The following is a 121,833-nucleotide window of genomic DNA, read 5'->3' as shown; positions in this document are numbered from 1 at the left end:
CGGGGTTAGTGAAGAAGGCCCAAAGAGCAAAGTGGTAGAAGAGGAAAGTGCAGTGTTACAAGCAGGGCTGGTCACGCCTTCTTGAGAAAGCTGTCTTTAAGCTGATCGAAGGCTAATTGCAGGGAGAAAGGGGAAACAAAAAACCCACCTGAGGTCCTGCGGGACATAATACAGTACGTATTGAGGAGCGGTGAGTGTGGCTGGAGTACACTGGGAATGCGAGAGGGTTAGCATATGCAGTTGGAGATAGGTGGGTACTGATTTGCAGGGCCTTATAGGGAATGTGAGGATTTTAAATGTCATGGCATTGGTAAGTCACTGAAAGGTTTTAAAGCAGAGTAGTTCCATGATCAAAATGTTCATTTTAAAAAGATACATGGCTGCTGTATGGAGACTATTAGGTGAGTTAGATTAGTTGTGGGTGTACCAGGTATTAGGTAATTCAGTGATAAGAGTAGTTAACTTGTAGTTGTGGGTGTACCAGGTATTAGGTAATTCAATGATAAGAGTAGTTAACTTGGGCAGTGGTAAGATAGATTTTAGCATCTTACATTTAGGGCAGGAGGAAACAGGACTTGGAAAATAGATGAGGGAAAATACTCAATTACTCCGTCTAGAAAAGCTACTACGAATCATGTAACGGGAACAATCAGTTGAACCTATTAAGGGGAATGCTGCCATGTGTAGGCCTTTTATATGTGAAATGATCTTGGATGGTTTTCTGTAGTCTTTTTGCTTAAAGATAACCAGAATACAGATGCTCCTTTACTTATAATGGGGTTATGTCCCAATAAACCCATTGTAAATAGAAAATATGGCTGAGTCGAAATGCATTTAATACACTTAAATCTACTGAATGTCATAGTTTAGCCCCGCCTACCTTATATGTGGCTCAGAACACTTATATTAGCCTGCAGCTTGGCAATTATCTTGAGTTTCATCTCACCAGAAAGACACACATGAGGGGATGCAAATACGTAAAACAATATCCAAAACACAATGGCAACACAGTACTCTTTAGAGTGTTGCTTGTCTACCCTTGTGATCGTGTGGCTGACTGGGGGTGGCGCCTTCCGACCAGCATCAGGACAGAGTATCATATGGCGTTATCACTGGCCCGGAAATGATAGAAAATCTAAAGTAAGGTTTGTACCAAATGCATCTTGTTTTGTACCATTGTACAGTCAAAAAAATCACAAGTTGAACCATCATGTCAGGGACTGTGTAGAAAAGACCTTTTATCAGGAACTTCCTGTGTTGTGTCAACCCCCCAAACACCCCCTACTTTTTTAGTTATGGTCCACTCCTGAGGTTTAACTTATAATTCCATTTCATTTCTTTAAATCTATAGTTGTAAACCTTTAAAAAGGAATTCCAAAATTAGTTTAGCTCCTTCAACCTGCAGAGAAAAACCAGTATTAATTTACATTTGTTACATTTTTATCACTTAGTGGACAAAGAGGAAAAAACTAGTGATTAAAACACAGAAATCTGTTTCATGTAACTTTTTATTAAAAATAGTTTTTATATTGGATACATGTTTACAGATATACTTTTAAGAGAACCTCAGGCATACAATGTGGGCTCTGGCTTGCTTCACTGAGTGAAGATAAAGATATAAAAACCTGATCTGCCTGAGGGCAGCCAACATGTGGAATCTTAACAGTTATTCTTTAAGGGATATTTTAAGTCCTGTTCTCATATCATTGTGAATGAGCATATGTACCAAGGAAAGTGTTATCCTATAATTCAACAAAACGTTCACATTTTTCCTATAAGAAAAGCATCCTGATGATGATGATTTAAATGTTTAAGACTCATGGCAATTCTTCAGAAAGGAAAATTAAAAGAAATTCTTCGTAAGATATAAAGGTAATACTTCCTACAGGAACTTAAAATTACTTAATTAGGAAGAGTCAGGAGTAAATAGTGAAACGCTTTAGGCCTGGGCTTCTTAGATTACAAGAGCTGAGAGTGAAGGGGCTTGATAAAACTTGCTTGAAAGAAAATGCATGCTATGGAAATGTTACTGATCTTGGTTTAAATTATCTTGAGTCACTTGCCTTTTGAGGTGGAAGGTCTTTTTTCATTACCTGTACCTGTAATCAAAGAGGTGGTAATAGCCCCAGGTTGTGATGCTTTGGTGCTGGGACTTTATTTGCCCAAGGCACACCTTCTATAAGGAGTCAGTGATATTTAAAGTGCAGTTGACCCTCATTTGTTTAGAATTCTTTTGTTCAAATTGGTGTATGACCTAGTGGTTTATAATAAATATGGATAATTTATTGGCTTTTAAAAGATAATTGTAAAATGGACATATCTCAAAATGGAGTTAACTTATATTTACAACAAACCAAACAAAAGCAACAATTATAGAATTACAGGGTCACATTTTAATTCCTGAATTTTACAGTTCAGCATTAATATCACCACATGTATACAAATGGTGTAAAACAAGTACAGTGGTATTTTTAATACAAAATAAACATCTGTTTTATGGAAAAACTATACTTCATATCTACACAGACAGCCCATCTTTTCCAAACCATAGCCAAAATTAAAATTAACTATAAAATCTCCAAAACAGGGAAAACTGCTTCAGTTTAATCTATTCCAAGAAAAATGGACCCATAACACATTACAAGGGTGATCTGAAGACTGTAGCTGGAATTACTATTTTTTTTCCCAATGCACTGAATTGTAATCTGGGGGACATTTTTCTCAGCATGACCTCAGATCATAGATGAGCAAACTAACATTAAAATATTTACAGTTAACTTGCTTGTTCTAAAAATAAAACCTCTTAACTGTTTGCCTCAACTTATTTTAAATTCATTTACGTATATGGAATGTGCTTTTACTCTTAAAAAAAAAAAGCAGCTTTCATATTACACCCTTGTTTGTTTACCACAAAGCTTCCTGTGCTGCATACTGACTTTGACACTGAAATAACTTCTTGGATCAAAATGGCCTCTACTCAAACGCAGCACTATTCTGTGTATGTTAGTCTTTACAAATTAACACTTTAAAACTTGCCTGCAGCTCTGGAGAGAGACAATTTACTAACAAAGCAGAAAGTTAACTTCAAAGTATCTTCCACAAAAGATTGTACTGGTAGGCAGTTGAAAACATTCTGTTCAATCTACTCCCGGTTCTAGAGAAAATCATTTTGGAATATTACTGTACTGATTCCTGGCATCTGTTATCTCTAAAAGTGCTGATTTTAAAGTTACGTTAACAAAACTTGTCATTTTTAATCCATTTGTTTGTTTTCATCGAAATACATACTGAAAACTGGTGTAGAAAACTCAACATGTGCTGTAATATTGGGTGTACTTCCCTCCAAATATAAGGCTGAATTTCTGTTACATCTTCAAAGAAATGGTCCCAACAGCTTAAATTCATTTTTTTATGATAGTTGAATTTGTTTTCCATAAAATTTTTTTAAAAAGAGGCAACTGATTTAAAAGAACAACATGGCCAGCACCATTATACAAGTAATGTTATTAGGTTTTCAACTGAAGTTTTATATTTGTTTCTAGATTGATAACCCCCTGGAGCAACCCTGCATTAATGTTACTTTATCAACTTTGTCCCTCCCATAAAACCGTCCTAAAACCTGAGAGTTTCCTTGTTTAGAAGCTATCGCCCCAGGTTCTTGCTAGTAACCTTTTTTGACAGCCTGAAAGGCAAACCCCTTAATTAAGAGCAAGTGATCAAGTTCCCCCGGAAGCCTGGTTTTGTACAGAGCTAAACTCTCCTAGCTGATACATTGAGTGTCTTTTGCTACTCTTTATACATTTATAAATTCAAGTGAGAAAGCTTTCTGATTCAGATTTTCAGCTCATTGAACAGTTGCAGCATTTTAGTAAGACCACATGTTGAGGGTTCCCAGTAAATATTTTATGAGCCAAGACGAGGTCTTTTCCTGGGAGACGTTTCTTCTTCTTCATCTTCCTCTTCGTCGTCTGGATAATCCACTAAACCAACCAAACTTCCCTATTGAAGAGTAAAAAAAAATTTTTTGAACATGTAACTTAGATAGATCGCAATCTGATAAATGAACTGCCTAAAATTATGAACACTTGGTGAGTACAATTGACAGCACTCTTAGTTACTCTCAGCTTTTCTCTCTCTCTTGGATTTTTAATGATACCTCACAATTCAATTCAATTCAATTCAATTCAATTCAGCAAAATTTCACTGTGGAAAAAATGTATTTCCAAACAGTAGGACTGACAAAGAATCATAACATTTGGAGCTAGAAGGACTTTGGAGGTGAACTAGTTCATGTCTCTAATTTTAAACTAGAGAGAATAGTCAGTCACAAAAAGTCTCTTTTTAGTCACTGTTCCTAATGTATATACACATCGCTAGGTACACATCATTTTCATTCTGCTTCTGAAGAACAGTTAAAAATGACTGACAATAACACACACATTGAAATAGCCCCTAAAAACTAATGACTAAAAATTTTAGGGATTCCTGTCTCTCTAACCAACTGGAAAAGTAAAGATGAGGTAATTCAAGTGTTTGGTCTTTTATGAGTAATGGACCCCTTTGAAAATTTTATTAACGCTCTGGACACTACCCAGAAAATTATGTCCTCGGGTTTGCATTCATTTTGAACTACCCCATGGAATTTATATACATGTTCTACAGTTTAAGGGGGCTCCTGTAAACACTATTTAGTTTAAACCCATCAGGCCTATAGGGGATAAGCTCGTTTCCTACCTCAAGAATCCAGGTACCTGGCATCAACACTTTATCAGAATATAACTGAAACACTGCAGTTATTAATCAACACAGGCCTTGGGGCAGCTAGAAAGTTATCCAAAAGTCTGTGAACTGTATAAAACTCACGTACTTATGTGAGAATCCTTCTGCTTCTTTCTCAGCTTAATAATACACAAAGCTTAAGTTTGATAAGCAAGAGGCCGAATGGTTAAACTAGTAAGACTACACTGATTGTAGTCTGACTGCCTGACTGTGTGATCTTGGGCAAGTGATTTAATCTTTCTATGTCTAGGTTTCCTTATCTGTTAAATTAGTATAATAGTAGTCCTTAGACATCACTGAACTATTTTGAAAAAATATATTGAAAACAAAACATGTAAAGCACTTGGCACAGTGCTTGGTATATAGTTAGTATTCAATAATTGCTATTTAAGATGCTATTACTAATATTATTTGGTTTCTAAGTAAGTCAAACAAGTTGGATGAAGGAGACAGAAAACAATTACAGTATAAAGGCAGCAGTGTGATATTTACAAAAATGACAGTATGTTATTAAGGAAAGTTTTAATTATGCTTAGGATTATATGTCATAATCCAAATCGTTCCAAATCATTAACATTTAAAATGATTTTTTACTTAAGATTAATAAATATTCTATTGAAACACTCAACTACACAATTTAATTTTCAATTGTATCAGTAGTATCTATATATATATATATGTATACACATCATAAACTCAAATACATTAAAAAATAACATTTACTGTAAAACAATAAAAATCCAAATGTGAAATATTGGAAGTAAAAAGGCCTATAGTCCAGAGATGCATCCTGTAAAGAATCTGATCGATTCCAAATTTTTAATAAGCAACTGACTATAAATGTATTGTTTTAAAACAAATATCAGACTGCAATTATGCCTGTCCTCGTACAATTGTGTTCACCTAAAATTACATTATAGAAAGCTTTTTGATGTTAGTAGACAAAGTTCTATTTCATTCTTTTAAACTTCAGTACTCCATAGTATGAATATGCTATCATATAGTTAAATTCTCTGTTGGACATTCAGATTGCTTTTCCAGGGTATTATATTCTCTATTAATAGAATTGATTGAGAACCATCTTTGTACATATGGAATATCATATGGATATGTTAAATTGTTAAGGATTTTTGCATCTGTATTCATAAGTTACATCTACAGTGCTTTTCTTTCTTAGTGCTAGTTTTTAAAAGGTATTAATTTGTATAATTAGAGGAGAGATTAAACTGACTAAGCTGCTGGAAGACTGATAAATGCATTTATTTCTATTGTCTCCTGAAACCTCATTAAAATCAAAGTAAAGAAATTAAAAATAGTATATTCCAACAAAGACGAAAAAGGAAAGGAGAACACAGCAGATGAAAGCTATCAAGGCATTTCTGGAAAAGAGAAATCAGAGGCAAAGTAACAGAGAAAGTCAAGAATGATTTGCAGGGGATATACAAATGAGAAACTGATTTGTCTTAACCCCAGAAAGGACTAGGAAGTAAAGGCACCAAAATACTAGGGAAAACAGTCGTTAACTCATGTCAGTAAAACGGACAACTGGGTCCTCGATTCCCACAATCCATTCTTCCGTCCCACCCCTAACCCCACCCCCACCCCCACCCCGGGCAGGAGATTCCAGCTGTTCGACCATCAACAACTGTAAAGAAAATGAACCAGAAAGGCTCTGCACATCGGGACTTCAAGCACAGTAAAGGGCTTGGGTAAGATGCCAGGTTGAAAATGGAAGAATCAATTCTGCATACTGAGTAGAAAGACCCCACCCCCACTCTAAGCTCTCTTTCCTATCTAGGCTCTCAGAACAACAACAAGTAAGTATACTTGCCACATGCAGTAGGCTAGGCAAACCTGTAAAAGCAAGGTGGCTCCACAGGAAAACAACAAACCAAAACTACAGATCACACTCCCTGAAAAAAAGCAGGGCACTTGCTCTAATTGTTCATATGAAGCCTCCATCAATAGGCCCTGCTCATTGTTTTGTAAATTGCCTCATTTAAAAAATTGAGACATAATTCACGTAGCGTAAAATTCACCCTGGTAAAGTATACAACTCAGTGGTTTTAGTATATTCACAAAGTTGTGCAATCATTGCCACTTATTCCAGAACATTTTTATCAACATCCTTATCCCCACCAAAAAACCCAGATTAACAGTACCACTCCCGATTCCTCCTTCCTCCCAGCTCCTGGCAGCCACTAATCTGTTTCTATGGATTTGCTTCTCCTGGACAGTTTGTATAAATGGAATCATACAATATGTGGCGTTTTGTTTGGCTTATTTCACTTAACATAAAAGTTTTCAGGTTCATCTATATATTGTAGCATGTATCAGTACTTCATTCCTTTTTATGGCCAAATACATTGTTATGGATATATTACATTTTGTTTACTCACTTCTCAGTTGATGGACATTTGGGTTGTTCCTACTTTTTGGCTATGATGAATAATGCTATTAATAATATTCATGTACGGGTTTTTGTGTGGACATATGTTTTTGATTCTCTTGGGTATATACCTGAGTGGAATTTAACTTTGTGGGGAACTGCCAGGATGTATTCCAAAGCTGCTGCATCATTTTACACCTTCAACAAAGTATGAAGGTTGCAATTTCTCTACATCCTCACCAACACTTGTTTTTGTTCATCTTTTTTATTATAGCCATCCTAGTGGGTATAAAATAGAATCTCACTGTGATTTTGATTTCCATTTTCCTAATGACTAATGATACTGATCATAGATTTATGAGCTTATATGGTCCATTTGTACATCTTTGGATATTCAAATACCCATTTTAAAAGCTGGGCTGTCGCGTTGAGGTTTCAGGAGTTCTTTATAGTATATTTTGGATAACAGTACCTTATTAGATATATGATCTGCAACCCATCTGTGAGTTGTCTTTTCACTTTATGATACTGTGTTTTGAAGCATAAAAGTTTTTAATTTTGATGAAGTCTAATTTATTTTTTTCTTTTGTAACACTTGTGCTTTGGGTGTTACATCTCAGAAATCACTGTGTAATTCAAGGGCACGGATATTTATGCCTATATTTTTTTCTTAGAGTTTTAGTTTTAAGTCTTTTATCCACTTTGAGTTAAGTTCTGTAACATGGTATGAGGCAGGGTCCAATTTCATTCTTTTGCATGTGGATATCCAGTTGTTGTTCTAACACCATTTGTTGAAAAGACTATTCTTTCCTTTCCTAAATTGACTTGGCACTCTTGTCAAAAGTCTGCCTTACTTTTTAATGAAAGAAAATCTAAGCACCACTAGACACTTGAGGAAAGTTTACAGTACGAAAGAAAGAATCAAAACAAATGATAACAGCAACAAAGACCTATGATTAACAATGACTTTTTTCTGAACCAACAAACCAATAAGGTAACAAATCATAAGTTAGGGAACTATTAGTATAATTCACCATAGTAACAAATCTAAGGAGACAGAATTCAAATATTCTCTACTCAATGAAATAAAGTATATCTTCTTTAAAAATGATTTAAAAATTCCTTTAATCAACAAAATCGATACTTTTTATATCTTCTATTTGTTACAGCTTTAATTTCTTTCTCTCACCAAACTGCATTGACCAATACCCCTGAACAATGGCTAAAAAAACAGTAGTAACAGTGGCATCCTGTCTTGTTCCCAACTTTGGTGGGAAAGCTTCAAATATTTCTTCCTTAAGTATAAAGCTAGCTTTTGGTATCAGCCATATACACCATGTTACATTATCCATTTATTCCTATTTTACTGATTATTTATATTTGGTAACAATTACCAAAATTGCAAATGCACATTCTACACGGATATACACTTGTTTGTAGAAGGTCACACACATGGATTTTAACCGTAAAAAACTGTAAATAACTTTATAATCCATCAACAGGGATTAGTTATAAATGAAGGTTTAGCCATACTTTGGAATTCTATGAAGGAAGTTCTTTTCTGTCCTTTGGAAAGCTCTCCCGGGTAAGTTTATGTGAAAAAGCACGATGCAGAGTTCTCTTTTGTGACTGTGGTAAAAGAAGTGTTTGTTTTAGTATCCACTAATGGCTTCTCATTTTGTAAGTATTTTTCCTTAAGGAAAATGTGCATGTTTTATAGCCCTACAACCGAAGCAGTATTCTGTGTCTCTATAGCACACATATTAAAAATATATGTTCTTTCATTAGTAGTTAATGTCTCACCAGCCTTGAAAACTATAACATTTTCAAAGAATGTGATTTTTATATTAGAACTTTAGGAAGCCTTGCCAAGGAAAATAGACAAGTTCACACCTGATCTATTTAATTTTAAGAACTAATCAATTTGATTGCAGCAATCAACACTGACGGTAAAAATGGCTAAAGGGCTACTGGTGATAAAGAGCTTTCCATCACTTAGAAATGTAGCCAGTTTGTTGAAGAAGGTTGAGTAGTGCTTTACTTCTGTGAACTCCTATCTTGCTTAGTTTAATTTTTCTGATAGTCTAGAGTGAATGAACAATTAGTTTTCCAAGAACAATCACTGTCTTTCTTCCTGTCCCACAAAAAGATATGGAACAAATATACTGGGGTTGCCAAAAAATGTATACAAGTGGACACTTTGGTCAACAATGCTCAAGTAGCAGTTCGCCATAATCAGAAGTGTCTGGATGCTGATGGTAACCACTTTGAGCACCTCTTGTAATTGCGGAAGTCAAACATGACTTGTATTCATCTTTTGTCATCAGTATATATTGAATACTACAATTTTAATACAGTGTTTTCCTTTCTTAAAATGTGTATACATTTTTTTGGCACCCTCTGTATTGCTGTTATTGTCAAAAAAGGGTAAAAATGTATTTGTGCTTGTACTTGATCTTTTTCATTCATAAGTAATAAATTATCTGGAAGGATAATAAATTTTAAAAAGTCGAGGAAATAACCCAGAAAAATAGAATAAGAAGATTAAAAAATGAGTAATAGGAGAGAAAAATTATGAAAATTGTAAGATCAATCTGTAGAATGGCAACACCCAAACAATAAGTTACAGTGAAAGAGCATAAAGTGTCCCAAAACCGAAGGACAGGATGTTCACCTGAGAATGCCCAAAGTGTATCATGATAGAATTTCAGAATATAGGGATAAAACCCCAAATGCTTCCAAGAAGGAGAAAACAAAATCTCACACAAAGAATCAGAAATAAGAATATCTTTGGATTTCTTGGTAGCAATCTAACTTCAAATTTTTGAAAAAAAATTATTTCCAATTTGGTTCTACATTCAGTTAAATTGTCAATCAAGGATGACAATAGAATAAAGACATCTTCATACATGCAAAGCCTCAAATTTTACCTCTTGTGGGAGTCTTTATTCAGGCAACTATTAGAACATACGCTCCACCAAAATGAGGGAAATTCAAGAAAGAGAACAGAGAAATGAGATCCAGAGACAACCAATACAAGAAAAGAGAAAAAAGGAAGTATTAGGATGATGGCAGAGGCGGCCATAAGACAACAGCTGTGCAGCAAGTCTAGAGAGCAACCACTCTAGGTTAGAACAGTATGGGAGACTTTAAGAGAGAGATCTCCAAGGGAGAGACTACGTGGAAACAGACCTGAGAGGGTCTGAAAAAATTAGTGCGATGCACACAACTACTGCAACAAATGAAAAAAACAATGGCAATTATGTACTGTAGAAAAAAGTTATAAAGAAAAACAGTACAGAAAAAAATTCATGAAAAAATATTTATATTGTTATCATAGCTATAAAATTATAAAATGTTTTAACCAAAATCTGTGACAGAGGGGATGAGGAAGTGGTAAGGAGTGTTCATGTGTGTTAAATTCTCATCGACCGTAACAGGAATTTAATAAATTATGTCTAACCTTGGTAAAACAATGTGGCCATATTAACATCTAAAAATAAAAGGTACAGCTAGAAGAACTCAGTTATCTTTGTGGAGACAAAAAGAGGACTGATTTTTTTTCATTACTTTCAATAGTTTTTGCCTTTTGAAAGTAAGTACTTACATTACTTTGATTTAAAAAAAAGGAAAAGCTAGTATACATTGAGAAGGTGCCAAATAGTGTTCTAAGCTCTTTACGTTTATTAAATAAGTTGATCTTCACAACAAGCCTATAAAGTAGGTGCTATCTTACCTCTGTTTAAAATGAGAAAACCAAGGCCCAGAGAGAGTAAATAACTTAAGGTCAAACAGCTAAGAAAAGGCAGAGCCATGTATCTGAACCCAAACAATGTAACTCCAAAGCAAATATTCCTAATATAAGTGTCACAATATTACACTAAATTGTCCTATCAGAAAATGAAAATTAATTTAAAAATTTCTAGTTGAAAAACAAAACGCATTTCAAAAACAGTAGATTCCCATTGAAAATGCTCCTTCTATGAATTTTAGTCAAGAGCACACCTCAATATAATACTGAATAAGGATTCTACATTTTTGTAAAACAATAAATTCAGAGTTGTATTTTGTGTTCAAAACAAGAAGCATCACTTCAGTTAAGTTTTGTAATATTATGACATTTCCCACCTCTTGACCTGTTTATGCCTTTTTATTTTTAAACTACTCTACTTTGGAGAAAAGGATGGTTACATATAAGAAAAATGTAAACGAAAGAAAGAAGTTTCATGTAAAATTTAAACTTGTTTATAAAAAAAAAATGTAACCAAGGGGAAATACATTATTTGCTATGCTAATGACAAAAGGCTAATATCCTTAACTAAAGATTCATTCATATTAAGAAAACATAAGCCAATTTTTAAAAGGCAAGGCTATGAACAGATAACTTACAGAAGAGCAAATTCAAAAGGCTAATATCCAACCTGACTACTAAATGAAGGACACAATTGGGAATGAGATACATACTGTCTCCTCTATCTGTCTGGCAAAGGTTAAAAATAACAACACAGGCAAAGCAGCAGTGAGCCAAGCACACTCATACAACGCTTATGGTAACATAAACATAGGCTTTTTAAAGAGGAATTTGAAAGTAAGTGTGAAAACATTCTACTCATCTATCCAAGAACATAATTTAAAATGCAACAACGTTGGTAGTCATATCAATGAAATATATAGTATCAACTTATGTATGTGCTCCAAAATATTACTGGGGGGAGGGGACACTTACAAATATTATGATACAGCTAAATAAAATGAAATTCTACAGTCATCAACAGTGTTTTAATAACATAGAAAAATTCTTATAATAACTAAAAGCAGGATACAAAATTATTTATAGAAAGATCTCAGTTATGTGTCAGATAAACAAACCCACATACCTAAAGAAAAATCAAATGTTAGCAGTCATGTTCTCTGATGACATGTGCAACTTTTTTCTTCTTTGAAATTATTTTTATTATCCAAATTTTCTTCAGGGAACATAAAATGACTTTACAGATGGAAAAAGCCAAGTTTGTTTATGTGTAGAGCAGTTTCACATACCTTGGTGGCTGTTACTGACGTAGCCAAGTTTGTAGTTTTGGAAGAGGACCCATTAGAACTTGCTGGTGGTGTCTGAGCCACTACAGATTTACTGTTTGTACTGTTTGCTCCATTAGCAGCACTAGCAGAGTGGGAGAAAGTAAATTTGAAGCCACCAGAAGATGTCCTTTTGGGAAGGTTTTCCTTGTCTTCACTTTCTTTTGCTAAAACAAAGGTAAAATTTTGAACCTATATCAGTAAATATTGCTAAGTCAAAGCATCTGAAAAGAACAATAATTTAAAAACTTATAAAACATTGTCTTTGCTTTTCAAGAGTTAAAAGAGTAGAGCATGATGTGTACAGTGGTCTTTACTTATCAGCTGGAATCTCAGAAATCTCAGGATTAGAAAGGACCTTAAGAATCATATAATAAACCAGCCACCCTATACTACAATTCTACACTGCTCTATCTGGGACACTTCCAAGGACGCATTATTCATTGTCTGACTCTTCCTTTTTCTTCCTGCAGCTTCCACTCACTGACTCTGTACTTCTTTGCTCCTTGTAAAAGCCTAATAATCTCTCCCACAAGTCAGTATTTCAAATGCTTAAAGACAATGATACAATCATGTCTATCAGTCTTTTATTTCTTGAGTATTTCACATTCCTGTATCTGTTTCTTTTATGAGATAGGTGTCTACTATCCTTTAACATCTGGTTGCCACTATTTTTGTATATGATTCTTAAATGGATCCAGTGCTTCAAATTTGTCCTCATTTGACAGCATTTTAATAGGCTATTTGCTCCCATAGGCTAAAATAAGGCTGGGAACAACACAACAGTTTTAGGGAAAATGCAGTAAGAAATGCCTTCAGAAAATCTCACATTCAAAATCACAAACTTTGTAAGTCCAGAAAATGCCTTTTCTTTTCAAGATAGAAATTTGTATTAAACATTTAGATGATGTATGCAGGACAGTACTACAATAATGGTAATTTCTCAGGCCATAGAAGTAAAGTAATTCGTTCTTTTGAAAGATGGGAAATTTTACTTTTCTTCTCTTGATATTGTATCTTTATGAAACTTATAATGATTTAAAATGTCAAAGAGCAAAGTTACTCCTTTGAGCTCAGTTTCCTCAGCAGTAAAAGGCAGAGTGCTCTGGAAAGTTTCTATGGATCTATATGGTGTCTATTATTGGAGAGTTCAAAATAGAAAAAAAGCCAAGACTGTTCACAGAAGGCAAAGTATAAGCAGACAATGCAATTTCTAAATAGCAACTAAAGATCATCGTAAAAGGGCAAGTTTCAAGAAAAACATTTTAAACATGAAAAGAAATCCCATATTTAGAAATTATGATTCAGAACAAAATTCATGCTTTATAAACCATGACCAAACTTTTACAAGCAAGTGAGTAATTTCTGCATTGTAAGAAGATGCACTATTTAAAAATTCAAAAATTTAATACCTTTCTTAGTCTCCATAAATTTTTCATAACTATCTGGAAAATCATCTTCTGGCTTAGATTTCTCCACTGGTGCCACAACTGCTTTTCCTTCCTCCTCTTCATCTTCATTAAACCACATTTCTTCATCCTCTTCCAAGGCTTTTGCATCTCGGCGAAATCTGTTACTACGCAATATAGATGGTACACTGTAAGAAACATACCGCAAATATTGAGTAAAGATTTAAAGTTCCTGATCAGATTAAATTTGAGAATAAGTATGTATAACCAAGAGGAGCTGAAGTAATTTTAACTGAGTAAAATTTATATCATAATTATCTCAATTCTGACATAAGAGTTAACCAGAGGATACTAAAATATATAAGGATGTTATATCCTAAAAATTTATCTTGAGTTACAATATGAAGCAGTCATTTTTCATATAAAAGATGCCAGTTGGGAGGATATCTCACCCTCCTACATATAACCCTGTACTATTTAATGATGGAAAGAAAATTCCTGGGTAAATTTCATATGTAAGATCCAACTATAAACGATTTCGAACATAAATTTATAGGTTATAAACGCAATACAGTGAAACAGTACCTGTTCAGTTTCTGATTTTGTCTGTCTTTTTCTTGCTCATATTTAGTCTTCAATCCTTTGAATGTCTGAACATATTCAATCGATTCAAGTGCTTTATAAAAGTTTTCAACTATATGTGCCGTAAGAGATTTGATATCTTCCTGTATAAGCATAAAATTTAGACTTCAAATATAATATAATGCTCGTTAGGAGAAAAACTTAAAAAAAACTTTTTTATAGTTCCAAAATTGATCAAAATAGTTTCTCAAAATCACCTTCCAAAAATAAATGTCACAGTTTCTTTATACATGAGCCAGGACTCTACAGAACACTTGGAAAAAAGGAAAAGCAACTCACTGGAGCTCTTTTGGGGTATTATAAAGAACATTTCAAAAGTAAATGGATTTAGTTTATGTCTTCGTTTTTTTTGCGCTTATGTAGCACTTTACAATTTAAAAAGCACTTACAAATGTACAGATCAGATAAACTATTAACTTGAAAACTATTAACTTGTTTTCCAGTGGTATAATCTTTGTGAAATAAACTGACAGTAATAACTTCTAAATTCTAAATGAACCATTCTAAATGATCATTGCAAATGCATGGGTACAAAGCAGGCTCATTATTACAAATAATTAAAGTTGTGATTCAGGATGTTAATACTAGTAAGTAATACAGAGGTTACTTCTTTACAAGAGCCACCATAATCTGGTTGCATTATCTTTAAATGAGTTGTCCTGGACATCTCACTGAAAAAACATGCAAAGGAAAATCAGAAACCTAGGCAAAATAGTTCTGTGCTGTATAACTCAATAAAAAGATGAGTTAAGTTTTGGGATTCAATGTACATTTATTAAACCATTCAAAATTATTTTCAGAAAAACAAATTCTATCACAGGAATAAGGATGGGTTTGTGAACCCTACAATTTATCAGTATCTCATCAAAAGTTTTAAAGGAAAAAATATAAAAGTTAATCTCTGATTCATTAGAACAGTGCACTGTGAATCTGGGTTCAGATACTTCGTGAGCTTGAGCTAGTTAACTGTGTTTCCTCTTTTCTAAGGCTAAAGACAGTACTGCTATCCTCTTTATCCTTTTGAAAATCATACCCTTGGCAAATGACCATTATTATAAAAACAATCCAGTCATTCAAATAATCTTCATGTGAGACTAGCACGTCATCAGTAGAAATCTGATTTATAAGAAACAGAACCAGAGAATGAATTTCTAGCTTTGACTTTGTTCTTTCAAGTCCTTTCTAAGCATGTGGCTATTTTCCCTGGTAGAATAATTTTAGTGTGTAGGAGAGGGCAAATTTTTGTGCCAGTTCTACAGTTATTTGTCTTATCCCTGCCACTCATATAGAGCTCTCTCCAGATCTTTGCATGACAAATAATTTGTTGCCTGAAACTGAGCTGTAACATATTAGGTTGGTGCAAAAGTAATTGCAGTTTTTGCAATTATTTTTAACATTTTAAACCACATTTACTTTTGCACCAAGCTAATATCTTCAAACCCTGACTGTGCTCCTAACCAAAAGGATGCTCTTCAGCAGGTCACTTACGTTGGGCATCTCAAGTCCCTCTTCTGTAAAATAAGGCAGCTGGAGGAGTCCATCTAACTCCCTCCTTTCTTCAGCTTATAATTCCTTGATAACATCCTATTTTTATGCATCTCCTATCAATATCTACCAAAGGAATTATTTTTCAACCTTTCTATTCATTTTTATCACAACCCCTACAATCGATCAAAGAGATTACATGAATGGCACGCTGGACTGAAATGTCCACATATGCCAAACGTGATCCTGAAACATTTGGCCAATAAAAAAGGAACTGAGAAGAATATAGAGTAAATATGGGTTAAAAGACTATACTAAATTTCACAATTTAAAATATTAACATTACTAAACACATAATTATTTTACTTTATGAAGAATCCTTTAATATAAACTTACCACTCTTATAAATTCAAATAACTCAATAACAGCTGAATTCAACAGATTGTACCGAGTTCCATTATCCAGAAGAGCATTTATAACTGGCTCAAAAAGATTTCCCTTGGTGATGTAACGATTATAAAATTCATCTTTAAGGCCAATTATCCGCCTCATAAAACGAAGAGCACCTAATTAAAAATAACACAAGGAATGCGTCAATGAGCTTACTAATATTCATTATTATACAGGTATTTTTACATAAAACAATATATATGTCCTTCTAGAATAAAAAGCAAAACTTTTCAGGCTTTAAGAAAAATAGGGAGACCACTTAAAACCTATACAACTTTTGTAGCCAGAGCTGAAAAAAATAAAAAATAAAAAAGTCCAGTAATTGGTAACTGGGAGATAAACTACCTAGGCAGGTAGGTCTACGGCAGAGATTAAAAAATACACAAAAACCACAGAATGCAAATATCAGCAGTACTCAGAGCAATGCTGGTGGATATGGAGATAACGCAGTGAAGGCAGCTCAGATCAGCAAGGGGCTGTCATTAAGGTGGCACAGGAGTGGTGCAACGTGCCAAGCGTCTAGACTGCCTTACCTCTCTGGGGAGGGAGTTTAGGAGGTAGCTGCTGCTTTTAAAAACTCTGAAAACAGCCAACGGGGCTCCTGCTGCCAGTTTAACAGGAAAGCTAAAGGTTTTTCACTTTTTTGATGAAGGCTATAGTTCCACTCCCACTATTTTAGCTCCATTTGTCTTGGAAAAATCATTTGTGAACCAATACTACCTCCACATTATAATAACATTCTCTTGTTTACCAACTGTTTATGAACTATTTTGCCTTAGGTAAACATGTACTGTGGCAGATCAGACTGTATATGTAGAAGAGCAATAGAGTAACAAATAAACAGTTACTCTATAATTTGGTTTCATATTTTAGAATACTGGAAGTTTCCTTTTAACTAGTCTTTTCTCTGGCTAAAAAAGCTCAACAAATTTAGCAATGTTACTACTAAAATTTTTATGGAACACCAAAGACTAATTTTAATTCCTATTTTTATGTTTATTGATCCTTTAACTTGTAACTTTGCCACAATTTAATTTATTCTATCACTACCACTAGCCAAATCTCAAAATACAAGGTTTCTGACTTTATAAGTTGTCTCTCATTTAAACCCTCTGTTTTTGAATGGAAGTCATTAAAATAAGATGTTGTGCCTATTGAAAGAGGTTCTAAATATTATCTGAGAATAAAACAGAAACAGGGCACATAAGGTAAAAATGTACAATAACTATAACACTAAACGTGTGGAGAGAAGTGATAGACCTGTAATTGTAACATCACCTCTATTTGTGGTGGGATAACAAATAATTTACTTAAGATTAAAAAAAACTGAAGTATTGGCAAAGATGTGAGCAAATGGGCACTCTCACACACTGTTGCTGAATGAACTGACATACACACAAAGTTAGAGTTAAAACAGCATTACTTATAATAATGGAAATCTTGAAGCAATATAAATATTTAAATACTAGAGATTCGTTCAATTATGGTATGTTCATACATATAAATGGAACTACTCTGTAGTTATCAAAAAGGCCTATTTATAGGAAGCCAGATAGAAAAATCTGTCGTGAGAACATCAACCCTTCCAAAATTAATACAAAAATTCAATGTAAATCCAATCAGAATGAACTGGATAAAATAATTTTTTAAGTTATTGTATAAGAAGCAATGTCCAAGAACCAAGAATATTATGAAAAGGTGACGGGGGGAAATTGGCATATATTAAACTTTACAGCAGAGATACTATAATGGCATAAGAATAAACATTCCCATTTATTTCATCTAGAGAAATAAAAGAACAGAGTGCAGAAGACACAAGTATACATGGTAACTTACTATATAACAAAAGTGGTATTTTAATTCAGTAAAGAAAATATAGTTTATTTAATAAAGGTGTTGGCACAATTGGCTATCTATCTAGAAGAGAAAAAGCTACACTCTCACTTCAATCATATGCAAAAAAATTTTGAATGTGTTACATATATAAATGTATTACGTACATTGGGTTGGTGCTAAAGTAATTGTGGTTTTTGCAATTTTTTAACCTTTTAAGCTGCAATTACTTTTGCACCAACCTAATATAAATTTTAAAAATGACATAAAAATATTATCAGAAAATTGAGAATACTTGTATAATCTTAGGACACAGGAGACTTTCCTAAGCAAAACAAAAAACCCAGAAGCCATAAAAAGAAAAGAGACATAAGAATTTTAAAATAGTCATATGGGAAACAATACCATAAATGAAGGTAAAGAGAAAAGACAAATGAAACTAAGACATTTGTATCCCCAAACGTGATAAACAGTTATTATCTCTAATATAAAAAGAGCTCTAAGAAAAAAATAGGCAATTCGCAATAGGTAAAATGCAAAAGCACTAAAATATAAAAAATGTTGTCAAGGAAAATGTAAATTAAAACATAAATGGAATATATTTTGCATCATCAGCTTGACAATATTTACAAAGGCCAATTAACACTGAGTGGTAGAAGAGTATCAAGTGCTTCAATCTTTTGCGAAAGTAATCTGGAGGCTCTATGTTAAATTAAAATTTAAAAGGATATATTAATAATAAACATTTTGTCCATTATTGGGGATCTATCCTATGGAAATAAATAACCCAGTACTTAAAATATTTACGTACGTACTAGGCTATTTCCTACAGTGTTGTTTGGCGTGGCAAAATACCAGAACAATCTTATAATCCATGTATTAGAGAACGGTGAAATAAATTGTGGAAGAGCCACTCTAGGAAACGTAACTCAACTATGTTTAAGAAAAAAACAAACTGGTTCACACCACATCCAATAGAGGAATATTAAGAAACTGAGAAGTATGCTAGTATAATCCTGTTTTTGTAAAAATAAAACAAAAAAAACTGTGTTGTGTGTGAATATGTTCATGTAAATTTGTACAAGTATGGAAAAGGAATGGAAAAGAAATAGTGCGGGCAGTTAACAATGGCTACTTTAAGAGCTTAAAAATAAAGGAAGTAGTAGGGAGAATAACCTTTTCTCTATTTAACACATCAAGTGAAATGCTTAAATTTTAACTATAATTTTTATGCTCAGAAAAAACCCCACAGAGCTCTTTTTATTTGGAAGGAAAAGGAGGCTTGTCTTTATTTTCAGGTGAAATTATGAAGAGGAAAGAAAAGTTTATAGTTTGTCAAAAATCAACATTAGAACAAATATTCCACAAGTTCAATAAATAACCTGTGTTACACAAAAACATATCAGGGCCCAAATCTCAAAAATATAGTCACTACTAAATGACAGTTTGAGGAAGCAGATGTAAAAGAAAGCAGGACTGGTTCTCTTAGTGAAATGCTGTCAACGTACATGGTATCATTTCAATTAAGCTAACTGAATCTAAATGTGAGCAAATGAGGCTGAGTAAGCACTATGACCTATTATCCTTTAAAGATTACTACTTCTCACAATCATCTCTTTACTAGCATACATACGGCTTAAAATAAATAAATTCACATGGGTTACTTTGGCTTTTATCTCTATTATAAATGTTGTTCCTTAAAACATTTTATAAGACTCTTCATTTAAATTGTTACTTACACAAGGCCAGGAAAGTATGCTTTGAATTCATCAAGACCAAGACTCTTCTTAGCAAGTCCTTATTCATAATATAGTTTTTTATGTGATATGTGTGATGTTCCACACAAAATGTGAGTAGCTCTAAAATTAAGGCAAGCAGCTGTGCTGTTTGATAATTATCTACAAAAAAAGTCATCACATGAAAATAAAATAAATACTGTAATACATCTAAACAAAGAGAATAAAGCTTGCATTCTATATTTTAGAGCAAAAGTAAAATTGTATTTCCTCCTCATTTTTATATCAATTAAAGAAGCTACAGATTTTTACTTTTTCATTAGGCAGACTCTCCAGAAGTATTTCTAGTTTTACCTAGTAAATAGATACTTTTTAAGGCTCTTATATAAAATATTTAATAATGCTAAGAGGAAAAAAAACTTCAATAAAAATCTAAAAACATGATAATAAAAGCCTCAATGCATTGAGATTTTCTTTGTAATGTTTCCTTAATACATGCTTTCATTATTATTATTAATAAATCTATAAAAGGGTCCACCATAAAGAGGAAGTACCTCAAACTTTTTGCCTAAATTGGTACAATGCAAATTTTCCAAGAAAAATTAATATGCTTTCTTTAAAGACATCTTTAAGGAAAGGACATTTTTGGCTACTTCAATATCAAGTGAAAAACATTACATCAAAATTTTTTTAACATCAAACCATGATATCCATGAGAGGCCTACTGAAATACACTAGCTTTTTTTCCTCAAGAGGCTTTGGTTTATACATTCATGGAATGATTTCAAACTGCTTCCTGAACATCAAAATTGAACATATGTCAAGGATTTATATAGGTAATTACCCACACCTATTACAAATGCTTTAGACAAAGAAATATTAAACTGTGAGCAAATTCTGGAATCACAGTCTTATAAAATAGAAAAAATAATCGACATCATCTAGTCCAACGGTTTTATTTTTCAAGATTACACAGATATTTTGTGCAAGTATGTTGTTATCATGAATAAATTAACATTATTTTCAATAACAGAATGACCATTAAATATACGAAATACAATTTTGGTATTTCAAAGATCTTTTATACTTTAAAGGCAAGTAAACAGTTTTACTTGCTCCAGACCAATTTGTATAACAGCCAACATCACAGCCAATATTTGAACTAGTCCCTTCCATTAAAAACAAATTCTTTTAGTTCCTCAATTCCCAAATTTTATTTACAAAAGATTTTGTAACAATGATCTACAGTGTTAATTAAACATCTTGCTGTCACTTTCCCAAATTTGGACATGAAATGACTCATATCTCCAATTTACCCAGTAACTGAACTGTCTCCTTATTTGAAACTGGCTTTCCTATAGCTTTTATGAGTCTGGTAGAAAAGACAAGACAATAGGTGCACACGTGCACATTTTCCATACTACTGGCTCATAGCCGGTATGCATGCAACAAGTAAAAGTAACAGTATTTATACTCAGATTCATAAACAATACTTAACAAACAAACAATACTTAACAAACAAAACATAAGGCTGTCATGAATACTGGTTCCTAATTGGCCTTAGTTTACTAGATTTCAAAAATAAGAATGAACTAAATCCTCAATATTAAGATGTCTTCTTAAAAAGTCAGAAAACAAGTTCTAAATATATAGGAAAAACCAAAAACAAAATTCCAAATGGTCTTCCATCTTATATTGGTGAAAGTGGAATTTTTTCTTTATAATAAAGAAACAAGTAAATGTTTTTTGGATTTTGTTTTTGTTGAAAATATACCTGTCTTAGTCTTGTACAAATGCATTATATTCTGAATAGGAAAAAGTTTGTAATTTGCATTAGTTCATAAAATAAGAATTGATACTTACCAGGACAAATCGTGCTGTTTTTATTAGATCCAACTATATTATCTAATAAAAAAAATTTAAAAATCAGCTACTTCAGTAATAGTATCTCACATTTCCCTAGCAGTATACTATACGAAGCATATCTTTGATCACAATCTCATTTTATCTGCATAATTACCATTAAAAATTAGTTGCTTCAGTCAAATTTTATACCTCTACCTGCAAGCTTTTATAGAATCGGGTTCAGATGAGGAATTATTAAAAGGCAATATTATAAATATTCTGATAAAATAGTGAGATTACAACCAGAAATAAGACTGGTGTATCTTCTTTTATCCTCTCTTAGTCATCCTCTAACAATTAGGATATTTCTCTGTATACAGGAATTTCTTAATTTCCAGAATAACACGCATGTTAATAAGTGAGTTAGTCTTTGAACTTTTTAAAAACTAAAATAAATGGAACATTATAAGCTCCAATTTATCAGCACATATCTTGGAGCACATTTGTGTAGGGAAACACAATGTATATTGGATCATTGTTTGTAATAGCAAAAAGTTGGAAACAATTTAAATGTATATTAGAAGCAGAATGGCTAAATTACAGCATACTCATATAAGAGAATACTATACAAGAGTTAAAAATAAATAAGAACTCTAGGTATCAATATGGATAGATCTCAAAAATAGCAGTGGGTAAAAAGAAAAAAAATGCAGAATGGAAGTCAATGAATATCAAGTGTGAAAATATGAAAAATAATACATTACAAATGTCACAATAATATAAACAAACATAGGGGTTATAAACTCCAGATTCAGCATTCCTTGAGGAAAGGGGGTGGGTGGTGTGGAATGAGAATGTGAAGGGGTACACAGAAAACTCCAATAGCATCTGTAATTTTCTTTAAAAAAAAAAAAAGTCTGAAAAAACTATGGCAAGTTAGTTTCAATAGTGCCAACAGAAAGTATATGGATGACTGTTATACTATTACCTAAACATTTCTGTATGCTGGAAGTGTTTTATTTTAAAATTAACGTTAAAAATGCATTTATTTTAATTCATATAAATAAAACAAAAAATGTGTTTTACCCATTCAACTTTCTATTTTTGAGAACTAGTCAGATGCTAAATCAAAATTCAATTATATTTAACTGCTGTATAGTATTCCATTAAACAAATATATGACACTTTTTTCCTACCACGAAAAATGCAACATTCTTGTACCTGTCATGCATATGCATAAATGTTCCCTAGGATGTATACTCAGAAATGGAACTGATGGTATTATGCAGGTCTGCCCAATCTACAACTTAATTAGTTTAGTAGACATTCTCTTTACTGACTTCTTAACTTACTCAACAAATTAACCAACAGTCTCAGAGAATATGTCCCACACATCTTATTTCAGAAGTTGAGTTGTATTCTGATCAGAGTTAATGCTTTGTTTATGTTAGTTATATTTGTTAGTATGATTACTAATTTAAATATTGCACTGATGAAATACAGTATATATTACATAATAAAGACAATACAGAATTCAATAAAAAAATTGTTGCCAAATCAGAAATACACAACTGACTACTTAATGGGAAGTACATAAAACCTGTATTCAGATTGCTTTTAAAGTAGCTTTAGGTTTTCACTCCACTTTAATAGACTGAAACCAGAAATTGTAGCTGATTAATTATGAGTATAGTTTATACAAGAAAGATAATATGGAAATACAATAAAAAACACATATTAAAAATAAAAAGCCTTGACCCTGTAGAATATATGAGCAAATGAGTCAGCGTTTAGAGTAAATGCTTACAAAGAGCTTATTTTTAAACTGTTCTCTGTTTTAACCAACTTTTTTGATTAACCCCATCCCTTTCTGATCCTTATGTAGTGAAATTGGAGAACTTTTACTGTATTGCCAAATTGTTCTCCAAAATGATGGTATCCTTCGATTTTCTAATGTAGGCAATATACTGTTTGCTCTTACTGTAGATATCAACTCTAACAATTTTGGGAACAATCTTCTTCTACTAAGTGTGTATATCTCTGTTCCTCAAGGTTTATTACTTTTTGCCCCATTTTCTATATCATTCTCTAACACAGACACTCAGAAAGAAAATCATTTTATATTGCAGTTTATATTTCAGTAGTAATTTCCTTCTCATATAAAGCACCAAGTAAACAGTCTGTTAGTTACAATACTTATTTTACTCTTTAAAAAATAGAAATCATAAGCAGGTAAGTAAGATACCCTACCCTTTTCACATTTGTCTTCTGAAGTATTGGTCAAAAGTGGTGCTGTGAGGACATGCATACAATGGATGTAGAAGAAATTTAAAAATTCACTTTTTTCAGTTTTCTGAAACACAGAATTTAAAAAATACTTTATTATCTTTATAATAAAACATATTTAAGAATTAGCAGTGTGGGTTATACACAAATAACATACTTTAAGATATTGTGAAAGAACAAAAAAAATTAGTTATAGTCACCTTAACCTTATATTTCCGCAGAATTTAAAAATCAAATCTATTTCACATTACAAATTCAATTTAAAAATGAAAAAGATCAGATAGTATTACAGAAAGTTTTTCTGAAAATTATTCAGAATGCTTTTTTCCCAAATATGCTTGTGATCTGAAATGAAATGAAGACTCAAATCAATCAAGCAATGTGAGAGCAACTTAACTGCTTAAAATTTGAAATCCCAGATTTCACAATGTATCCAAATTTGAAAAACCACCAAACTGATTTATAAAACCACTAGAAACAGGATAGAATTTCGATCTATTTACAATTTTTTTCAAATCTATTACTTGAAAATTTGGGAAATAATGCTTTTTGATTTTCTGGGCTACTGTTTTTTATACAACTGATACCATTAACTTGCAATGATTTAAAAATACTATATGTGTTCTCTAAATATAAGGGAATTTTATAAAGGAAAAATATTCCATTGTTTTGAGACAATCACTCTTAATACTCTGGAATAAATCTTTTTTTTTTTTTTTTTTTTACCTCTTTTACTGTGAAGTTGAGATCATTCAGCATATATTTTTTCTTTTTTTCATAAAAAACATAAAATTTACCATCTTAACCATTGTTAAGTGTATACTTCAGTATAACTCACTTTATTGAACGTTAATTTTTAAAAAGGCCCTAAATAGAAGTGCTAACATTTCACTAAGATCTTAACAGATTACAATATTGTATTTTGCCCCAATGAACTGCTACAGGAATACGTTGCTACTTGAATACCAAGTGTAAAAATACTTAAGTATTTATTTATTGTTTTCCAAAATTGTGATTTTCAAAAATCTTATATCTACATAGAATTTATATATATATGCATAATTATTATATATAAAATAATCTAAAACTGATTACATAAAAATGCTTTTTATTTCAGAGTAATTTCTTACATTAGTTGTAGCCAGCATGTTCTCTGGATCAATTAGAGTACGAAGAAGTCCCATTAACTGAACAGCACCTCCTAGCTCAGGATCAGTATCACAGATCATTTGTTCAATTACTACATTAATGAGGAGGATATCCTGAAAGAAAACATTTCCATTAGACCTGGTTTCGATATAAGATAAATATACCAGCTGAAAGAACAAAATCAAAATCACAAAGGAAAAAACCCCAAAGAATAGATGAACTTATTTAAACTTTTTTTCTTTCTAATGTTTTCCAAAGTTCTATAAAAATACTGGAGTGGAAAAAAAAAAAAAAACCTAAAGAAAAAAAGAAAGAGCATGCTACAGCTTACGACACCATCAATATAGGGAAATGGAAAACAAAACCTTTTACTAGTGATTCTTGTTCACTGGAGCTTCTAACATTCTCATTCCAGGTTTCAGTGTCAGGTATGAATTTAGAAGCTGACTAAACAAGCAAGATCACACATCATGCGATCCCAAAACATAGCTTATCTCAGCTTCTAATTAGAAAATCCTTTCTATCAACAAACTCAGAAAAAATAACCCAGTATACAACTCTCCACAGGAGGCGAGAGGATGCACATTATGTTATGTAATAATTCAATGCTAATAGATTTATTATTGTATTAGTAACATGCTCTTGGGTCTTAAAGAGCCACAAAGCAGCTTGCAGAAACAAATTTTGTCTCCTGCTTGTATTTTTAAAGTAGAAATCTTGAGCATTAAATTAGGATACAAAGAGATTGTTCATATGAAAGAAAAAAGTTTTGACATTAACTCAGTGGACTTAAAAATATGTTTATTATTGGGAGAAGAAAGATAGTAACTGAAGGAGATGAAATAAGGGAACTGCATGGAATGAAGATAAATACCTTAAGTGGGGAGAATTCTGTAAAGTAATAAAGTTTCAGTATAAAGCACTTTTTATTATTATTTTGTTTTGCTGGCCCATCTCAAACTTAATACACTGTGTTATTTAAAAATAATATTCCTCGTGAAGTTTTTTGTAAACTTAAATGCAATAAAGAACCAACAAAACTATGTCAAAGCAACTTAACTGCTTAAAATAAGAATCCCACTCTCTATCATGTTTCAAAATTTGAACACCCATAAATCAATTCTATCATAATAGAGACAGAACAAAATTTTTTTCAAAGGGGAATTATGAAATAAAATTCACAGAGTTACATTTATAAATCCAGACCCAAACCTTATTTCAATTAGAGGGAAAGGAGCAGATTGATTCTACATTAATCTGCTGCGGTTTCTTATTCTGGTGTGTTCAGTCAAGTATACCTCATATAAAATGTTCAGATATTACAAAAAGGTGTCAGCCAGTGAGCTTTCTTCAAAACAATACTATTGCATTTAATTAAAAAAAAAAAAGTAAAAAAAAAAAGATACAATTTTAAGAAATAAAATGTGGTATGTTCTATATAAAATATTAACCAACCCGTAGAGATTAACTGATGTATTTTTTTAACTTATTATGACAATTTCTTTTTTTTTTTAAGCTGGAGAATTTTTTTTTTTGCAGTTTTATACTGAAGTTAATGTTTAATAACTCATTGTTCACAACTGATTTATAAAAAAAAATTAACCCTTAAATTGTACATCAATATTCTGTAACTACAAATTTTATTTATCACTCTCTTTCAAGTCTGAAGAAAATGATTAATTTATTAAATTCCACAGACAGCGCAGTTGCACCGACTTAACATTTAGTCTTAATTCCTACGCTCATATGAGAATTAAGAACAGCCAGTATCAAACTGGTCTGAAACCTGATTGTGTTCCTGGCTCAAGATTCCAGTAATAAATTTGTAAATCCACACTAAGACACAAAAATAAACTAGGGTGCATATGTCATATAAAAAACTTGACAGTAGAGTAAAAATTAACATTAAAAATGTTACCAAATTTCAACCATATTATGGTGTTTTATTCAATTTCAAAATGCCTGATTAACAGTGAATAAATGTAAATAACTTCATGTAGGATTTTAAAAAAAGTTTGCGCATTTCAAAATGGTTATGGAATTAATATAATTTTGAAAATGTCGAAGTATGCTGCACATATTGCACTTCTCTGCTAGGCTGTGCTAGTATCTTCCACGGCAAGACACTAAATAAACTACTGAATAAAATGCACTTTTAAATCAATAGATACTTGATTAATTTCCCTGAAATTATCAATATCATTACGAAAATCTTCCAGGATTTTGATTCCTTAAATACAAGTTTAAAGTTTAACTTAAGGAGGGGGAAAAAAAACCCTTCATATATTTGACTATGTCCTTTTTTGGTCTTTCAGTGACCAAAGACAATTTTAAACAAAATATGCTTCATGTTTCCAGGCTGAATAAAAAGCTACAATTTATATTTTCCAAATTTAAAAATATTATACTTATCAAGAGCTATTAATTTTGAAATGTCTGTCTGTAGGTCCCCTTTGGACCTTTCTCAACTTTTATAATCAAGGTATTTTAATCAATTATGTACTAGAATAAAATTATGTAAGGAAAAACTTATTTTGCAAAAATAAAATCACTTCCCAATATGCTTGACAGAAACAAGCTATTCATTTTTATTTGTGTTGCACTGAAGACATTACTGAAATTTGTCCAGTGGTTTATTTCCAATTGATCCATTACGGAATTCTTCGGAATGTTTTAAGGTTGGCTGTAGCTAGAGTTCTGACTCCCATTTGGACCCTGCTCTCCTTCACTGTTTGGAGCAGGTTTTGTTTTCGGCATCTTACTAAGAATAGTTGCCATCTCTTTTCTCATCAAAATTCTTCCATTGCTCATATAGTTTTAAAATAACCCTGATTATTTCCAAAATCATCTCCATATCCACAGAAAGCTCAGCAGACCACTGTCTGGATCTTTCTGCTCTACAACACAGGCTACATGTAGGCAAGCTAAAGCTATCATGAAAGGAGGATACAGTAGGCAAAGATCCGTTCTGGAGGTATCATTCACTATCCTCCATGCAAGGGGAAGCAACATGTTTTCTTGGCCAATGTCCTGCACATCGTGGAGGAAAGGTCTTTAAGGCTGATACACTATCAAGCAACAATCCATTAGTTGTAGAAGACAGAATTCACATTCTAATATATGGTTCAATCTATAAGGAAATTCCTTTGGAAAGGCATATGAAAATCTAGTTCTTAATACAGAAGTAGTGCAGAAATCAATTTTGTATTTGAGACTACTTCAAATACCTCTAGTTTGGATGCCAAAAACACACATGTAGGAGCCATTAATACAGGATCTATACCTTTTAGAGAATACCTGGCATAGAATCACTTGAAATAGACTGTAGCAGTGGTGATAACTTGTCTTAATTTAAGATGTTTACCTAATGCTTGGATAACGTTTGTAAAAACTACGTAATTTCCAATATTCTTCTGAGAAACTTTTTTTGATATTCCTTCAACAGATCTTGTTTATCAAAATCCGATGCAAATAACGCGAGGTCTGCCATGGAACACAGCTTGCCCTGATGAAAAAAGCACCATCCGGCAGAGCGACCCACTGAGCAACCATAGACTGACCAACCCGAGGAGTAACCATGCTCCTCAATCTCTTATTATGGCAAATTTCACTCTCCAGAATTATTTTGAAGTAAATTCCGTATATATAATTTTATAAATCTTTCAGTATGAAACATTTAAAAGTATTTTTGAAAGTCCTTTAAAAATAAAAACATGGACTCTTAAAAAAAAATCCCAACCAACTAAACTTACATAAAAAATTCAATTAAAAAGAAAGAACCCCAATGCTATTATACCTTAAAAGAAAAAAAAAGGATTTATTCCTAAGTGAGAAATACAGTGAAAATACCTGCCAAAATAAGTAGTTCAGTAAGAGCTGTATTACTTATCCAGGTAGGTTCTAAAATAAGTTTTTACTGGATGTTTCACAGGCCATTAGCATAAAAATGTGAAATCTGTGGCATAACAAAAAGACAGTAATTACTGAAAAATCCACTCTTCCAGCTTGGATAGAAATAATGAGTATAGTAAAAAATGTTAATATTTCCTAGTGTCTCAATACATGTTATATTTTAATATATGTTCCTAAAACCAAGTCTGTTCTATAGTATTAGAAAGAAGTTTGAATGCTGTACATTTATTTTAAAGGGACATCAAAATTTCAATTACCCAATGACTACACATGTAAATTATTTCTTTTTCATTTTAAAAGTTGCCACTAACCAAATATAGAATTCAGCAATACAGGATCCTTAATCTTGAAAATTAAAAAAATTGCAATTTATCCTTTTTTGTGGGCTAAAAATTATTTTGAGGCAACAAAACATTTTTAATTATAGAATTGCTAGATAGCAAAAAATTCAGGGACATGAAAGGCCTTGACGACTGTGATTGTAAGACAAATTGAGAAAGGGACTTTTTATAGTTAAAAATCAGTAACTTCTTTAAGTTTCATGCATCAATTAAATGTAAACAATATTTCTAATGAAAACAAATAAAAGCTTTAAAAGTTAAGAATTCTTAAAGTTAGTAGCTTACTTTCTCATGGTCTGAGAGATTTTATGATGAATGCTTTTCATCACACACATCACTAAGGATAGAATACTGAGTGTTAATTTCTAAGTTATCTTTTGTAAAGGATGGCACTAAGATCAGAACGTCAACAGTGAGATAAACTAGGTATTTATTTCTAGTCAGATTTAGTATTTTTGGGGTTTTAAAAAAGCTTTAAAATATACTTAACCCAAAATATTTCTTCTATTTCTTTCTACTGCCTAAACTATACCATAAGCCCAAACTGATTCTTAATAAAACTTAAAAAAAAAAGAAAGGAAATATCTATCAAAGATAGACATAAAAATCTAAGTTAAGAGATTAAACATAAAACTAGTTTTATTTACTAGTAACTCATACAAGGATAAAGGTAACACTGGGATTCAAAACCTTTAAGGGACATAATTATATTTTAGTTATTTTCTAAACACTAAAATACATTTAATACAAGAAAGAGTACTTTAAATTATTGTTATATGTTCATTTTGTCTTAAAATTAGTTTAAGGGGAAAGTATAAATATTTCTAAAGTGGGAAACTGCAACACTGGTCTCATTATTAAACGTTCATCCCACTAAAAAAAAAAAAAGAAAAATACACATTTGAACAAGTGAAAGTTAACTTCTTAGTGATGCTAGGTAAGTGCCAGACCTATGGGCTTGAAATTATATTTCATTAGCATTTGGAATTTTTAAAAAACCAACATGTAAGAATTTTATTCCGTGATAATCTATCTGTGTTTTTTTTTTTGTACAATCAATCCAATTGCCAGTCAAATACAATACAAATCAATTGGCATATATTCTGGGTTTGCCAAAGTCACAAATGATCAGAAATCTATTATTTTGCTTTATAATAGATTAAGATTATGGGGCCTTTTCTCTTGATAATTTGCAAACACTACTTTACAGGTAATTCACACAGAACCAGAGCATTATTACTTACATCGTCACTCTGCTGGGCTTCTTGCATTACAAATTCTCGGACCATGGATGGACTAAACTCTACTAGATAAGAAAATATATCTGTAGCAGCCGATCTGACTTGCAAATCATCCATGCCCTGATCAAAGGAAAAATAGGTTACTTAGAGACTGTTAACAGAAGTTATGCTTGTGTTTTCCTTTTCTTTTCCAAAATTATGTACACCTCTAACTTTTTGGATTTAATTGCACTGGAATCAAAATATATACCCTCTCCAGCCTTTCCTTCCTTTTCATTTAGAAATATTAAAGACTTTTAGGCGGCTGGATTAGTTTCAGCCAGATTTTTACCAATACAAATATAAATATTCAGAGAATTTAAAAATAAGAATCAGTGCAGGGTTATAAAGCAATGCCTCACAAATGCTGTAACAAGTTTTTTTTGGACGGGCGGGGGTTGCAGGGAAGAGTTCTTGATTTAATTATATGCAAAAATGTGAATGATGTCTCCTAGTTAAAGCTTCAAAACCTTCCAGAATCTGTCTTTGGTCCTGGATTTGCCAATTACTTTACACCTTAATAACTGATTCTCTCTTTTATGACTCTCCTAATAGGGGATGCTTTTGAAAACACTTTGGGCATTTTCCCTCTTTTCCAAAACTTAGGTTTCTAAGGTAGTGATCCTCCTGAATGCTTTTTCCCCCTCAACACGTGAAGGATACATGATTTGTTACAAAATCTCCAGGTGATTCTGAAAACATTCTCTGAACTCAGCAGATCTTCAGCAGATCTCTTCGTGTGGTCCAGAGAATGCTGATGAGGGGTCTAAGACTCTTTTCAGGAACAGTATGAGAGTAAAACTATTTTCATAATAATAAATAATACTAAGGCATCATTAGCCTTTTTCACTTTCAGTCTATCACAAATATAGTGGATTTCTCCAGAGGCTAAAAGACATGTGATATCACAACAAATTAAAACACAGAAGCTCTAGCTATCGATTAAACCAGACATTAAAGGGATTGGCACAAAAAAAGTGAAACAATGCCAGTCTTTCATGAAATATTTTTTTTTGTTTTGGAAAAATTATTTTTTCATAAAAGTTGTATTATTTATGTTAACATATAATGGGTTATTATCTTAAAATGAATTAAATACTTGAAAATTTTCTCAATTTTAATTTTTCATATAATAAAACTCAAACAAAAATATGAGAACCATTGCCCTAACCCAATATTGCAGCATGAGGCCCTTTGGGTCAATCTGCCCTTACTCCACTCACTGATCCAAAAAAGATTTTTGTTAGTTTTTATGAAACACACTTAATATTGTTACAGAAGAGAAAATAGTCTTGTAATAATAACATGTAGGATTTTTATTTACCTGAAGCCATATTATATGGAAGTGATTACATATTAATATTATAAATTTAACTTAATAAAAATCTGAAGACTGAAACACTCTTGTAGTAATTCACTATCAAGTGAATCATATCTTAAATTATAAAATTCAATATGCATTACTATAATAAATACTTTCCATCCTTAATATAAATCTATTACAAATTCACAATTTCAAAAACATGAAAAAAAGCTGTATAGTTACCATTACAATTTCAAGAGCAGGAAGAATCCCCAACTTTGCCAAAGTTTTGAAAAATGCATCCCTGTTTTGAGGTTGTAATGTCTGAGAAAATGCACAAAATTCCTTGAAAAAATTAACCTGTAATGTTAGAAAGTACAGTGAGACATGGACACACATAAAGGTAAAGCTGCCGCACACTATAATGTGATCAACCCCAGTGTGGAATTCACCTTTCTCATGGACCTTGACTTTTCAGAGTATCCTGGCTCCTCAAAACCCATATTAAAGAACCTATTAGAAACTAGCCTCCCATTAAAAGCAAACCTTGCATTATTTCTCAAACATTGAACAATTAAGTCTAAACACATTACAGCATCCACATTATGTGTGGACTCTCAGATGACACACACACACATTATTCTAAATTTATGATTAAGGTGTAAAAATGCCATATAAGACAGATATTTTGAATTTGAGCATACATTTTCATAGTAACCATGCTATAATAAACAGTTGCTGAGTTTCCAGGGAGACTTCAGAAGTATGATTTAATTTTTAAAAATTGGAAAGGACATTACAGATTTCCTAGTGTAAAAGACTAATTTCATAAATGAGAAAATTGAGTAAGCTATTAATAAAGAAATACAATGAAAGTGACTTGGTAGATTTTAAGGCAGTAATCTTTCATTACTTCTTAAAACCCAAGTACTGATTATAATGTTAAAAAAAACGGCAAATTGCTGGTAAACACAAATCACAATTTTCTTTCTCCAAAGCATGGTTTATTTTCAAAAAAATAATTACAAACACATTCAAAAAAGAAAAAACATTTCCAAGAAGCAATTATTTATCATTCTTTTATTTAAGAAGCATTCTCCTTACCACTTGTTTAAAAAGAAAAGCATCTTTATAACATGAACATCTACAACTATGAAAATGTATAAGTTTGTAGTTCTGTCTTAACATGAACGACATATCTGATTTTGGGATTTGTAAGGTACACCATTCTCCTCATTGGGAGAAAAACCCACATCAAAATATCTTTAAGAAATTTCTAAAATACACAAAACATTAAGTTTAAGAAACTTTGAGAATAATCATTTATAGTATAATTTAAGTACCTATCTTTCATGTCATACTAATTATAAAAAACTCTCTTTTACATTAACAGATTCAATATTAAAGGCCTATATGCCAAAAGAGTAAGTACTTTTTAAGGGTTTGAATTTCAAGAATAACTTACCAATTCACGCCGTTTATCATCATCTGTAGCCTCATCTGTTAATTGTGCAAACACTTCAGATAAAAACTTCTCATCTTCCTACATGAGAAAAAATAATTACTAAGAAATACAAACAAAACTATAAAGTTACACCCATTTGTATGTTCTACACAAATTATAATTCCAGGGCATATTCATGTTATAATTTTTGAAACTTGACTGCACCATTCAATATTAGTTATATATACATTAATATTTCATTTAACCAGAAATCTTAACTATAAAGAACTTTTTGGAGAACAAAAAGATGTTCTAGAAGTCTTGCATGAACACTCATTTACTTTAACTTAGAGCTTCTCTAGCTCCTCTCAGGTTTTATTTACTCTTAATTCAAACATAATTCAAACAAGTTAGAAGATCTCATTACCAGCCCATAGCAGGTTAGAAAAATTACAAATATGGAACAAGTACAGCAGATAAAGGAGGCTGAATTCTGGCAGATAAAATTAAAAAGACTTTTAAAATACACAAACTCATGAAATATATTAATCTAGGTACATCTGGTAGAGAGTCTTACACATTCTGTGGTCCCCAAGGATATAACTCAAAACAAAACACTACAATAACTGCTTTTCACACTGATGACTCTGAAGTATTAAGACAGATATGTGTTAATTTCTCTAAGCACTGTTAAAAAGGATAAACAGAAAAACATAGTAGAGTATGTACCGTATGATCTTATTTTTAACATAAATTTGTGTCTCAAGTCTAGAAAGGATGAATATTAAAATGTTAATTATCATCTTTTGGTGACAGATTATGAGTGTTTTTTTTTCTTATCTATATTTTTCAATTTTCTATAATAAGCATGTAGTATTAAATTATAAAGGAAAAAATTGACATGAATATTGCAATTTACTTTAGAGATTTCCATCAACCTGCTAAAATAAAATTGTGCTTTTAAAAAGTTTCAATTATCTTCAAAATCCACTTTTATGAAATATAGTTTGCATTAATTTTAATTAAAGTAGCATGTTTTAAAAATGCCTGTAATTGTGATACCTGCATGGCTCATAATAAAATCAAACCATGATATGTAAAGGATATATCTCAAATACCTGCCCTTCTTACTATAGATCATCTATGAAAGCCCTTAAAGCCTTTCTGAATAAGATGGGGTGTGTGTGTGTGTGTGTGTGTGTGTGTGTGTGTGTGTGTAATAATAAATGAATGAAAACCATCAGGTATGATCATGGAGAATATAACATGTTCTCCCACTATACATCAACTCAAAGACACAGCACTGAGAGATAACTCCTTTCATTAATCTCACTTAGAATGGTGTTTCTTTTGTTACTTATTTTGACTCCTTTGGGACATTTATACACTGTGTGTGATCCATTTTCTGAGAGTTCAACTTCAGATATACTCAATCATCTTTTACTTAAATCACTTTTTCCAAATTCTTTTCACCTGAATATTTTACGTTTTGGTGAATAAGTACACATTTACCTCCATTTGTACCTTTTAATACATTTTTAACTTCCTGCAACTCTCCCAGATTAAATCTTCCTTTTTTTGTCTAAAGATTTTTAACCTTTTCAAAATATCTTCATAGGAAAACAGTTCCAATTCTTGATAAATGCTATTTCCCATTTAGGTTCTTTGTATGTGATTCATTAATTGCATGCTGACAGAACTACATAAAGTATAAATAGAGGTAATTTCAAGTACTATATAGTCTGCTAGGAGAATTCTTTGACTTCTAGGTTGCTTTTCCCCCCCGATTTCTAACATTATTCTTGATCATATTCTACAAAAGCACTCTGTTCCAATGTACATATTAAGGAAATTGATTGACAGCTTAAAGCCTATCATAAATACAGTTGGAATATTTTTCTCTAAATCTCTTGTTCTCCAAGCTATAACTAGTCTCTTTAGATCACTTACAGGCACACACAAAAACCCCAAAAATCAAAACCCAGGACCCAGTCACCATTTTTAGAATCATATAAACACAGAAACTTAGAATTAGATCAGGCTTTAAGAGATTACCTAGAGATTGCCTAGTTCAATTTTAAATTTCATGAGACTGAGGTACAAACAGTGGACTTACCTGAGGATAGCTAGTGACAGAGATGGATTTGGAATCCAAGTCTCCTGCATAATGAGGTTTTTGTCACTCCTACCAGATAAAATAAACTACAGGACAGATTCCTAAGTAGACTTTGGTCTTGAAACAAACCAAAGCAAAAGACAGACAGACACACACACACACACACACACACACACACACACACACAGAATGGGACAAATCTCGTAAGATAAAATTTAGTATGTTAAATCCTATACGGGGTTCCAAAAACCTCTAAAACAAAATGAAGAATTGTATTACAAACAGTTGTTTTCTTAAAGGTTTTCTAAGATTTTACACATTTCAGTAGTAATTGGGATAAAAGAGAATTAGACATTGAAATCTTGATATATGCAAAGTATGTCAAAAGCGAACTAAGTCATTGATCCTATGGGGTTTGTTTTTAGCTCAACTTTCATCTACGGAATAGTGGAAATATATGTTGTATGTTAAAATGTCTACATTTTAGATACCTGTCCACTATCATTTCTAGTGAAGGGAAAAGTTAAAACTAGTTCTGAAAAGGACCTTAATCTGTAGCTGTCTCTGTGGAAATAACTTCACTGTATTACTGGCTTTTAGGTCAACATATTTAAGTATATTTCTCAATTCTGGGCACAAGGAATTTTGAACTGCAATTAGCTAGAAAATTCAAGCCAACTGAAATCTTAGGCCCCCATCATGCTTAAGAGAATCTCAACGTCTTAGAGTACATACTAGGAGCCAGTGACCACACTGAATGCGTTCATACAATTTCTCAGGTAATTAACCTAATTTAGGCTAGGAATTTTGTACCTTTGCATTACCTCATTTTGGTCCAGTTAGATAAAATTCTTATATTTTCATTTGCCTTATGTAACTCATGCAACAGCAGGTTGACATTCATTTCAGAAGCTACAGATCTGTACACTACTTAGCCAGAAGGGCATCTGGAAATACCTAATACGTAGCCACAAAATTTTTACATGGAGATCTCACAGTAGGGCTTTAGGAAATGAGACTTTACAGGCCAATGGCCATAATCTTAATTACTTTTTCTCACACTGTTGAAAATTGAATTCAGCATCATGGTTGACACATAAGAGATAATTAAGTGGTAAACCCTAGATAAACAACAGGTAGTTCACAGTACCTGGCTATTTCATTGAATGCATTTCATGGACCAGAAATGAGTAAGACTATTTTTTTTAAAGCTACACTTGATTTATATAATTATAGCCTTCACAAATAATCACAAAATACATAAAACGACATGTAGAATGTTATATTTATAATTTGCATAATTTATTTTTTAAAACATTAAAAAGCACTAATTTACTAGGTTTTGGCAACCCTTCTTAAGTCAAAAACAGTCATTTGAAAGCTCCACGTCAGCTTCTGTCACTGGGTCCTTTACATCAACTATATTGTATGGGTCTATTTCTAATCTCCTGAGTGCAACTGTTTTTCTGCCAGGAAATGAAATGGCACCCTGAATTGCACTGTATCATTTTTAAAAGGCAGGTCCCATATATTGTAAATGAAATGTAATGTGTAAGTCTAACTTTCCTGACACTTATTTTGTGGAATAACAAAAAAACTGCTAGGTAAAAGAATGATCTGGAGAAGTAAACGCTGTACAAAAAGTATACCGATAATAGGTGAATAATGGTTGGAAGTATCATAAAATGGTGTCTCATAACTAAATACTAAGTCAGAGATTCTCAACTTTTTGGTCTCAGGAACCCTCTAAACTCTTAAAAATTAGTGAGGGAACCAAAGAGCTTTTATTATATTTATGTTTATCAATATTTACCATACTTAAAACTGAGACATCTAAAAACATTAATTTGTTTTAAAAATAAGCTATATGTTTGTAAATATTTTTTATGAGAAGGAACTATATGACCCAAAGTTTTAAAAATTTAGAAAGAGGGGCTCTGTTTTACACTTTTACAAATCTCTTTAATGTTTGGCTTAAGAGAAGACAGCTAGATTTTCATATTTTCTTCAGCATTCAGTCCGTTGTGATATATTGTTTTGGTTGAAATATAATAAAGAAAATATAGCATCATAGTGACATGACGTTGGAAAACGGAAAAAAACCTCACAAACTTCTCTAAAAAGGCTCTAGGGACACATAGACCATACTTGAGAACCACTATACAAAGTGTACAGTAGTGGCTCCAGAAACTCAGTGACACATAGGGAAATAACAAAGACAGTTACACAGAAAACTCTGCATATAGTATACTATCATAAGTAAAGCAAACGCTTCAAAATCATATTTACTACACTATTAAAAATATAAAGGATTAACATAATAAACATGGAATAAAACTCCTATTTTACAATTCCAGGAGACAGAATAAAATCAACCTCACATAGCAAAGAATTTGACTAACTATCATTTCCTGAAAATTAACGACTGTTTCTCAATCCTGGCTGCATATCTGAATTATTTGGGAAGCTTTAAGCACACAGCTATACTATCCCAGTAATAAAATGGAATAAAAGATACTTTTAAAAATAGCTGCTTTTGTTTGGGATGATGAAAAAATTCTGGGAATAGAGGTGATGGGTATATTATACTGTGAATGTCCTTAAATGTTACAAATTGTACATTTAATGGCTAAAATGGTGAATTTTATGTCATGTATATTCTACCACAATTTATAAAAAGCAAAAAATAAAGTTAAAAAACACCCAGCTACGTCACAGGACACTTAAAAATATAAAAGGTCACATTAAGAAATGATTCTCCTTCAGAAGTCATGACGTAAACAAAAGAAATCTTTCAAAAAGGATTGAACAGCAGCTTGAACTATTAAGGAAACTAAGTCTCTGAAAACATTATTGTGAAGAACAGCTTAAGTTTACTTACCTGCAACATGCTGACTATCTCAACTTTGTTGAAGAAAATAAAAGACGTAAGAGTAGAAAGAAAATTCTCTTCAAAAACGGATGGTGTAGGCAAAATGATGTCCTGAATGTACTGCACCCTGTAAGTCTGATGTATTTTTTGCCTTAGTTCAGAGTCTGTTATTGGTATAACTTCCTTAAACTTTGCAGTTTTGGTTAGGAATTCTCTATGCCTTTTTGGCTGCGCCAAAGCAGGGTCATATTCAAGGCATCCCACGACATCCATGATACACTCATCAGAAAACATTACTTCAAACAGAGTTGCCTTATTTAGGAATAAGATTCCTCTAATAATTTCATACAAATGGTGTAAGCCTTCAGTGTTTTCTAGGTTCTCACAAGCTTGGAACAGCTGCAGTAGTTTTTTAATATAGCCTTCGTTTTCCAAGGCCAGAGCCAGCTTTTCCCTACGGATAGGTGAGGAGAGAACTGAGGTAACTAAGTCAGCAATCTCTTCAAGTTTATTGAGTTCACACGTGGGCAGGTCAATCAGATGACTGGTTTCGGGCATTTCTTCAAATCGTTCTTCTTCTGACTCATCAATGAGGTCCTGTGTGACTTCCACTGATGGATCCTTACCTTGAACCTAAAAATATCCAAGTACAGATGGTTACCTTAAAATACAAAAGAATTCAAAATTTTGGAAATCACATCATTGGCCATTGAATTTAAGTAAAAATACCTCACAAAGAATCTATACTAGTAACACAATCACTGCTAATTAAAAGTGAAGTGTAGAGGGGGAAAATACACCCAGTCTAGAGTCAATCATTTGATCTAAGTTAGAGAGAAATTCCCCTCTAATTTTCTTATAACTTAAGGTTAACTGTGATCCCTGATAACCTATTTCAACCGATGTTCTATAGATTTGTGATGTTAAAAAATCATGTAATAACCATGTATAAAATTGTTTAATAATTGCACTATACGCAGTATTTTTGAATTTTGCAGAAGGTAACTTTTCTTTAGGTCCCCAAATTCACTATGTATGATTCTTAAAGCACCATTACATTGGCCTGACAAGGACACTACTGAGTTTAAACCAAATTAAAACCCAATGGCTTGTACATTCAAGAGTAAGAAAATAAGATTTCCTCAAATTACTTTTGAAATTCGCTTTCAGAAAAACATTTGCTTTCACATGAGTCTGAAACTGCTCTAAAAAATAATATCTATTTCTTTTAATGGTATTCATTTAACATGTGTGATAAAGCCTCCAAGTTCTAATTAGCTAGATAAACATCACAACATAATGAATAAAGAACTATTTTATGATTCAGGGTGATAGCTCAAAAAAAAAGCATGGCTACAAACTTTCTACAGCAAATTCCTCTATTTAACATTAAAAATGTTTAAAACCTTACTTTTCATAAATTTTTTCTAATTCCTAACACAAGAGTTCAATTATCCTCTTTTCTACCTCAAAACACCCCATATGTCCTCAGTACAAAAAGTTCCACAAATTTCCAAATTCACCAAAACCACACATGAAAAACTATCTAAGAGCTTAAAGAAAGAAGTAGACAGGTATACTGATGCACACAAAACAATTGTTTTTTCCTAGAGGGATGAGAGAACTTTTACTTCTCAGTTATCAATAGCTGGGCTTTGGGAGACTGACACATAAATATAAGGAAAGTATACGTAACAGGTTCAGAGGAGCAGTTCAGATAAAATACAATGGAAATTTGGAGGAAGAGAAAGTCCTTCTAGATCCTGGAGAAAGGAGGGGGGAGAGGAGAGAATACAAGGAAGGAATCATAAAAGCAGTGGCATTTGAGACCTTAAGTGGGCTTTCAAAGATGGGTAAGAATCAGATAGGGGATAAAGGTATTCAAAGTGCCAGAGGAACAGCACAGGGGCAGAGATGAAAACATGTGACATGCATATGGCAAAGAGCAAAACAGGAAATGTAGACTGAAGTCCAATTGTGGAATGTCAAGCTAAAACACTTGGATTTTTGTGCAAGGAAGTGAATGTGCAGGACTGTTCTTTAGAAAGTTCACCTGGTATCAGTTGTATGGGATAAATTTGAGAACACAGATAAATCAGGGTGTCATTTCAAAGTGCACACGAACAACTGAGTTTGGATAGTAATGGTGGGACAGGTGAGGGCTAGCTACAGCTTAGAGAAGGAAGCACAAGTGACCCCATTGTTTAAAACCTGTCATTAGGAAGGTTATGGCTCATTTAACAAAAACTGGGAACATGGGAGTGGAATGTTTAGTAAGAGTTCAGTTTTACTGAGTTTGAGTGTTTGAATATCCAGCTGACAACTAAAAACTGGGGCCTACTACTTAGGGAAAAGAATAGGACAGAAGATAGAGATTTAGTATTAGGGCAACAGTTAAAGTCAGAAGACTGATAGTAACCAGAGAAAGGTGCAGTGGGAGGTGGGAAAGAAACAGGAAGAGGAATCAGAGGTTATAAAGGAAGATTGAGGGAATCAGAGGAGTTAACTTACACTTCAAATGAATATAGTTTGCAGTTGCTTAAGAATAAAAGTATAGGGCTGGCCCGGTGGCTCAGGTGGTTGGAGCTCCATGCTCCTAACTCCGGGGGCTGCCGGTTCGATTCCCACATGGGCCGGTGGGCTCTCAACCACAAGGTTGCCGGTTCAACTCCTCGAGTCCTGCAAGGGATGGTGGGCTCCGCCCCCTGCAACTAGGATTGAACACGGCACCTTGAGCTGAGCTGCCGCTGAGCTCCTGGATGGCTCAGTTGGTTGGAGCTCGTCCTCTCAACCACAAGGTTGCCAGTTTGACTCCCGCAAGGGATTGTGGGCTGTGCCCCCTGCAACTAGAAAATGGCAACTGGACCTGGAGCTGAGCTGCATCTTCCACAACTAAGACGGAAAGGACAACAACTTGAAGCTGAACGGCACCCTCCACAACTGAGATTGAAGGGACAGCAACTTGACTTGGAAAAAAGGCCTGGAAGTACACACTGTTCCCCAATAAAGTCCTGTTCCCCTTCCCCAATAAAATCTTAAAAAAAAAAGAATAAAAGTATAGTTCCAGAAGCATTCACTAGATTATGGCTTATTTATTTGTGTTATCTAGCATTGATCCTTACAAGCTTCCCGGATTCTCTCCTAAACTTAACTTCCATTGATTTTATCTGTCAATCCCACATCAACCCAAGTGTCTAAGTGTCTATTTAGTTGTCAGGAGTGCTGTCCACCATGTAGTTCTGGTTCTCTCCCTTTGGGGGCACATGAGTTCTTTGCCTCCTGAAGTTAGATGTAGCTGTGTGATTTGCTTTGGTCCATGAAATGTGAGCCAACCATGTGTAACTCCTGGGCAGAAACTTTTAATAGCCAGTGCTCTGATTTGCCACCTTTCCTTCCCACTTTGCAATGGTCTTGGAAGTATTAAAATGAACTCTATCAACCTGGGTGGTTCCTGAGTGGCTCTGGTGAGCACAGTCCCTTCCCCTCCAACCCTGTCCCTCACTGGTCAAACAGCATTAGGGAAAAACAAACTTTTGTTGTGACAAACCACTGACATTTTAGGATTTTGCCAGTACAGTATAATCTGACTTTAACATCGTTAAAGTCAGTCAACTAACTGTGCTGAATGGGTTCACAATATACCCACACTATCAATAAGGTTCTCAATGAAAATTTCTCTTTTCCACACTCCTAGTCCCTTATAGCTGTGCTTTTTCTTTTTTTCCTTTGCAAGTGTTAAACACTATTACTTTTCTCTTTAAGTCTCAGAAGACTTTCTTTCCTTTGCGAAGAAGAGGCTATCATCAGTACTCATCTTCCTCTAACATTCTTCTCCATCTCACAACTTACTGTCACCCATTTCATGTGTTTCAAAGAAAATGTCTCCACCATTTTATGATGTTAAAATTTACTAGATATGTACTTTTGACTTTATGCTTTCTAAAAGCTCAAAAGATATCAATTATCTTAGCTCTTGTTTTTGTAACTTCTGCCTTTCCAATGGTTCTTTTAGTTCTATCATTTGCATTCCCCTACGATACTTACTGTTCTCTGAGCGTCAAACTTTTTCAGAGCAGTTCTACTTTCTCATCATAAGGGTTTAAAAAATGACTGAGTAATATGGTTTTTACTGAAATTGAAACTGTTTTTTTCAAAGGTCAGCAATGACCTCCTAGAACTGAAAAATAAAACATAATGTATGGTTTCTGTGGAATACCACGCTGTTAGGAACAATAAACTAAATGTATATTCAGCAACATGCATATATCTTGAAAGTTGTGCAGTAAAAAAATTAACCTTGCTGAACCATCAGTGGCCAAATCTAAAATCCCTTCCAAAGGTGGCAAAGTCTGGGTAAAAATCAATGACAAATGGGGAGGAGAAATAGTAAATGAGGGCAAAGGAATGAATACATAGGTAAAACAATGAAGGAAATCCAATTAACACTGATGCCTCAAGAAAGGCTTAGAGTAAGAGATGATATTCTCTTAGCTTAAGTATACCAGATGCCTGGAAGGGTGAAGTCATATGTTTACCAACCCACCACTGCTCTCAGAACTTGACAAGGTCAAATGGGGGCCTGTAAATAAACATGAGTGACACCACTCTGGGAAACATTTGGTCATACAATATGATGATGAACTGAATCAACTATTCATGAGTAAGTGGGATTCTAGTAATGTGCTAGTACCTATTGATTCTTACTTTTCAGGTTATACCTACTACCATAATGCAACATGGTAGAACACTGGCATTGTTGATTCAACTACCTGTACATAAGCCTTATAATACTGACATTGATGATCAATTACATTAGGAGATTGAGTTAAAGACTCCTCAGCATGTAATGCTGATAGAAAAAGACTAGCCTGAGGAAGTGGATTTTGTTAACTATCACCTAATTTCTATGCTAAACAGTTCTGTACATGTTTATCATAAAGTACAAATCGCAGTTGATCAAAGAGGGAAATGAACAATCAAATTATTGGTTTTATAGGACAAAGTAGCTGTTTTTTAAAAAATCTGTCTTTATCCCAGACTGGCTCCTCCAAAAGTTGGACATATTCATACTGATACTATTGCTCTATCTGTCATGTAAACGCTATACTAAATGTAGATACTTAGACAAATATGGTTATTTTGCTGTAAGAGTCTTGGTCAAGGGCGAGGAGTGGCCTTTGCAGTAAAGGATTAATAATGTTGTCCAGAGAAAGGTTTGGCCTTTGTGTAGCTCCTGAGAGGTAACTTCTAACCACTGTGAACATGCTGTCTGATAAGAGTGTTTTTGTTTACCTGGAACTTGGTCTTAGGCCTTAGGATATACCACATATTCTATGTCTATGTGGTTGACGGTGGAAGTCAACCTCCAAAAGTGCTGGAAACTAAAGGCAGCTATGTGGTCAGTCAGCCCGCTTCTATGACTAACCCCCAATGAAATGCTGGACACAAGGTATGGGTAAGCTTCTCTGGTCAGCAACCCTCTGTACATGCTGCCACACTCCTTGCTGAAAGAAGTAAGTGCTGTATGTGCAGCTATCCTGAGAAAACTGAAAGTTCATGCCTGAAACCCTCCTATAGACCCTGCCTTATGAGTCTTTTCCCATCGGTAATTTTAATTTGTATTATTTTGCTGTAATAATCTGAAATCATGATTATAACAGCTTTGTAGAATTCTGTAAGTCTTTCTGGTGAATTAAGTGAACCTGAGAGTGGTCTTGGGGACCTCCTGAATTACGTGAGTGAAAAGAACTAAATTTCAGGAAAAAGTTCTAGGACATATGTACAAAGTCTTCAAGAATATATGTATATCCAAGAACATATATTAAACAGTAAGTGCTGAGGTGTGGGGAGGGTAGAAATGTGACAAGGTACAACCTAATATGCTGATTACCACAAAATATTATCAACCATATAAACTTATGTTCTAGCACATATATAAATCACCACCCTACTTCTGAAAAAGATGTTTCTCTTCTGTTTCATTCATTCATTCTTTAAATACATACCGAGTATACACACATGTTCAGTTGCAATGCTGGTATGAGAGGAGGGTAGAATACAAAATGTCACTTTTCAGGAATTTATAACAAAAAACGCTAGTCTTTATATACTGCTATTAATATTCTAAACAGCCTTATAAACATTAAAGTTATCTTTTTTTTATTTTTAAAGTTTTATATTCTTTATTATGCTTTCATTATTTTCATGGACCAGTTTTTCCCATACTTCATGGATGAACACATGATTTAAGTTTATTGAATCAAGACTAGAACAGCAAGTGTTTACTGCCATGTGAAGTGTGCGATAGCGTGCATTTTTTGGTCTTACGTTTCACTCTACAGAAACTTTGCAAACATAAAATTAAATCTCAATTCCCTGGAGAGCACATGAGAAAAAAAAAAAGGATTAAAATTAGGAGTTTCTTATCATCACCAAATATACAGGTTAAAAATAGGCAAAACCAAAGGTGAAATGATAAAACAATTTGGATTATATTCTATGCATATTATACAAACTAAAGCAAAATCATATTTGCTTAGTGTTTTCAACTGTTTAACTGGAATTCTTCTATTTAATAATGTATACTAATAATGCTCTAGCAGTATATTAACACACAGTAATATATGAGGTAGGAAATAAAGAAACCATCTACTCCCAGTTAAGAAAAGTTTAGTGATTTAGAGCCACACATCAAATAAGCTTCATATGGAATCAGAAGGTTCACACAACACTTTCTTGGGCCACTTTATTACAGCGTGTGGCACTGTTATTGTGAGGACCAAGGAAAAAAATAATTGTAGACAGACGCATAAAACTAACTGAAGAAACTTCAGTAACAAGAATCATTAAAGAGCAAAGCTGATGTAAGTGAAAATGACAATAGTCAAAAAACACTATAACAGAATATCACACTAAGCAACCACTGAAACAGTGATCTCTGTTTACAGAAAACGGTAGTTAAAATGAATGTTATGATTAATTTAAAATCCAGTTACCAACTGTCAGAGAAGGAGACATAGCTATTAAATGTAACATGGAATCCTGAATGGGATCCTGAAACAGAAAAAGGACACTGGGTTTTAAGCTGATGATATCTGAATAAAGAATGGAATTTAGCTAATAATAATGTGTGAATAATGATGAATAATAATTGATGAATAATAAATGTATGAAAAGTTCATTAATTGTGACAAGTATATCATACTAATAAGATGCTAATAACACGGGAAACGGGGGGCGGTGGGGAGATGTCAGGAAAGGGAGTATATAGAAACTCTCCCTATATTTCCTGCTCAGATTTTCTGTAAATTTGAAACTTCTGAAATTAAAACTTTATTAAAAAAATTTCCAGTTACTTGAGTTACCACCTATCCTGTATCCTGCTAAACTCTAAATTCTTCATGAGTTGAAGTCCTGAGCACTTTGATCATTAGTGTCAGGTACACAGTATTCACAAACACTAGGCAAATGAGTGACCAATTATTTAAAATCTAGAAGCCTTAGGACATAATTATTATTTTTTTTTGTTTTTTAAAAATCTTGATATTTTGCAGGGTATTAATTATGAATATATGTCATCAAAATCTAAAGCAGTAAACAAAACTATGATAAATTTGTTTTTTATTTTAAGGAAAAGAATTTGCTGTAAAATATAAATTTCCAGGTTAGGTTACCAAAATCTCACATGAAGACATTATCTCTCAACATTATAATACACATCTTTTAGGCAAAAAGAAAAAAAAAATTCAAGAATGCATACAAATATAAGTTAAATGTTATTCAAAGATACGTACCTGACAAATTTTTTCCCAGATTTCATCACAGCCAGCTTTTTCCTGAAAACTTAGAGCCAGATCATAGTTTTCAGCTTCTGACCAAACAATTAATGTATCCTGTTTAAAAACAAAAATTTCTACATCATCACACTAGAAAAGAAATAACTACAAAGTATAAGTAAAAATTAAAGAAACAGAAAACAGCATAGCAATGACAAATGCCTCCTGATAAGTTCAACTAATGTACATTAGACATCATATACTTTATTATACTTTGAAACTTTAGTAACATACTGTTGGCAATGAAAAAATAGCTTTGGAACTAAAAGTGACACTGAACAATTTTCTGAAACAAAAAATATTAAAACAGGTTAGCAGGATCAGGCTCATGTTACCAAGATAATGTTTAATGGAAACTCTAGCCATTCTTGGCCAAACTTTAAGTCATTCTAATCATCTATTTCCTATTGTTTCCAGAAAGTCAGTTGTTCCACTCACTAACCACCTACCACCTACAAGTTTATTTTCCCCTTTAAGTTGGTTGTCAACTGGTTGCATATAGGCTAAAAACTGAAAATATCTTTAGGTTTAACCCTTTTTAATTTTGCCCCCTTTTTTTCCCCCCAAATCTGGAAAAGCCTTAAGGATATTAAGGAATGCAAAACAATAGTAAAATGAAGATACTTGCTTTATCTGTATTACAATGGCAGCTAGTTCAGCAGCGAATTGTTGTAAAAAATTAATAACCCCAGGTTTAGGTAAGTGCTTTCCCAGAATGTCCTTAATTATATCCCTATCAAAAGGTTAGTTACGCTTTTAGGAAAAAGTTGTTAACCCCTTTATTAAAAAACTAAGGTTTGGGTTTAAATTAACACACACACCTTTAAACACTAAAATCCCCGAAACAAATGAAATTAAAACCTTTTTAGGATGCATAATAATGAAAGTTTAATAAACTTTGAAAACTCTGATTTTCAAAAATATGCATATTTATACTAAAAATGCTAATTACCAAAAATATAATCTATAAAAACACCTTACATTTAACAGTTGTTCCTCTGACTTTATATTAAAAAATAAAACTAAAAGTGAACCCCAAATTAATAAAGACAAAGTATTCAAAATAAAAACATTTCAGTATTTTGGTAGCTCTAACCAGTAAATGAAAAATGTCCTTTAATTATTCCAGGCTCCAGATAAATAGTTATTTGCTGTGTAATCAGGTAAGAACAGTTGGAAATCTGTTTTCTAGCTTCTGCCTGACCATGCTTCTTGGAAGGGAAATTTGCCATCAGATATTCTAAAATTTTATCAGGTAACTCTTTTGTTTAAAAACTTTCAGTGGCTCCCACCATTTACAGAGAAGGTTTTGAAATCTTTTTTTAAAAAACCAGTAGAATTCTTTATACAAACAAAGTTACTAAAAATCTCCACATAAACAAAAAAGATAAAAATAGTGCTACTTAGATTAAGGCGCTAGGGCACCCACTCAGGCTCTGTGCACTTTCTTCAGTCCCTGAGTCATCATTTTAGAGCCCTCCTCACAATAGCTTCATGAACAGTGATCTCGAAAACTTTTTTTTAACGGTGTGCCTCAAATTACTTACACATTATATACAAGAATATATTAGTATAGTGATACTTTAAACATATATACAACTGAAACAGAAATAAAAATATTTACATAAAGATAAAACAAGCAAATGTTAAAATGTTTGAATTATGTCTGCATACCTTATCAGTTAGCATTTTAAGACTCAATATACACTTAGGGCATAGTACAGCTATAATTGACAGTAGACAAAATCCATATTTAACATCATCCTTTAAATAATTCTGAATTTTTTGGGAAGGGCGACTTTTTATAAGATTTTATCGTTTCTGCTTTGTCACTTGGCCGACAGATCAATTACATTGAGTGTAAATGTCGGTTTGATCATTATCTTGTTCACTTGCACTTACAGTACTGTTTTCAACCTTTTTAAAGACACTTGTTCATTTTCTTAGGGTTACAGGTTAGTTAAATTGGAAAATATCTGTAACTTATCTCTACAGACAGGCTACAACAATTCACAATTCAAGGTGGGGAACACTTCATGGAAATGTTGCTCTTCTCTCAGAATATTATGTATGTTTTTGACTTGACTACCTGACTTTATTAAATATTAGCAAAACTCAATTTCTGAAAACAGGTTTCTTCTTAAATCCCAATGCTTCATACTGTGCATTCCATTCTGGAGATCAGTAGTACAAGAGAATGAAATCCAAAACCCTTAATTTAGGCATCCAAGGCCCCTTCCACTTTGGTTCCAATCTACCTTCTGAGAGAAAGTCCAGAAGCAATAAAGTCAGAATTAAGGTAACGGAGTCCCTGTCTTCTTCATCTTCTGTTCTTTCCTTCCATTCTTAATGTAAACTAAGCCAGTCAAAATCCCTGAAACTAAACGGGATTTATATTCAGAATCCTTTTTCAATGCAGAGGACTGACTTTGGGAGACGGTTAAAATACAGATTCCTATGTCATTCCTTTGGGGACAGATTTGGAGTGAAGCCCAACAATCCTTATTTTTAACAAGGGTCCCAGGCCATTCTTCTGGTAAGTCAAATTTGAAAACATGACCTAAGTGTATCTCTAGGTGGTTAACAGAGAATAGGGAAGTGCCATCAGAGTAGGCACCTTCCAGCTCTATGCATCTACTCCAAATAGATGACAAATTCCATCCTTCCTTCTCACCCTCCCCCACACCCTACTATCTCAGTAAAACAAATACCCCAAAGAAGCACTCCTTAGAACTGGTTATGCCAAGGGTCAGAGTAAAAGCTCCAGGGTGAGAGAGTAGAGTTTGCACAAAAATATTTAAAACATAATGAAAGGTGTCAAGTGGCAGGGTTTCCTACGTATCCAAAAATCCTAGAGAGAGCCAAGCTCAGTATTTCACAGTAAGGTCTGTATTCACCCATGTACTTTGTTACATATTTTTTGCTCATTTGTGCATGGCATACATATCTTTAGGATGTTATTAATGCCTTTGTTTAAACCAAGAGAAGTTTAGGGGTTTTTTCCCTTCCTCGACTAAAACATTTAATCACCATTACGTCCCCATGGAAATCAGATTTAAAATGAGCTTGCAGGGAGAACAGAAAAAGTCAGTTACATTTGATCTGATCCTTTAAAAAAATAAAGTCGATTATGTCCAAGTCCAGGATGGAGTAAGACATGAGCTGGAGAAGCTTGACAACTTAGTCTTTACTGAATCGGGTTCTTGGAATGTGGTATTATTATAAGAAATTATGTTCAATCTTATGTATTAAAAGCACATTACTGAGTTGTATACTGCTTAAATCAGAGTTTCTTAATTCAGAGTCTAGATAACACCTTAAATTGTATCTAAAACACGGTGCACCACATCTTTTTGGGAGAAAGTGTCTTGTTTTTATACCGTATTCACAAAGGCATCCGTGACACATTTAGAAGGATCTAACAAACCAATGGATTGTCTGTTTCAGTTTTCTTCTTCGGTACTCATCTACATCATTAACATGAATAAAATCCAGTCATGAAATATTTGAGATACTACTGTCTGCCAGACTAACCCATCTTTGCTCCTAATGACTTTGACTAAGTTCAATAGACAGAGCTGAAGTTTTTCAAAAGGAATACTTATTTTTTAAAAAGGAAAACAAACAGAAATATCAGTAGGTTTATAGAATTTAATTTGCAGATGCAGAATCAATTTAAAAGTCTGAAAATGAGATTAACCAGAAAAATAATGCAGCACCTGACTCTCCAGGAGTTCCTAATAATTCACCTAAAGTCTTTCTGAGATAGATTTTTAAAATACAGTATGATATGACATGTAGTCTAAGATAGACATGATGACTTAACTTAGAAACAGTAGTAATATTTTAAACAAATCTGTGATATAATTGGATACAAGAGGAATAATCCTCAACTAGAATTAGGACCTGAGTTCAACTCAAAGTTTCACTGTCCACTGTTTATGTGACTTTCATTGAAGTATTTAACCTCTTTGATCTTCCTTTTTTCACTGGAAAAGAGGAAAACGCTGCCTGTATCAGGTTATAATATTATGAATATAGTTCTCTCACTGAACTTATGTGCTAAAGTATTTTTCGTACATTAATTCACAACTATTCTATGAGGTAGGTAGTATCTCCATTTAAAAGATGAGGTTCAGAGAAAATTTGCTCAAAATCACATAGCTAGAAATGATGAAATTAAATCCATGTTCCTGCTACTATGCCACAGTACATATGTGAACAAATTCTGAAAAAACCAGAATGTTCTTAACAACGTTGCTTCCCAAGAGTCTTCCCTGTGGCATTATATTTATCTAGGCATCTCCCTAAACCCCTAAATAAGAAAGACCTGCCTCCATCTGACACCCAAAGATTCCTCCTTGGTCCTGTTCCAAACCACCCAAAACACATCCCTACCCAACACCCCACCCAATCTCTCAAATCTAATAATTCACATCTTCTACTCATGCACCTGATCTATATAGTTGAAGATGCAGAATGAACTCTACTCATTACAAATTCATGCTGTCATTTTAATGCAGCATTCATAATTATAACCATTTCTTTCTCTCCTATATACTCATTAGTCCATTCCCCACAATAACTCTCAGGCTAAACCGCAACATCCTCATTTTATTGGGTAATTTTGCCCATTAAGAGGTAGAAACAATACATGATCCTTTTCATCCATACCTTCCCCTCAGTGGACATTCTTCTAACCGAAACCTAAAATAGTCTCAATCTCTCTCTTGCAGAATATGAAATAGCCATTTGCTGACTGGCCATCCTTCCCTCACCAAAATTCTGTTCTCCCTTGATTTGAAGACAACACATTTTTCTGATTCTGTACTTTTTCCAATTGCTTATTCTCCTATTTACTGAATCTTCCTTCTTCCTGGTTACTAAACATCTAATCCAGCATTATGCCTTGTCAATTTTATCTTCAATATATATCTCAAATCCATCTATCTCTTCCAATCACTGCTAACCTGTTCCAATATTATCTCTTGCTTGGACTATGCTGCAATCTCCCAACTAGTATCCTGTCCCAGTTACTGGCACTCTTCAATTTCAGAGATTGATGTTGCATTTTGGATCAAGTCATTCTTCTGCTGAAAACTCTTCAAGTTTTAAACTGCACTTTAAAAATCCAAACTAAAGATAGTGACCAACCCATAAGCAGTACCAACCAAGTATTATTGGATGAATGAGTTAATGTGGACAATTAAACAAGGCTGTCTTAAGCTCTGTTCTTTCCTCACTTTACATCTACTCTCTCAAAGGTCTCCTCTTGCAGCTAAAAATAGCATTTAATGGTTCCCAAATTAGAATGTTCTACAACAAACTCTTACTGTATTACTAGTCCCACATGTTCATTATAAGACCTTTCTATATATTTTACAATCACTTCAAAGCCTAAATGAAAGAAAGCAAAGGCACAGAAAAGTATATTGTGTGCTATCATTTATGCCAATAAAATAGAGAAATATATATGACTGAGTATTTGTTTACATATACATAAAACCTCTGGGAAGAGATACAAGAAACTGTTAACAGTGGTATCTTCTAGCAAGGGAAACTAGGAACAGAGTCCAGGTAGGGAAAGAGACTTCACTAGTCTGAATTTTGAACGTGAATGCATAACCTATTCAAAAAAATAAAGTTTTAAAATAAACAAGCCTCTAACCAAATTATTAATATAAATCTGTTGTCGTAACTTCCCAATTGCTGGAGAAAACCATCATTTTCCTGGTCCCAAGAATCAAAAACACTACCAGTGATCTTTGATTCTTTCTCTTTCATATTTAATCATTCACCAATCTTCCAGCACTTTCTTGAAAATATACTGGAGCTCTGTTCCTTCTTTCCACTTAGTACACTGAAACATATTTTCATTTTCTTGTATCTGAGTTATTGCACAAGCTTGCTGCCTAAAGCTCGTTTTTCTTCCCCACCCCCAATTCATTATTCATGACTTTGCCACCCTGGCTTCCTAAACCCAGTATCACTTTCATCATGTTAAGTCCCCACTCAAGAACCTATAATGGCTCCCTTTTGTTTAGCAAATCAAGCTGTCAAATAAGAAACCCAGACTGCAAATAAGCTTAATACCTTTTGTATCAGATGTACCATTTCCTTCCCTATCAGTTCCTTCAGCAGATACCACCAAGGAGAGGGAAGTTTTTCTTAATGATTCTGGCTCAAATCAATCTCTCCCTTCTCTAATTTTCTACTGCCCAAGTCTGGAATACAAGTTGCTTTTTATAACATTTTGTGTTGGTACATACCCGCTACACAATCTTGGTCAAGAAACTTAACCTTTTTGTGCCTTAGTTGCCTTATCTGTGAAACTCTTTCATGGACTTTCAGTGAGGACTTGGTGAAAACACTTTACCAGCTATTTTATTATCATTCTGTAATTGTTTCACCTGTTATGTCTTGTCTCTCAATAAAACCAAGGATGAGAACTTCCCTATACCTCTCTCCTAAACCCAATTAACAAACAATTTGTGTTAAATATAAAAGGTACACATCCCAGGGATTCTGCTTTTGATTTAGTCAAGATCAGCAGGACTGATTCTAAATAACTTAATATTTTGACACACATCATCAGGCACTTTATTTCATGTTCCATTGTATAATCATTCTCTTCTCCTTCCAATATGTTTATTTAAACACTTAAGTTTATTGGCTCCTTTAGTGTTATTATCTTCTTCCCATTAACTATTTCAGTATTGTCCACAACAAGCAAGAAAGTGACGTGAATCATGGTGACCTACAGATATTGAGTATATGACATTCAACTCAACTCATTCTAACTTATTTTAAACACACAATTCATTACATAGCTCATTTTAGAATTGTAATGTTAAAAGAAGAATGTTAAATATTCCTCTCTGCAATTATTCAATATATTCTGATACAGTAAAATACCCTATAAACTATGAATGTCTTATTTTATTAAAAACCCACTAAGTATCAATATACTTAATAAATTTTGGAAATGAATAATTTTCTAGACTAATTTATTGAATAACTTAAATGATGACATTTAAAAAAAGATAATTCTAATGAACACAGGAAAACAGCAATGTGTTTGGAAATCTCAATTTGTATACCTTGGTAAAAAGTGCAAACTGAGCAAGATTTTGGCGAAAATATGAAAAATCATTATATATTACAAAGAAACTCAGTTTAACATAACTTCTAAAAGGCTCTCTGATTTCTATTAGAAAAGTTCACTCAATTTAAACAAAAATCAACAAGTGACCCTATTTACACAGGTTTATCATTCTTACATACAAAGCTTTTCCATAATGTCATTGCCAAAGAGTTCTTATATTTTGTCATTTAGTGAAAGTACTTCAATTAGAAATGTATTAAAAAAAGCCGATAGTATATTATCTGAATGTGACTAATTACGGAAAACATTTTTCCAATGGCATGAAAATTTTTTTTCTCCAACACTTTAGTTTTCCAGCGGAGTAACATCACACACAAAACTATATCCCAAAGTTTCTAAAGTATTTGCAGAACTGTGTAATGTTGGTATTTTAAACACAAATCTTTGCCATAATGTGCTCTGTCCAATAGTAACAACAGCCAAAGGATCTTATACACAATGTGAGAAGAATCCATATTAGAACTAATTTGTAGGGAGTCACATATAAGAACACAGTTCCTGAGAATTTCATATTCATGCTGACAGAAAAAAAAAAGATCACAAAATATTAGTATTTCTTTCCCCACAAACAAGCAAGCAAACAAACAAAAAAAAAACCGTTAAGTGGCTATCTGGTAAAATTCAGTGCAAAGACAGAAAGTAACCATTTTCTTGGCTGACTTAGAAATTAAATTTACTTAAATGTCGATCTTAAAATGTCTAAGGTATAGGAAACATCTTCAGGTGTTCAACACAGGACAAATGTTTAATTTGATTCTTCATCAAAAAAGACATAATATTTCCTAAGCAGAGAAAAAAAACTATTAATACTGAAAATTTTTCAAATATTTCAAAGAACTGATTAAGACGTATTGCATACACAAAACAATTATTTAACAGCAAGACTTTTACTAATAATGAGCTGTGCAATAGACATAATTTCATTCTTCCAACAGGAAGTATTTGTTCCTGGGTATCCAAATTTTCATTGGCTTTGAAGAAAGTAGGCATTGATGATATAAATATAATCTTAAAATAATTTATCTTTTCCTTCAAAAATCTCTGCCATATATTCACTTTACATATTGTGCGAGCGCACACGCGCACACACACACACAAAACCCTGGAAATCATTCAAGTGTCTAATAGGTGTAAATCATACATCAGAATACTATACAGTGTTTTTTTAAAAAACCTACTAGATCTACATTGTTAACATGAACATATCTTCAAAATAACGTTGAATGAAAAATGAAAGTTGCAGAATACATGTAAGAGTACGAGATCAACTGTGTAAAGTTTAAAAACACACACAAGACTACATATTATTCATGGATACATACATATGCAGAAAGGTATAAAAGCATGTACATAAATAATACACATCAACTTCAGAATAGTAGTTACCTATAGGGAAGATAGAGAATGGATAGAATGAGATGGGTACAAAGGGGGCTTTAACTCTATCCACAATGTTCAACATTACAAAAAGATCTGAAACAAATATGGTTATGTTAACATTGTTAAATCTGGTGGTATTACACAGACACTCATTATATTATTCTCTGTACTTTTCAATTTGAATCTGTCATATTAAAAATGAAAACATTCACAGAATAAAGAAAAAGGTTGAATCACTGCTGCTATTTCCAGGTTAAATAATATGGTATGCTAAAACACAACAGAGGTTTTCTTTTCCCAAACAAGACAACAAATATTAACAGAAAACATTACATGATCGACAATGTACACTTTTGTAAAGTATCCATTATTATGTTAAAATATACAACAAAGAATAGGATTTAAATGTTTCTACTTCAAAACGCTACCTTTGCTTGAGTCAAAGGATCTAATTTCACACCACAAACAGCCTTTCCTTGTTTTAAAGAGTACCCCTTTGAATTTTCTTGTATGCCATTTCCTTTAAACGAGAATAAAAAGCTTAGTGTACAGGGTATAGCAGAGACCTGGCTAACTGGTAAGTTAAATAAGACTAAAGAATACATTGTATTCTAATATAAACCAACAGTGGCTCAATTCAAAGATAATAAATTACTGCCAATACAAAAACTTTTACTTTTCAGTTTGCAACTTTTAACCTGCAAGGGAAATACATATGGTTTGTAATTTTGTGTACCAAACATGTTCATTCTTGTCAGGAAAGTTTTCCCATCTCTGTCAGATTAACACTTCCTTGATCACAGATGAAGTCTTTCAAATTAAAGATAAACAACTACTTGCCTGTTGTTTCTGATATGCAGTGTTTGGATTTATCTTTGATTCCAAGAGTAGTGATCCTAAAAGATAAAAAATAATATTTATAAGTTTCAATTTATAAAATCCTGAATAAAAAAAATCAGAGTCCACATTAAAAAAAAAAAAAAAGTGTTCTCTTCACTCAGCTAGACATCTGAAGTAATCAACTGTATTCCAATTCACATTTTTCTCTCCAGATCTGGGCTTTGTATTTAATTTAGAACATATCCTATCCCCACAAGCACTTAAAGGAAAAAAATCCATCTAAGATCAACATTCAGACCAAGAATATAAGGAGACTAGATGATCATTAAAGTTTTATTGAAATGAAAATTTTAAGGTCTAAATGACCACTTGAAGCCGAAGTCTTTTTAACAAAATTATTTTATTGCATTTCCAGTTCAACAAATAAAACAAATTACAAAGGATCACAAAGAGAAATTACAGCACTGCATTTATCCTTTTCTCCTTAAGAACAAAAGGAAGAACACCTCATGTAGAAATAAATGTTCATAACTATTTACAATAAAAGAGAAAGTGCAAGGGTACAAAATACGTCAAGAATAAATCTAAGGTTATTTTTCTATTAGCTGCACCTAATTGTTCAAATCGAGGCGTTCAGATTACGAGAAAGGTGTTTTAATTAAGTTTACATTCTGCTTTGGTGTCCTAACTTGTTTAGTTTCTAAAGTTTCCACAGCACCCCTACAAAGGCAGCCTGGAGGGATCTCAGACTGAAGATATATGCGCTTGTGCGCGCATGTATTGTGGCAACAGTCTGCAATAACCCCGGGCTTTAAAAGGTGCCTGTTGGTTTTCCTCAGCACCTGTCGACGGTGGCAACTGGGGCTCGTAGGTAAAATCGGTTCAGACAAAAAAGACACTCAGAAAGAAAAGTTTCACTAAACCTTCTGTACCAGACATATAATGGGTAAAAGAAAAAATAAGAAGGGGGAGGGTCGGCGCCCTAGGACGAGTGGAGATCACTTGTCTCTCATTACTTTTCTCCCTTCTCTCTCCCACTCTCCTCTCTTCAAAAGAGAAGAGACTGGAGAGGAAGGGGTCAAATCCTTAACAGGGGTAGTAGGCGGGGGAACGGAGAATCCGCGTCTGACTGAGGGTAAATTACGGACAAAGTAGTTTGTTTTCACCGTACAGAGTTGCAGGCACAAATCAATGCGCTGTCCCAAGAGGTGGTAGTAACAGTACCTGGCCTAGGGCCTAAACCCCACGGCTGTGCCCAAACTGGAGGCACTGTCCCCTATCCTACCGTTCCAATAACCTTACCGTCGGACTCTGCCCGAACCAGCAGCGACATCCCCTTGAGTTCCTCCACATAAGTGGAAGAGACGTGCCCGGTGCCTCGGTCGTCCCATTGCCGGTCTTCATTCAGGGTATAGACCTTCACTCGCCGCCGCGTATCCGACATCGTGGCTGTTCTCTCCACCGCTCCAGCCGCCGCCTCCTCGTTCACCTCGTCCGCACCCTTCACTCTTGAGAGACGGCGGCAGCGGCGGCTCCGGAGAGGCCCGAGTTCACCATGACTCCCAAGGTTCAGCCGCGGGAAGGGTCAACAAGAGCCACCGAGACCTGTCCGCGCGGAGTCCCGGTTACCGCTCACTTCACCCCCACACACACCCACCCTCCCCTCCCTTTGCCCCCCAGAGCTCGCTAGCCCTCCCGCCGCCGCCGCCGCCGCCGCCGCCGCCGCGTTAACTACAGCACATCCGCCATCTTGTAACCCGATTCTCTCTGCCTTTCTCTTCCTCCTCCCGCAGGCTCGCACGGGCTGTCCTAGCAGGGGCTACGGCGGCCGATGAGCCCAACGCGCGGCACCTCCGCTGCTGCCTGCGCTTCCCGGGCCAGCCTTGTTCGGCGTTCTCGAGAGGCGGGGTGGGAGGGCCTAACTGTAACTTCCTCTCTCGGCCCCGCCTACTGGCGCGGGATCTCGGCTTCTGTGTGTGGTTCTCGCGAGCTCCCGGTCCCCTCCCCCGCCCTTTTGCCGCGAGATATTTCTGAGTGGGCAGAGAGTGTAGTTGTGGATTCTCCTCGTGCTGTTGCTGACTGCATCTGGAGTGCGGCAAGTCGTGGGACCCAGCTCCGAGGAAAAGCAAAGCAAACCTGGAAGGTACGCACCCTTGGACCGGGCTAACCCTGGGCAAAAAAAGGGATTCGCATTCCTACTGGAAGCTCATTCTGTTAGCCTGTGGGAGCAAAATAGTTTAAACCTCTTTCTGTGAAGACAGAGGAACTTGGAGTATTTTAAGGTAACCCGAAATCCACTGAAACTCTTTGTGGAGTCTGTTACATTTAAGTGTCCCCTCAGGAAGTGTTCTGTGGGTCTCCAGATTGTAACGTCGTACAAAAAAGTGTATTGACAATATCCCCTTTCCCGCCAAAGCGTTTCACTGTTACTGTTTTTTTTTGGTAGTTGGCCATTGAAAAGCGTACTTCCCACTTCTTGAAAATACAGTGCCCTTCTTGTGTTTTTGTAACCTCGGAAAATAAGTCTTTAGATAAATTTAGGGAACTTGCGGGGAGTTACCTTCCTAATACATCTAAGAGCATTGTTTTGATAATTTTGGGTTTTCTCTCATTTTTGCGTTATCTATAGGGAGGTCTTCTGCGCAGAATAAACAAAGGAGGAATTCTTTCGGGATTCACGTTGTCAAACATCACAGTGTCAAACATTGCGCGGTGGATACAAGTCATGCACTGTGCAGTCGTTTATTTTAATCCCGGTTCTTAAAGCGTCTCAGTTTGTTAAGCCGCCAGTTCTTTACAACCCATTAGCGTGGAAGGTGAAAACCAGGCCAGAAGTACGCGTTGATTCTGCAGGGCATCTTGGGAGTTGTAGTCATTACTTAATTTGTGGTCTTGTCTAAACGTGCTTTTGTTTTGATCAGCTCTTCTGTGTGGACACCATTCAGCGGTCCACTAAAACGTGAGACAATGCCTTACACAGAGCAGACGCCTGATAAAAAAAATAAATTATAATTTCAAAATCTGGATACATAGGATTTTTTTTTTTTTTCATTTAAAAAGGACCTCAGAAAATGTACTTGAATCAAGTAGTTATACATAAGAATTGGCTCATTAGTTGCTATGATTGATGTGGAAAAAATGCATTTTGAGCCCAGAGAAAATAACGTTTCTGTCTTGGGTCAAACAAAACTTGACACAGATAACTTTGAGCTTGATGTAAGAGGATCCCGAGTGGGAGTTTGGCTTGCAAAGTTGTTCAAGGCTGAAGGGACAGGGTGAAGGAACAAAATGATAATGTGCTACTGGCCTAAAAGAACATATATGTTATATATATGTTAAAGGAGTGAGAATTATAAAGACGTCACTTAAACATTATACATGATAAGAGGTTAATAGCCTACAAGGACATCTAACTGGACAAAATTGTCAAATAATGAGTCATTTTCCGAATCTATTCAGTCATTCAACAAGTATTTGTTGAGCATATACTACTCCTATGTGCTAGAAACTGTTCTATACAGTGCATAAAATAGAAAAAGTCCATCTTCTCATGGAGTTTACATTATAGCGTAGGAAAATAATAAAACAAATATATGCCAGGTACTGATAAACATTATGACCAAAAATAGAGTAGCAAAAGGTTAGAGAATGAATTAGGGAAGGGTAATGGTGTTTATCAAGGAAGTCCACTGAGGGAACCAATCAGCCAAACATTTCCCCAGGGCAAGAGAGCCAGGAAGCTGGAAAAGCAAGTGCAAGGGCCTAGCATGCTGTAGCATGCTGAAGGAGGGAGAAGGATAGCAAGGAAACTAGTGTGACTGAAGTGGGGTGAAAAGGGGAAAATGGTGAGAAATAAGGTTGGGAGTGGGATAGGGTGTTTTGAAGGGTCTTGGATTTTACTTTGGATGAGTTGCAAATCCATTGGAAAGTTTTGAATTGAGTGAAATGATCTGACTAGTATTTCAAAGCATCCCTCCCATTTTCCCTTCAGAATCTCTTTTCTGGTTTAGCTCCTGAGATGTGGTGACTCAGAGAAATAAGGCAGCAGAGTTAAATCCCTAGGACTCATGTCTGCCCTTGCTAGATCCTCAGGCACACGTTCTTCTTTTTTTTTTTTTCTTCCGCTAGGTCACAGGGATTCACTCTCATCTCTTCTGCAGCAGGCCCATCTAACATTTGTAGGAATTGACATTTACAAAGCTCAGGACAAGCATACAAATGGAAGACCATATGCCATAAGTCTAAATACTTGTAAGTTTTAAATCAAGCTAACAAACTGTTAAAAAATATGTATTTTCTTCTCCAACCTTTGGTATACTTTGACAAACATATTTTCATAATGACCTGGAAGCCAGATTCATATCTAGAATTCTTGACCTAGTCAGAACTTGTCTCCCTCTGGCCCCTAGTCTGACTTCCTTCTCCTCTCACACCTCAGCTCTGTCCTGCACTTTGACAGCCCTTATTTGCACGCATAGGATACCCCAACCTCTGTCCAAGCCCTGTCTACACGCCCTGAATATAGTCACGCCTTGGTTACTCTTCAGGACAGAACTTGGAAAGAGCACTGTGTAGACCTTGGAAGCAGGCTTGGCTTTTGGGGTGAGGAATTCCAGGATGCCCAGACCATGGTCTAAAAAGGGGAGAGTGGGTTCCAGGTGAACACATCCCTTGGTTTCATGAACTTATCACCTCCTGGGGAGAAGCATGGCTAGAGGGCCGGAGCAGGTCCCTCTAAAACAGGGCCTATGCTTACTTGGGTCTGAGGACAGTACTGCACTGCAGCAATGTGTTTTTCTCAGAAAAGTTGTTTTCTTCAGGCAGTCATCAAAATTCCACTCCAAGGATTCAGGACTTCAGAACCTGCGGGATGAAGTGCGTGTTTGTCACTGTGGGGACCACCAGCTTTGACGACCTCATTGCGTGTGTGTCAGCACACGACAGTCTGCAAATCTTCAAGAGCCTTGGTTACAACCAACTTGTCCTACAAATAGGCAGAGGAAAGGTGGTGCCTGAACCATTCAGTACTGAGTCATTTACTCTGGATGTTTACAGGTACAAGGACTCATTGAAAGAAGACCTTGAGAAAGCAGATCTTGTTATTAGTCACGCAGGTGCAGGAAGCTGTTTGGAGACTCTGGAAAAAAAAAAACCACTTGTAGTGGTTGTAAATGAAAAGTTGATGAACAATCATCAGCTGGAATTGGCAAAGCAGCTACACAAAGATGGGCATCTCTTCTACTGTACCTGCAGCACGCTTCTTGGGCTGTTACAGTCAGTGGACTTATCAACAGTGAAATGTTTTCCTCCTGGCCAGCCAGAAAAATTTTCTGCATTTTTGGATAAAGTTGTTGGATTACAAAAATAAACACTAAACTCTGAATAGTTGAAAAACAGCCCCCCCACCCCCCCCACTCCCCTCAGATCTAACCTATGGAATGTGGTTAAATCAAATTAAAAATGTATGTTTACAGAATAATATATATTAATAAACTCCTACATCTATAAGAATCTTAGAAAATTTTATGGTGTGAATATTAGCATTTGGGTCCAAATCATAATTGTAATTTAGTAAATTTATTAGATTTTGTTCCCCAATCTTCATAGTTTAGTAAAATATATGTAGTGAGCATTGACAGCTTGTATCCTAGAATCCCAAATGGAATTGGAATCATGAAAAAAATTAATTGAATTTTAAAACTTTGAGAAGAATCTCAAATGTAGTTATTTTGATGATTCTTAGAATAAGAAAAAGAAATAGTAACAAACTTGTAAAAAAATTTTGAGAGTCTATCTTTAGCTTCATAATCCAAGGAACCAAATTTTTAAAGAAGCAAAAAGGATGGATTATATTCTTTGAAATAAAAAGCGCAATAATTACCTAAAAAAGATTAATAAGATTAATGTATATTTGGAGAAACTGTCATCCTAAAGAATAGAAGGGAGTGAATGTGTTCACTTTTTTCCTCTAAAATAGAAATAGACAGTGACAAAATAATCTTGCTTAATGTCAAAGCTTTACTGGTTTGAGAAGAGTAAAGCAAAAGGACTTAAGCCGATAGGACTTACTGTTATTTTTTAAGAACCTTCTCACAGTAGTACGGAAACATGTACTATAATGGGAATTTATAATTTATGGATTTATAAAATTAGTTTTACAAATAAATGATCCGATATGTATAATGGGCAAAAAAAAAATTCCACTCTAAGGATTGAGATATATATGTATTTTATATATAATTTACATATACAATTTGTATATATTTCCATCTACCACCCTTTTTTAAAACACATAATGCAATAATATACATACTGTTGTACTAATGAACCCATCTATTTAATCTATTTATGTATGTGTATCATTTCTAATAGTTTGCAATTTCAAACAATAAATGATTGTACAGAAGTTATATCGTGTGTGCCAATATATTTGTAGATTACTAGAGCAGGTTTTTTAAACCTTGGCACCACTGCCATTTTGGGCTGGATAATACTTTGTTGTGAGGCCATTCTGTGTATTACAGGATGTTTAGCAGCATCCCTGCCATCTACCCGCAAGATGCCAGTAGTATTGTACCCCTCCTCCTGTTGTAAATACCAAAATTATCTCCCGTCATTGCGAAATGTCCTTTGAGCACTCATTACACTTTTAAAAAATTCTTGAGTATTTAAAAGAATGTATTGTTACTCTCTGTAAACTGGGTTCTGTTTCGTTGACTTATGTCCTTGAAATGTGAGGCTTTCTATTTTCACCCTTCTCAATTCTGGTAGGTGTTTTTATGAAAAATTTTATGAAAGTTTTTGCTATATTTACTCATTTTTTTCCTTAACCTGATTAATCTTTAAGCCTTCCCATTTAAATGAACCATCATAACTGATAACCTATATTCTCTCTGCAGTGACATTCCTAGTTCTTTTCCCCTTTACAGACAATTCAGGGGTTGAAAATTGTTTAAATTCTTTTTCTTCACGTCCTACTCCTCAGTTGAACCCATTCTGGTTTCCATCAACCCCAGCCCTCACCAACAAGGCTCTTTATAAGCTCACTAAAGACATCTATGTTGATAAAGCCAGTGGGCATTTTTCAACCCACTTTATTTGATTAAAATGACCACTGACCACTTCCTTCTTGAAACCCTTTATTGGCTCATTTCCTTGACATACACTCTTGCCTTTCATAGCTCTTTGATTATTGCTTCTTCATGTTGCTATTGCATTGTCTATCTAATCATTAAATACCAGGAGGTCCTCAAATGCTTAGTCCTAGATTCTCTTCTTTTTACTCTAGACTCTTTCCCTAAGTGTTTTCAACTACATCCCTTGCTTCAATTATCACTTATACATAGATGATTCATGAATTTATATCTCCAGGCAAGATTTCCTTTCAGAGCTCCAGGCTACTACTCATATATCCAAATGCCTACAGGACACCTGGAATGGCTCAAAGGTATCTCAAGTTCAGCATGCCCCAAACTGAACTTTTTCTCTTCCTTTGTGTTTGGTTCTCTACCATGTTCTCTATTTCACTGAATAGAAAGTTATTCAAGTCAGCAACCTGGGAATCATCCTCGACCCTTTGTTGTTTTGTTTTAAACTTTTATTTATTGAGAACTTGACATAAACTAGGCATTATTTTAAGTGCGTTATACGTGTTTTTTTTTTTTTTTAAACTCACAGCCACCCATATCTAATCACCAAATTCTGTTGATGCACATAATTCCCTTCATTTCCAATAGCACCATCTTCCTAGTTACCATGATCTCTGTGCCTACGGCATGCCTATAGGGGAGCACATAAAAGTGTCTTGACATATCCCCAGTTGCACTGTGATTAGACTAACTTAGGTCACATGCCCACTCCTGAACCTGAGAGTTTTCTCATCTAGGGAATGTCAAGCATTGATTGGCTGAGGCAACAGGGCCCCATTGGAGGTGGGGCTGGGGTTCATCCCACTCCAATTCCATGGATGTTATACTATGTGATACAGGTAAAATAGATGTTTGGAAGACAACCAGAGCATCCATTTTCTATTCCTATTACACACTCTCAGAGCACCGTGCACCCCTCCATTGTAGCATTTGTGGTACTCATAGCTTTATATTTATTTGAATGATTTCTGATTGTCTCCATATCTAGATGAAAAATTTCCATGAATCCAGGGAACTGTTTTTTCTAACCATTGTATGTCCAATGCCTAGCATAGGGTGTGGAGCATAGCAAGTGCTCAGTAATTATTGAAAGAATGAAGTTTCCGTTAGAAGTTTAGTACTTAATGTGACATTCTCCTAGCAGGTAATTTAATAACTACCCTATCAGTTTAACAGATTAAATTATATCATTTAGGTTGTAACTTCCTCTGCTCTGCTAAGTTCATTACTACCCTTCCATCTGCTTGTCACATAACTGACGTTTGTTAAAATCTTGTCTGCTATTGTCTTTTGTTTGCCCTTTGAATGCTATACTTTTTTAAAAAAATAATTTTCAGAGAGATGGGATACTTATGTATGGTTAGTTTTCCATGTTTTAGTTTCCAAGGTAGTCTAACATGTTTTTATAGTTTTCAAATTTTTAGTTCTCTAATCCACTTGGGATTTTCTGTATACATGAAGTAGGATGCTAACTTAAATTTTTTCCTCCAAATGGAGAGTCAATTGTCAACACCATTTACAGATGAAATAATTTGAAGTACTATTTTAAAATATATTTTTTTAAAACTATTCTTTACTACATTCACACACACGTCTGGATTGAGTATGAATTCGCTTCTCTGTTTTCTTGTTTTATTTGGTCAACTCTAGTGTGACAGTTTCAATTGCTATAGTCTTATAATTTGTTTTGATATTTGGTTGGTGTAGAGGCCATATAAGTGCACCACTCAGATCTCCTTCAACAACCTACTTTGAGGAATGTAGTTGGCTGACACCTGCCATCTCCTTTGGATCCACCATTGCATTTGTACTGAAGCCATAAACACCTGGATCTGCTCCCAGCTAGTGACTGAGCACAGGGAATACTAAACTTGTCCCATTGTGTCAGAACTCCTCCAATGGACGACTTTGGCTTAGGGAACTTACCAGCCTAGATGAGACTTTCTTAGAACTACACTGTAGACTGAAGTTCTTTCCACCCCATATTTCCTTACCTCCCTCCTTTTAGAGGTCAAACTTGCACTGTGGTCTGCAGGCTTTCCCTGCCAATTCCTGAGTCTGCCTATTTTATCCTTCACAGACAGTTTGCCCAATCAATACCTTATACAACTAATCTCTTCTTGGCATCTGCTTCTCTGAGGAAAACTGACATAGGTGGTAGAGGGAGTGGTGTAAGAAATCAGGCAGTAACATGGGGTTTGGATCACAGTTTACTAAGTGCCTAGCACAGGGTGGCCACTTGACCACTAATTTCACCAGTGGTGACCTAGGAAAACATCCCAGAATAGGGGAATGCTATTGCCTGTACAACTAAAGATACAGGGGGAAACAATGCCTATAAGGATAGCAGAGCTGGCTAAATAAGTTGTACTACTGCCTTATAGAGGGATAATGAGAAGTTGAGGCCTTGTAACACAGTTAAAAGCTATGTGGAGGAGAAAAAAAAAACTGCAGATAACCATCTAAAAAACACTTTAAATTGTTGCAAAACAATTAGTTGCCAACAGGTATGCCAAAATAAATAGCCATCTTCTCCAGGAGTCAAAAGCTGCTGTGAACAGGCTTCAAAGAGCAGCCCAGCAGGGATTTTCTCAGTCCCTTGAGGTCCTGGCCAGGGTTAAAGCATCTGCCCCAAAGGTATCCAAGTCAGTGAGATCTTGATTATCCACTCTTACTCTCCAGCCCCCTTGATCAAGCACCCAAAAAATCCAATCCCAAGTGTACTCCTCTGGCTCTTACAACTACATGCTAGTTTATTATTTAAATTCATTTAGTAATCTGTTGTGTGGGAAGAAGTACAAATGAGAGGCCATGAGACTTCACAGGCAGGTAGAGGGGGACCTACCTTAGTTCCTGATGATTTGCGAGTCCTGGTTCTAGTCTACTGGGAGTGTGACTTGGCTTCTGTTGAAATAAATTCATGGCCCAGTGAAAAATTTCCCCCTTTGCTTTAGCTTAACTTAGTTTGGTTTCTATTCCTTGATACCCAGTTACATTCTCTTTTCCATTTTTACTGCCTATCTCCCTAGTCTCAACTCTTACGAGCCTGGAATTTTGTATAAGCCTGTTAAACTTTCACATAATCTAGGTATCTACCTTCTTGCAAGTAACCAAACATATTTCTTCCTGATTAAATGCTTTGAAAATATCACCTTGCACTGGCCATCTCCTCGTCTCATATTCTTTAATAAAATTTGCTTTCTAATTCTAGTGAAGAATAGGCACAAGATTAAGGAGTAAAAGACTATGTGAAATTGGTTTATAAAATGAAAAGGCTGCTTTATATTTTAACTTTTAATACCAAGTGAAAATGAAGTTGTTAGTCCCTTTGTCTGGAATTCTTTCCCAAATAGCTGCACATCTTATTCCACTTCATTCAGGTCTCTGCTCAAATGTTACCTACTCAGAGAAGCCATTCTGTATTACTTTATCTAAAATAATACCTTTTCTTTATCATTCTATCCCCTTACCCAGTTCTTTTTCTTTAAAGAACCCTGTAAGAAATGGGAACACCTATGGGAGAGGTCTTTCTGCAAGGGGTGGGGGTCGGGGGGGTGGAATATTACCTCTTACAAGGAGGTATGAGCCACTTGTGCAAGCCCTGAGGGTCCAGAGTGTCTACAGAGACCGAATCCTAAGGGGTACCCATCCTATGTTTCAAAACTTCAGGCTTTCCCAACCAAGGCTCTAATAACTGCATAGCTAACTTCCTAGGCTAAGCATTCAAATATCTTTAGATCTCTGTAACTGTCAACTCCTAAGTCTGTTTTTCCACTGTAGGAAATAAGGGCCTCTTTGTGAAACTTCTATCACTACCTGACATTTTGTATACATAGTAACTGTCAGTTTCCATTAACTAGAATGTGAGCACTGGAACTTATGTTTTCTTTACTGATGCATCCCCTGCATACATTCTAGTGCCTGGCTCACAATAAGTGCTGAATAAGTGAATGCTATGATTGGCTGAATTGAACTAAGAAAGATACTTATATTCATTCTACTATCTTAGATCCAAAAATTCAAGATATTCTATAAGGGAAGGAAAAAATGATTATATAAAAACTGGAAATTATGAGCAGGAGGTGTCAATAACAAAGAATATGAAGGAAAAAGTCTTATAAGTACCTATGTTACACTAACTACCACAGATGGGCACTCCATTTGATTTGAGTCACTATAGAGTTTTTAGAATGTAATAGCCCTACTAGAAAGTAGGGAAAACTACCAAGATTTGAGGGAAGACAAAAAGAAGAAAGATTCAGACATGAAGGCTCTTGGTTAAAGTGGAAGTAGGATCCTCTTGGTGGTCTGGGATAAGTTTGCTAAGCAGTATTGCTTTGTGGTACTATTGGTCTCTAGAGTTGAAGAACTAGCTTCATTTTTCCATACTATTAGCAGTTGGGAGTCCCTTTGAAAAAAATAGAAAACTTAAGAAAAACATAAATTATAATTTTGAAATTCTATCATTAAGGATTGTATCTTAAACAAGGCAAAGAGAATACAAATTTTTGTCACTATTGTAAAAATAGAACCATCAAATGTACAAAATATACTTTAAATTTAATCTTTCATTTTTCAATTAGTCTTCAATATTTCAGAAATTATATCAACATTGTCTAACATGTTACTTTACACACTATAGATATATAACCAATGTTTACGGACTTAAATACACACATTTTAAAAATCTTTGGCCATCTAAATTTTTAGTATTTTATGAAGTAGTTATCCCTGAGTCCTGAATTTACAAATATTACCAGATTTATAAAAGTTGCATATTCTAAGTTATGACTTCTATGAGCCATTTACTTTGTAGAATTATAATATAATAAATGATGGGACCTTACATCTATTACTAATTATATCAACAGCCTCTATATGACTTTTTTATTAACTGAAAATCATGATTCCTTTATCCTATATACCAAGACTATCTATACATAATCAAAATTATTACTGATTATTTTGATTAGTAAATCACTTTCCTATATATTCTAAATATTTTCTAAATTTGAAAAAAACATACTACCTCATTCTATTTAGGATCTTATTATATTTACTTCACTATGTTATGGTTTTGTGACCAATTTGAAAGGCAGGATATCATTAAAAACAGATCAAATTAGCGGCCTCAACTCCTTACAATATCTGGTAACTGTACTAAAGAAATAGGCACTGGTTTTGACTATGGCAAGTTCCAGTCTGAAATCATTTTAGATGAGTAAAGTTGGACAGAGGTGAGCCATAAGAGGACTAAGAGTAAATATGTAGGAAGTGATCCATTATAGTAGCAAATGTGATCTATTATTTCTAAGTTTATCAGATATTTCAAAATTATAGGAGAAAAGGGTAATAATCTTTCCTAAGATGTATAAATGACTTACTTTTAATAAATATTTGATTTATAATGGGAGAATATAGGTAACTCTTGAAATAAAAAAATGACACAAGTAAAATAAGCATTTTATATTTATAGTACATATAAATCTATACATTAGAAGATACTACTGAAATTTTGCTCTATAGGTATCATTCTAGAATTGTCTTTAAAAAATATATATCACCGGGAAGAATTAGATGATGACTGTGAAACAGATTCTCCCATTACAATACTGCTTTTGTCATTCAGAGTTTTGACAACAGTTGTAGCTGGAGACTGGAGCACTTTGCGAGAAAGCCTCATTCTTCCATCAGCTGGATCACGTCCAAAGTATTTCACCTATATTAAAGAAACAAATTTACTTCTAAAGTTACCGTACATTGATTGATATCCAAATTAAAAGATGTTTAAATTTACATGCTCCAAATAAGGCAATCATTAATGTTTTTACTTGTTCATGAAAGCATAGTTCAATGCTAAGTGAAGGTATATGCTAATATATATAATTTGGTTAAGCAGTGATTATAAAAAAGGAAAAGCGATAGGAGCATTTAGTTGCCTAATTATAATCTGTTAGACTCATCTGTGCCTTCTTATTCTCTCCAGGCCAGGTCCCAGAAGAACAGTCAAAGCCATGGTGAATGATTCTAGACAAGGGTTTTCTGAGCCTAATTGTGCTACAAACTATGGGATTATGCGTAGGTCACCAGGCTACCGCTCAAAGGACTATCACACTGGAGGTTATTTGGCTTCACCTTAAATAGTGAAAGTTAGGGGGAAATGGAACGGTTTTTAAGTCTCTTCTGATGTAAACAAACAAACAAACAAACAAACACCATCACAGAGATATTATGTCTTAGTTCTCGTCTTTCCCTAGGGGTTATTTGAACAGGGACTACAGTTTGGGAAGAAACTAGAAGCCTTACTCAGGTCATGGGTATTAGGCATAACTGGACAGAATGTGGTGTTTCCAGAACACCCAGGCCAGCAGTAATTCTTTTATCCACCCATAAGGGACTATAAAAAATGTCAAATTCATTATCAGAATTCTAGAACTAAACAACATAGCTTTCATCAAACTCAAAAAACTTTAGCTTCAAGCCGTATAGACACAATTAAAGTCTCAACTCCTCAAATATGACATTCAAGGCCTTCAACAGTTACATGTATCAGGACTCTCATGTCCTGTCTCCAAATCACTGACTCTGCATAGCCATCACTGACCTGCTCAAGTATTTTTAAAAGCTCTAAAGGATCGGATTACTGTTCTAACTGTAAACTCCTTGAGGAAAAGAATTGTGTCTTAAACCCTTAATGAATCTGTTTACGCAACCCTAAGGTTACAAAAGAAGCACACTATATAAATAATACAAATCACAGATGCTGATTTGATTCTTTCAGCTTACTTTTTGAAACAAACAATTGAAACTTCAAGTACAATTTACAGCTCTAAGGCTAAAAGCTTGAATACAAGTACCTGAATTTCTTGGCCAACTTCTAATCCTAGGGCAGTGGGATGTTTAATCTGAAAGAAAATGTTAACCTATTAGTTGTCATGCATAATTAATAGCTATGGTAGTATACATTTTTCCCCCCCGATGAATAATAGCTTTATTGGTTTTTCTGATTATAAAATCTTAATTATAAAGATTTAAAATAATACAGAAGTATTCAGATGATAATAAAAATCATTCAAAACCCTCTACTTGTAAATAAACTACTGCTAACAATCCAATGAGTATCTCTTCAAATGTTTCCCTACTTATAGTATGTGTATTGGATTTGTAAAACTCGACCTTACTGAGCTTGTTTCATCCAATAATAGGTTGAGGACATCTTTCATACCATTAAATGGAACATTACACTTGAGCATTCAAATGACATAATTTGTATAACCAATCTCCTAAAAATGGTCATTTAATTTGTTTTAAATTCCGGTGTTGCAAATGTTAATAATTGGCAAATATAGGTGAAAGGTATATGGTGAACACCCATATTTTCCAAAATAAATAGCTGAAGAAAAATAAACTGCAGTGTTGCAATGATTATGTATTCATCTACTCTAACTATCCTCTATACGTGGAACTCCTAGGTCCAAAGGTACTCATATACATTTACCAAATACTTTCCGAAAAGTTTGTCACAATTTAATTCCTACCAACAATATATGAGAATGTCCATTTATTCTCCACATTCTTACCACATTGGGAATTTTCAACTATCCGAAAGTTGAAAAATGGTAGCTTTGTTTTATTTGCATTTAAAAAAATTGCTGTAGATATTGAATATCTTGGTAGGCTTAATTTAAAACTAAAAACCGGTTTGTCCATGTTCTTTGCTTATTTTCCTATTGGTAGTTATCTTTCTTTGTATATGAAGCCCCTGCCATATGTTATAAGCATTTTTTCCCTAACTTGCTATTTGTCTTTCAACTTTATTGTAATGTTGCCATATAATTTTTAAAATTATGAGGTCAAATTTTATCTATTTACCTTTTTGGATTTGACATCATGTTGAGAAATATTTACCCAGTCCCAAGATTATTAAAGTACACATTTTCTTCTAGTGTCCTCCCTCAGCACACCCTAGGCCCAAATTTTATTTTTTTTCTTTCACCACCTTAATTTTTCTTTTCTTTTTTTTTTTTTTTTTTTTTAAGATTTGGCTCGTTGATCCAGATTGGATTTTGGTATAAAAAGAGTAGAGATCCTGCTTTATGATAATCAGCTGTACCAATATGATTTATTGAATAATCTTTGATACTTCACTCACTAAAAATACAATGTTTGGCATGTATTACAGTTCCATGTATATAACTGGGTTTATTTCTGGTCTTCTGTTGCATGGATTTCTATTTTGGGGCCAGTAACACATTGTTTTATTCTCTTTTATACTTATTTTAATATATGGTAAAACAGACATTCGTATTGTTCTTCTGCCCCTGCGCCATAGTTTTCTTGAATGTTTTCATAGTCTGTCTTCCAAATATATAAACTATAACAAAGAATAAATAAATTATAAAACAACCTGAGAATTATCTTGCCATGATTGGTTTGGTCAAGAAAATTGGGTTGCTTTACAGCGAGGTATTTTTAGTAACTGCTATGTGTTAAAATGTTATTCTACCTCAAAACATTCAAGAGTGTTTCTATTCCACCATGAAAGGAGAAACAAATATCTGTGCTAAACAACATAAAACTTTTTGTCACCAGCACCTCTGTCATTTTTGGTTTTCTGTATGAGGCCGGCATGCAATTCTTATCAACCCAGAAAATTTCACTATGGTTCTTTTAAGGCAGTTTTAAAAATAATTGCATCAGTCTTTTTTTTTTTTTTACCTTTCGTTGATCAAGTTGTGAGTTATGAAGTAGTACTGCAGTCATATTTGGATATAGTTTAACCATTACTCCAATGTCTCTATAGAAAGACAATAAGTCTGGTTAAAACACTGAACAAAGTAAGAAAACAAACCCCTCCAGTACATGTTTTTATAACTAAAAAAATTATCTATAAAAAGGATGCTTATTTTTTTCAATTGAAAATATACTTTATATTTAAACACTTGTGAATCAAACAACAGAAAAGATAAAAGAAAAATGTGTAGTGAAAGCTCTTAGAACATGTATTCTTCTGTATTTCTTTTCACAATATTTTCCAAAAAATTTTGGAATGACATTAAATATTTTAAAATAGTGTAGAATTATCATCAACCTATTATGTAGTGACTGACGGAAGGGGATTAGATAAACTGGGATACTTATTTAACAAATTTCCTTATTTTCTCTAATCTAAAATAAACCATTCATTTCTTAGTTTTCACCTGTGATATTAAATTATCCCATTGCCTTTTATTATTCATTTCAAATTGCTTTGAACATTCACGCTACATCTGATAATTTCATTTTTTCTTTAAAAAGGGGATTTTTCTGATGCTGAAAATCTAATCTTTTTATCTGGTAAAAAAAAATGCTTTGAGGTTGAAACTGGCATTTAAAAAAAATGTACTACTTAGGCATTAAATAGTACTATCTTGAAAAGAAACCAACAAGAAACTACCAAAAAAAGAAAAAGCAGAAAGAAAGAAAAGGCAATATTGCTAAGCCTATTTTGGGTCTGTTAACTGTTTAGTGGGAAAATTAAAATGGTGGGAAATTTGGTTAAACAATTCAGTTAGAAGAATCTATTAAGATAATTATAATCATAGATTACAAAGTGATGTACAAAATAAAATTATACCTTAAAATAATTAATGATTATGTGGCAATTGACGTATAATATAAACATATAATTTCGAAGTAAAAAAAGAAAAAACATGAAGTTAACAGACTTGTAATATAAATCTTATTAAAAGACTAGCACAGCATATTACTTGATATTACCTGATTTCCGTTATTGTGGCGGTATATACTGCTCCAAATTCTAACTGCTGTTCTTGCTGTAAGTGCAAAATAAGCCATAAATCATAAGAAAACAGCAACAAAAAGTAGAAAAAAGTAACTATTATGAGATTATACTTACGTCATCTTTGCAGATTTCGGTAATGAAGTCTCTTGCCTCATGCATAGCACTGGGCGTTGGTGCAAATATAGAAAATGTTTCTTCATCCACCTGACTAATTGTTACACCTTTTAAAAAGATAATTTAACATATTAAAGTTGACTTGCTCATTCCAGTGGAGACTACTATGTTTCCCCGAAAATAAAACTGGGTCTTATATTAATGTTTGCTCCAAAAGATGCATTAGGGCTTATGTTCAGGGGATGTTATCCTGAAAAATCATGCTAGGGCTTATTTTCCAGTTATGTGTTATTTTGGGGGAAACACAGTCTTAAAAGTAGATGTGAGAGGAGGGGAGCAAACTGGAAGTAGCTGGAGCAGGGTTGTGTTGTGTTTAATCAATGCTTTAGGAATGAAGGGATTCATTCACTGACAAACACACATTGCACACCTGCTATGTATTCAACATTGTGTTAGCCAATGTCCCCTCTGTCTTGCAGCCCATAACCTGGTGGAATAAAAAGCATATAAATTCTAATTTTGGAGGGTGTGGTTTTGCTCGCTTAATTATGAGTAGAAACTAAACTACCCTGTGACCCTGAAAATAAGACCTGGCCGGACAATGAGTTCTAATGCGTCTTTTGGAGCAAAAATTAATATAAGACCCAGTCTTATTCTACTATAAGTCCAGATCTTATATAAGACCTGTGTCATGCGGGGTCTCTGGTCCCGCTCCCCACACAAGAACGCTGGATATGGTGAGGCCAAAAATGAACACCAACAGAGCTATAGATAGGGGAGTCATACCACTATATTCTCGCTGGCGGCTGGGTTGGAGATACAGGAAGCAGGAGCCACACGATCCGCAATTTGCTGTCTGCTTCTCTGCCTACCAACCAACCAACCAATGCGGTAGCCTAGCCACGGCAATTATATTAGTGGCTAATGGCTAACCGGTAACAGCTGATGGCCACCCAGCCACAGCAGATGGCCATCTAATAACTGAGCCAGCACCTTCCACGTGAGGCCGAGAGCTTGGAAACTGCTCTCTAGGACTCTGTCCCCACAATCCAGTCTTATTTTACTATAACGTAAGACTGGGTCTTATGTAATATAATTATATAATACAATATAATACAATACAATATAATATAATAATATAATACCGGGTCTTATATTAATTTTTGCTCCAAAAGACGCATTACAGCTGATTGTCCAGCTAGGTCTTATTTTCGGGGAGACACGGTAGAACCCTTTCCTCACCTTTTCTTCTTTCTCCCTCTTACCCTTTAGAGTTGCAACACGCAGATAAAGGACAAAACCATCAGTTTCTCAATCTTAACTAGCTAAGGAGACTGCTTCTCACTCTCCTTCAGTAACCTCAAAGCTGGTAACCTAAAGATTGCTTCCAGAAAAAATGAATCGAAGCATACGATTGCTACACATACTCTTTAATTAAATAAGAGTCTAAATAAGACTATGTGAAAATAGCAGAAGTTAATTGTAAGAGAAAATTAAAGTAAAATTCCTCTAACGTGAAAAACTAAACATTTTCTAAACGTTTGATTTTAAATTGTTGCAAAAAAACTGAAAAATTCTAGGTCATCCTTCTTGAATATAGTTAAGGATGATAATTTGCTAATTTATAACTAGGCATACAGAAAACTTACGGTAAAGCTATGTCAGTGTTATATCCTTTTCTCTTGGTCTTTCTCTTACTTATCAAACATATTTTTGGAGCAATACAATAGAGATGAAATGGCAAACTTACATGGCTTAGCATGAAATAAGAAACCCAGCCTTCATACATCTCTTACCTGTTTCAGCCTGAAGTTTTTTTAAATGATATCCACCTGGTCCAACAAATTTTGCTCGTTTTGATAATGGAACCTGAACAGTTTCTGAAATGTAGTACAGGTAACAACATAAATAATTCAAATACATATATGAATGCAAAACATGTCCTGGTCACTTAAGATTTTTTTAATTTTGGCCTAGACACATGTAAAATAAATATTTCAGTATGAAACAGAAAAAGTATTTCACTTGACAATAACTACTGAAAGTTCTAACGTCAAGAATAACACCCCAAATTTAAAGTATTTAAACTGTAAAAGTATTTAAAATAGTTTACTTTTATGTATGGAGTTAAAAAAACATTTAAAAATAGTAATATACTTTCACATATTAATGTTTATCTTATGAAATCCATAATAATTTTAATGTATTACCTACAACAGGCCCATTTTCTTTTCTAGATGCTCGAGGTTTTGAAATAGTTTTGTTCATTATCTGTAATATCTCCTTCTTTGCCACTAGAAGAGATTAAAACATAAAAATTATAATTACATAAAATAAATGTGATCAGATATAGGAGTATTCTTAGTTTTTATGGCATAACATCCAAACTCTTTAGCTTCATAATCAAAGCTCTTCACACCCCAATTACTTTGACAATTCTACTCCTATTTCCTTCTCTATAAATCCTATCTTAGAGAGTTATTTAACTTGTAAAAATTGAATTTTCATTGGTCTCCTCCCACTTTGGTGGTTAGTCATGTGCCTAGTAACTTAATATTTCTTGATCTAGGTTGTTACATGAAATTTCATTCTCTAAAGCACTACTTTTAAAAAGCCTGTCTTTGATAATAAGCCTAATGGATATTATAGCTCTATTAACAAACTAGACGATGAAAGGAGAATGAGGGACACGAGCTTGGCTTACCTGAGGCTTGTTGAATGGCCTCCATTACAATTTTTAATGGAATTCCAGGTAATTTAATATCAGCCTAATAAGGAAAAGCCAAAAAAGTTATATAAATATTGATTCATGATAATATTACATATTATAAAAATGAAACAAAATAGGTTTAAAAATACCTGTAATGCAGTTATTCCCTTATTAGTGCCGGCTAGTTTGAAATCCATGTCACCATTGTAATCTTCAATACCCTTAAGGAATTTAAGAAGTTATGATATAGTTTTAAATAAAAACAAAATTCACCCATCGTCATTGCAGACGAATTTTAAAAAATAGCTTTCGAGGTAACCATGTCCTCTAAGACTACACACAAAGAAATATATTCTACATTAACAACTGCTTCCAATTTGTGACTTTTTGTAAGTACAAATATTTCACCAGAAAATCACTATTTTTAGATCATGTTTTCCCCCTTAAATGCATAAAGATTAATTTACTATCATCCTGAAGTGAGCTATATTATGGATACTTATGCTGTAATATATATTTTTAACTCACATCTTATAAAATCCAAGGCAAATATGCTGAGGAAGAAAGTAAGAACAAGGACCTATATATCTTGAGTTCTAGCATAGGATGCTTGTAAAGTGTGTGTGTGTGTTTGTGTGTGTGTGTGTGTATATATGTGTGTGTGTATAAAACCTTCACCATTGAATATTTGAAAATGTGAATATACTTGCCAGAATATCTGTCAGCAGACGATAATCTTCTATTTCATCCTTGTCAGGATTGTTTTTGGTGACCAATCCTATTGCTACTCCTGCGACAGCAGATGAAATTGGAACCCCTATAATTGAGAAAAAGAACTTGTGTATGATGTGTACATCAGCTTAACACATATTTATTATTTTGTTGACATTTATTTTAATGTAAGCAGATGGTGTTCTAAATTGACAATCACCAAAACTAAGTTGGAAAGGTCTTAAGTTATCTGACTACCTCATTTCTTCTTAAACATATGAGGTGTGATTAAAAAATACGGTGAATGATGCTGCCGAATGCCATCCAACAGAAAGGCAGGATTTTCAATAGGGGAAGCTTAGTACAGTGTGTGACATGTTTCAACTTGTTCAGTGTAGTCAGTCAGATGTGAGCTATGGTTGAGAGAAGGTATGTTTTAAAGCGTGTCGTAACTCATGGATCACAAACAATGCATTAACATGAAATTATGTTTCAAACTGCAAAAAAGTGCTAAAGAAACACACAAAATGTTAAAATTAGTTTATGGTGATGCTGCAGTGACCATGAAGACAATTTACAAGTGGTTCGAGTGATTTCGTAATAGTTGTAAATCGACTGAAGATGAGATCGGAGAGTCCTTCAACATCAAAAACCCAAGAGAATGTTCAAAGAATAAATGAAATGATTCAATCAAACAGGCGATTGACTTAGGGAAATTTCTGAGGCGATGAACATCACTTATGGTTCCATTCAAAGCATTTGAACGACAGATTTGAACATGAGGCGAGTGAGTGTGAAATTTGTTTCACACGTTTTGACTGTCGAACAAAAGCAATAGCGTTTGTCAGTTTCATTGGAGTTGCACAATTGTGCTGCTTCAGATTCCAGCTTTTTATGACATGTCATTATGGGAGATGAAACCTGGGTCTGTGGTTATGATCCTGAGACCAAGATTCAGAGTTCTAAATGGAAATCATTCAGTTCTCCTCATGCAAAAAAAGCACATCATTCAAGATCTAATATCAAGGTGATATGTTTTTGACCTTGATGGAATTGTGTGAGCTCAGTTTGTACCCAGGAATACTACAATGAACTCTGAATATTGTAAGGTCTTATTAGAGTGTTTAAGAAACGATGTGCATAGGAAATGACCTGAGAAATGGGCAAACAGTTTCATCCTCCATCATGACCTCGTTCCTTGTCATACATCACGTTTGATACAGCCATTTCTGTCAAATAAAAACATTACAGTGTGTCCTCATCCACCTTATTCACTGGATCTGGCACCGTGCAACTTCTGGCTCTTCCCCAAAGTCAAAATGACTACAAAAGGTAAATGTTTTGAATCGATTAAGGACATCGAGGCAGCCACGATAGCACAGCTAAACACACTCATGAAAGAGGACTTCCAGAATTGCTTCAGATAGGATAAGTGTGTTTGAGGGGGAGTATTTTGAGGGGATTGATGGCAATGTGTCTTTTACTGTAATACATTTTTAAAAATTTAAACATTCACCGTAGTTTGATCACACTTTGTATAATAAAAGCTCCTTAAAACAACTCTAATAGGTATTTCCTGTTCTCTGCAAAAACCTTTCATAATAGCAAACTAAATTCTTAATCAGTTTCTTTGCCTTTTTGCTTTTGGTGCCTTCTTTTTCTCTACTCCTCATCCCCCTCCTCCTCCTCCTTCTTTTTTTTAAGTAACTGTATTTGCTAAATCCTTCCAGCCTGAACCCCTCAGTCCACCTTACCATGACAGCTACCATTAGGTTTTCGTGTATCCTCCCAGAAAATTTATGTGTGCAAGTATAAATGTAAGTGTAATTTTTTATTTTCTTTACTCATGGAGCCGACTACATGTATTCACTATTCTGCATCTTGCTTTTTTCACTTAATAACATCTTGGATATTGACACTAATACCACACAAAGCTCTACCTACTCTTGAATGGCTGCATAGTACTCCTCTTATATGTTTATAAGCCACACAATAGAAGTGGGATTACTGAGTCAAAGGGTGTGTGGATTTATATTTGCTATACTGTCAAACTGCCTTCCAAAGAGTGTAGCATTTTATCCTTTTACCAGTAGTATATGAGGGTGCCTGCTATTTTACACTGTTGCTAATTCCTGTCAAATCTTTTGGCCTTTGCCCACCTAAAGGGTAAAAGTGGTAGTTTATTATTTTTAATTTGATTTCTGTTTCTGAGTGGGGTTGAACTTTTTCCCCTTGTTTGCAAACCATTTGTTTCCTTTTTCTGTGAACTGCCTGTTCACGGCCTTCAACCATTTTCCTTCAAGGTTGTCAGTCTCCTTCTTAGTAATTCACAAGAGCTCTTTCAATATGGAGAGCAGATCTTTGTTAAATATAAATGTAGATTATAGTAAATATATGAAATATAATTTTCCAGTCTGTTGACTTTGTTTTTTGTTATACATTTTCCTGTACAGAATTTTAAAAGTTATATGCAATCATGGTTCCTAGATTTTGCTTAGAAAGGTATTTCCTCTTCAAGATTTCGATAAATCTTCCATGTTTCATCTTTTAAAAGTTTAAATTTTGATTACTTGGAACTTATGGTATGCTGGAGTGTTGTAGCGATCTCATTTCATATTCTCCAAGCATCTCATTTATGCCCATTGTTTTAACTATGACCTAGCGATGCCTTAAAAATCTATCCCTCCTGCCTAATTCTCTTTACTGAGCTCTGACAATGTATAGCCATGTGTGTATTGGATATCTCCAGCTACATGTCCCCAAAGTACCTTAAAATATATATATATATACATATATATATACATACGCATATATACATATGCATATATACATATGTTTATATACACATAAAAATACTTTTTTCAAAATTTCATCACCCCGATAAATCCTTTTTTCTTCTTCATTTACTATCTTGGTAGAAAGCAAATTAGTAGACACTCATGCCAGAATCAATACTTGTTTTCCTCATTTCCTACTATACTACATCAGGTCACAAAGATCTGATTAGTTTGTCCTCTAAAGTTTTTAAAACGTTTTCCTTTCCCTAAATATTGAAATATCTATTGTTACTGTTTTAGCTGAAATCAGCATTTTTTCTTGCCCTGCCAACTAGTCTCCCTGTCTGGTTTCCCAGATTTTAGTCTCCCTTCTCAGTTCCTATTACCTCCTGCTGCATCCCCTAAGGCTATCATCTAAACTGGGAAAAAGTATCTTAAAAAAAAAAAGGCAGGTTCAAATCATGCCACTCCTGTGTATAAAATCCTCAAATCCCCATTATCTACTTTCAGGAAATTGTACATGTTTCATGGTCAAAAATGTTTGGGAAATAGAAATAGTACATATTCTGTTCCTACAGATTCAGTATTCACATTAGCATATTAAGGTCTATTCAACCCATATTAAATAAAACTGCTGAACCCTACTTCAGAATAATTTCTTTCATAGTATACAATAACATCCTACTGAGTTGGGAAATACTGGCTTTAAGTTCCAACTCCTTAGTACAACAAGACCTTTAAAATCTGGTCTCAGTTTATTACTTCATCACTTCTTTCCGATATATTTCAGAAACACACTACACTGCTTCATAACTTTGCTCATGCTGTTTCTTTCACATAAAATACAGGCCCTGCTCCTAATATGCCTGGTGAACAACTATTCAACCTTTAAAACCAGATGAAATTTAGCTGTGTCTATAATGTCAATTACCTGCATCCTAGTTCTTTACCCATATTGTACATATTTGTACCTTGTATTTTATTTCTTTGATCTGTTGGTATCTTTGTTGTTTTTGCACCTGTAAAAACTTTTTAAAAATGGGTACCATTTGTATCCCTGGAGCATAGGACAGTGACTGACGCAGGGTATGGCAATAAGTCATATTTGAATTGAATTGCATACCCTTTTTTGGTGCTACCCACAGGACTGGAACATTCATTCTTGTCAAATTTAATTTTTTTATATTTGGCTCCATATTGTTTTTAATCCTGTTGGGTTATTTTTCAGAGGTCAAAAATACCTATCAATTATCCCCTCCTTTTATCAGTATCCTTTTTATCGGCAGGCCTGTGTTCTCAGTCAACTCAATAAAAACCTTGAAAAGGACAGGATTAGGATGAACTATCCCGAAGTATTCCATTTGAGACCCCTCTTCTACCTACTGACCAGACTAACCAGTCCCTTTTGCTCATCCTTCAACCAGTTATGAAAGGTACACCTATCTATCATCCAGTCTCAATTTCTGCATCATTTATACAAAGATCATAAACTGCCAAGGCTGAACTCTAGATACATTGCATAAACGGTACTCTCCCTCTTCACTCCAAACCTAGTAATATTTTTGAAAACAAAAAATTAGTTCATTTATTTTAAGCGAGTCCTTCTGGTTCCTTCTCTCCACAGCCCTCGTCCCTTATAAAATATTTATAAACCAGTCCTTTCAGTCACTTTCAGGTTCACTGGGTTATATTTTAAAGAAAATACCTTTCTTATCTTTAAGAGAACTTTATGTGTCTGTGGAATACTAAGGAGGCTCTTTGATTTCTCAAATATTTCAGTTATCTCAACCTGAAGTTCTTGCCATTACTTAGGATGGGTTTTTATCTAGAACAAAAGATCTGAATTTATTTAAAAATACCTAAAGACTTTCCTATGATCTCCTTTCAGCTGATCTTTTTCAGGATTTGTTCTGTGTTTTCCTTTTTTTTTTTTTTAATTAAAATTTATTAGGGTGACAATTGTTAGTAAAATTACGTAGATTTCAGGTGTTCAATTCTGTATTACATCATCTATAAATCCCATTATGTGTTCACCACCCAGAGTCAGTTCTCCTTCCAGCACCGTATGTTTGATACTCTTTACCCTCATCTACTAACCCCTTTCCCCCTTACCCTCTGATAACCGCTAAACTATTGTCTGTGTCTATGAGTTTTTGTTTCTCATTTGTTTGTCTTGTTCTTTTGTTATTTTTCGTTTATATAGCACATATCAGTGAAATCATATGGTTCTCTGCTTTTTTAGTCTGACTTATTTCGCTTAGCATTATAATCTCAAGATCCATCCATGTTGTCACAAATGGTCCTATTTCATCTCTTCTTACTGCCGAATAGTATTCCATATTGTATATATACCACAACTTCTTTACCCTGTTCTGTGTTTTCTAATCTCAGACTGGAAAACTGATAAAAGCAAGCTCCACGAGCACAGGGACTTTGTTTTGTTTCCCAAGAGCTTAGATCAGTGCTTGGTACACAGGTGGTACACAGTAAAGATTTGTTGAATGAATGCATGAAGGTAAAAATAGGAATAGTATTTTAGCAGTTACCTTAAATATCAGATTATGTTTCCCTTCCACTGACCACAACTAGAGAAATACCTTTAATTGTCTTTAGCCTTTTTTTTTTTTTTTGCTTTGGCCAAAGTTTTAATCTTCCTAGGTGATATTATAGTATAGTCACCATTCTTTTATTTCGTCCTTAGTTATGTTGTCCTTCTACCTTTTATACCTGTATTGTAAATGTGTAAATTTATAGAGAATTCCTTGTGTGGCCTCTTGAGTGTCTTTAAATTCCTTTTCTCTTTCTTCTTGAATAGCATCATTGGTGACTATCTGGCAATAATCGTTTTCATTAAATGCCTCTTGGCATGCTGACTCTTTCACTTTTGGTGTTTCAGATGCAGAGATTATACCGAACCACTTGCAGTCTTCTGTGTACACTTCTATGAGTGATATTGTGCTTCTCATGGCTTGTATAAATCAACTGGAAGATTACATGGTTACTGTTCCTTATCGGTCCTTATATCGGTACTCCGGCCTGCTAATCCAAACTTCCTTTGTGAATGGAATTAATGCACAACTTTCCACGTTTTGGAAGGTAAGAAAACTCACTGGGCCACCAAGGTAAGTAAATAATTTCAGTGTACTGCTTTTAACCAAAACTAGGAATTCCAGTAGATATCTATATAGTTGAAACTGTACTTTATAACTATCTTGCTTCTGGCCTGGTTTGGTAATCTGTACTCTGACTTCTCCAAGTCTTACTAATATCCAATTTTAAATAAATCTTATATTTTATACAATTGAAGCATTAGAAATTTTGAAACATAATTCTTTTACCTGCATCCATTAACGCTAAGCTTCCACAACATGCAGATGCCATAGAAGATGATCCTATAGAAAGGAAGAAAATTACCTGCTTTATAATATACTAATTTTTTAAAAATATACAAAATTGTTAGTATTGGTTATTTCCTTACAAATATTCAATTACATAAAATTCAATATTCTTTCCTTCTTTTTATAAAGCAATGAAGGCAAGCTCTCCCAAACCATGAATTATACAGCTGCATAGTCCAATATGATAGCCATTAGCCATATGTGGCTACTAAATTTAAATTAGTTGAAATAAATTCAGTTCCTCAATGGACAGCACACAGATTGAGAAGCTCCGTTATCAGAGAGTTCTACTGGATAGCAGTGCCAGAGATTCTGATTCTAAGAACCTCTCCCAGAAGAACCAGCATGCCTCTTTTGCTGCTTAATGAGAAGGCAGTTAAAGATACCAGGCTTTGGCTCTCACACTGGGCCATAAGCCATAGCCTAGTCACACCCAATAGAGAACAGAAAGTCTCTAGTTTAAATTTTGAGCTTACTTTTGTTTGTTTGCTTAAATACCTATGACCATCTTATCTGTGTGTGCTCCACCTTTGAGAACTCTGCACCCTTTCTGCCTTTAATGGCCATACCTTGCTTGACTCGTGGACCGATCTTTTTATTTCAGTTTGACCTTTTAACACAGCCACTCTCTGTGGTGTCTACTTATATCTGTGAAATATGACTGGTGTTCCCTGCCTAATGGATCATTCTATTTTGGCTTTCCTGTCTCCTAGCTGGCCTTGCTCTATGTTTTGTTTGTAAAAATAAAGAAACAAATAACCCAAACTGGATCTATTATAACAGATATATAAAGAGAAATATTGTTTTATATTGCTTTCAAAACCTCAAATTAGCTAAGAACAAAGATTCAGACAAGTATATGATTAACTAAACACATTTTTCTCTTGTAATGGGTTTGGGTACAGTAGTAATAAGCAATGTAACATTAGTTATGAAAAGAATATAACAGGCAGTCTAGTCTTTTTGAATAGGAAAAATATATTTCAATACCATACCATTTGACTCCAGGACTTCAGATGTGACTCTTATAGTGAAAGGAAAATCTTTCGGAATAACAGGATATAAAGCTTTCTCAGCAAGAGCACCTAAATTAGAATAATAAGCAAAAAATGTACTAATGTCTCTATAAGGATACCGTTAAGAAAATAATAAAAAAAAAAGTAAGTTTATAGATTTGTACTCACCGTGCCCAAGCTCTCTTCTATTTACACCAGTGACTTTGCCAGTTTCATTTGTTGCATAAGGAGGAAACTTAAAAAACAAAACAAAAACCCTCACATATACAACTGACACGAAAAGATAGCCAAGATATATTAACAAAATAATAAAACAAGTTCCAAAACCGTAGAATCCCATTACTGTTAAAAAAAGAAATAGTATATTCACATATACAGAGGGTGACAAAAAAATGTATACACATTTTAACAAAGGAAAAAACTATTAAAATTGTAATATTCAATATATACCGATAACAAAAGATGAATACACATTATATTTGACTTCTGCAATTACAAGAAGTGCTCAAAGTGGTTACCATCAGCTTTCAGACACTTCTGATTACGGCGAACTACTGCTTGAGTAACGTTGACCAAAGTGTCCACTTGTACACATTTTTTGGCATCCCCAGTATACACAGAAAATGTCTGGACATCTAAAATATATACCAACTTGCTAAAAGTAGATATTTCTAGTGTGTATATGAATCAGGGTGGGAAGTAGATGGTTATGGGGATTTATATCATAAATTTTTGTAATGTTTAAATTATTAATAACAAGATAAATTTTTGTAGCAAGTATATATATATATATATATATATATATATATATATATATACATATATATATATACATATATATACACATATATATGTATATTTTTTAAATACACATTGAGGAAACAGAGATCTTTTCCAATAAGGGTTTTATAAACTTTAGCCAGAGGTTACAAACTTATTTGACCACAATATATTGTCTCAAAGGGCTAGGAATTGGTTGTGATCATTTAAAAAATTGGGAAATTTCCCATAAAAATCTGGAATTCCAGTTTCTTTAGGAAAATGTTTTCAGGAGGAGTAATGGAACATAAATTTGATCTAGCCTCTGGATCCAGCAGTCAGTTTTCAGCAGACAGAGGAATGTACTGCACTGTACCGTAAGTGTGAGATAGCACCACCCACGCTGCAGGGAGCTCTACAGTTCAAATGGCTCTGGGGCTTCACCAGATAGATTATAAAGAAAATAATGTAATGGAGGAGAAATCTATGGATTAAAAGAGACTTAAAGAAATATCAAATTTTAAAAAATGGACAAGACTAACTGTAGTATCTAGGGATATATACTAGAAACACAAGAAAGTGAATATAAAACTTAGGAGAGTAGTTACTTTTAGGGGAAGAAGGGTGTTGAGACTGGGATGAAAGACATGGAGTGGGTTCTGGGGTGACTGGCAACATTCTATTTTCTGATTTAGGTGGTGGTTACATGGGTGTCTACCTTATAAAAACTCATGAAACCATTCTTTATATGGTTTTAAGTATCTGTGTTTTATTTTACAATAAAAAGGTTTTTTAAAAATGAGATGCTACAACAAACACATCCCACATCCTTCTGCCTCCTTCCCCCCGTTTTCCCATTATCAGCTAGAGCTGCATTTTTCACAGCTGCTCTTTTAGAAAAGATTGCCACGGACTCTTTAGCTCATGACAAAGGATGTCCTTCTGTAGCATCTGGGTAAATCCAGAATAGGATATTTATAAGGACTCAAGAACTATGAGAATCACCAGGTTTATGGATAGTCTCTAACATACATTACATGAAATGTTCTCTATTAATTATAGCAGGTTCACCAAAATTGAGATGTTGGGATTCTGGGCCGCCAACAACAGTCACTCAAAGGTGAAGTGTCTTGCTACTTTAGCCTCCCAGCATTTATACTGTAAATACTAAAATTTATATGTCATGTCTGGTCCTTTACTATTAGTTGTGAATAAAGTCAATCAGAAGCTCAATTATATATATTAATTTCATATAAAGTACTTTCATATTAAATACCTCAGTTCTTTCACTAATAATCAAGTGCATAAAATATGAACATATAGATGAACTAAAAGGGAGAAGGTGATTTGCCACTTGAGGTATTTAAAAAGCCCCACTTTTGTTTGATACATGTGAATAAGTACAACTTTTTTTTTTCCATTTGTTCCACAAACATTTACTTGTTACCAGGTGTGACAAGCACCATTCTAGATGACACAAGAAAATATAACACAGAAAATATAACACAAGGTCCCTGATATTTTAGAATTTTCATTCTCGTGAGGATGACAAATTCGATGAGCCATAATAAAAACACAATATATACAATAAATTTAATTGAGCATATAGCATCAGTGGAAAGTGCTGGAAAAACGTAATCAAAAAGTAGGGTGAGAACTAAAGAGTGATGGAAAGTGTTACTTTAGGTCATGCCTAAACCTAGTGGTCTTAAGTTCCTGTTTAGGTAAATTTGAAAGTTTTTTTTTTTTAATTAAAAAAATTTTTTATATGAGTATCCTTAGTATACAATATTATATTGGTTACATTAGTTCAGGTGTACAACTCTTTCTTGACTAAAACAATATTGTCTACTATTCTTTAATGTATGTGTACATTTATATATGACTCAGAACAGGAAGTTGTGGATTGGAAAGCTACTACTTATCTCTCTAAATTTCTTCTGTATGCAATAAAATAACAGCCCCCAAGTCCACTTTAACAGATATATAAAACTAGCACAGTAAAATATTAGTGGTAGAACCTAGGTAGTGGGTATACAGGTATTCACTGTAAAGTTCTTTCAATTTTGCTGTGTCCTGGAAACTTTTCATAATAAAATATAGGGAAAAAATTCACGTTACCTCATAGTGCAGCATGAAATTTTTATCTTTTATCCCACTACAAACAAAAAGCATATTATTATAAACATCGTACAGATACAAACAAATTTATTTCAACAAAGAATATAAAAAGGAATTAAGGGGATTTTTAAAACAATTGGGTATCAAAGAGAGTTGGTCTGAAAACGAGAATTAGAAGGATGAAAATTAGAGATGGTACTTTTTCTGGGGCTTATCAATGAATTCTCACAGATTTAGGAAGACAATTTTGCTTTAAATACAAGCAATTAAATATCCAGATTTGAATGTAAGATAATAGATACATATTTTTAAGCATCACTAACTATCGAAAGAATCCTAAATGTTATAAACACATTAGTTAAATCTCAGAGTTACAATCTTACTCCCAGTCAACATGTGAAATGAAGATCAGTAACTGACATGATGTAGCTGAGAGCAATCAGAAGATCTGATAGGCAAAGATCTTTTCAGCGTTTGAAAAGAGAACTGTTGTGACTGTATCTAGAATGGGGAAAAATAAGGATGAGAAAAAACAATTCCTGGAAGTCGGAAACCAGATTTATCTTTAACTGACAGGCACATACAAGATCTTAGCACAAATAGTGTCCCCTTTCAGTGAGATTACAAAAGGCAACTCTGCAGAGGATTTAGAAAGTCCTGGGATAAGGCTAAATCTGCATAACCATAAAATACAGCCTTGGGAAAAGAAATCTAAAAACCAGACTTCTTCATAGCACTAAAGGAATCCTATGATTTGGGGGGCTAGAGAGCAATATAGGGATCATCATCCCAGTACCTGCATTTTATAAGATGAAGAAACCAAAGGCCAGCATGGCTGAATGATATGTGCCCCCTCGCTTACATAGGTTACAGACCTAAGACTAGAATACAAAGAGGTACCCTGGCCAAGCCCAGTGATCTTATGAAGCTGCGTTGCCTCCTAGAAGAGTCAAAGTGAAAAAGGGGCAGGATAGCCAAGATTTGGCACCCATGGAAATTTTAAATACAAAGTATAAGAGTGCAGCCCTCCCCCACCCCCCACCCCCCCTGCCAAAGAATTATGATTACAAGGAACATTACAAACAGTTGCACTGTCAATTTTATTAGATACATGAAAAACAACTGGTGATGCTATGCTATCCTGAAGATACTGGGATTCATCCTCATCAGTTGGCCAGTAGAAGAGAGAGAGGCAGAGCCATGTGGTCTTCCAAGACTCTTAATGAGGGAAAGGGACGCAACCTTGTAGGGCACTGAGGACAGGAAGCCATGTTGCTGTGAGTCCTAGGACACTGATGCAGTAATGCTGGTGGGGACTGTAATATAGATTCTTATATAAAATTGAGCAATGTGATTTTACGGCTAACTTTTTAAGAACAGAGAATGAGAGCCAAGTATTTCTGAACACAAATTCAAATGTGTCTTATGATTAGACAAAGTTTTTTCATTTACTAACATCTTTCAGGTTGTTTTTAGTAACTAGACTCCTGCTTATTTATTTGCTGTCTTCTTTATAATAGAAAAACCTATCCATTCAAGATCACCTACGAAATCTGTCCGGAGGAATGGTTCTAGAAACAGAGTATAAACTAAATGCACCCATAGTAAAGAATTCATCACCAATATTTGTTCTAATCAATCAATGAGTTAGAAGATAATATTCCCTTGACAACAGTTCCCTTAAAATTACTATTATGTAAACAGAAAAAAGTACAGAGGTATAGGTTTTTGAAAGTAATAATGAATAATAATATACCACATGAGTTTTAATTATATAGTGGAACATCATAACCAAAAAATATAACTTACTTTATAGCTGTTATAACTCGGTCCGACTTAATACTGGATTCTAATGAATCAAATGCAACAGTACAAAGCACCTAAAAAAGAAACAAAATTTTCCAGGCTTTAAATTACTAACAACAAAATGAAAACTGAAAATATTTGAAGAACCCAATTAGCTCTTAAAGAAGTAGGGTAAGTACAATATATACAAAGCTTGCCACGGTATTTAATATAATAATCATTTAACAATCCAAAGGTGTAACATCACATAGACTACATATGTAAAGCACTGTACTAGGAATGCTAAAGGAGGAGGACAGGAAGAGGAAGGAATAGTGACAAAACCTGACCATAAAGGAAGCCTCAATAAAGGTTAAGCCAATAAAACTTCCTGTTTTAAAAAGATCTGTCTTCTTTGAAGGAACATAACATAATCCAGAGACTCTACATATCATTCAAAATGTCCAGGATACAACCTACAAAAAAAACTGGAAACAGGTTCCATTCTCAAGGGAAAAAGATAATGACTAGAGACTGACCCTGAGCTAATTCAGATGTTGGATTAATAGACAGGGGTTTCAATAGTTACTATACTCAAGGACATACAAAAGAACCAATGGAAATTTAAGAACTGAAAAATATATTATCTCACAATGGAAGGAGATGACAAGAGTAAGAGTCAGTGAACATGAAGACAGATTAATAGAAATTGCCCAGTGTAAAGAACAGGGGGGTGAGGGAGAACATAGTTTCAGGGGCCAGTGGGACAATATGAAGAGGACTAACACATGTATTTGCAAGGATATAAAAGAGAGAATGAGGTACAAAAAACACTTGGAGAAATTATGGCTGAAGTTTCTCAAGTTAAGTGAAAGACACAATTTTACAGTAGGGAGAGGCAGAGCCCTGTGGTCTTCAAGCTCAGGAAACTTAGCAGGATAAATACAAAGAAACCACACTTTTCATGCTCATACTGCTGAAAACCAAAGACAAAATCTTAAAAGCACACAGAAGAAAATAAATAATTAATATACAGGGAACAATGATTTGAATGAGTCCTGACTTTTCATCAGACAAAAATGGAAAAATAAAACAAAACAAAACCATTGGAACATTTTTAAGTGCTGAAAGAAAAAAAGCATCAACTCAGAATCTATATCCAGCAAAACAGTTCCTTGTAATTAAAGGCAAAATAAAGACATTTCAGATGAATGAAAAAGAAGAATTTGTTGTCAGAAGACTCATAGGACAATACCAAAAGAAGTTTTATCAGATTGAAGGGAAATAATACTAGATGGAAACTTGGATTTTCAGGAAGAAATAAAAAGCATCAGAAATGGTAAATATGTGGGTCATTAAGAAAAAAAAAACTACCCCTTTAAAATATATTATGATTGTTTGAATTAAAAGCTGTAACATTGCCTTGTGGCATTTATAACATATATAAATGTTATTGATAAGACAACTACAGTATAAAAAAATGGAAGGAGGAACAAATGGACCTAAATACTTGCAAACTTTCCTCATTTTATGTGAAGTGGTACAGAATTAACTCTAAAAAAACTGAAAAGTTAAAGATGTATACTGTATTCTCTATGGTAACCACTGGAAAATAATGCAGAAGTATAGCTAAAAAACAAATAGACAAACAAAAACAGAACTCTAAAAATTTGTTCAATTAATTCAAAAAGACAGAAAGAACTGAAAAACAATAAACAGGTGCCAAACAAAACCAAATAATAAAATGAGACCTAAATTCAATCACATCAATAATTAAATTGAATATTAACAGACTAAACACTCTAAGTAAAAGGCAAGGATTATCAGAATTGCTAACAAAAGTATGCAGAATATCTTAAAGGAGTTATTTTAAAAACTTTATTAAAAGGCATACAAGAAAACCTCAAAGGTGAGACAGGCTATATTCATTGTGAAGACTGTGATTTAAATTATAAAAATATCATTTCTCTCTCAAATTAATCCATAATTTCAGTGAAATACCAATCTAAATCCTAGAAAATTTTTTTCAGAACTTGACATAATAATAAAATTTAAATGAGGACACAAATGTATCCGAAAAGGTAAGGCAATATTGGGAGGAGAAGGGAGAATAAAAAAGGATATGCTTTTCAGATATTAAGACATACTCCCTAACCAAAATAATTAAAACAGTTTGACAATAGCCCAGGAAACTCACAGAACAATGGAACAGAATATATTTCAAAAGTGTATTTATGATATAAACTTTGAATATAAGGTGACATTGCACATCAACAGGAAAAATGAATTATTAGTAAACAGTGTTATAAAATTGGCTCACTCTGTAGGTTTCCACCTCACACTATGTATAGGAATAAACTCCAATATAGATTAATGGTCTAAATTTGATAGCTAAAGCTGGAACATTAATAGAAAGAAAAAGTAGGTGCTTATTTTGTGACTTTGGGAGTAAGGAAGGATTTCTTAAAAAAAGACTTTAGAAACAAACCACAAAAGTAAACAATGGAAGGATCAACTACATTAAAACTAAAGATTTCAGGTTTACTCTAGACATATAGTAAGCTACCACAAGCAAAGTTAAAAGGTATATGAATGAGAAAGAGGTAGATGATACATATAAATTCTGGTTACTGAAAAGGGTTAATTTTTAAACACATAACAAATCACTGAAAAATAGCAGGAAGTAGACAGTAAACCATATTTAAAAAAGAAAAAAAAATTAGCCAAAGGATATGAATACATAATTCATAAAAGAGCAAACCTGACCCAGTGCCATGACTCTGCTCAGCTCCAGGGACACTATGTGAAAATAGGGCGTAGAGGTGGGCAGCCCCCATGCTGACTGGTTATTATATACAGATGCTCAGCCTCACTCTTAATGAAGGCATTACAAATGAAAAGAATGGCATGCCACCCTGTACCCATGAGATTAGCAAACTTAGTGATTAATATAAGAAAGAGGTACAAAGCATAATACCATACACAGAAACAATAGATACATATATGTTAAATACAAGAGAATGGGTGCCTCTGTAAGTGAAAAGAAAAGGACTGAAGTACAGGCTAAATGAAGAAAACACATGAAGGTCTTGAAAAGACCAATGACAATATGCCATAAATTGAGGAGTATGAGTAACTCAATTTTGTATACCTCAAAAAAGCTTTTAAAAATGTTTTTAAAAAATCACATATTTCTTTGGGTAATGCATTCCATATGAAAAAAAACCTATAGCATGTACATAAGGTACCTCTATTATCTAATTAAGCAACCCTGAACCAGCAAATGTAGCTTTTTACATATATTACCTGCGTTTGTCCCCTTTGAAATAATGCTGATCCATGAAGAATTTTATACATATCTATCTCACAATTTATATTCCTAAGTGAAATCAAGTCTCGACCATCGCACCTATAGCAATAAAGGAAATAAGTGTGTAAAGCAGTGTTGGAAATCAGAAAAATCACATATTACCTTTTTATCCCACCAGAAGTTCTCAACCCCATATGCATATCATAATCACCTGTAGACTTTAAGAACTGTACTTGGGCCCCACCCCCAGAATCTTGGGGGTTGTAACTCACACCTGTACTGTTAAAAATCTCTGCAAGTAATTCTTATGTGCAGTTAGGACTGTGGAGCACTACTCTATACATGAGGCTCACAGAGAGACAGTTAAACACATCCACAAAATCCACACACTCTTCAACAGGTACCCATTTATAAAATAAATATTATCATTCTTTCTTGTTCTCTTAAAAAAACCAGTTCCTTGCTTTGAGAAAGTTAGTGACTTTCAAGACAACTTGCAGAGACAGTGCATGCTTCAATTCCATCAAAAAAGGATGTTTACCTTTTGTATTCATTCAAAATAATACTTCTAAAAACCTCCTTTGCAACAACATTGAAGGATTCTATTATTTCATATGAATCAACCTCTGGAAATTTTTCTATAGGAGAAAGACAAAGCAAAACAAAGATTTTCTTTTTTTTGGAAGATAGGATTTCTCTTAAGTTCACAGTATCAAATCAATTAACTATGGAAGTAAACCAAGGGAGTTCACTCTGAACATCAGTCCTTGGGCAAACAAAGCAGATAAATCAAGTGTTCTCAAGTAGGAGAGACACAAGTATTATAACTTAAATGTACTGTTATTGGGAACTTTGGTTGCATTCTACCAGAATACTGCTTTGAAATCACTATTGCATTGTTACCTGACAAATCCATCCAACTATATTATGAAAAGTCTGACACTTTTAAGAGTCGTCATCTTCACTGTTTTGCCTAAGGAACTTTTAACTTAGTCTGCAAATAGAGGAATAATTTTTTTTTATATACTGCAAATCTCTACCGACAGGTTTTTTAAGTTAACATTTACCAAGGTCTTTCATTACCCCAGTACTTTATGTATGGTTTCTAAAAATATCTTCAATCTTTGTAGTAAGTTATGAGGTAAATTCTTTTATTATCCTCATTCAACAGAAGAAAAACAGGCCTAAAGAGATAAGAATAAATTGCCTGAGATCCCACAGGTAGTAACTGACACAGCTGTAATATGAATACAGATCTGTCTGCCTAGGCTTATGCTTTTAAATATTAAGCTACTTTACCTATCAGTTGACTTAAGTCAAGTTTCAAGTACTGTTCTCTCAAGCATTTGATTTATTAAATATAACTTTAAAGTAAGCAGAACATAAGAAATGGCCACAGAAAGATATATTAAGTACTGTATCTTTGTCAGGCAAGAATAATTTTAAATATTATACTTTAATATGAACTTTTGTGTTTTAAAGGGGCTGTGCTTGGAGAGGAAAATAATAACAAAACATTAAAAATATTATCCTATGAACCCAGAGAGTCATGAAGATATTCTACTATGTATAATACAAACACAAAATCATTTTTCTCTTTAAATAAGGTCACAGGTGTTATACAACTTCTCTTTCTTAATGGGATGAAATATAGAGAGAAGACCAAACTTTTTCAATGGCAATTACAAGAAATGGCCTTAATATCAATGCGAACAGAAGAATTTTAAACTAATCAGGTGAGAGGTTATTTGTCTGTTAGCAGAAAAACTAACAAGAACTATTATGTCATATTTGGTATGTCTGATTGATACTATATAATAAAATCCTAAATAATTTCTAGAGAGCTAAATTCTCTAAAACTTAAAATTTCACAATTCCACATGGTATTAATAACAATAGCACTAATTAACATTTATTGAACACTTACTACATGCTAGGCATAGAAGTAAATTATTTCCTCTTTAATCCCCATAAACCAGATATTATTAGTATTGCAATTTCACAGATTAATTAAGAATTCAAGAATTTTAAAGAACATCTTCCAGGTTTTCAAATAACAGGATACAAGGATACCCATCTTAGAGTATAAAAACCTGATCTAGAAAAGATCAGGAATATTTCACCTTCAGCATTTACTGGAGCCCACTCTGTGTCAGAGGCGTGCTGACCACATTCATAGAAGTAAACTTAATAGTAACCTTAGGATGATGTAGCATTATCACAAGTTTATTGAAGATAAAACTAAGGAGCAATGAGAATAACTGATTATTTTGAGGTCTCACATCCAAAAATTTAAAAATCTATTATTTCCTTTAAAGATTTTATAAAAAAAAAAAAAAAAAAATACCTTTTACTTGTTCCTCTGTATCTAATCTTATCTTGTTAACAGCTTCATCTCTGGAAACCTAAAAGAAAGTTGAGGTTCAGTTCTAATATACACATGCCAAGTTTAACATTCCTATTTTTAAATTACTTTACGGTTAACACATTGTAATACTACTCAGATTTCTCTAATGGTAGTATTCTTTAAAAGATTAGAACTGGCTATTGATTTAAAAGAAATATTACCTGTTTCTGAATCATTCAAATAAATTAACACATGTCCCTAAAACTTGTATTAATCAACAAAAGTAGAATGGAGAAACAAACAGCTAGGCTTTTGTATAGCTTTCTGTTTAGAGATTTTTTCATAAAAATAGGACTAACATTCATAAACAATTTATGGGAGTTATGACAAAAAAGAATTCCTAGAACAATTACATAAGACAAAATCCAGGTATACCTACTTTATCGTGTTCATAGTCAGTAAAAACTGCATAGAGTCTGTCCATGGCAAGTCTATTTTAAGACAAGAAAAACATCAGGATAATATTTGGAACCATGAGGTAGTGTATATTACAAATAAAACTGAAATATTTAACAATAAGCTAAAATATTTAATAAACATTTCATAAAAAATTAAAAAATGTATTTATTGCTCTTTAACATCGCTAATCTGTTTACCATTTGGATGATACAGAACACAAATTTCTTTCTCCTCACCTTTCAGGGGAATCACTCATACATGGTATTATGCCTGCCTTCTTAATTGTTCAATTTACTTCACCTTAGATTTTTCTTACACACTCTGTGTCTTTTTAATTTCTTGCTTTTTTATGTTCTATCCATTCTGGCTGTTATTTCAGGCAACTCTTGTTTATATAGCACTTTATGTAACAGTTTATTTAACACTTGAATCTGACCGATGGCTATGAGACTGATACTAAGGGAAATATTAACTTTTTCAATTTATTTCAAATAAAATGAAATAATTTTCTGGTGATTCATTCACATTTACTGAGTGTGATACTAAGTGCTATATACTAAGTATTGTCACATTGTTCTAAGCACTGGGCATATAATGGTGGTTACACTTGATTTCTTTTCAAGAACCTCACCAGTTTCCCTAGATGTTCAAATATGCTTTATTCTCTTTTTTTCCTTGACACAGATAGATAGGCGGATTATCTGAATCTTGACCAATAAACTCACTCCCCTTTTCATTTGAGATTCAAACTTAGATCATTGAAGAGGTATTTGGGTTTATCATTTTTAATGCATTACACTGGTATTTTTGGCAGTGACTCTTAAAACAGAAGGGTGCTATCTAAGAAGTAATATATGGACATGGGAAGTTTTTTTTTCTGAGAGAAAATTAAATCTGGTGACAATTTCATAGTTTCTTTTATACAGATGTTCTTACTTATGAGTGTGTTTCACAATCTCTGGCGAAGGGATAAATAACTTCTGAGGTGTCCTCTTGGTAACACCAATTTCTCTCACCAACTGCTGGATGCCCTGAATTATTTGTTGTGTGTATTTTACTCCCATCTTGATAGCATGGCAAAAGTCCTGCTGTAAAACGTTCTCTGCAGAGGCTTCCAACATGACTATTTAAAGAAAGAAAGAAAGAAAAAAAAAAAAGATTGCTCTTGAACATTTCACCAATATAGCATTTTCAAATAACATGACATGACATAAATTCTATGGATCAATTTTGTTTATTAATAGTATATCCACCTTTTTTTTCCTCAGAATCAACATACTTCCAAAATGTAAACAGCAGTAAATGAATAAAGAAACTTTGATATTTGAAATTAGGTTTATAGTTTTCTTAAATTAAATGAGGGATTTCTCATAAAAAACAAGAAATTATATATACTTTTTTATAACATCTTTATTAGATATAATTCAAACACCATAAAATCTTACCTGTTAAAGTATACAATTGCATTGATTCTGAATATGTGCTTAAAATAAAATTTTAAAATATCAGCACAGTAGGTGTCCAATAAATATTTCCTGTTTAGCAAGTATTTGATGTGACCTTCCACTTAATTCTGTCATTGTCACATTATCTAATTCTTGCACAGGTGGGAAAAATCTTTGCAGTGACATTGTTTAAAGTAAGCCATTTAAAAGACACTAGCTGCTACCACAAAAAGGTTGCTCTTAATGGTTTTGTAATAGTAAAACTCCTATGTAAAACAGGGTAGCTCAAAGTGGGCTTTTAGCATGGTATCTCACTAAAATCTGTTATTCAGCTTTATCTTTGGTTTCTACAAGGCTGAATAAAGTGCTGCCAACTTGTGTGTCATTCCTGGCATTTTTCAACTTGTACAAAGTCAAAGATCACGTAATGCATAGTTAGCATCATATCTAATAGTTTAATCACATCATGTCATTAAGACTTATTATCTAAAAAGTCACTTCTAAGACTTCGAGGTATAAACTAGAATGAAAATAAAAATCTCCTTATGTGCTTTATGAGTTGGAATTTCATCAATCAATTGAAACAATTGCATCAGACCTGTCAAACTATAACAGAAGATCTAACATTGGTGTCACTGGAGTCCTGGACAGAGAAAGATGGCAGGACTGAAAAGTCCTGGGGGGGGAAAAAATAGCTGAAAGCTCCCCAAATTTGGCAAAGACATAAACCTATAGATTGAACCTGAGTAAACCCTACAAAGGGTAACTCAAAGAAGGAAACATCATAATTAATCTTCTGAAAACCAAAGACAAAGAAAAAAGTCTTGAAACCAACCATAGAAATCCGACTCTTTACCCATACGGGAAAAACAATTCAAATAACATCAGTTATCAGAAACTAGGAAGGCCAGGTGGAAGTGGTATAATATTTTTCAGCTGCTGAAAGAAAAGAACTGTTAATCCAGAATCCTATACCCAGTGAAAATATTTAGGAATGAAGGGTAAATCAAGACTCTTAGATGAAGGAAGGAGAACTAACAAAATTGGTCATCAGCAGACCAAGAATGGTAAAGGAAGTTCTCTAAACAGAAAGGAAATAATGAAGGAAGAAGCCATGTTAAGTAAACCATGTTAAGAATATGGCAAAATGTGAGTAGATACACTTTTCTTCTCTTCTAAATTGTTTGATGGCTGAAGCAAAAGCAAAAATTATATCACTGCCTGTTATGGTTCTAAATATATAACTGTTCTAAAACAATTATGTTATAAATGGGGGAGGGTAAAGGAAACTAAGGTTTCAGTATTTCATTTGAGGAATGAATATGCTTCCTCTGATAACCATGATACTGAGATAGTTATATTCTTTTACTCATCTGTATTCCCCTAACATCCCCTCTCACTTTCACAGAATTAAATTGGAGATATTAAAAAATGTAATTTAACATACGTAAATTACACTTCAATAAATTAATTTTAAAAAGAGAATATGAAAGGATATGGTAAAGAAACTGAATATTCCTTAAATAAACTTTGTTTCACCAACTAAACTTTAAAGCAATTCACTTTAAAAAATGCTTTAGAAGAAAATTCCTTATAGTTTTGAGTCTATAGATTTGTGTTGTCCAGTATGGTAACTACTGGCCCAATATGGCTATTTGTATTTAAATCAATTAAAATTATATAAAATTAAAAATTCAGTTCCTCGGTCTCATCTCTCCAGTTACATTTCAAGTACTCAGCAGCCACATATTCGGATATAAAACATTTCCTTCATTCCAGAGAGTTCTATTGGATAGCACTACCATAGTGGTAAAAATTTAAACAAAAAAGCTTGTTAAAATGATTGCTCTAAGCTGTTAATCATTTTCAGTAGTTAAAGATAAAGGATTTTTGAGCTTAGTTTAAGCTATGAGAATTCTAGATACAATTTTCTTCTTAAAAGTTGTTACTGGTATACTTTTTCCTGAATTATGTCTTCGTATACACAGAGAGATTAGTGATATTAAATGTACCAGTTGAAAATTAGCATCTAAATAGCACTGTACAGAATAATGGCTGCTGAAGTAATCTAGTAGCTGACAGCACAAAGAAATTATTCTTGCCCCAAAAAGGTCATACTTTAAAGATTTGGATTACTAAATATTTTAATAATGAAATGGTCACAATTACTTTTTTCTATTTTTGTATTCCATAAGTTCCATGATGGTGGTACTTGATTTGGACCCAATATTAACTTTAACATGAACATAGGGTCAGATGTATATTTGGTGCACCTTTATGAAACCACAGAGAGCTGGCTAATATGTTCATGGAAATAGTGATGTAAAAATCATAAAATGGAGCAGGGTAATTTCTGAAACCAGTCTCCTTACAGGTTGGTTCTGAATCACTCTCAGTCTCCCTCTAATTACTCAAGGCTGTCCTCCGATGGTTTATGCACTCTTTAGAGTCTCATTCTTCCACCTAGAAAGCAACAGTTGAGGATATACAGCTCAAAGGCTACCTATAGAGTTTCTATGGCATGCCATACATACAGTAAAGATCCTTAGTTCATTCCTACAACATCTATTTAAAATTAGAGTGGCTAAACTCTAAGGCCAATAGAGGCTATGTGACCATTTAGAAGCAAGTCTATGTCTGTGTCTTAATAATAGCAGATAGTAACTGTCTGATATGCCTACTGGGTATTATAAACCTTGACTCTAATTTTCACAACAACTCTGTAAAGTAGCCAAATCAATTTACTAATTGAAACTAACTTTAAGCAAAAAAAATTTCAGATGTGGACCAAGTGAACTTTAAACAGTAAACCAATCCTTTGTTCATGGCCCTTTCTGAGATGCTCAAATACAATGTAGGGGTGATCTCTTGTTCACAGCTTTCCCAAATCTTTGGAATACCCTCTTTACATTGTGACAGTTCTCCACAGTATGAATCCTCCTTCTGGAGGAAGAATTTAAAAACCTTTTCCTTGCCTCCCTGGTAGTTAAGGATGTAGTCATGTGTCACACTTCTGAATATAATGTGAGGGGAAACTGCCGTTTGGGGACTTACAGGAAGACTCCTCAAAAAGGAGGGCGACTCACTCAGCTGGCACACACACCTTTTGGCTATTCCCCTCCTTTTTCTTCCTCTTGCCTATAAGTCCAATAAGCTGGCCAGAGCTCTGGTAGCCAGTTCATAAGCATGAAGATGAGGGCAACATCTTGAGAATAGAGCAGAAAGCTAGAGGAATCTAGATTTCTTAAGCTGCTATAACTGTCCTGGACTCATTACCTTTGAATTTCTTTTACCTGAGAGAAAGATAAATTCCCATGTTAAGCCTTGTTACTTAGTTTAACAACACAACCCCTAACTAATATGTAGATAACAGAGAACTGTTACATGTGTTCTATCGTACAGCACCTAATTCTAACTCCATTACTGACCAAAAATCCAAAAGAAGCTGGAAATGAAGTGCTTCATACATTAATTAAAAAGCACTAAAAGTTTAATAGTTTACATTCTGTCAAAATGTTACCATGTAAGAAGGTCCTATGTCAAAAAGTCCCAGACATCAAATGTCATGTAGAAGAATAAACTGATAAGAGACCGTAATGATTTTGTCAAGTCACATGGCTAATGTGTGGAAGATGCTAGGCTTCAAACCCAGGTCATTCTGTTAAAGCCCATTCTTCTTCAATAGAACCAGGCCCTGATTTTCATTCATAGAATTATGACATTTTTGTTACAAGGAGTGAAGGTGACCTAGTGCATTTCTTCTACTTTGTTACTAGTTTTCCACCCCCAAAAAAGGTTCCTTGTTTCTCAGAGGACATCAAATAGGCTTAGAATGACTCAATTAGCTAAATTAATATATTTAAACTAATAAAAACAATCTATTACCAGATTTAGAACTTTAATTTTAGACCGAACTTTTATTTTCGGTCTAAAAATAATTACTAAAATTATCTTGGTAAAGGTTTTTGTATATTTCAGTCAAAGTTGTATAACATTCTATATTTCTAAGTACTGTTTGATATAAAGCAAGAGTACTACCAAAATAAGGCACCAATAAAAAAAAATCTTCATGACTAATAGACAAAACACACATACAAAAAAAGAGTTTAAATTAAATGCATTTTTAAGAACTTGTAAGTAAAATCCAGAATATATATAGTACTTAAACTACTTACCAATCTGACTTTTAGGCGCTCCAGCAACCACTAAATTTAGAGTACTAGAAGACATTTCTTTTCGTGTTGGGTTAACAACACATTCTCCATCAATCATGCCAATTCGTACTGCCCCTAAAATATATTAAAATATTGGCAATTGTGTAATACAAACTCAGTTTTCAAGACACGATTCCAGCAAAGGCTTCAACCGCTATCTTGAACTGTGACCACAATAAAGTCTATATGGCTACCATGGTATTTAAGGCCCACAGAATATCCTACCCCACCCTACCTTCCTGCCTTCCTGGATCACTCTGAGTTGCTCAAATACACCATTTCTTCTACACCTCTGTGATTATGCTCATGATCTTCTCCTGACCTAGATTGTACTTTTTTCTAAGGCAAATGGTTACCATCTGATCCTACTAAGGTTCAGCTTAAATGTTGACGACTCTGAGAAGCCCACTGACAGCCTTAATTTTACAAGACTAAACTTATTCTTCTCTATTCTTTTCTTAGCACTTTGACTACACCTTTATAATAGTGTTTATATATAATTATTTGTTTCCCTTACTCACACTGAAAGCCACAACTGCCTCATTTGTCTTTGAATTGCTGGTGCCTAGTCTGCCTTTGTTCCTTCAGTGCTTAGCTCAGTATCTGGCATGTAGGACACTTAATACTTATTTACTTGATGAATCGTTTTTATATTGCATGATTACAACTGATAAAAGCAGTAAATACAAACGTATGTTTGTTTATCTTGAAAGAGTATGTACTCTGACAATTTCCTAGTCCTCAAACAGAAGAGGCAAATAAGAAATCAAATTATCTTAGGACCCAAAATCTCGAACACCATTACATATTGTTATCAGAAACACAAATTCAAGTCAAGGATGAAAATGTCTCAAAGAACTGAAAGAGGTATTAGAATATCATCTAATTCAACATAATAATAATGTAATGAGATAATAATAATAATGAGATAATAAATCAGGGTCAATAAATCTATGTCCTTGTCTATAGCATGCTCACTACTATTTTCGGAAAAATCATAACTGTTTCTTATTTTCAAATTCTAACTTACCAATAGGTCCATTCCAAGGAATATCTGATAATGAGAGGGCTACCGAAGCTTAAAAAAAGAAAGGAAAAACAAAAAAGCTGAATAAACGTATTTCATTACTTTTTAAAAAAATTAATAGTGATAATTTTAATCTCTATGTTTATACTTACCACCATTAATTGCTAGGACATCAGGTTCATTAACACCATCTACTGCTAACAAATTACAAAGGACCTGGTACAAGGGAAAAAATTGAAAGCACTTAACAAAATATGCTTGATTTGGGAGTATTATCATTTCAGTTAACATCTTGGCCTAAAACATGGTTAAAAGAAGGGGATTTGTCGTCAAACCACTTAATTCTGATTGTCATTTAACCACATGCTTGACCATGGGTAAATGACTTATATTAAGCGTCAAGAGTTTTCACATCTTTAAAAGGAAAAATACTAGCATATTCCTAAAAGGTTCTTATAAAAATTATTGGAAATATTCTGTGTAAAGCATTTACAATACTGGGCATGTTCAAAGTATTCAGTAAATTTCTAGTATGTAAAAATATTGTTATCTCTTGTTTGTAAGCACAAACAAAACAAACTAATGAATTACTTTACACTGCAACAACATGCCTATGTCTTATACTTAAGAAAATAATTTCTTGAGGCAGTGACATCCTTGCAAAGGTATATTTGCAAGGCACATTTATTTTTATCAAATAAATAAAATAGTTACTTAATTAAGGTATATGGGTCTTTGTAATGTTTAGCCTAGGAAGTATATCATAGAGATTCATTAAACAATTTTGACTGATGGAGATAGAAACAAATAAACATAAAGGAAACCCTACCTGTGTATCATAAAAGTAGCCAGCTGGAAAGAGAGGTCTAATGGAACGATCTGCCAAAAAAAAAAAGAAAACATTAAATAGACCTGACAGAAGTTGCTCTATAGTTCAAAACTTTCCCCCTATTAAACACCAGGCTAAAAATTAATATAGCTACCTGTTCAATAGGTCAAAAAAAAAGAAAAAGAAAAAAAATCCCCTTAGACTAATTTACAGAAAAGGACAAAGACAAATGTCAATGCTTCAATTAATACACACCATGGCCTAACAACAAAAAATTAGCAGAGCAGAAGCACATACCTCTAAAATTGGGGAGCAACTTTTTATTCTGATTTCACAGGTATCAGTTATATAAGCAGAGGAAAGAGACTTAAGAACAATAGCAAACCAAAAGAAAATCTTTGGTATTGTGTCTGACGAATGCATATAAACATATACAAACTAGCAGTTTCTGGGTAGAAGAGCTATAAACTACAATCTCACAATATTTAAGGATGTCAAAGATTTGAAAGATTGTAGACATTTCAGTAGCTGATGAATATAATGCTTTTGGGAATTACTATGCTAAACATGAAAATGAAAATGACTAGGGACAGATTCAACAGAGTAGAGGTGTGGGCCATGAGATTTATATGATCAATAAAGATTAATTCACTTAGTCAACAAATATTTACTGAATACCTATTTTGTGCCAGGCAGTGTAGCAGGTACAGGGGATTCAGTAGTGAACAAAAAGTTTTTTCTTTCATGGAGCCCACGTTTGAGTGAGGGAATACAGAAGGTAAATAATCTTAGGCGGTATTAATGTAATGAAAGAAAATGTAAGAGATATTATAGAACACAGATGGAAGAGAGAGACATTAACAGGCATATCAGGGAGGGTTAATGCTTCTATCTTAAGATCTTACCTATTACTCGACTTGTAAGAATTTCTTTATCAGAAGATCCAATCTCTCTTCTAAGATAGTTTGTGGGAATTCTACCTGCTGCAGCAGCCTTCTGTCTATAGTCAACCTGAAGTAGCAATGAAGAAAATGAAGTTTATTTGACTGCTTTTTGTCGTTAACAAACTAGTCCCTAAGAACTATTATACTGTGATGACGCTAATTCTGCTGAGGTAGCTAACAACATATTCCAGACTAAGAGTGGAGAATATTTTATTTACTTTTAGCATTTTGTATCACTGACGGAAAGGAGAGCTGATAGAAATGTTTCAGCAAATTCATTTTTCAAAAGCCTACCACTTAGCAGTCAGATGACCACCTAGCCTCACTACTCCCCAAAGTAGCTTATTCTGGTTAAGTTGAACATTTTCTTTTTGGTATCAACTCTGTTAGATATAACTGCATCTCCCCCTTATTCATAATAGAAAGATGCCATAAAATTGTAACGAACTTTTCATTCTTCAGCAAACATACTCATATACTTGCAGACTCATACTGAAGGGAAACCTATGAAGCAATGGATTCATTGTTTATTCAACATCAAAAGTACTCATGCACTTGAACTATTCTTTTCAACTTATGAACCTGAACATTCTGAAGTATGCTAACTAATATGAGAATTCGTTATGAAGCAATCAGTTTAAGTTCTTTTAATTACTCAGTATCAAACAACTAAGGAAAATCATTTGTTGTGGGAAGTTTACGTTTCACATTCACTAGACACTGGACAAAAATATGACAAAATCTACATTTATGCTATATGATAGTTTGGATAAATCAGCCAATACTTACCACCAAAGGCATGAACTGGGAAGGTGAAGGTTTTGTTTTACTGACCGCTGTGACCATCACCGCAGTATCACCTGACTTAAACACAAACAGCAATACTTGCAAATTCTTTTAAAACCAGATATTAACATATAAGTAGTGACTAAATGAATCCTTGCTCCAGTTCAACCCAAAGAAAGAAAACTGTTATCCATGACCCAGTGACAATGAAAATAATTCTTCACAAGCAGTCCAATCTTGATCCCTTCCGCATGATCATGGTTGTATTAGAAGTCATTGAGCTTTTCAAAAGCAATAGAATTAAAAGAAAAAATGCTCACTGACAGCTTAGTCACATCCAATTATATTTTCTATTTCTTATGAGGAAATTTAGGCTATACTTAAAGAAAAACTTTCCATGTATTACTATGGAAGAAACCAGTAAAGTCCTTTCTCTAGAAAAGCATTATAGAATTTATTAACGAAATAAAATAGGACCCCAAGTTTGGAAGAGATCTTACAGGTCTAGAAATGGTCTGAATTACCATCACCACAATTCTCAGAAGTTATATGATGTTGTAAAACTATTCAGTGCCAGTCTCTACAACCATTTTTAAGATGACAGTATAAAAAACTGGACTTTTTACCTGTACGACAGCAGAACCATCAGCAAATCTGGCCAGTTTTCCAGAGGATATTTCCAATTTTCTGTTTAAAAATAAAAATTCAGTACAAAAGGACTTAAGTCATCAGTCAGCTTAGTAAAAAATAAAGAAGATTCTAACAGAAGAATTAAAGGTTACCAAGTCCCACAGGACCCCACCCAGCAAAAATCAAACAAACAAAAATGGGACAGAGTTCGTAATCATTATTAAAAGTTCAAGGGGAATTTAAGAGCTGCTTAAGGGAAAATATATTATAGAAACCAAGGTACAAGAGTAATTTAAATGAGAAATAAAGTATTTTAGGGGTAAAGAAGTTCTTTTCCTAAATGTTAATTCCCATTTACCATCTTAGTATATAGTTTCGTCATCCCTTGCCTTGTTGACTAAAGTAGACTTTTAACCCACAGACTGGATCATTTCCCTATTTAAAATCGTTTAAAATTTCCCTATTGCTTTCAGGACAAAATATATACTTCAAAAATTGCCTACAAAGACCTTCGTGCTCAACAATGGTACCAAGACACGTCAATGGGGGAAAGACTAGTCTTGCAACCAATAGTGCTGAGACAACTGGATATCCATATGCAAAAAAGTTAGTAAGTTGGACCTCTTCTTCATACTATAAATAAAAATTAACTCAAAATGGATCATAGACCTAAGTATGAGAATTAAAACTATAAAATTCTTAGGAATAAACATAGGAGTAAATCTTCATAAACTTCTAAGTCTTCTTATATATGTTATCAAAAACACAAGTGACAAAAGAAAAAAGATAAATGGGACTTCATCAAAATTAAAAACTTTCATGCTTCAAAGGATATCATTAAGAAAGTGATAGAAAGGTGGGGGGTGTAGATAATTGGGAGGCTGTGCATTTGGGGGCAGGGGGTAAGTGGGGAATCTCTGTACTTTCCCTCGATTTTGCCGTGAAATTAAAACTGCTTTTAAAAAACTGTCTGTTTTTTTTTTTAAAAAGAAAGTGAAAGAAAACCCACAGGAGAAAATATTTGCAAATCATATATATCTGATAAGGGACTTGTATCTAGGATATATAAGAATTCTTACAACTCAACAATAAAAAGACAACCCAATTTTAAAAACTGGCAAAGGATTTGAATAGATGTCTCTCCAAAGAAGAATCTACAAATGGCCAAAAAATACATGAAAATATGCTCAACATCATTAGCCAGTGGGGAAATGCAAATCAAAACCATAATGAGATATAGAATCAACCAATAGACCAAGATGCTCATGGATAATAGACTTATTGGGGTTATCACTTTGTGAAGTACATGAATATCTAATCACTATATTGTTTAATACACCTGAAACTTAAAAAAAAAAAAAAGGATGCTTAATGACTAATTATCAGAAATGCAAATTAAAACCACAATGAGATATCACCCTGCACCTGTCAAAATGGCTATCATCAATAAATCAACAAACAAATGTTGGCAAGGATGCGGAGAAAAGAGAACCCTTGTGCATTGTTGGTGGGAATTGGTACAGCCACTAAGGAAAACTATACAGTTCCTCCAAAAATTAAAAACAGAACTACCTTATGACCCAGCAATCCTACTTATGGGTATTTATCCAAAGGAGTCCCAAACAGTAATTCAAAAAAACATATGCCCACCTATGTTCACTGCAGCATTATTTAGAATAGCCAAGATATGGAAGCAACGTAAGTGCCCATCAACAGACAACTAGAGAAAGAAGATGTGGTACATATATACAATGGAGTATTACTCAGCCATAAAAAATAATGAAGCCTTACCATTTGCAACAACACGTATGAACCAACAGGGTATTATATTAAGTGAAATAAGTCAGACTGAGAAAGACAAATACCATATGATCTCACTTTTATGTGGAATCTAAAGAACAAAATAAATGAACAAACAAAACAGAAACAGACTCATAGATAAAGAGAACAAACTGATGGTTGCTAGAGGGGTGGGGGTTTGGGGAGCTGGGTGATAAAGGTGAAGGGATTAAGAAATATACACTGGTACTTACAAAACAGTCAGGGGGATGTAAAGTACAGCATAGAGAATACAGTTAATGATATTGCAATAATTATGTATAGTGCCAGGCAGGTACTAGACTAATTAGAGGAATCACTGCATAAATTATATAAATGTCTAACCACTATGCTGTACACCTGAAACTAATATAAAATAATATTGAATGTCAACTGTAATTTAAAAAAAAAAATTATATTAAAAAAACCCACAATGAGATACTACTTCACACAATCTAAGCTGGTTCTATGTTGGTGAGGATGTGGAGAAACTGGAACCCTCATCCACTGCTGATGGAAGTGTAAAATGGTACACTTGCTTTGGGAAATAATCTGGCAATTCCTTAAAAGGTTAAACACAGAAGTACCATATGACCCCACAGCTCTACTCCTAGGTGTAGAATATACCCAAGAGAAAAGAAAACATATGTCCATGCAAAAATTTGCACATGAACTTCCATAGCAGCATTATTCATAATAGCCCCCAAATAGAAACAACCCATTGTCTGTCAACTGATGAATGAATAAACAAAATGTGGTATAATCCATATAATGGAATATTATTCAGCCATTAAGAGAGTGAGGTACTGATACATGTTACAATATGGATAAACCTTGGAAACATGTGAAGTGAAAGAAGTCACAAATTACCACATATCATATGATTCAATTTATATGAAATGCCCAGAATAGGCAAATCCCTAGAGACAGAAGGTAGAATAGTGGTTGCCTGGGATTACGGGGTTTGGGGAGAAATGGAACGTTACTGCTAATGAGCCAGAGATTTCTTTCTTAGGTGATGAAAATGTTCTAAAGTTGATTATAGTGATGATCGCAAAACTCTATGAATATACTGAAAACCACTGACTTGTACGTTCTATGTGGGTAAATTGTATGGTATGTGAGTTATATCTTAATAAAGCTAACATATATATGAAATAGGCAGCACTGTCACCCTTATCTCCCAGTTTCTGCAGACATACAAAAAGAGGTTACTGAGGGTTTGAAACAGATCAGCTTACTCCATTCATAGTAAGTTATTTGTAGCTACTCAAATGCACTCTGTCACCTCTCTGCAATTGCACTTGCCACTTTCTCGGCTCCTTTCTCCTTGCTCTTCAAGATTTACCCTCAATGACAAGCTTTAGGGTGGGATAAATATGCCTCTGTGCTCCCTTAGCAACCTGTCCATACCTCTCCCACAGTGATTTTCCCAGGACTGAACTTGTGTTTATCTTACTCCCTCATACGGTGCTCAATATGTAGTGGAGTCTCAATAAAAAATTTAACAGTTGTCTCAAAGACTGCTGTATTAAATACACACTGAAAAAACACTTACCACAATAGTACACAACCTCCTAGGGCATTGCAAAGAATGCGTATGATAACAATATAAACTGCATGGTACACAGCAGTCACCCAACAAATGTTAAAAGCAACAAGCTTAGAACAAAGATAAAAAAATGTATTTACCCAGCAGGTATGCTATTTATGAATCCAGTTGTTACAACACATGACACAGGTTTAAAAAGAACTAGCTACAAAATAGGTCCAGGTTGACTAATGAATAAAAGATTTAAAGTAAATCATTTATGGAAAATTTGGAGGGCAGGGGCTGATTTTGTTGCTTTGAGTCGCTAATGCCTACCATATACCATGTTTCCCTGAAAATAAGACCTAGCCGGACAATCAGCTCTAATGCGTCTTTTGGAGCAAAAATTAATATGACCCAGTCTTATTTTATATTACATTATATAAGACCCGGTATTATATTACATCATATTATATCTTATTACATCATATTATATCATAGCATATCATATATCATATTATATCATATCATATCATCAGAACTGGTCTTATATTATAGTAAAATAATACTGGGTCTTATATTAATTTTTGCTCCAAAAGATGCGTTAGAGCTGATTGTCCGGCTAGGTCTTATTTTCAGGGAAACATGGTAGGTAGTAGGTATCTGTTGAATGAAATGTTCTGGGTCATTTCTTCAGAGAGGAACGTTCAGTCCTTGAAGAACGGAAGAGATATCCTCTCCTTCAAAAAATCAGAATCAAAGAATGCCAGAGGTGGAAAGAGCCTTAGAGATCATCTAGTCTAGGGGTCAACAAACCACGAGTATATAGCCTGTTTCTACACAGCTTTTCAGATAAGAATGTAGTTTTACATTTTTTAAAGGGCTTGTAAATACACACAAATATGTGACAGTATGCAGCCCACAAAGACTAAAACATTTACTATCTGGCCCCTTACAGAAAACTGTTTGCAGATCCTTGGTCTAGTCCAGTCTCTTCATTTTGCAAAATAAAAAAGTGGTAATTTGTTTAAGATCAGTCATTTAGTAAGTTAGGGAGGAATGCTGGATTCAAAACCAGATTTTTCTGTTTTTTTGTATGAACTAGGGTAAAATGTTTTTTAAAGTACATGTAAAAAATGTAAAATGTAGATATACATATACATATATATGTATATATATACACATATATATAAAGTAAATGTTCACAGTTTCATTATTTTAAAAATGATTCAAGTCGAGTTTTTAAAGTTATTTTAGACGTGAATGCTGGCAAAAGTACTCCTGGGAAAAGTATGGGCTTTGTAGCAGAGAAACACGAGTTCAAAATTCACTTAGTTTCATAGCACTAGCTTTGTTGACTCTGAGAAAGTTACTTAACCATTTCTGAGTCTCTGTTTTCTTAACTATAAAATGGGGTAATAGTACCTTTACTTCAGATTTAAAAAGAGGGTGTCATACAATGGGTGTTCAATAAACTGACGTTTACCTTCCCTTCATACGCAGGGCCACGCTTTTAGGCAGTAAATCGAACTGGATGACGTAAGCATCTATTGTCAGCCCATTATCCCGAGAAGGAATGTTTCCTATTTCGGAGCCTAGGAATCCCCGAAAGTAAAGAGAATGGAAGTCAGCTGGACTGACTTAGCTGGAGAAAGGAAGCCCAGAACTGGGCAAGAGGGTGGATCAAGTGCAAAGGACAGGAGACTGGACGACAGGGAGGGAAGTGGATGGGTGCCGGGAGACAGATTCCAACCCGGACAGGGAAATTTGGAATGTAGGTTTGGGGTAAACAGAGGGGAAAGAGACCAGAGGTGCTAGACTCCTGCCCTGGGGGATGAACGTACTTGGGCTAGCAGGACAGGATGACTTGTGAAAGGACAGAGAACGCACGTCACATCTTACCTGCTGCCTAAGTCCACGGCCACGGCACGGGACCCCACGCCACCCCATAGTGCTCGCACCTGCAACTGGGTGAGTGCCCGATCCCGCCCTGGCAGACGGAGGGGGCCATCGCCCAGCGGCCGGAGCCGGAGGCACGAGCAGCAATGCCTGGAGGCCGCCATGACACCCGGCACGCGACCAGCCCGGGCTGCGCCCTGATTGGCTCACTCTGCAGATTGTGGGGCGGAGCCTGATGCAGTTTCGTTTCCGTGGTGCGGGCGGAACCCCGGGGACAGGGATACCTTGGCCACTTTCTACGAAGACTAGAGAGGGTCAAACATATCTGAACGCGAATGTGACAGCTTGTCGTTTTTCAGTATCCGTCAATAGAAGGCAATCAGAAAAATAATTCTTCTTTTTTTTATTGCTATCATACTTTAAAATAAAGTCCTAGAATAATGTGTTTAATAAGTAGAGTAAATGTAGTAATAATGGAAGTCATCAGACAGCACATTATTATTGTTTGGCTTCAGTGACCTGAGAATTAGAGTTTGTGTGGGGGGCCATGGAAAGAAATCTCTCTCTCCCTTCCTTCGCCCTGATTTTTATTTTATGAATTTCACACAACAAATGTATTACTGCAAAGCTAGTTTATTTTTAGTAAGTTAATTTTATTTATCATTTACCATTGAAATTTCTCATTGACTTGTGAAAGGACAGAACTTGTGTTTATCTTACTCCCTCATTGAGAAATTTCATTACTCATATCATTTTAGATATCTTTATATCATAATTTCTGATTCATTTTCATTTCCATTATTATTTATTTAGCAATTCATTTCTCCGCTTCTTTTGGTCAAATATTAGTATTTTCTAAGCCAACTCAAATGCAAATGCCAGCTACTATTTTTAAAAAATATTTTGGAAAATAAAAAAAAAATTTTTGGAATTTGAATTTGATAAATATTTAGGGAGTGGATAAATCTTTCTCACCCCTCTTAATATGGTTTCTTGAATAAACCAATGGTAATTTTTCTATTATGAGGGTCATATTTCTCTTTTAAGGTTATAACCCCCTTCCCCAAAGAAATTGGAACAACGAAACCCAACACACACTCAAACATGATTTTAAGAACTAAAAATGTTAAGCTCCAAAGAGACAAATGATTTGGTGACAAAGCAGCTCCCTGACACCTTGCTTTCATGGTGTCATGATAATAATCACTATTATCACTGATTTGGAATTTCCATGCCAATAAAAGTGATCACTACTAACTCTGTTTATGGGTATTTAGTGTTAACCTATAGTTTTTGCCTCTTCCTCTGCCTTTGACTTGACCTTGTGTTGCAGCAGTGTTTTCAAAATCAATCAATTGATTTTGAAACCTGTCGTAACAACAAATGTATCAGAATCTACTTGCCATAATTCAACACGTCTTTGGGTTTATATGATAAGAATACTAAATTACCTTTTGATAACATACTTAAGTACTGTATAATCATTTTCATTCAGGCAGTATTGCCTAACAGTTTAGAACATAGACTTGGGGTTAGTCCTGAATGGTCCCAGTCTTGGCTCTATCACTTGCTAGTTGTCTGTCCCTATCTTTCTGAGCCTCAGTTTCCTTATCTATAGAAATGGTAAATAATATGAATCTCACAGGGTTTTGTAAAGATTAAACATGACAGAGGATGTAAGATGTTTATCACAGTACTTGGCACATTGTCTGCACTCAGTAAATGGTAGATTCAGCTTTGATACAGGCTTTTCTTAATTTTCCCTCTAGTTTCCTCTGTTTGAAATACTGAACAATCTTCTTTCCTTCAGACCTCCATGGATGAGTTAGCTTTCATCCAGCTGGAAATGCTGGCAAGCAGCATTTATGGATTAAGCTCATATGTTTCCTCACACCAATCCAAAATAATTGAAATGGTAGAATTGGATTATAAACTCAAAGGCAAATGTGGGTACTGAACTCTTGTGCTAGCACTTTGTTATGAAGAAATCATACAGATGATTCAGACTATGTGTATATTAAACATTTTAATATTAACAAAGAAACAAAAATATAAAAAGTTTACATTCTTGTGCTTGTAACTCTGACGCATGATGTATGAGGTTCAATTTGAGACGTCACATTCTAGAAGCGTAGCTCTGCCAAATATAGGTTGACAAACAAAATATGATTTAAACGGAATTTCTTCATCTATACCTGTTGAAGGACATTAAAGGTGATCCAATTTAAATTCACCAGCAGTGTTACTCAGATCTCCTTTTTTCTTCAGCCTCTAATGATACTGAATCAAAATAGTTACGCTCTGAGTAGCAATTTCATTTAAGGAAAGCATCATTGCATTAAATTATTGTTAGTTGAAATTTAATTTAGTTTGTAGTTTGGTTTAGACAGTCTATAAGGAGTTCATGTCGTGTAATATATTTGTACATATTTAAGCAACATAAAAAGTATCAGCAGACTCTGAGGGAGGTTCATGAAAATTTTTTCCCTTGAAAGAATGTAGCAAATTCAGCTTTAAGACAGCTCTGCACCATTGCCAGACAGAGCTTTCTAAATCACAAACCTAATGGTGTCCTCATCCTGAATAAATTTCTTCAACAGCTCCCTAAATCTTTAGTCTACAGGATAAAATCTAAACTGTATGGTGTGGACTATAAACCTTTCCTGTTTAGCCTCATCAATTTCAAAGTGTGCCCTATTTCCTTCCTTCCCTCTCCTCATTTTATATTCCAAGTAAACTGTAGTATCCGTTCCCCTCTAACACACTACCCTTTCTCCTGCCTGTGTCTTTGCATGTACAATTCTCTGTGCTCGGCACATATTCCCTCCCATGTGTCCATCAGGTCTCAGCTTCAATAGTATCCTCTCTTACTTCCCCAGGCTGACTTATGGGTACAATCTGTTTTCTGCATCCCTTTACACTGTTCCTCAGAGAAAGTCTCTCGTCACATTCTTGCCCCTCTCCCGGCAGTAGACCACTGTTACTTATTACCCTGGAGGTGGGAGGGAAGGCCAAGCTGTTCTCTGCTGTTCTGATTAACCTTCATTCAGTCTTAGGAAGGTACTGTGTACCCACACATTGCGTGGAGTAGCATTCTCAGTGCTCAGGCCCCTCTCCTAGCTGTAATTCTGGGCCCAGCATGTATTCTGCCTCTTTCTCAGGGGTAAAGGGTTATGTCCTGTTCCTTCTCCCACCTGCAATGGGTTTCCACAGTGTCTTAAGGGTGACAGTGTTTGTTACCTTCCCGCAGGACGTATCACTTTTATTTCTATAGAGAGATAGGGGAGAAGAATCCAGTGGGGCTTCTGCTCTTCCCACATTAACTGCTGTCTTCCTTCCCCAGGCACCAGGGTCTTATCTTTCCTTGGAATTCGTATCAGTTAGTTGCTCTGTCACTTTGACTTTGATGGGTTCTAGAACAGTTGTGAATTTTCAGATTGTCTGGCTTTGTTGTTACTGTTGCTATTGTTAATGAGGGTGGGGTACTCTTTCCAGATTTCTGCAGGCTCAGCAGAAGCCAGATCTCATGCAATTCAAGACCTCTCAGCTCCGCTTGTCCAGAGAAGTGAAGGAAAGGTAGAATTCGTTCTTTCACTATTTTTTTTAACTCCTCTTGCCTCCATAATTTTTATGGCTCTTCCAGGATTGGGACACAGGAAGAAGCAGCAGAAGAGGGATGAAAGAATTCAATTTCTGGAGCCAGTGGAGTTCTTACTCGACCTATACTGGCTGGTTTTCATGTTCACCATTGCTTCAGACTCCAAAAGTTGGCTATGATATGGGGTGTATATGTGGCTTGTCTGGGACCACCAAACCACACACTTTCCTAATGTGGGTACAAGCAGGTAGAATTATAGCTTGTTTCAGCCACTAACCTGTTTTCTGCCCTGCCTTTGCAGGTGGCTCTAGTCAGCTTCTGGTTGCCAAATTTTCTTATGTGGGAAGCAAGCCCTAGAGTCTACATTCTTAAATGTTCCTATTTGGCCACTTTGTAGTAGCAGGATGGACCCTCACCCAAAATTTGGTTGAGATGTTAAGAATGGTGTGACAACTCCTCCCCCAGCACACACACCAAGTAGGTATGAAAAGGCTTATTACTTACACAATGAGGTGGGTTGGGTGAGCAAGACAGACTTCACAAGCTGATCTGAAAATGGGTTGAGAGAGCAGGGAAAAGAGACTGGCTTGGAATTTTATTGTGGTTATGAGGTGTAGCTGAGGTGAGGGTCCCTATGCATGGGTAGGCAGGGGCTTGTGTGGTTTGAATTTCCTACTGGTACAAAAGGGAACAGCTAAGCTTTCTTATCAGCATGCTCAGAGGTAAGACACAAGGGTTAAAAGTTATCAATAATCAAACATCAGAAAATGGATTTAAATTCTTTATTACAGTCCTCCAGCTCTAGGGGGACATTTGTCAAGACTTCCTGAGAACTCTCTTCCTGTATTTGTTTCTATTTCATGGCAGCACAGGGTGATTCTATAATTAATTAACGTCCAATTGAGGAGGAAATGCCAATACTTTCCTTATTCTCTATTAGTGCTGCTCTTGGGCTCCTATTGCTTAGTTTGGTTGAGGGTGGGAAGGGCAGGGAAGACTCTGTCTTCCTCCACAGAGAGGGGAGGAAAAATGCCACATAATCCCTCACTAGGCTGACAACTCCCTACCTCAATGACTCTCTTCATGTCCATGTCTAAATTTCTAGTGTTCTCTGTTTTGGCTGGAATGGGTAATGAGAGTTGATAATTGTGGACTGGTTCTGCTATCTCATATCTTTACAGAACTAAATGCAGCTCCCCCATCGGATTGTTACTTAAATACTCATGTTGGGATAGTGGAATCATCCTTCTCACGAAACAGTTTCTTTAAAGTCAGCATGAAGGAATAGTAATTGAGCACTAAAGCCTAACCTTGCCAACACTGCATGGCGTGCTCAGTCAAATTAGTTAAGACCATTGTGGTTTATATTAACTGTGTTTGTCATTTGTAATTCATGTGGATTAAAATTTGGAGGATATTTTTGGAGTTATTTTTGGTTGATTATGCTAGTGGGAATTTCCGACCATATTAACATTTTCTCTTGCTCCTTGAATTTGTTCTGTGTTTTCTTAACAGGATAATTATGTCTTTGATCTAATTATTCTGGAATAAGCTGATTTCGGAATAGGCTGGATTTAATGTTTGCTCAGGAACAACGTAAACCACCCCGTACCCAATTTTCTCCTTCTCCCTTTGACAATTCACACAAAGAGCTGATCAAAAGAGAAGCAATCCGTACTTTTGAGTTTTGGCTCATTGCATATGATAATGTTGATCTAAATTTAGACTGTCTTGGAGCAACTTATGGTTTTATAGTAAAATACACTTACTGTGTCTTGGATATGAAACAGGTGGCTTTGCACTATTCCTTGAAATGTTTACATTTAAAATAAAACTTGTCTTTTTGTGGCTATACCCATGCACAGTCTTATGAGAAAGGGAGGCTTTGAAGTTGAGCAGTAATATTAACTTTAATATTCTGTTGTCTTTTTCAGTCTTTCACATAACTTTCACATAACTTAATTTCCATTTGGGCATTCACACTTGCATTTTCTCTTCCTTTAAACAATTCCTGTGTTTTTTCCTACTTCCAAAATGCATCATTCTCATTACCACTAAACATTTATGGAGTCTATACCATTACATGAGAAAGCACAGCAATTTCTATAGCACATGACTGCACATTTTTTGCCCTTTAAATACAGAATCACATGGACTCCCAACAAAGCAATACCAGGGTGAAGAGGGCATATGTGATTTCTTTTAGGCCTCTCCCTAGTTCTCATTAGGCCTCCTTTAATCTGGTTTTGGCCTTAGGTACATAGTTTAGTTTAATTGTTTCATAGTTGGTTTGCTCCACTCTCCCCATCAAAGTTTAACTTCTCCTTCTTTCCTAATATTTTCTTAAATTTTAGTTTTAGCTTTTAGTTTTTGTAAAGTTTGGTGGCTTTGATTGTTAAAAAGGCATACTTCATTCAAACCTTGAGTTCTATACACATTCAAATTGTTACCCCTTTTGATGAAGAGGTAAATTTGGAATTGGTACTCAAAGTATTAGTGTTCCATTTCAACAATAATTTATTACGGAGTCTGTTGGGGATAGACACTATACTGTTTCACATGTATTATTTTACTTAATTGTAGAGAGTAGGGAGCATGGCCATACAGATTTGGCCACATATAAATTTATGAGCTACAGTATGTGCTATGGGGAATTCAAATGATGTGGAAGACTGTTTCTCTCTTGAGAAATTTGCATGGAGACATACAAATACAGTGAGATTATATTTTGAGATACTAACTTATTCCTCCTTTCTAGTATTTTTCTTCTGTCTTAACACTCTGCTCTACTCAGGAAATATATAGGGTATAGTATTCTCACTGCTTTTTCTTCCTAGGAAAGAAAGTAGAAAGTATGGTCAATTATGTTGCAACAACTATGTATAGAGCATGACCTCTTCTCTTTAACATCATCTCTTTAAAAGACAACAAGCTGAGAGAAGCTAAAGCCTTGTGATTTTAATGAGGCCTTCTTTTGTGATTTCGTTAATGAGGGTTAACGATGATAATGTAAAGCTACTTTGCACACAATCGTCCATTTATTAGCAACAGCTCATGCCTGTCTGCAAAGCCACTTGTTTCATGTACTATAAAAAAATAGAAATGGGAAGAATACAGGTTGATATAAGAATTACTTTCCCATTTTTGAAAAGATAGCTTAGAGAGAGGATAAATCCAGGTGGGAGAGGGACGGCAACAGGAATGCTACGGAAGCTTGAGGGTCTGTGAGTGAGGGGATGTCCGCCATATGAGCTACCTTCAGTTCCCTAAAGGACCATGCTCGCTTTTGCCCTAGTGATTTTGCTTATGCTTCTTCTGTATTTGCTTGAAGTGTTTTCTTACCTACATAACTTTTGGTTGATACTTTTCTTTCAAATCAGGTGTGTTGTTTCTGTTGGGAGGTCTCCCTTAACCCACCCCAGTCTACTGAGTTTCTGTAAGCAGTAAAGGATTATTATTTTTTTATTGGGGAATATTGGGGAACAGTGTGTTTCTCCAGGGCCCATCAGCTCCAAGTCGTTGTCCTTCAATCTAGTTGTGGAGGGTGCAGCTCAGCTCCAAGTCCAGTCGCCGTTTTCAATCTTTAGTTGCAGGGGGCGCAGCCCACCATCCCATGCAGGAATTGAACCAGCAACCTTGTTGTTGAGAACTCACATTCTAACCAACTGAGCCATCCGGCCGCCCCTCCAGAAGCTCAATGGCAGCTCGTTGTCTTCAATCTAGTCATGGAGGGCACAGCTCACTGGCCCATGTGGGAATCAAATCAGCAACCCTGTTGTTAAGAGCTCGCACTCTAATCAACTAAGCCATCCAGCTGCCCCAGCAGTAAAGGATTATTAACTCAGCAGGCCTGAGCTAGGCAAACCCTATACATTCTAAAGGTCTTCAGGGCTGGCCTTTGACCACCTACTGGGTCCGTGAAATATCCTTCCTGGTAAGAGTGTCTTTGTATACCTGAGACTTAAACAGATAGTTTATGCTAACAGCACAATTTGTAGTGAAGGCCTGTTGTTTGTTTTTGTTTTTTATGCCTTGGGCTTTGAGCCATCTGTATTAGTTTGACCTTTGGTTGAGGGGCTGGAGACTGAGTAACTAAGGTTGGTCATGTAGGTGCTCCATACCTACATGACTGACCTACCCTCTCCCCTCCAATAAAAACTCTGGAACCAAGGCTCAGGTGGGTTTCCCTGGTTGGTAATGCTTTGTAAGTGTTATAATACAATGTTGCTGGGAGAATTAAGCTCTGTGAGACTCCTCTGGTAGAGGGCAATTGGAAGCTTGCATTTGGTTTCTCCGCACTATGTACCTCTTTCCCTTGCTGATTTTAATCTGTAATGTTTTGCTTTTATAAACCATAACTCTGAGTATAACAACTTTTCTCTATCCTATGAGTCTTTCTAGTGAATCAAAGAACCTGTGGGTGGTCTTGCTACTCTATAATAATTTTTGGTCATAACACTTACACTGTTTATTCATTCATTAATTTATCCATCTATCCATCCATTTGACCAATAATCTACTGAATGCCTACCATGTGCCATTTTGTTAAGCTCAGAGGTAGGAGAGTGAACATGAGAGGCAAAAATCCCTACCTTCCATGATTTTATAGTCCGATAGGAGAAAAGAGACAAGTAAACAGATAAATACAATTTGGTGTGGTAGCATCTATGATGTGCATAGCACAGGATGACATAGGGAACAGAGATCAGAATCCAACACAAACAGGTGGGGAGTAGTATCAGGTAAGGCTTTCTAAAGGAGGTGAAGAGCTGCTTGATAAGTAGGAAAGTGGCAAAGGGACAGAAAAAGAATGGTTAATGCAAAGCACGCACATATACAGAAGCCAGGAAGTGAGAGAAGAATGAAATAAATTAATTGGGTCTGGATAAGAATGTTTGAGGGAGAAAGTGACAAGAGATGAGGCTAGAGAGTGAGCCAGATAATGCAGGATTCTGTTAACCATGTTCTGTTAACCAGTGTGATCTTTATCTTACAATAAGTGGGAAACCATTGAAGGGTTATAAGCAGGGGAGTGACCCGATTGGATTTATTTTTAGAAAGATCACTCTGGCTCTGCTTTGTAAGAATGGATTGAAAAAGCACAAGAATGTAGGGAGGTAGACTCATTAGGAAGCTATGGCAGAAATCTAGATATGAGATGATGGAGGTCTAAACTGAGGTGTTGGAAGTTCATTGGAGAAAAGTGGACAAGTTTACGTGATGCTTAAGAGAACTGATAAGACTAGGTGATACATTGGATGTTGGGGAGAGGGCATGAGAAGAGTCAAATATGACATGGCATACCTGTATTAGAGAGGCGTGAGCAACTGTGCTTCTCTTGGAGAGGTGTGAAGAAGGCTAGATTTGGGAAAACAGATGAGTTCCGGTTTGGTCATGTTGACATTATTTAATGATTTCCTTCTGCCCTCGTCTGTAAGCTCCATTTGGTCAACCGGTTATCCCAACATGATTTATTAAATATAATCTATTCTGCTATAACTCAATAGTACCATCTTAAGGTATTTCTTAATACTTAAAGTATGTTATCAAAATAATTGTTTCAGTAGAAAAGGAAATTAGGGGCTAGAGAGTTTTAAATTGGCAATAACCAAGTTATTTTTTGCTGCAGTGATTTCATAAATAAAGGAATTTTGAATATAAGTGCATTTAGTTATTAAATGCTAAAAATAAAACACTATGTGAAAACCAACAAAACAAACTTCTTTATTTTCTTTACATTGCACTCACCCCAGAGCCTCGTTATGCTTTATAATCTTTCGCTTTGACCTGACAATTTTACTTGCAGCACACCTCACAAGCACCAACGTAAATGTAAGAGCAAATATATGCCCAGGTAAATAAATATTGAACCTGCCAACAGAGTAGCCAGCCATTCCAGCAAAGTGGCTCTGTGTCCTATGCTTTGTACACATTTTCTCTCCTCACTTAGTGTTAGCTCCCTATCACAATCAAATTAGTAAGCTATTGATCCCATTATAGCTTATGTGTTGTGAAAAGAGCACTGTCAGATAAATTGTTACTATCCTTTCCCCCAAATGATATGAAATGCCACCTTAGTAATATAGTCAATTCCAAGAAACTGTATTTTTATTATTTTTAAAATTTTTATGAAAAATTTAAAAATGTTTTTCAATTACAATTGACATACAATGTTACATTAGATTCAGGTGTACAACATAGTGATTAAACATTTATACAACTTATGAAGGGATCACTCTGATCTGTCTAATACCGTACATAGTTATTACAATATTATTGACTATATTCCCAGTGCTGTACTTTACATCCCTGTGACTGTTTTTATAACTGGCAATTTATACTTCTTAATCCCTTCACCTTTTTCACCTATCTACTCCAACCCCCTCCCATCTGGCAACCATCAATTTCTCTGTATCTATGAGTTTGAAGCAATTGTTTTTTAAAAAGCTCTTCAAGAGAGTCTGATATTCAGTCAGGTTTGTGTACGATGACCATGCAGAATATAAAGAGATATAACATAAGCCAGAATTCCTCCTCTCCAGCAATTCGTGTCCTGAAAGTGAGATGGCATGAATATAATATTCCAGTTTAATCAACATTTAATGAATGTCTGAAACACTGGGCTAGGAGTTGGAGCTACATAGGTAAGTACGTCAGGTCTTTGCCCTCAAGTCTGAGAGAGACAAACACATAACTAGATGGTTTCCAAGAAAGTATGGCAAGGTGCTGTAATATAAGCCCTGTGCCAACCCAAGAATTCCAGGGAAGAGATGAAAGTTTGAAATGGACTAGAGTAATAAGTATGACTTCATCAAATACAGAAGTGGAGCTGAGGATGCCAGGGGCCATGACTGGCAGAACTCATTGTACCCTGTGTAAATGGTGCTCCCATGGGTAATGCAACAGAGAAAACCTGGAAGAGAGGGAGATCCACCCAGGCAGAACAAAGACAGAGACATGTAAAATAACCAAATGTGTTCAGGGAACTGGAATCAGTTTGATGTGACTAGATTGTAAAATGAAGTGGAAAGTGCTAGGACACAAATCTAGAGAATGGATAATTCCATGCTATGATCTCAGACTATGCTCTGTAGGTAGTACAGAACCCCAGATGGGTTTAAGCAGGGGAGTGATGTGGAGATTTGAGTTCCTAAGAGATGTCTTGTGTGGTCGGGTGGAAGATGAATTGGAGTGGGGAAGATAGAGGACAAGAAAAGAGTTGAGACTAATTGCTGTAGTTCAGTGAGTGATGGAGTGGGGTGAGGCGCATAAACTAGGGCATTATAGGAGAACTGAATGGGAAGGAATGCTAGGGATGGTCAAGAGGTATAAAATTTGGCCTCTGATTCAAAATAAAGGGTGAGGGTGAGGGAGGGGACCGTAGGATGACTCTCAGGTTTCTGAAAGGTTTGGAGGGTGAGAGATGATGATATCAGTTTTGGTTACGCAAAGTGTGAGGTGCTTGTTGACAACTCGTGGAGGTTTGTTCTGTAACACAAGGTTGAAAATAATAAAAGGCACAGAAGAATTAGAAATAAAATTCAGGTAAGCAGAAATAATTCATTTTTCACAGAATCAGGAAAGTTAGAATGGAAAAGAAGGTAGTGTCTGATCTAGGCCTTGGAGGATCGGTAAGATTTGGGTATAGGCATGTGATGGGAGGGAAATGTCCAAGCGAAGGCACAGACATCCTCATGATACTGTCTGAGAACAACTGAGACTTCCTGTTTATGATTAAAGAGTTTGCTAAAGCCAGATGAGGGAGACGTGGCTGGAGTAGTAGGTTGGAGCCAGATCATGAAAGGCCTTGGAGTTCTGTAAGGGGCATTGAACTTTGCATGGGACAATGATCCAAACAGAGCCATGCTTTGGGAAGAAACATCTTAGGTCTTATATGAGACAAAATAGATGCAGAGAGATTAAAGGTGGAAGAGTCAGGATGCTGTACCAGGGTGCTAGCAACAGGAATAGAGAGGCAGGGACCAGTGACGAAAAAGATTGGAGCTCAGGTCAAAAGTTATAGATGTTTGGATTATAAGGAATTGAGAAGATGGTGCTGCCTCTATAGAAATAAAGGGGTCTAACAGAGAAACAGGTTTATAAAGATAATGCATGGGAAAAGTGGGCACCTTCAAATGGAAGACTGCCTATGTCCCTACTTGTCCTTTTCTTTGTCACTGGCAAAGAGATTCAAAATAAAATAAAAAGGGAGGTAGTGTGCCATACTTGTTAAGTGTTTAGTTAAGAATTCTTGGATTTAAATCTCTGTTCTGCTCTTAACTAGCTGTATGTACTTGCATGAGCATTCCAACCACACTAAATCTGAGTTTCCTGATCTGTGACATGGAAACAGCAAGAATACTTACCATGAAAGGTTGTTGTGAATAGCACATGACATTCAATAAATGCTAGCTGCTATTATTAAAATTCTAAAAGGAAAGAAATACTGCAAAATTCAGTTACTTTGTTCAATAATATAATTCATTCAAAATTGTCATCAGCTCTTTTGACGGATGGAAGGACTGGTAAGAAAGTATTGATATCATGTTATGATAATCCAGCTAGTGGTTATGATCAACATGCAAATGCTAGAGATTACCTGTTGGACTTAATCAATATTTTAAAGATGTCCTGAGCCGAATCCCTTATTCCTGGCTCTGAACTTACAGGTATGTTCTGTGAATCTAGAGAGATCCATGCAGCAGGTCAAGACACTAGAAAATACATATGGTAGCTTTCCAACATGTCAGTAAATGGAAACAAGGCTGACGACTTCAACAAAAGTCACAGACATTTTCAAGTAAGATCAACAAATGTTCATAATGAGATAATTTCAAAGGTTTACCAGAATCCTGTTTTTGTATATTAACATGTTGTTCAAAGCTTTAGAATCTATAACGTAAATAAAAATATTTTATGTCATCATCATAATAACGGATTCAGGCAAGAATCATCAATGTAGCCAAAGCTAGTAGTGGGTAAAAATTTGAGGAGTAACATTTGATTTAGATCAATTTCTGATCTAAAATTTAGCTTCCTTCCATTTATTTCCATAACAGTGCTCTCCAAAATCTCTCTCCTTTAGTCAATCTTTTTCTTTATATTT

General features: G+C 34.4%; 3 protein-coding genes and 1 pseudogene across 11 annotated transcripts; 1 reads left to right on the top strand and 3 right to left on the bottom strand.

Annotated features, from left to right (window-relative positions):
• Nucleotides 1-1,490: 1,490 nt before the first annotated feature.
• On the bottom strand, nucleotides 1,491-57,393 carry PPP4R3B (protein phosphatase 4 regulatory subunit 3B). Of its 3 annotated transcripts, XM_019719728.3 has the most exons (17): nucleotides 56,870-57,393; nucleotides 55,568-55,623; nucleotides 46,141-46,239; nucleotides 38,357-38,980; nucleotides 33,381-33,458; nucleotides 32,159-32,275; nucleotides 30,577-30,693; nucleotides 25,061-25,192; nucleotides 23,890-23,997; nucleotides 22,467-22,561; nucleotides 21,663-21,706; nucleotides 19,803-19,961; nucleotides 16,177-16,346; nucleotides 14,239-14,378; nucleotides 13,657-13,841; nucleotides 12,209-12,411; nucleotides 2,371-3,999 (listed from the first exon to the last, which is right to left on the bottom strand). In XM_019719728.3, the coding sequence occupies exons 1-17, from the start codon at nucleotides 57,009-57,011 to the stop codon at nucleotides 3,904-3,906; spliced, it is 2,565 nt and encodes an 854-aa protein (XP_019575287.3). In that variant the 5' UTR covers nucleotides 57,012-57,393; the 3' UTR covers nucleotides 2,371-3,903. The 3 variants fall into 3 exon arrangements, with proteins under 3 accessions (XP_019575276.3, XP_019575282.3, XP_019575287.3); XM_019719717.3 differs by lacking the exon at nucleotides 22,467-22,561 and having other exon boundaries at nucleotides 1,491-3,999; nucleotides 21,663-21,704; nucleotides 23,895-23,997; XM_019719723.3 differs by lacking the exon at nucleotides 22,467-22,561 and having other exon boundaries at nucleotides 1,491-3,999; nucleotides 13,657-13,820; nucleotides 21,663-21,704; nucleotides 23,895-23,997.
• LOC109439452 (cyclin-C pseudogene) lies at nucleotides 27,635-28,478 on the bottom strand (annotated as a pseudogene).
• On the top strand, nucleotides 57,259-81,889 carry LOC109439458 (UDP-N-acetylglucosamine transferase subunit ALG13). Of its 6 annotated transcripts, none has more exons than XM_019719789.3 (3): nucleotides 57,573-57,710; nucleotides 59,696-59,818; nucleotides 60,392-61,070. In XM_019719789.3, exon 3 carries the CDS (start codon nucleotides 60,438-60,440, stop codon nucleotides 60,933-60,935), a length of 498 nt encoding a protein of 165 aa, XP_019575348.2. In that variant the 5' UTR covers nucleotides 57,573-57,710; nucleotides 59,696-59,818; nucleotides 60,392-60,437; the 3' UTR covers nucleotides 60,936-61,070. The 6 variants fall into 6 exon arrangements, with proteins under 6 accessions (XP_088652285.1, XP_088652284.1, XP_019575348.2 ...); XM_019719782.3 differs by having other exon boundaries at nucleotides 60,388-61,070; XM_088796159.1 differs by lacking the exons at nucleotides 59,696-59,818; nucleotides 60,392-61,070 and adding an exon at nucleotides 81,708-81,889 and having other exon boundaries at nucleotides 57,259-57,710.
• Nucleotides 68,167-109,327, bottom strand: PNPT1 (polyribonucleotide nucleotidyltransferase 1). 2 transcript variants are annotated; one of them, XM_019719732.3, is made up of 28 exons: nucleotides 109,133-109,327; nucleotides 103,878-103,938; nucleotides 103,255-103,329; nucleotides 102,427-102,532; nucleotides 101,522-101,571; nucleotides 100,845-100,908; nucleotides 100,696-100,743; nucleotides 99,627-99,740; nucleotides 94,943-95,129; nucleotides 93,987-94,038; nucleotides 93,548-93,605; nucleotides 91,742-91,838; nucleotides 91,197-91,299; nucleotides 87,915-87,985; nucleotides 86,106-86,142; nucleotides 83,394-83,460; nucleotides 83,205-83,294; nucleotides 82,150-82,203; nucleotides 76,034-76,140; nucleotides 75,473-75,544; nucleotides 75,318-75,381; nucleotides 74,824-74,907; nucleotides 74,410-74,493; nucleotides 72,614-72,720; nucleotides 72,475-72,530; nucleotides 71,434-71,512; nucleotides 69,573-69,620; nucleotides 68,167-68,434 (listed from the first exon to the last, which is right to left on the bottom strand). In XM_019719732.3, exons 1-28 carry the CDS (start codon nucleotides 109,291-109,293, stop codon nucleotides 68,276-68,278), a joined length of 2,355 nt encoding a protein of 784 aa, XP_019575291.3. In that variant the 5' UTR covers nucleotides 109,294-109,327; the 3' UTR covers nucleotides 68,167-68,275. The 2 variants fall into 2 exon arrangements, with proteins under 2 accessions (XP_019575291.3, XP_019575301.3); XM_019719742.3 differs by having other exon boundaries at nucleotides 103,255-103,325; nucleotides 109,133-109,210.
• Nucleotides 109,328-121,833: the final 12,506 nt, after the last annotated feature.

This window comes from Rhinolophus sinicus, chromosome 2 (genome assembly GCF_057876585.1).
Source record: "Rhinolophus sinicus isolate RSI-liver-muscle chromosome 2, RSI-T2T, whole genome shotgun sequence".
In the NCBI taxonomy this organism is placed as follows: Eukaryota; Metazoa; Chordata; class Mammalia; order Chiroptera; family Rhinolophidae; genus Rhinolophus; species Rhinolophus sinicus.
This window is presented reverse-complemented; position numbering and strand designations above follow the sequence as displayed.

Bases quoted from the DNA above. Each gene is read 5' to 3' on its own strand.
- PPP4R3B (XM_019719728.3), bottom strand. From the start codon at position 57,011: ATGTCGGATACGCGGCGGCGAGTGAAGGTCTATACCCTGAATGAAGAC. The intron at 55,624-56,869 runs GTAAGGTTATTG...TTTATCTTTTAG, and splicing joins GGTTCGGGCAGAGTCCGACG to GATCACTACTCTTGGAATCA. The intron at 32,276-33,380 runs GTAAGTTATTCT...CTAACATTACAG, and splicing joins ATGATAAACGGCGTGAATTG to GTTAATTTTTTCAAGGAATT.
- LOC109439458 (XM_019719789.3), top strand. From the start codon at position 60,438: ATGAAGTGCGTGTTTGTCACTGTGGGGACCACCAGCTTTGACGACCTC.
- PNPT1 (XM_019719732.3), bottom strand. From the start codon at position 109,293: ATGGCGGCCTCCAGGCATTGCTGCTCGTGCCTCCGGCTCCGGCCGCTG. The intron at 103,330-103,877 runs GTAAAAAGTCCA...TTTGTGTTTAAG, and splicing joins ATGGTTCTGCTGTCGTACAG to TCAGGTGATACTGCGGTGAT. The intron at 100,909-101,521 runs GTAGGGTTTCCT...CCCTTGTACCAG, and splicing joins GCTACTTTTATGATACACAG to GTCCTTTGTAATTTGTTAGC.